The sequence below is a fragment of the Corvus moneduloides genome, chromosome 3 (genome assembly GCF_009650955.1).
Source record: "Corvus moneduloides isolate bCorMon1 chromosome 3, bCorMon1.pri, whole genome shotgun sequence".
Taxonomy (NCBI): domain Eukaryota; kingdom Metazoa; phylum Chordata; class Aves; order Passeriformes; family Corvidae; genus Corvus; species Corvus moneduloides.
Window position 1 is genome coordinate 102,523,270 of NC_045478.1, and position 142,019 is coordinate 102,665,288.

At 43.2% G+C, this 142,019-nt stretch overlaps 4 protein-coding genes and 2 long non-coding RNA genes across 13 annotated transcripts; 5 read left to right on the forward strand and 1 right to left on the reverse strand.

Annotated features, from left to right (window-relative positions):
• Window positions 1-6,897: 6,897 nt before the first annotated feature.
• LOC116441305 lies at window positions 6,898-15,723 on the reverse strand. Its single transcript, XR_004239007.1, has 2 exons — window positions 15,576-15,723; window positions 6,898-7,223 (listed from the first exon to the last, which is right to left on the reverse strand). It is a non-coding gene; the product is annotated as an uncharacterized LOC116441305 (long non-coding RNA).
• MARK1 (microtubule affinity regulating kinase 1) lies at window positions 14,730-72,094 on the forward strand. Of its 7 annotated transcripts, none has more exons than XM_032103042.1 (18): window positions 14,730-15,069; window positions 37,399-37,602; window positions 38,200-38,253; window positions 44,406-44,454; window positions 45,569-45,634; window positions 46,587-46,657; window positions 47,653-47,709; window positions 51,519-51,755; window positions 51,844-51,963; window positions 56,032-56,131; window positions 56,736-56,848; window positions 58,063-58,216; window positions 59,321-59,514; window positions 61,663-61,763; window positions 63,908-64,066; window positions 64,857-65,111; window positions 67,876-67,920; window positions 70,003-72,094. In XM_032103042.1, exons 1-18 carry the CDS (start codon window positions 15,019-15,021, stop codon window positions 70,355-70,357), a joined length of 2,385 nt encoding a protein of 794 aa, XP_031958933.1. In that variant the 5' UTR covers window positions 14,730-15,018; the 3' UTR covers window positions 70,358-72,094. The 7 variants fall into 7 exon arrangements, with proteins under 7 accessions (XP_031958933.1, XP_031958935.1, XP_031958931.1 ...); XM_032103044.1 differs by having other exon boundaries at window positions 64,860-65,111; XM_032103040.1 differs by lacking the exon at window positions 14,730-15,069 and adding an exon at window positions 28,485-28,583.
• Window positions 72,095-75,379: 3,285 nt separating this feature from the next.
• Window positions 75,380-79,616, forward strand: C3H1orf115 (chromosome 3 C1orf115 homolog). Its single transcript, XM_032103048.1, has 2 exons — window positions 75,380-75,766; window positions 78,080-79,616. The coding sequence occupies exons 1-2, from the start codon at window positions 75,479-75,481 to the stop codon at window positions 78,197-78,199; spliced, it is 408 nt and encodes a 135-aa protein (XP_031958939.1). The 5' UTR covers window positions 75,380-75,478; the 3' UTR covers window positions 78,200-79,616.
• Window positions 79,617-89,203: 9,587 nt separating this feature from the next.
• On the forward strand, window positions 89,204-98,738 carry LOC116441308 (mitochondrial amidoxime reducing component 2-like). Its single transcript, XM_032103049.1, is given in 9 exon segments — window positions 89,204-89,383; window positions 89,385-89,444; window positions 89,446-89,465; window positions 89,636-89,809; window positions 92,836-92,998; window positions 94,422-94,562; window positions 95,234-95,295; window positions 95,384-95,455; window positions 95,978-98,738. Coding segments are annotated over 9 exon segments (987 nt in total). The 5' UTR covers window positions 89,204-89,218; the 3' UTR covers window positions 96,108-98,738.
• Window positions 98,739-102,918: 4,180 nt separating this feature from the next.
• LOC116441309 lies at window positions 102,919-127,094 on the forward strand. The gene is made up of 2 exons (XR_004239009.1): window positions 102,919-103,915; window positions 104,620-127,094. It is a non-coding gene; the product is annotated as an uncharacterized LOC116441309 (long non-coding RNA).
• A 7,337-nt stretch (window positions 127,095-134,431) lies between these two features.
• HLX (H2.0 like homeobox) lies at window positions 134,432-138,648 on the forward strand. 2 transcript variants are annotated; one of them, XM_032103051.1, is made up of 4 exons: window positions 134,444-135,529; window positions 136,104-136,283; window positions 136,759-136,943; window positions 137,772-138,648. In XM_032103051.1, exons 1-4 carry the CDS (start codon window positions 134,956-134,958, stop codon window positions 138,114-138,116), a joined length of 1,284 nt encoding a protein of 427 aa, XP_031958942.1. In that variant the 5' UTR covers window positions 134,444-134,955; the 3' UTR covers window positions 138,117-138,648. The 2 variants fall into 2 exon arrangements, with proteins under 2 accessions (XP_031958943.1, XP_031958942.1); XM_032103052.1 differs by lacking the exon at window positions 136,104-136,283 and having other exon boundaries at window positions 134,432-135,529.
• Window positions 138,649-142,019: the final 3,371 nt, after the last annotated feature.

Genomic DNA, 142,019 nt, shown 5'->3' on the forward strand with positions numbered 1-142,019 from the left:
CTGCACTGAGCAGTGGTGGCAGACAAATGTTCTGCTGAAGTACTCACTCAGTTTCCTCATAATCAATGCTTGAGAAGAAGCAGGGATGTTGATTTCCAAGCCCCCTTTACTTTATGGTGGCCATCCCAAGGTGTACTGCCAGAGAAACCACCAGGTGCAGAACAAAGGGGCACAGCATCACTGCAGGGCTGTCTTCCCAAAATCCCACACCATCCTGTCAAAAAAGGTCATAGCTACATCAACACAGTGGTCAACAAGGAGGGTACTACAAACCAGCGTGGCTTGGTGTACTTAAACGTCACAAAATTTAACCATGTTTTGGCAAACAAAGTAACAAAACACAGTATCTGTGTGTGAACTCGCAGCTGCCACAGAAAATAATACAATGTTAGTTCTGCAGACGGGATCTCTCTGCCTTATGTACTTCCAGAGGGAACTATAAGCCAGCCCAGCAGCACTCCTGCAAACCATCCTCCCATTAGAAAGAACAGTGGGAATGCATGGGCAACATACATTAGAACACAGCCCATGGAAATGGCTCAGGAGCCTTTTGGCTGAAGTCCAGCCTCGAGTCAGCTGAGCATCTGCGGGAATGCTGGGCTCCTCACTGCAGGCATTGTCTTTGGGCTGACAGCAGCACAGCTGTGACAAAGCACACTGAGGGAGCCTTGGCAGAACTCTCCACTCAGAGCAAAATATTGGTGTAACATACTATGCTTGGAGTAACTGTAGCAGCTATCATTAAAACCCTATAAATGTGATGATATTCTCCCAGTGCCTGAGGCTCACAGAGCCATCAGTTTATCAGGTATGAATGCAAGAGACTGGATCACACTCCAGAAGTTTTTCATGTTTTCCCAGTATAGGCTGCCTTAAAAAAAAAAAAAAAAAGAGAGAAATTGAAAAGGAATTTCCTGAATAAAGGCAAAAAATTCATACCATATATGGCTGGGAATATTTGAGGAAGATGTGCTGATTATAAAAAAAAAAAAAAGAATATTATAGCTAAACAGAGGATTATTACCAATTTGTTCTGACAAACACTTGTGGCACATCTTGTCTGATGGTGTCCAGTACTTCCCAAGCACTAAAAAGAACTGATGTAGAGACAATTAAAATAAATGCAATCTGTTTTGTGACCCCATTGGGAACTGGAATTTAAGTGCCAGAATGCTATCAGCATTTTACGCTTATGCACTTCCTAGGGGTCTTCCTGTCTCTTAGATTTGAAGATCACACCCCTTGGATAGATCACAGGACTCCAGAAAGGCAGGCAGGGAAACATTTATAAATATGTAGTGAGGGAAATGGATAGATCCAGTAGACTAAAAGCATGACGAGCACACGCATGAATAAATATGATAAAATTACTGTATGGTCAGAATCAGAGTTGTTGTGGGGTGGTTTTTTGTAGTTGACCTCTAAATTACAAGGGGTGACATTCTTGCCCCACTGAAACCAGTGGGATTTGTGCCATTGACTTCAAGACAGCTAGGATTTTACCCCATGTAATGAGCTATGAAACCAAGCCAAAAGAATCCCAAGTGTTCCTTGAACTCTGATGAACTGGAAATCCAGTTTCAAACTGCAGAGCCCATGTTCAGCTCTGTATGTAACAGATGCAAAGCAGAGGCTGTCATCTTCAGAAATACATCTGCAGGGGAGCTAGTCCCACAGACAATTTCGTGAAAAAAGAAAACTAAACCCCCAAAAAATCTGTTTTTCATGTTGGTCTAGCTACTGCAGCTGTGTTCCAGTCAGTATGCCTCGCCAGTTCCCTCTAGTCCAGGATTTTCCCCCCTTTCTCTTGAAGGAAAGCATTTGAAGCATGAAAAGCTATGGGTAAAATTTTGCCTGTAATGTCCCAAACGAAACAGGTGGATTATAACTAAGGAAATGGAAAATATTATTTATGACTCTATTTAGAAGATAACCAGGTTCATTATCATTTTATGGCATATGGTAGTTATTTATGGCATATGGGAATTCCCCATAGAAAATTTTCCCATATCCACACCCCCACTCAACAGAAGAAAGATTCCTCTGTTGGTGATTCTGTAACACAGAAGAACTTGGGGTTTAAAGATCACATTTACAATATGCCATGTGTGGCTTTATCTGCCAAGGTAGTAGCTCATTGTACATGAAGAAAGGGCTGCATTGCCTCATTGGCAGTATACAATAAATTATTGACAGAAAGAAAATGTGGCCAGTAGCTGCAAATTCCTTTCTTGAGGGAATCTGGAAGGGCCTTAGTTTCTGGAGGCAAATCCCCAAGTGCAACAGTTAATAGGCTGTTTTCACTGTCCTTTCCCTGTTCCATCATTAATGTGTCCTCTCATGGCCGCATCCGTTGGATATTGATCTCGGTGGACTTCGAACTCAAAGAGCTGAGAGTGGCAAAATGACACTGGGAAAGGAGAAAAACATGCTGCAATCAGAAACCAATATCAGATTTGGGGGGCTTGCCTTGCTCTGCTTCCTTCCCCTGCCTCTTGTACAGGGGAGTTTTTACATCTCCCCTGAGCAGACATTAGCAGCATGGAGAGTATCTGCCTCAGAGTATCTGACATGTGGAAAAATAAGCCAGAGCTGGCCCTGAGGGTGGTTGAGGTAATGTGAGGTGGCTGCCCACTGCAGAGACTTTTCCATCTTTCTAAGTGACGAACTGCAGAACTGACAGCATAAGGAACAATCTGAAAGCTGGGATGCATCCTGGATGCATTCCTGACTGAGAATGTTGAGAAATGCAGGCAGCCAGGGAGGAGGACTTGCAGAAGGCTCCTCGCCTGGTTTGCTGACTGAAGTTAGGAAACCTTGCTATAGTCAGGCCTCAACAGCAACATCCTGAAAATATTGAACAATAACATGTTTCCATTACATTCACAATATATTCTAAACCAGCTATCCACACACTGTTGGCCATCAGGAGCATGAGATTATCGATATCCTTTCCCACATGGACAAGCACAGAGACAGCAACTTTCACCTAAATGCCAGTCCTGGAGGTTTTTAGCAGCTGCATGTTTCTGTTTAGCCTTTCTCTGTTTTTTATTAAAATCACAGTGGTAAAAGAGCTCAGTGAAATTTTTACTGTATTATACAGCTTGACAAAGTATTTTGCAAGCAGGAAAATACAAGTGAGATTCTAATGGAAGTACAAAGCTGTATCCTGGATACAGTATGGTCCATTTACCTGTATCAAGGAGAAATGCCACACTGCAATGTGAGTGTGTGTTACCACGAGATAACACATGCCTTCTGGGAATTAGGAAACACTTTGCCTTGCTTGAGCCTTCAGCAGAACAACAGGAATTATCTCATGGTAATAAGTAACCCAAAATGTCTAATTCTTGCAAGAAAATGGCAAGGAGAAAACAAACAATTACTTCATTGTTATGAAAGAACCTGTTTCTTCCCACTGACAAAAAAATTAGTGATCGAAGATGCCTTGGGAATCTATCTGAACTATCTATTTGCCTCTACCGAGTAAATCTATGGGTCTGCAGTTTATTATGCATACAGGTATAAACATATGTAAGGACAGATACCATTTTCAGATGTGCACAGACATTGGAAAAAAACCTTCATGCCTACACTTAACAAATTATGGACATATATTTAACTTTATGGCTGTTTAACATGATGGTACTCTTTAATTGGAGTTTGGAATTGCTTTGATAATGTGGCACTATTACACCTTTTTAAATGCTCTAGATGCAAACGCTGCAGGATGAAAATGGAGCTTTTAATACAAGGATTTATGTACAGATTCATAAGTCAGTTTTAGAAACATCTAACTATATTTAATTTTGAAAATAATTAAATATGCTTATTTAAAAGTATTATTTTTATGGCAATTAGTTTTTAATAGACTTTTAGAAAGAATCAGCTTTGATCCAGAGAAGAATACCTTTTGTCCTCAAAATTTATTGTTTTATAGGTATTGAAGATTCTTCTGATTAGAGCTAACTGCAGGATTATGACACATTATAAAGCACTTCCCTGCATACTTAACTTTTGAGATTACTGCAGACTTACATGCCTGAAATCTGCCACAGACAGGCAGGCACATGGCTGTCTCATTATTTTCATCATCTCTGGGCAAAATTCTACCACTCTTTGCCTTGGGTTCTTTAGGAATTTGCCAGAAGCCAAAAAAAAAGAAGAAAAAAACCAAAAAGAAGAAATGAGAAAAGTAAGGGAGGATGTTAATATTTGACTTTAGGATCAGAAGGGGTTTATGTTAATTATTGATATGTCTCCTTTAATGTATATGACATGTCCCTTGAGACTGATGAGATAGCTACAGAATATTAACGACCTTTCCCTAGACGAACGTTAAGCAAAATATTAACAACAAAAATTGCATTCCTTCAGCCTTATTATTGGGAAGAGATCAAAGAACAAATTTGTAGCTCCATAAACATGGGCCTCGAGACACATTCTTCATACCAAGGTGAGGGAGTCAGCCCCATTCGTTCATTTGTAGAATCTACTCTTCAGTGCTCATTATTATTTGATACATGACCAACACCAACATATTGCAGCCAATGGCTCATTCATGAACTATGCATTAGGACAACTGCATAGACCAGCTGCCTAAAGCTTGGCCTGATTTGCTAGATGGCACCGTTTCTGACCCCTGTCTGTGCAGCTCTAAAACCCATAGGAAGATTTCAGCATGGTTAATTCATACAGTTTATGAACTAGGTGAACACTTGCACAAATATTTGCAAAACTTTCCTGCCACCTAGGTATGCTTGCGAGGGAAATTCTGTTGATCAACATTGTCAGAGAAAGCAAAGCTGCATTTTTATTGAATTCAGAAGACCTAAAAATATGAGAAAAAGGAGAGAAGCATGGATTAACTTGTAAAAAATATGGTCCCACATAAAGAAATTAACCAGGGTAACATACTGCATGTGAGATTAATTTTGGTCTCCCCTACTATAGACTTTCTGGATGGACTAATTTATTCTTTCCATGCATCTGTTCCTATTAGTATGAAGGACATAAGATTCCCCAAGAATCCCAAGATAGATGGGTAAAAGTGAGTTTCGTAGTTGCACTGAGCAAGTCTGAAGGGAGGAAAACTTGTAAGATCCATGAAATACAGATGGGGATAGGAAGAGTAAGAGTTTACTTTCTTCCTTCTCCCAAAAGCAACAGCTCTCTCCTTTCTTCTGAGAAACAGCAGTCCCAACCTTCTCTCGTCAGTGTCACAGGCTCATTGGAATAGAGGGAAAGAAGACTGAGATAGTGTCACGGTCATGCTGCAGGGAAACCAAGAGCAAGGGTGAAGAGACGGATGGGATGGGATGGGATGGGATGGGATGGGATGGGATGGGATGGGATGGGATGAGATAGGGAAGGCTTGGAGAGCTACTGCTAGGTAGTGGTGTCAGCAGCTGTGCCATCAGAAGGTAGGGATCGGGTACTCAGGCTAGGGCAATCCATGGCTGTGCCATCCCTGGAAGCCTGCCACCCTCCCAGGGATGCCAGCTGCTGAGGGCCCGCTCCAAGGCTTCTCAATTGCATGGGATGTGAGGACTGTAACAAGAAAGATGCTCAGGTGCCATGGTAAAACAAGTTTTATAAGTAACAGAGATAGAAATACCATAGAATCACAGAATGGTTTGGATTGGAAGGGACCTTAAAGATTGTCTTGTTCCAACTCCACTACCATGGGCAGGGGCATCTTCCATTAGACCAGGTTGCTCAGAGCCCCATCAAACCTCACCTTGCCAGTGCCCCATGACCCTCACAGTCAAGAATTTCTTCCCAATATCTCATCTAAACCTACCCTCTCTCAGTTTGAAGCCATTCCCCCTTGTCCTACCACTACACATCCTTGTAAAAAGTCCCTCTCCACCTTTCTTGCAGGCCCCCCCTAGGTAATGGAAGGTGCTCTAAGGTATCCTCAGAGCCATCTCCAGGCTGAACAGCCCCAATTCCCAGCCTGTATTTCTGTTTTGCCAAGGAATGCCCATTTTCATTGGCACTGGTTTAGATTTATATTAAAGGGACCAATCAGTACACTTCTGTAGCCATTCATTAGTGGTTTTCCTGTTGCTGTCACAATAAATTACTCTACAGCGAGTGTGTGATTGTTAAATATCAGTTAATTTTGTTGGATCATCTTCCCTAAACTGAACAATATTTTATTGGCTTTGCCCCTTGGTATTCCATTCTCACCCTGCTATTTACTATGCTCATTTATTTCTTAATTTGAATTTTAGTCTGCTCTGCCATTTGTCCTCCACATCTCAGCATGCTACGTACTGGTAATAATAATAACCAAGATCCATATTCTGAGCTTGTTAGCAGAAGAATAAATTCACAGCTTCTGTGTAGGCTTCACCAGAGGTCTAGAGAGCTTACAAGCACCATGATCTTGACATTGAAATTGCATATATATGCATTGCTTTTGGTGCAGATCATGTTGTAACATCAAGGCTTTTGTTTGTTTGAAGCCTTAAATTCACTAACCTTGTGATTTCTCTCAGAGTACTAAAACAAATGAGTCTTACAAAGAATAAGTAGCACTTGTAATTAGTAACACAATTACAACGAGAGCGGAATCTATCACCATGCACTATTTTGATATAATTACTAAGCATTAACATTTGCTTTGGCCCACAAGATGAGTCACTGTCTGCATTAATGATGACGGGGACCAGATTGTCTGCTGGTATACACTGGGTTAGCCCCAGCAGGGTCACCAGAGAGGAGCTGTCTTACAGCCCCAGGGATTATGGCCCTGGCAGCTCCACCATGAGCCTCACTAGAAGTCAGATCCAGTCTCTAGTGCATTTTCTCTAGGAGGTAAATAAAAAGAATAACTAACTAGGAATGAAAATGAGGGAAAGAAAAAATACTCGCACAAATGTGTGGTTCCCTTTCAGTGATTCAAGTTTACTGTATGTGCTACATCAAAACAAATCTTGGCAATTACATTTTTCTTGGGGGAAGGGAGGTGGTTTTTTTTTCTGAACTCCTACACCCTGGTTAAAAGCTTAAAGCAGGGTGAGTTGTGCAAGGCTATGTTGAGACTGATTAGACAGGAAAGCGCGCTGTGACACTCCCATCCGTGTGAAAGAAGAACGAACCAGCTCCTGAAGTCCGTCCTTGCCGGAGCTTGATCTTCCTCCCACTTGTTCATGTCAGCAGTCCTTATGCAGGAGCAGGAGATGCATCCAGTTCTTACTCAGCAACAACTGCTATGGAAATCAGAGGGAAAGGTGTGGGCTCAGCTGTTTTTTATCCATCAGGATCTGAAGTACTGTGAGTTCTTTTCTAGTAAAAGCTTAATAAAAACTGACCAAAAGGCCTTAAGATCTGTTTCAGTGGATTTTCTATATACTTATTCAGGGGAAATAATGGAAATACAGGACAGTGTCAAGAGTAAGGCTTGAGACACAAATCTAACCTGAAGAATTAATATATATATTTAGTTTTGGAATGGAAATAAACTTTGTTGTTGTCAAAGATGGACTTGCAAGCAATACTGGAAAGTGTTCTGGTACCCCAGTGAGATTTTCTGTCCTATATTTCATTTCAAACACATCAGACCTGTGTAAAAAATGAAATTATTCTCTTAAGCAAACCATTAGCTTACTTAATTTATTCTCAGATATTTTACTTACCTTTTTGATACTCCTAAATGATGCTGGACTTTACAGTGTTTCAGCTAAATGTCCTTAATTCATTTTACATCCCTATCAACAGCACTGTGGAGCTGAGCTATGAATATCCCAGAATAAAGTCTGGCATTTTCTTCCATCCCTGTAAGCACTGGCACCATCACAGAGCATTTTCACTAACTTTAAACTAAGCTGATGAGTTACAGACGGGAACAACTTTTCCCATAGCAGCAGAGGGCCAGATAGGAATGACTGGCCACGGTTAACCCCTGACAGATTTGAACAGTGACCTACATATCAGAAGCAGCACAGCACCTAACAACATGAAATAGAAACAAAATCCATAACCTTTATTAAATATAGTGTTGTATTTCATCCCACTGCAGAGACGTCATTAACATGCTGTGGGCAAAGATGAAAATAGCACGCCTGATATTATGCATTTATATAATGCATAATAATGCTAAGCAGACATACAGCACTGCTCATTCTCAAAACACTTACAATCATTTAAACCTCAATAAAACTGTGAGGTAGAGCAGTGTGCTGCTTCTTTTTACTTTTTTAATCGTTATTTTTCCCCTAAAACTTATTGAGTAAGTGCATCACATCAAGGAACAATAGATCTATGGCCAAATTCTGATCAAATTACTTTGATGAAACTACTAATTATCTTTGAAGCCAATGGAAAACTTCCAGCAATATGACCAAAATCAGAGTCTGGATCCTATTCGTACATGCCATAAAACTGAATTGTTATTGGATGGCTTGGTACATCTAAAAATAACCCCTTTGGTTTATTTTTATCTCCTTCTGGAAATCAGGTTGACATTGTTTCTTATTTCTCTGGCTAACTTAAAAAGTAGGATCTGACAACGTGCTTATTTTCTTGCTTGCTGTATTCTCCTATTGGTTTCCAGGCACCCTCCTTTCCCAGCTGGGAAAGCAAGATGATGTGGTTTTGCAAGGGGATGGTACTGGTGGCAGACTAAGGCCCTGTACAGTTATCCCATCTCAGGAGTGGCCAGGTAATTCAGAGTAAGGTTCCCTTCCCTCTACCTGCACCTGACTTTGAGGTGTTGGTTTTGTGCAGACATTTAGTCAATTCAAAGTGAACCCTGCTGCCCATCATTCTCATCTGGTTGTTTTACACCCTCTTGGAATCTTTAAAGGAGACTTCTAGAATCCGTCCTCGTTTAAAACCACGGCTGAAGCTATTGCAGTCAAGGTTACTGCCAGCTCTAGCTCAGCAGCTGTTACAGGAGGTCCAGATGGCCTTCCTTTGCTCCTGATAACCTCTGAGAAGGTGGGATGGATTTCAGCTTAGTCTTCAGTCCACTATAAGACATGGTCAGGATGACTCATGGCAGTCAGTGGCTGTTGGCCATTTTGTTCCACATGGAAATTCTGGGAAGGATAAAATTTACTTTCTCTTGTGGAAGTAATGAATTCATTTGAACAGACCATTGTGGTTGAACTGCTAAAAAGTTCAGGAACGCCTGTGTCAGTTCTTTCCTTCCAACATTTTATTCTATCCTGTCATTTTGTCAATTAAGGCTATTCTGCCAGTTAAGTGCAGTCAGCAGAAAACAAAACAAGGCAACTGCTTTTTTGGGGGGGTTGGAGGACGGGCTAGGGGAAAGATGGGAAAAGAAGTATCACACAATCCAATCCAAGTCATTTTAAGCCTCTAAAGTGGTAGAGTGACTCAATGAGAAATGAAACCTAGTACACTCAACAAAGTACTCTAACCAAATAAGCTATTACAAAAAGCAGTCCTAAGTAAGTAAAAAAATACTCACACACAGAGATATACACACACATGCTTAAATGCTGCAGTCAGGAGTTTAGCTCAAATTTTTCTTTCCTTGGTCACCTTAAAATGGGCGGAGGAAAGTGTTCAAATTGATCCCACGCTCCCTGAAGATTACATAGGGCCTTTGCCACAGTTAGAGACCTTCCTGTTACAGAATCATTTATTGGATCAACTCATAACAAAACCTGCAATTGCTCCTGGATCAAAAGCCGTTTTTCCTTGGATCAGAATATGCAATACTGCCACAGGATAGCTCTGCACCTTTCTGCATCAAGGAGTTCTTGTTGCGCTACTGTAGAATAAATCTTTGGAAAAAATTAGATCCTGCCAGGGATAGCAGCTCCATTTAGCACAGAGTTTCTGTTTCCACAGAAACCACACCACTGAAGTCTGCAGAGGGCAGATGTGAAGTGACAACATCTGTGACCACTTAGGTTAATTGCCTTTCCCAACTCTTCCCCCACTTTTGGTCTCTGGTGGCCCTCTGAAGATCAATGGCACATCACCAAGCATCTTGTTGCAGGCTTTCTGCCAACCTGCCCCATCTCCTGGGGTTATCTAAAGCTGGTTTTAGAACTGTATCCAGAGGGTCCCCAAGGACTATTTCTAGCGAGTCTGCTGTCTCCTTTGTCCCTGGCTTCCTCTCTGCTCCTGGACAGACCATTTATTCCCTCTGCTCCTCAGATCTACAGCTTAGCAACAGCTTGGGAAGCTTCCCAGCTCAAATGCAGAGGTGCATAATGTTTTATGTGATAGCTCAGATACAACTATGATAGGAACCATGAAGTACCTGATTTAAATAGTTATTTTACTCTTTAACATGCTTTCATAACAAATAAATATTTTCAGATAAAAGGAATACCAAGACATTGCATATTCATTACAGATACTTCCAACATACTACGCTGTTTTCATTATTACTCTCTGATAGTCTTTTCTAAAAATGTTAATGTTTCCCAAAAAATGAATAGCAAAAAAGATATTGTCAGTGCTGATGCATGAAAATGATTCAAGCCTTATCTCCTCTGCCAAGATACTAATCTCAACTCAAGCTACAAAAAAAAAAAAAAGAGGAAAGAAAGAAAATGAAACTTTTTTTAAAAAGTAAGTTTGAAACTACTATTGAAAGCCACAACAGTCAAAAAATGCTGCAGCAAAAGAAAACAAGGGGTGAAATTCACAGAGCTGCCATTGCCCCAGGTTTCATTGTGGTTCTACCTCAGTGCTACAGTGGCTTGTAGTTTCCTTTTTGAAACTCTTCAGATGTGGGAAGAGGTTGGCTGTGTGGCTGAAGAGACCGGGGGCATCAAAAGAAAGATGAGATATCAAAGCTGAAGGAAACAGTCAAAACTAGCTATTTTTAGCAATGATTATTAAGAGCCAGTGCAGAGATCTTTAACATAGTGGGACCAGTTTACAAGACCCTTCTGTTTTTTTAAGCCATCAGACTCATGACCAGGGACAGAACAACTGCCCTTACAAGCTTCTTCAGACCACTGGCAACCCACATGTCTAAGAGATAATTCTCTCTCCTCTGGAGGAGATTTTCTGATACCATTTTAGAGGCCTTGGATAATATGTGCATACAAGAAAGTTCTGCAACTATAAAGTTGTACTGTGATTTTATTATCCTTCTACCAGATGTCCAAGCTAATCAGTGACAAATGCTGCTTTTATTTACTGTTCTCATATGAAGTTCTTACATGGATATTCTTAGGACAGTTCTTCATAATGGCATTGAAACAATAAAAATCCTCAGTTACCCAGAAAAAGTGAAGACACACACTTAACTTCTAAATTTCAGTACAACTGATCTTGAGACAAATTCTGGCCTGTTAAATGTATTTAAACATTTCAGGGAGGTTTTTTGCATATACATGATAAGAGTATCCACAAAGGGTATGGCTTGCTATTAAAAAAAAGTTCATTTGTTTGCAGGTTTAAAGTATTAGGGCAAATTACAAGTTATTTAACTTTCCACTAAGACTGTACTTCTTAATGATTCTTACAAGCAAAATCAGAATCTTGATTGTAACTAATAATATATTTACAAAGTCTACATATATTCAGAGTACATGCAATTTTTTCCAGTGTCCCTCATGAAAGCAAACAATCTATGGAGCCCTGTACCTGTAGTTTGTAATGACCTCAGGACTTCATAATGCTATTGCAGCCTTATTGCATGCAGCTGGAGGTATTTTACTCTTTCATATTTGCCAGGTCTTTCATTTAGTTTTCCATGCTACAGTAGATGTCCTGGTGTAATGAAAGGCAATAAAGAGCATGATTTTCCTCTGTTTTATACACATCTCAGTGGTCACCTGTTCCCGTGTTATTTCTGAACCTCTCACCCTTTGGCTGTTGAGAATTGAATTTGAAAATTGTGGGAAAAGGTTTCATTCAAGTCAGTGTCTGAAATCACTACTACAGTAGTGGATGGGATTTGGGTCCTGTAAAGGGGGTGGAATATCCACGTTTTCAGTGCCAAAGTTCAAGCCATTCACTAAATATACCACATGAGGGACAACTCATGCTGGGCACCAAGCAGGACTTAATGCCGCTTGAAGCAGCAATAACTTTCTGCATATTTTAGTTGCAGGTCTCAGACAGTTTGAAGCATTCTCCTTCCAGACCATTTTTGTGCTCAGACCACTGCCTATCTCCTGCTTTATCTCTCTGGAGAGTGACCGAGTTAAGACAGGACCATCTCTGTGGTCACCTTCTCTGCCATGCAGCTCTTCAGTCATTGTCCCCACATCTTCCCCCTGGGGGAAACATGAAGCCTGTAGTAACAACACAACAAAATTAAACAGAGCTATTAAATGAATGACTGACCTTATTAACATGAAAGAAGATGATAACAGTAACAATCATGGACAAAACAACTGCACAGCAGATCTTCAGATAACAAGAATTATTACATTATTACACTTTTAATTTCTGATGAACCAACATCTTCCTACGAAATACTGAACAAAGCTTATTCAAATTGTAAGGCAGGAAGTCTCTCTAAGCTTTGCCTTAGTTGATGGTGCCATTAGCACATTTAGAAGACATTGGAGCTTACACTTATTTCTTCTCTGACTACAGGCGCATACCCAAATCCTTACCAGGGTGGGTTTGCAACAGTGGGAGTTTTGACCAACTAAGGATTGCAGAGTTAGGCCCCACACAGAGCCCTAGACAGTCTTGTTCTTTCTTGGGATAAAAGTGAGTGCATTTTGATGAGCTAAGCAACTAAACTGGGTTAATATCCAGTTTGTCAACAAACTTGTTTCAGCATGCCAGCTAGACCATGGCTGCTTACCTCGAGTAAACCCAGTCTTGCATTATTTTGTTCCCAGTAAAATGAAGGACCCTAAAATTTCCCTTGCAGTCAGTAGTTCCAGCTATGTGAGGAGAGAGCTAGGAATTCAGAGACCCTCGCCAGGATTTGGGAGGCTTTGGTCTGATGATGAGCTGGGAACCTCTATCATTTCCAGACTGACAAATCATGCATGCTCAGAGCAACAGGATGCTGAATGTGCAAACAGCGAGTCCAGTTACACTGCTCCTACAACATGGGGATGTTCTCTGCCTGTGCCTGCATCAGCTGTTTTCCCAAATATGTGGAAAACTCCACTGTGTGCCGACCGGTGCTGAGGAGCTGGGGGTACCTCTTGAATGACACGAGAATTAATACAGCCAGAGTTAAACATACACTACTAGCGTGTTCACCTATACATACAGATGCATTTATACATGCTATCTATAAGTAATGTATAACAGTCAGTGCTCTTTCATGAGCACATAAGGGCTTCCTGAACTCATGAAGTGCCTTCCAAAGTGTTTTCCTAAGGAAGGCCTTTCAGAACAAGGATTGTGTTTACAGAATTTGTGAAGATGTTTACAGTCTCAGCTACACAAATCTGTCAAAATGCTGCAATGGAAATTCAGACCCACTGTTTTGCTTCTGGTGCAGGGGAAGTTGGGGGAGGGTTTGCATTTTTTGCCGATTATTTTTCAGAATTTGGTGAAGGGTTTGGTTGGTTGTATAGCAAAAGCTGCTGTTGTGTAAACACTAGTAACTTCTCAAAGACAAAAATGCGTGTATGGTTCTAATTTTAAGCACATGAGGTCACTGGTTAAGTGTTCAAGGACTGTGAGCTGGTTGGACGTGAGTGGAGAGATGGGCTGCACAGTCTTGTTGATCCCATTTCAGCTTCAGTTGGGTAAAGGAGGCTAGGAGGCTGGCTGAGGTGCACAAATAAATGGTTTGATTTACGCAGACGCTCTGATGCTGACACAGGGTTTTACAAACCTCCGGAGAGTCCATGAATTGCAGACTTGAAGCTGTGCAAGAGGCAGGCAGGGCTGCCCCACTGCCCTTCCTCAGGCTCCTGGTAACCAGAGACAACCAGAGCCACGGAGGGACAGCTCTGGCAACCCACTAGCCAACATCAGCAGCCCCAGCACCCCATGGGCTCTGTCCCACAGCCCACACGCAGGGGGTTTCGGGCTCCCCAGGCAAGGACTCGCCGAGCCCCGCTGGCTTTCTCCGAGGCCTCTCCATCCTGCCAGGCGCAGGGATACGCCCGGTCCCCCGGCGGGCCCTGACCCCGGGGCACTGAGACACGCCCTCCCCTCAGCGAAGCATCGCACCTGTCTCACAGAACCACAGGCTATCCCGAGCTGGAAGGGACCCGCAAGGACCATCGAGTCCCAACTCCTGGCTCTGCACAGGACACCCCAAGGATCACACCATGTGCCTGAGAGCGTTGTCCAATGCTTCTTGAACTCTGTCAGGGTGTCTGGTGCTGTGACCACTTCCCTGGGGAGCCCGTTCCAGTGCCCAGCCACCCTCTGGGTGATGAACCGTTTCCTGATATCCAACCTAAACCTCCCCTGACTGAGCTCCAGGCCATTCTCTCGGGCCCTGTCACTGGTCACCACAGAGAAGAGATCAGTCCTGCCTCTTGTTGACTATGAGGTCCCACTCCATCTACGGGCCCAGGGCACCCTCCCGCCCGGCCCTCACCCAGGCTGGGCGCGTGACGGAGCCGGAGCTGGAGCCGGAGCTGGCGCAGGAGCCGCAGCCACAGCGGCGCTGGCGCCACAGCAGCGCCCGCCCGCGTTTACCGCGCCCGCCCGCACCGCCCGGCGCTTCCTGCGGCGGGGCCGGCGGGGAGGGGGCGGGCAGGGGGAGGAGGCGGAGGAGGAGGAGGAGGAGGGGAGAGGCGGGGAGGGGAGCAAGGCGGAGTTGGTGCCGCCGCCGGATGCTGCGAGGAGGAGCCGCGGCCCCCCTGCGCTGCCGGTCGCTCACCTGAGCGGGCAGGAGGGCGGGGGAGGAGGAGGAGCCGGCGGCCGAGCTGCGCGGAGCCTGGCGGCGGCGAGGCGGGCGGAGGGGCAGCCAGGCGGTCGGGCGAGGCGATGGCGCCGGGCGCGTAGCGGGCAGGAGGCCCCGCGTCCCGCCGTGTGCGCCCGGCTGCCGGCGGGGGCGGCCGGCGGGCTCCGCTGAGGCCTAGGAGCGGTCTCTCCCCTCGGAGCGCCGGGCGCGGCGCTGCCGCGGCCCGCACGATGTCCACCCGCACGCCGCTGCCCACCGTCAACGAGCGGGACACGGAGAACGTGAGTGCCGCGCCGGGACCCCCCTCTCTCCCTGCCTCCTTCCGTCTCTCCCCGGTAGCCGGCGGCGGCCCAGCCCGCCGTGCCGCCCAGGCCGAGTGCCCCAGGGGCGGGCGGGCCGCGGCCGTGCCGAGCGGCGGGCCGGCACCGCCGCCTGCCCGCGCCCCAGGCTCCTCCATGCGGCGCTGCCGGGGCGGGTCCGGCCCGCCGCGCTCCACGTCGCCCCAGCCCGCCCGCGGCCCCGGGCCTCCCGCCGGGAGCCCTCCCGCAGCCCCTTCCAGCGCTCTTGGGCCGGGCCGGGCCGGGCTGGGCTGCCCTTATATGTCCTCGGCTGTCGGCGCGCACGGGCTGCCGGCTGCGGGCCCCCGCCGGCTAGAGGCCTGTAGCCCCTGCGGGCGGCAGCCGGCCTGCCCCGCCTTAGGGCGGCCCCCGCACTCGGCACCTCCGCGCCTGCCTTGGGATATCCACTTGTGGGCTGTCTAACCGCCTGGCACTTGGCCTTGTCTCACCTTTTGAGGTTCAGCGGTACTCGCTCTTTGTTTGGTTTGCACCTCCAAGACGGTCCCTGGTGTTGTTGTATTCCTTCCTCTGCTTTGTTTTGTGTTGCCTCTGAGAGAGGCTGTGGTCGTGTCCTTGGTTCTTCCCGAGTTCATTCTATCTTCCTTTGTGCTCTGTTTAAATATCTTTGCGGTCTCCTCTGCTCCGCCCAGACTCGATGGAGTGGGAGTACGGTGGTGTTCTCTGCTGTGGTGGTCTTCCATAGAAAAGAGCTAGTCTTGGCTATGATGGACGATGTACCTGAGGAATGCTAGACCATGTCTGATCCTGTCCATCAGTGGTGATTATTTACATAGGTGGTAGTGTGGGAGGTGTGAAATTTTCCTCTTGGGAGAGGGGACCAGTGTTAAAAGCAGTATGTTTGCAATGTGTATCCTTAGTTGCCTTTGGGAAGGTGGCAGAAGGAGGGGAAAAAGCAGTCGTAGGAAATGTAACACATGCAATCATGCCCACCTTCTATTTGTGTGGAAAGTGATTGGTAAGTAATGAAGGAAGATGGCCTAGTGGGCTGAAATGGTTGAAGAAGATTCTTGTTTGTGTTGCATCAATCTGTTCTATAGAGGTTCTGGCTCTGGTCCTGGTAGCAGGAGCTCCTAAGGTTTGTTACTGTACCAGCCCAAGCAGTAGTGCCTTTCTGAATGATGTGAAAGGAAAAGTGACTGTAAGAAGATGATTTGGAAGACAAAGGTAACAGAGGTAATATAGCTAGAGAAGTGAAACCCTAGCGTGGTGAATTATTATAATGAGCTTTTAGTGTCAGTCACTCAGTGGAACTGACACAGCAATATCAGACTTATTCTTAGTTAAAGCAAATAGATGCGTTTGGTCTGTCCTTACTCTTCATGGACTGATGAGTTCTGTGTTACTGTAAGAATGAGCAAGTCCTTGGGATGAAAATTTCGATTTAATTAAATGGTAAACTCCAGGTTTGTGTGATACATGTTACTCATGATTCTCTATTTCAAGTGTATATAGGAATGTAGATGAGAGATAGATGACAAGAAAGGATAAGAAATTTTTATGTATATATCTGGTAATACAGTCCATAGGACTTGCAAAATTTACACAAGGCAAATGGAAATACTTTAGACTATCTTCATCTTTTATGGAATGAAAACTTCTAAGTGTTGGCAGTTAATTTAAAAATTATTATGCTACTTGTGAGTACTCACTTTTGACACCTAAGGAGTAGTAAGTGTTATTATTTTGTTATTGTAATTTCAGGAAGTGCTTTGGGTATCTGAAACACCCAGATTTGTACAGGGTATCAGAATACTCAAAATTGCACATTTGCTTCCGAAAACCGTGGTGCAGGTCTGCAACCTTATACTAATGAATGTAATCCTCCAACCAGATAAGTACCAAAGATCTGTGCAGTTGTAAGTTCCCAGATCTGCACAGAGTTACTCTGGTGCTGTCATTAGTGTGACGTCTGCAGGGTTTTGGAGCAGAGACCTCGAGCTCTGCCTGTTGGGCAGCCTCAGGAAGTTGTGCTTGCTACCCATGGTGTCCCTTATGTAAGACGTTTGGCTAAAGAGGCAAATGTAGGATGGAGGAGGAGTAGGTGGTCCATTGCTGACTTCCTGATCAGCAGCATTCCTTGTTTCAAAATGGATTCTGTGAGGGTGAGGTGAGACTCTTAAATTACTTTTAATGTGCTTCCTTCTGCTAATAAACACTAATGGACTGGGGGACTGTTTATGCTGGTGGCTTGTGATGTACAAAGTCGAGCTAGTAAGCTGTGAGTAACTGAGGTGGTGAGAAGTTGCAACTAAAGGGAGAAGTAATTGGAAAGAGTGAGGAATTAAGGAGCAGTGTTTTGGCCTGGTAAAAAAGTCTATCTTTGTAGTGTATATTTCCAGTTCTCCAGTATGTATATTAGCAAAGCTCTCGTCAGCAGCTAATGGTGATCTTCAGGAGAGGCTCTTTTCTTCTGTCTGGTGCGCGTGGCCATCTCGCAGTGTTGCTCCATTGTGTGACTCCCAAGGGACAGACTGGAGCTCTGTATCCCAGAGAGAGCTGATTGATGCTTCTGAGTACAGACCCACGTACGCCTCCAGCTGTGCTCTGCACATGGGGTGAGGTTGTTGCATGAAATCATGGGGAGCTACCCTGCCACCACCACCCCATGTCTCTTGGCAGCTGCTTTCAGTACTTTAAAATAGAAAATAAATAAAATTTAATGTGTGCTTTTCTCAGTGAGTGTGCAAGCATGCGTGTTACCATTTGAAAAAAAAATTCCAATACTTGGCTATAGCACCTATCATAAGAATATACATTCCTTGAGGAATTACAGGAGTTCCTGGTGGGATGGGTGAAAAACTTGCTTGTTTCCATAACTCCTAGTGCCTTTTGTCCCACAGTGCCCTTTGAAAATATTCTAGAAGGCATAAGATCAGGCAGCATAATACTTTTATCAAGTCTTACCAGAAAGCTGGAGTGAAAAGTACAGGAACCAGCAGCAAGGGACAGACAACAGGTGGAGGGAGCCAGGGGCTGTGAAGCATCAGTGTGTGTGTAACTGATAGGTCTGCCCTGTGGAGCTTCACACCCTTTTTCTTTTCTTTGACTTTTTGCTATTCCTGACATCTCCCAGTGCTATGTTTAACTTCCCTAGCATATGTCCATAAATACTTTTCACTGGAAATGTTATTTCTCTTTCATGAAAGCTGTGTTTAACGAAGCAAAGTAGATTATGATTATCAAACACTTATTCTTACTAAGAGTTCTTTGGGAATCTTGGGGAAGTTAATGGGTGGAGGCAGTACTGTGTTTTCATGTGTATTACTGGATTTATTTTCTCAAGTGAGGGGTAGGAGTAGTATTCAAAATAATAATTTCCCCGTGTCTTGATTTTGTACATGTAACTATTTACAGCCTCCTCTTGATATGTTTTACGTAGGCTGTGACAGGTAGTGTGTCACTGCATTCAAACAATTGCACTTGGGGTTAGTTTGGGTGAATTGTGTTTCTCATCTCTGCTGTTGCTGGAAGAAGAGGAGGATAGGATTCAAAAGCTTTTAGCTAGAGTATCTCTTCTGTTTTCATTGAGCTGGTATAATTGAGGAAAGAGGGGCTTTTATGTTTTTCCCTTCATAATATGTTGCCTTGTATTGTGTCATTAAACTGGGGAATGGTTTTCCTGAATTAAGGCAAAAGAGATGAACTACATAGGTAGAGGAGCTCTGTGTAAGAAAAGACTCAGAGATTCGACAGTTGGCTCTATACTACTTGCTGTATCATATTTCTAGTAAAGTTAATAAGAGTTTTAAATTTTAAATCTGTAGTTTGTTTTTTCTGATATAAGGACCTCTAAGTCTGGCAGAAGAATACATGGTTTTTTTCCTCTATAGCAAGTGTAATTTAATCTTTTAAGTTATTATTATTATCTGTGAAAGTATTGCTGTTTATTTGTGCTGTGGTGTCTAGCTAAGTTTTAAGGTATTATTTTGTTTTGTACTTTTCAAATACCTCAAAGTTATTTAATTCTGCTGGAGTGATCTGGCATGTTTACAGTGGGAGAAGGAACAAACAAGGCAGGAGTGCTGGATGATAACTCTGGCCAGAGTCGAGGAGGAATGTGGGAATTGTGGTTTGTCTTACCTAGCCAGTGCTGTACAAGAATGATTGAGATATCATGGCAGGGGAGGTTTTAAGAAGGATAAACCAATGACCTATGATCATGTGATTTGCTTCATTATCATACAAATAATTATAACTTTGACACATGCACGCCCGTTTGTGGGTTAGCTGTGGGAAAGTGACATCTTGGATGCCAGCTCAAGTGGGTGTGGTTAACGATGCCTTTCTGACAGGGGAGCCTACAGGACAGATACATTTTAAAGAGATAAAAAATTGAACAGGGCAAAAGATAAGAGGATAGAATGAAGTGGTCAAGTTGGGATGATAATGATTATACCATGTATAATTTTTTCTGATTTTTTTTTCCTTCTGGATTTGCTTTTGCACAATAAGAACACATGGTTTTGATTTGGACAAAGGGGGCGTGGGAGAAAGTATCTGACAAGAATTCTTTCCTTCAGTGCCTTAAGCAGAAGAATGGCCTAATTTCCAAGCCTTATGGGTTCAAGAGTACAGCTGTATCTTTCTTATCCACAGGAGAAGGACTTGAGCAAAGTGAAGAATGCCTATGTTTTTTCTTGCAAGATTATTTTCCTTGATCATAAATACACTGTTAGGTTGTGTGTTTGTTTGAACAGTAAGAAGAGGGTATATTCTCCTAATCTTATTTTGAAGATTTGTGTTTCCTTGGTGCAGACTTGTTGTTTTACTTCACATCTGGAGCAGGCTCCTGTGTTGTGGGGGGAAAACACACGCTTAGCAAGAACATTATGCATGGGGAGAGCAAGGTTCATTTTGAAGTTAACCTTCTGTGTGGATCAGACAGTCATGGGACAGGTGATGCACATATTCAGTTTCATTTTCTTTATGTAAAGAGGAATATTTTGGTACAAAGCATTGAAAATGTAGCTTCATGGTTCAGTGTTCTTTCTAGGCATCACGAATGAGTATACAGTGTTAAAGTTCAGAAAGAGTTAATGCTGTTTGCTTGTAGTACTTGTTTCATACTCCAAGGGGTTTTGAGGTTCATAGGTAAACATAAAGTTGGATTGTTTGTGGTTGATGTTCTGAAAACTGTACTTACATGGTCAGTGGACTTAAACACTGAACTAGAACAAGGAGAATATGTTCTAGGGAAACTTACCAGTGTGGTCTTTACTATTGTATGTTTCTGGTCCTGTGGACTTACTGTTTATATTAGTTGAGATTTTAAACATTTTTTAACTCTGCACTTAAAATGTTTCAATCATCAGTAAAGGCATTTTTTTCCCCCATGACACCTGATTACATTTGCAAACAAATGTCTCTATCATAAATATGTTAAGTTTTTACTATCACAATTGCTGTTGCTTAGCAGAGGAATCTCCTGCCAGCTTCTATTTGATATCAATAGTTTAAACACAGGAAAAATAGTAATTTAATTTTTAAGTGTAGATAGTGTGACTTCTGTAAAATCATGTTCTCAGTCAGTAATTTGTAGTTGTATTCATGGAATTTTTTTTCTTGTTCTCAGAATTTAGATAGACCTCACCTTAATGTCTTACTGATGCTTTAGAGAACTTTTAAACAGTGTTCCAGTAAAGCAGATTCATTGAGAAACTATCATGCAAGAAGGAGACGATTTTACAATTAATGTGGAGCTAAAAAACTATAGTGCAGCTACAGCCCTAAGACAGGTTTCTTACAGATTGGCCTACTCACAACTTGAGAGTTCGAGCAAACTTTTCATATGTTGCAGTATCAGAGAGAAAAGCATTTTATCACTTCTCTTTAGATCTTATCTTTTAGTAACTTCAGCCTGTCCTTTATTTTAAAATACATGTTTACAGTCTGTGCTGCCCTCCAGGTTAACCATACTACTTGTAAGCTGCTGCAGACAGTGACAAGTTTCAAATTTAGCTTATTTATGTTGTGGTCATGACACCATCTATTTTTTTTTTTGTTGTTGGAAACACAATGCTTGCTTTTTGTGGTTGGATTTGTTGGTGTGTTTTTAAAATTTTTCTGGAATTTCAGAATAGCCAAAAATTTTTTTTTAGGATTTCACAATTTTTTTCTGGGTCTTGATTCTTGAATGTTTGCTCTGCTCTAGGCAGTGGCAAATTAAGAAGAAATATTTTCCACAGTTGACTGTTTGTGAAAACAGCCATGCAAATGGGAAAGTTTCATTGAAACATTCACATTGTTCAGTTTAATGAATATAATGCAACTCAATCTGAGTTTTAATAAGAAGCTCTTTCTCCACATCAACTACCAAGCCTGTTTAATTGTTAGCATTTCTCTATTTCTTTCACATTGTCAATTAGCTTTTCTTTGGTGTGTTCTCTGCGCTCAGTGCTAAACTGAGCTTTAAATTGGGCCAGTTGTATTTCACATAAGAATGAATCATCTTTGTTTTTCTGTGAATAACTTAGTAAAATAGCAAAATCAAAGGCTTGTTGAGATCTCAAGGTCAGTTTGAGACTTCATAGCTGTATGTGATGATTCAGCTTAGATTGTTTTGGGTAGCATCCTAGTGAATCTAAGGTTAAAAGTTCCAAGATGATAAGATGGCCCTTGTTTTTAAATACATTTCCCTGTGACTGTTTCAACTTTTATTTCCTAGGTAGTGACCAAACATGCTGTAGCTATTGTGGGAAAATAGTTGAAGGCAAGAGCATTTGAAGGGACTCTCTGTGCTTGTCATGATCCTGATTTTTTTTGACCCGAGATGGCAATTGGAAAAAAAAAGTTTGGTGGTGGGGTTTTTTTGATTGGTTAGTTGGGGGGTTTTGTTTTCTCGTTTTTTTAATATAAGCATTTTTTTTCAGAGATTTTTTTGTATGCTTTCAAAGAAAACAGCAACTTCTGCTGAGAGGCATATGTTCAGCTGTAGTAAGGTGCTTGCACAGTTAAATTCAGCTGGGCTACAATTAACCTTAAAAGCAATGAACCAAACATGCTGATGGAACACTGCCACAGCTTAGTGTCTAATGATTGATCAATAGCTGTATTTATGTGAAACCCAAAAGCACAGGTTTATTTGGCACCTCTGTAGAGTGAAAGATCATTATGCTATTCTAAAATTCTCCATCTTATCAGGACAGCTGATGAACAGTCACTTCACATTTCTTAAATCCTTGTGGAAAGCAGTTTCTCTTGCTGGATTGAATGTGTATGTGAATTTTCAAGCTCTCTTGTTCTGCTGTTTGTTGTATATGGTTTCAGGAAAAAGTAATTTTCCTTTTTTTTATCTTGCTGTTCCTGTACTTGTGGGACACCTTAGGTGTAGGCTGTGAGAGTGGTCTGCAGTCCACTTGTTTGGTTAGCATGAATGTGCCTTAAATTAAGATGACTTTTAGAGAGAATTCTTCATGGCTGTTCAAGATTTAAGTGCTCAGTACCAGTGACTTCTGTCCCTTTGTGTGCAAACTATTTCAAGTTAGGAATGTTTTATTCAAGTGAGTGATTGTTACAGAAACCTAAAATCAAAATACAGTAACACAATGTATATTGAAAAAAAGGGTTCTTTTTCTTCACACTTGGCTTCTTCAAAAGCCTGACAGTATCTCAGAAAGAGGACTCTTGGTTACAGTAAACTATAGCCAGAGTAATTGTTTATATTTCCAAAATGTATACCCCATCTAAAAGAGCACTGAATGCCCACACACTGATACGTGTATTCACAGCCATAATGGTTTCTGAGGTAAGGGTTGTTACACGTAATGGAGTTTTGCTGAGGTTGGAATGAATCACATTTGACTTCAGACCAGCCTCTGCATTGTTCAGTGTGACCCTACTGATGTGCTGGCAGTAAGCAGAATAATAATCCTGGTTTTTGTTTAAACACCTGTAGAATTCACAAAAGTAGCAGAATGTTAATCAAAGCAGAGGATGATGCCCAAACTTAACATATATTTAAACTGATTGAACATAAGGAATTTTGTCCAGCTGTGTTGCAGAACTGTATTTTAAACATATGCAGTTGTGATACGTTGAATAATAAGATAGAACTTTACTTCACCTCTGATGAAAGCACTTGTGTAGTACATTGATGTTCATGTAGCTGAACATACAGAGTTACTGGATAGCCCATGGCAGTCTTTTGCAAGAGCAGATAATGATAATATTACTGGTGACAAAGTCTAATTGCTTCTGTATTATAAAGTAAACTAGTACATGATAACTTTTAAAATCTCAAGCAGAATTAGGCAAGGTTGTTAGAGTGAAGTGGTATCTTTCATTAGACAGATGTGGTTGGAGAAAATAGATGAGATTTGGATAGATTAGGCTCTAGCAGGGCTTGCTGGAAAGGTTCTTGCCTAAGGTGAGACTTGTGGTAAAACCTGTAGTGCCTCTGCTGTGCTTCTGTAGGAGGGCCCACACCTTACTCATGGTGCAGTAAAACACGTGCCTTCTTTTAGGAGGATGCTCAGCCTTAGTCACTGGAGTAGAGTACTATTTTAAGCTCTCCTGGAAGGTTTCCTCCTGGATTCCTCCTTTCCCCACTGTTGGTTCTCATCTTTGTCATCTTAACCCAATACTCAGGAAGAAAGTAATCGAAAAATAAAGAAAAAAAAATCTTTTACTTGTCTCCAAGCAGCCCCTTTTTTTTTCAGAGAGGAAAAGGCCATTTATTTGTAATCATAAAGTTGTCACATAGATAACTTCCCTTACTTAGTCCCTCAAATATTTGACCAATTTAATTTTAAACCTGGTGCTAGTCTAGAACCTGCCATCACATCAGCTTTATCCTTGCACATCCAGTATCTATCTTTCTGAGATTCCTTCCGATTGACTCTGTTGAATAATTTGCTGTCTGTTAAACCCCTGCAATTTGCTATAATCTCACAATCTGGCTCCTCCTGCTCCCCTTGTTTTCTCCCCCATTTTGCTTACTAACGTGCTTTTGTGCTGGAGCTTGGCATACTCATTGCCAGCTTCCTTATGCTTCTCACTCTTTCTGGGACCTTTTCCAGTTTTGCTCATTTAATGACATAAGCAAATCCAATACAAAGCTTTATAAAAGCCATGTAGTTGTAGCTCCTGTTTACCCTTCAAGTAATACCCTTCTGTATGAATCCTGAGGAGCATTTTAATGTGGGAACAATCTGAATTTTAAAGCTAAAGGGAGTGAAGAAATTCTTTGCTGTGGGTGGGCTGGGAAGACCTGTTTCTGTGTTGGGGGCTCTTTCAAATATTATCAAAAAGGATTGTTACAACTTGAAATACTCATCAGTTAGACCATGTTTTCCTCATTCTACCTTTCCTTCCCTCCACCCTGGTAAAGTTACTGTGCATTCTTCTCTCAGATAACAGCAGAGAGTAACCAAAGCTTCATAGTGATTACTTAGAAAGGACATACAATTTTATCATGTTCTCTTAGAGATTTTCTCCATATGCTCAGATACGTGAGGAATTTAATGGGTGAGAGTTGCAGAGTTGGAGAAGGGGAGTGTAGGGTGTACTGCAGGCTGTGTAGCAGCAGTGTAAATTACTTGTGCTTAAACAGTAAATATCTGACATTCCTTTTGAGAGTGCATGCTTGGCTTCAGTCATATGTAAGTATCTTTCTACTTCTTAGATGTTTGTCTTAACTTCAAATAAGTAGAGACATAGCTGAGAAATTCGGAGAATCTAATGTGTTAAGAGGAGTCTTGTTTTTTGCCATGGAAATTACCTTAGTCGGTGAAATGCTACATTGAGCTCTTACAGAGGGTATGGTTGTTTTCCACAAATGGATTACATGTGTAATGTATTTACTCATATCTCGTTCCAGATAACATTATTGATTCAAGGTAATATAATTCTTTAAACCATTTGGGGTTTTATTTAGTAATTTTTTTTTCCCATCAGTAATCTGATTTTCTTCCTCCTGCCATTATAGTAAGAACAGTCTACTGGTGGTTAAAAAAAGAATAAACCAAAGAATACGTCTTTACTTGTTGGAGGACTAAAATAGTATTTTTTCCTTAAGATCAGACTCCCAAAGGATTGGCAGTTTTAATCATTCAATACAGTGAAATGGGTACAGAAAATATTAATAATACTGTCCTGAGTAGTTTTTAGCAGGCACACCTATGTATAATAGCTTTTAAAATTTGTTTTTCTTAATTTGATATTAACTGAAGAAGACTGACTGGTTTTTAGACTTCTTTCTTCCAGTGGTAGACATAACATGCACGTGAACAAAGACAATTTATGAAAGCCCTTCACAATGTAACTCTTGCTCCATCTACTGCATAGTCCAGAGAAATCTTATCCTCAAACCTGGTATGAGCAATGAGGGTCGAGCTAATACAGATGCTGGAATTAGTCAGGGAAGACATAATTATTATCAGAGAATGTATGCCTCCTGCAGTGCTTGTAGTCAGGCTAAGGGAAATCTAATCCCACAGCCTGTGCAAAGTAGACTGATAAAATTGCATTTAAAGGTCCTTTTTAAGAAAGCTATGCTTGCTTAACCAGTGATTGCAGAAGTACAGCACTCATATAAAAGTCAGTGTTTCCTAAATACTACAAGATAACATATTATTACTGCTGCTGCTGCTGTTATTATTAGTTTTCTGTGTGACCTTTTGTAAAACTTTGTATTTTGGTATTGTGTACAAGCTTTTTCACCATTACTCATTAAATTAATCTCCTAGTGGTGTGTAGTATTACATTTCAATAGAATTATTTTCAAAGTGAGAGATACCAAGCCTTCTGGAGTGGTGTAGAAGAGACAAAGTGGACTTCTCTATCCATCTGTTTTCGTTACCTTCACATAATAATCACTAACCTGAAGAAGCTGAATTAAATACAGCACTTGAGTATTAGATTGGAGTTATGATCAAGTGAAGTATTAATGGTGTGCCAGCCATTTTCCTAATATTGTCTTGATTTAATTGAAGATTAAACTCAATGAATGACAGACAGAGGAAAAGAAAGCAGACTTGGGGGACTGTCAAGTTTATTGCCTGTAGAACAGTTATATATTCGAGTTAAGTGTACCTCCAGATGGATTCCTACCCTTTCTCCAAAACTATGCTTGATTTCAGGTCAGCTGCTGGATCACAGGAAGGCAGTAGAAAATGAATAGATTCCTTAACTGTTTGGTGAAAAGAGAGAAATACTTAATGCAATAGTTGTCATCCCCAGAGGTTGGAAGCGTTCTAGTTAGTTTGGTAAATTAAGGAAAAAAATAGAATTCCCAGCAAGCCTGTGATAATTCAGGGATTGCAATGCTGCATAAAGGGATATGTGATCATGTCTTCTGCCATGCTGTGGCTTTCCTCATCTTTTAAGAGGCAAGGAGCATATTAGGACTGTGGGTGGATAAAGGACCCTTGGCACACGGATGGTGGAAGAGAGAACAAAGCATTGCTGGCAGCTCATCCTAAGACTTGGAATAATTCAGTTGTGTCCATTTGAAATCTGCTTAGCGATGACTTTCCTTTAAGGTTTTGGGGAAAAAACCCCAGTTTCCAGTAGGGAGGTTGGTAATCCCTGTCACCTGTGACATTGCCCTCAGGTTCCCATGACTTCCTCTGCTTTTATGACTTTTCTTTCCTTGAGACTGAATCAAATTAATTCCTGTTTTAATATGAGACAACATATCATTTGGTAAGGCGCTTCAGTTGGGGATTTCTAGGCATGCTGCCCTAGTATTATTCAAACTGTTTGATGTCCAGCTCAGGACAGAATTGAGAGTTGCCCCTGCTAATGGTGGGCTGGAGGCTGCTGTTGCTGCTGCTGATTATTTGATGTATCTCACTATCTAGATAAAGAAGTTTGAAATGCCCAGTTTTTACAGCCTGCCGGCTGGGCTGCTGTGTAAAGCCTGTAGATGAGGATCTGGGATTCCTCACCAACAGATTGTTAAGGATTCTAGAAAAGGTCATACATCTTTTTTCTTACTGTTGGATTTGCTTCTTATTTTAATGACTATTCATTTTGAATACATACTAGATTTGTTCAAACCTCTAATCACAGATTATTTGGCTTGTCTTATTAAGATTTACCTGTATATATGTGTACGTTATTTCTTCCGCATTTTCCTAATTTGTTATTTTAATGGTCTGGGTAAATGCGTTATCTGCTGGTTTTAATTTTTTCTTTGCATCCTGTGATTTTTTTTCTTTCACTTCCTTAGCCGGATTATGTTTGTGGACTACTGAATTTGTTTTGTTTGTTCTTGTTCTTGGTTTTTACATCTCAGTTACACTCGTGTGATTTCTGTCCATGGTTTGAATTCAGCACATCAACATATATCTGCTGTATATGTGTGGTTGTCAGTATTCATTGTCTACTGTATCACTGTATCTTCCAGTTTAAAACAGCTAAAGAAATGTATTCTTTTTTCTAGCTATTTTACATACTTTGCAAAGTCTTTGAGGAATATTGCTGCTGTTTGCTTTTTTCCTTTTATCAAGTTAGCTTCCTAGTTGCATGTATTTCTGGAGTGCTGCATTACAGTAGTTTGTGATCATGAATAATTGAAGCCCAAAGGTTAAAACAGGGTGGTTGCACGAGTTTAGGAACAAGGGGCTCTGTGGATATTGTAGTCTGAGCTCTGTGAAAAACACACTCTTTGATCATAAGATAGGAGCTGGTCCAAGGGCCAGACGCTGTTTGGACAGCTTGAAGTTAAGCATAAATCTGTGCAAGGCTGGGAATATATTTGCTAAGTTGAAATGTGGTATAGCATTATCCAGATAAAGGTAAATAATTACTACAGCTCAAGTGAGGACGTTTTATTTGATCTGTTAATTAACACTTACATGAAAAACAAGATAGAGAGCACTCAGCAGAAGAGTTTCTTCATTTCGCCGTTTGATTTGTTTGAGTTCACTATGTCCCAACCAGTTGACTTGGATACATTGTCATAATCTTGCTCTGTGTGTAAAACGTAGTTGGCCTCCTGAAAGCATAAACTAAGTTTAGTGGTGTCCTTATGACTTTGCAGCTCCCACCATCAGGTCATGCTCTGCTAGCCTGTTCTCAGGGGACAGAACTCTTGTAACTGAATGCTGCTTGAGTGCAGGCTTGTTGGTAGAAATGTCTTATGCCAGCTATGGTGCTTCCTCCTCTTAGGAAGGTGTTCTGGTTTTCCTGTGCGAAAATGTTACTCCTCAAAGTCCACCTTACGCTTGTAAATGAACCTTATGCTTTTGAAAAAAAAAGTATGTCTGCAGAATGCTGGGTCTGATGAGATTCTGGCTTAAATATGAAAACCACATGTCCTTGACAGGTGAGGTCCAGTAGGCCCTCTGCACTTCAGATTTCTGAGGCAAGACTTGTTACCGACACCAGAAGTCCTTGGCTGCAGAGCGATGGACCAGTGCATATTACCAAGCCTTGAAGATGGAGAAACTAAACTATGCTCTACTGCAGGAGGCCATGAAAGTGCTCTTCAGGTCAGGAAGGATTCCCTGCCCCTCACTTGAAGGCTCTGTGGAAGGGCTTGAGATAGGCCTTGTTAATCTGCTGTAAATCCATGCTTTTTATTCCCTTTTCTGGTTAGGCAACAAGTTAATTTTGAAAACTACTTCTCGTTACATTTATTTTGTATGTACTGTATTGTATGAAGGGAATTGTTAAGATGAGTCTCCATACTCTTTAGATTAGACTTCCCATATCCCTAAAAAGAGCATGTCAAGAGAATATTGCAAAATCATGCTGAACATTGGGTAACGGCATTTGAAACAGAGCTTGATGTGATCCTCAGACATTGCAGAGTCCTGCATTGTCCAAGACAGTTTCTTTTCTAGGACATTTGTGCATCAATTAGTATGTACTTCTATCAGGTTGGATATTTTAATTGGTCATCTCATCACTTTTTAGAAGCTATCTTTACTTCGGAAAGTTAATAAGACCTTGTGGTAAAATAGTCTTCAAAAGGAGATGGTGATCTGTCTTGGCGAATTCATCATTGGATCCACTGGAGGAATCCAGTAATGGGGATATAAAGACTTTAGAAATACTGTCCAGCTCACTAGAGGAGGAACTTAACTTTCTCTTTTGTGTAGCAAAGTGTTAGGGGTGCTCTGCCCCATGCATGTCATCCCTAAAGGGGAGCTTGTGAAGATCACATTGTGGGCTCTTCTGAGGGTGAACAATGCAAGCAAGCTATTTACTTGTTTGTGGGATTGTTTTTGTTGGTTTGGGGCTTTTTGTGTTTCAGAGGATTTTTGTTGTTGTGTTGGTTTTGGTTCTTTTCTGAGCCCTACTGTGTTTTTACCTTGTTGTGGAATAGGAATAAGTATCTCCTAGCTAAAGTTTCACTAGTGGTGTCAATTTGCCTTTGGATTATCAAGAAAAGTAGTGTGATCATTTTTCTTTTCCATGTTGTTCCTGTCCTGATAGCACAGTTCCACAAGAGTTTAACATAGAGCTGATGTGATCCGTCTTCCCAGTGCTGGGTGTTGTCCTTGTGCCTGCTTTGCTGCTAGGAAGCTGTCTGGGGTTGCCTGTGCTCTGGGAGCTGGAGGTGACCCTGGCCAACAGAGTTGCCAGGGTTTGTCTGGCTTGGCTGCCTGTGCTGTCTGTCTGTCCTGCTGCCCCAGCAGTAGTGGGGTTGTAGGTGTGTGTGGGCATGTGAGCAGTGTTGGATCAGCTTCAGTGGCCACCATGCCAAATGGAGACTCATCCAGAGTTGTTTCAGGTATGCAGTGGATAAAGAAAAAATGCCCATTTCATAAACTTTGAGAGGAAGAATGAGTTGAGATTCAGAGCCTGGTCCCAATTAGCTGCTGTATCCTTTCCTTCTGTAGGAAAACCTCAGCTGGTGCAACAGAGTGGTTGTTTGATCCTGAGTGTCAGACATGCTTTGCACTCTAATCTGGTCACTCTTTTGTGAGCAAACCTTGCTTCCTGCTGCTGTATTCCTCATCTGGAGGCAAGCCTCAGGTTTCAGGATTGCAGTCTCTAGGCTGTAGAAACAGCTCTTTCCCCTCAGTTTTGAAGTTTGATGTTAAAGCATTTTCTACTTCTTGAGCCCTGCAAATGCTTGAGAAGCTCCATGTGCTTGACATGGTCCTGAACTGTAAGTTGTTTCATGTCTTCCCTCTTCTGCCTTTCATCAGGCCGATTGAAAAATGACCTGGCTGCATCATTTATAAGTGCAATAAAAACACCAGCCAGTTTCCTTCGCCAGAAGTTTCGCTTTCTGGGTGTGTTCCTGTTCTTGTTTGGTTGGTTCAATTAACAACCAACATTTGCATTTAATTTTCTTTTTGTTTCACAGAGGATTTTTGAGCAAACTGTGGGTGCTGTGGCATTCAGAATCAGTAGTGCCCTGTAGCTGCCTGTGCCTCCAAGTGCTGGCAGGATGTACTGGGGGAGATGGGAATACTCATGGGGAGCTCTGTGCTGGCAGGTTTGAAGATCTCCTGAAATAAGTCAAAAAAGACTGGCAAGGTTAAACTGTTCACCTCCTGAAGAAAGAGCAGTGGCTGGCAAGAAATGTTGAAAGAACTCTATCTGTGAAGGACTGTGTTTAAATGTGTCCAGGATGCTGTAAGAATAGTCTTGCTCCTTCCTTCCCCCTCCCATAAGTGCTTTTCTTCAAAAAAAATTTGTGTTTCGTGTGTGAGGGACATTTGACATTTTATTTTGACAAGATAGGAAATGTTTTACTCCTTTGCTTGATAGGGCTGATGGTAGTTTCTAGTACTGTACCCAATGACAAAAATGAGTAAACAAGAGGATTTTAGGAAAAACTTTCCTTTTTTTCTCCCTCCTGCTGGTTCCACCTGTGGTTTACTGCAGCAGCTTTTAGCTGGCTTGTCTCAGTTTTCATGGGGCTACAGGGAGGGTTCAGAGTTGTCCTAGCAATTAATGGAGATGATATGGGTTGGCTGTCCTGAATTAGCCCTGGAAAATCTTGTTTGTGTGTTTGGGATGAGTCAGGAAGGAAAGTGCCAGGTTGAAATAACTGTGCCAATTCTGAGTGAAATGGAACAAAGGCAGGAAGGTCCTGTTCTGCTGCACCTGCACGCCTGGCCAGACTGAGGGCTTCAGGCCCAGGGAGAGGAGGAAATGTGTTAGCTGAGTTCAGGTTACAAGACCTGGTTTCATGCTATGGAGGTATTTGTTTTTCTGAAATGCTTTGGCTGTCATCTTGGGGGTGGACCAGCACATTTTTAAGGTTGTTTTTTTTTTATCCATCAAATAAAACAGATCTGTAATTCCACATGATAATGAACTCCACCCTTCCATATGACATTACTGCATTGTTTAAAAAAAAAAAAAAGGGAATGAGCATATTATATCATGCACAGGATTAATGCAGGGTGCTGTAACCATATGAAAATTAGAAGCATTCTAAAGATCCTTGTGTATGAACTTCTGAAACTCTTATTAGCTGTGTCTGGTTCTGCACTGGTAGATCATGGGATGTTTTCTTTCCTAGATTGCTTCAAGTATGGAGCTGTAAACATTGCATCTTGTGTAGCTTGAGATGAGAAAAACAATTCTGTCTCAAAGTTGGCAGACATTTCTGTATGTCTCACATAGATCCGCATATGTTGAGCACTTAAAAGGCAAACAAACAACAAAAACCCAAACAAACCACGCCCACCAAAATTTCCATGGGGCTTAGATCCCCTAGTAATGAGCACAGGATAAGATTTACTCAGTGCTCAGCATAAGTTTACCTATCACCTGTGTTTATGTCTGCTTTTGGAGCACTATTTGTCTATTGGCATTGGGGGATGGTATTTCACGTTGCAGTAGAAATGTTTTACTATCAGCATTGAAGTTCTCTTTTTGAAATACAGAATATTACAACTGGGAAGAAAAGGGAAGAGATGCAAAAATAAAATGAGGAAGTTATTTTGTTTAGTATCTTTCTTGGTGCTGTGTAGTTCGGAGTTTTTTATGAAGTTTTTTATAAAATGCTTTTCAGAGTTGCAATGTCAGTTAATGAAATGTTTGTGTATGCTTGACTCAGGCCAGCTTTATTCAAATCATTGTATCTTATAGCTGATAGATTCAAGCTATTCTAAAAGATCATGTCTGGCATTTCTACAAATTATGTAAGTGATCTAAAGAGAAGGATGTATATGCATGTGTTTGATTGTTTTCTTCATGCACTTTTGGAAAGCATTCATGAGCGGGCACAGGACATGGGTACATTCTAAATTTTGTCACAGTTTTGATTCTCTTCTGTGTCTGCCATGCACTGATCTTGGCATCTGATTTCAAAACTGTATCTACTTCTTTCCTCACTCTGTCATTGTGGTTTTGGTTTTTCTGAGTGTAGTCCTGCATGTTATCCTCTCTTTCAGTGGGGAAGGTTGGTTGATTTGCGCTTTGGTGGTTTTTTTTAATAGCAAAATTTCTGTCATGCGTTTCCAGTCTAGTGTGCATTTAATTGCTGTTAAGAAATCATGAAAAAAATCACGTGTACATACATTCAGCCTTTTAAATTGCCCCTTCCAAAGCACTTCTTCACATGTCTGAGAGATATGTAAAATTAGGTAGTGCTCTGTTAATGTTTTGATTTAGACCAGAGGTGATTTAGTAATTGTACTATGATGTGATAGATATGTATGGCAAGAGTAAGCTGTGGTTTTGTGCAGGTGTGAGGCTTACCTGGTAGAGGAGGGAATCCCCTTCTTCTGCCCCTAACTGGGGGATCAGGTACTATAATCCTGTGCAGGTGCACTATGCATCATACCTGTACCACCTGGATGCTCTTGACAAGTGATGCAGAACAAGCTCATCTGAACATCTCTGATGGTTTCTACATTGAAGTTTACCAAGAGCTTTCAAAAAATTGGACTCTTTGCTTTAGTTTGATTGCTACTTCAGCAAAAGTCTTGCTTGAGGTGGCTTGCTAGAAGCTCCTAGGTCCTAAAGGAATAGTTGCAGACAGCAAATTGACAGCAGCTGGACATGCAGGACAGTATTTCACATCTCTGTCCCCTTCCTTTCCGGGCATTATATTTTAAGAAACATCTAATGTTATGTGTTTATTTCTAGAGATTTTATTTTGTACTGGCATAAACTGAGTATATTGGGAGTCATATTTATGGTATACTAGTAAAGTACTGTTTCCCACTACATTATGCATATATTAAGAGCAGAGCTGTTGCAGATCAGAACTATTTAGGAGACTGTCTTCTCAACCCTTCGGAATCCCTCTGTATGGGCTAGCTGTTTTGAAAAATATTTGCATATTTGCAAAATATGACAGCTGTTACAAATGCTCATGTGTGTGGCACATGCTTGGAAACGGTAGGAGTTACGAATATAAAAATTGGCTGCAAGATACTTACATCCAGGGCAGGATATAAAATACTGAGAGAGAAAAGTGTGATGATTTGCCTTTTCTGCAGACTTTGCTTCCATGGGCTGACCCTACCAAGGAATTTGCCTTGTAATAAATCAAGATGGGGAAAATTCAGGACTAAGAGGTTTGTTTAATCAGGTGAGGTGTGTTTGTAGGCAGATTGATGTGTGGAAATTACCCTCTCACTATGAAGGGCTGTAGAGACCTTCAGTGTTGTTTGGTAGAGAAGGGTTGTGTGGAGTGGTGACTGAAATGGTTTGGGGGAATTTTTAGGACTATGCTGTAGCAGCAGTTAATATAGGTGATGTTGTAAGTTTAATTACAGTGTATAATCCCTGAGAATACTACTCCAGTGACTAGTAAGTGGCTTAAGAATGCTGAATATGTAAAGCAGTGAAACCCACACGTTGTACCTACTTGGTGGGGTTAGTTCTTGTGCACTTTCTTAAAGATGATGTGTCTGGCCATCGGGTCATCTTGCTTTGGCAAAGTTACCTTGGGTAAACAAAGAAAATGATAGCTTTGAGAAGCAATGGGTCAGGTTAACTCTCTTGTGGTCTTACTGCCCTTGGCTTTCTGTAACAACGCTGGGGGAAAGTGTCAGACACAGACCTAGTAGGGAACAATAAGTGTTAATCGAGCTCTCTTCTGTTGCAATTTAAAACTGAATGCTAGAAATACTTCTTTGAGATTTCTGAGAAGGTGGTGGATTTTGTTTTGCATGAGTTATTTTCTTATTTTAAAATACTTGACTAGTGTGCAAAATACCTAAATGCTCTAATAAACTTTTCAGCTCTAAACTTCTGTTACTGCTGCACCTTGTTTTTGTTTAAAATTGCATTTTATTTTAAGAAACATCTAATTTTGTTTATTTCCAGATACTTTATTTTACACTGGCAAAACTGAATTTACTGAGTCTTGTTTATGATGTACTAGTAAGGTAGTGTTTCTTACTACATTTTATTTAAATATATATAAAGATATAGTGTCAGGATATCTAGTGAAATAACAGAATCTCTAATTAAAATCCTGTGTGGGAAATGCAGCTTGTTAGCTGGAATTGTTTTTAGATGACAATGAACTTCAAGGAGACTGTTGGTTTTTACAGCCCCCTTGTTCCCAGTGCCCTGAAAAATTTCTCAGAATTTAGAGATTGTTCTACTGAAATGCATTTTAAATAGCCACATAGTAGCTGATGCATAATGAATGAAGGTATTGTAATAGACCAGAAGAATCTGAAAATTATGTAGCCTGGCCTTCTAGACAGTGTGGATGTTGCATACTTCTGTGAAATTCAGCTTTAGTTTTGTTTGGAAATAATCTCTGAGATACTGTTATTTAACCTTGATTTTAATTTTTTTTTCAACTTCTTAATATTTTCTTTCAATTTCATTGAATGTTGATTTCTGAAAGTTGATAAGTTTCTACTTTTAATTCCTCTTTACTTTCCAACAATAGCAAGTTTATGTGCCGAAAAGAGCCCTATTGCAAGAATGATTTGAATTTCATTCAGTGCTGTTCAAATTCAGAAGTTGTATGTATTTATTTGTGTGGCTCACAAACTAGGAAATTTGACCTGCTTTATGCATGATTTCTGTCATCCTTGGGCATAGCTGGAGAGAATCGTTGGTTGACTGAAGATAATCTGTTTGAGAAGGAATAATTAGGAGCCATCCAGAGTGGCTTAGATTTTCTGTCACAAAAAGACCAAAATCCAGAATCATCATGACCATGAACCTTGTTACTTTTTTATTCCTCTTCAGGTTTGGTACTGTCATTTTGATGAAAAAATGTTTTCCCTGTTAAGTCTGCATTAAAATGATCTGTCTTGTGAAGGCATCTTACTTTTTGCCCATGGCATTGGTTAAGTCTATCTAACTGTTTATCTAAGAGATCCCTTCAGGTGACTGCTGGGAGTAGGCTAATCCTGTGAAACATATGAAATTGGCAATTGATGTTAGGATTGCTAATGCTTCTGGTAGGCAGTGTATTTTCCTGTAGTGAAGATCGAATTCAGTGAGTAAAGAGGCTCAAAGACGCTTAAAACTTGTTTGTATGGCACAATGCTGTAGGCCTGGATGAGGTTCTAGGTACAGCTGAAACATTCTTTGTTAGCACCATACAGATACTGATTTTGCAGGGTGTTTTTTTTAGGGGAGGCTTTTCTTTGGGCTGTGGTTTATCACATGCGGGACTAGTGTCCAGTGCTGAATTCCTTCAAAGCTTTTTTGCCTGGAGCTGTCTTTCTGATCTTCTCTTTCAAAGTCCACAGAAAATATTTTAATGATGTGCTTCTAAAGAATAAATATTATTACTAGTATGTTATTTCACAGCTGAATAAGTTTTCTGATATACAGAATCTAAACATGCTTGGCTTGCTTGGTTCTCCAGTAATTTGGAAAACAGTTTAGCAGTGGGAGTACAGTAGTATTTTGCAGAAGGATTCATGCAATGAAAAGACAAACAAAATTATATTTAGGGCTGTTCTCTTGGCCATAGTAAATAATTAATAGTGCTGGAGGTGATGTAAGCAGGGTTGTGCTACATTTGGGAAGAACATTCTGGATGAGGTATACTCCTTGTTTTTTCCGGTTGTGTTGCAGCTGTTTGCTACTTTTCCCAATTCCGCTACTGCCACCACTTATGTCCTGAAATAATCTTCCCTGGTTCAGTGGGACTGTCTGTAAGCCTGAGTGTTTATAGGAGGGGATTGACTTCAGTCTCTAACAAATGCACACTGAAACTGAAGTTACTGCTTTCAGTTCTGGGTTGTGCACAGCCCAGCGTTAGGTTGGGTATTGGAAGAAGCAGTAAAAGTCCAGCTACCCTCAGACTCTGCTCTCAGCTTAAGGTCAAGGATCTAGAAACAGGCTGTTTAGTGCTCTCTACAAAGATATCCACTCTCTAATTGAGGCAATCAGTAATGGGGAAATACTCAGGTGTCTGTTGGTGCTTTATGCTTAGCTGGGAGTAAGCATGCCTTTCTGCTACAAAATCTAAAAACTGCTCTGGGAAGACACTCTTTCTACTTCCAGTATTTGCCAGCCTTCAAAATCTGTAACTTAAAAGATGAGAAGCTAAATTTTACCTGTTAAACATTTGTACCCATCTGCCCCTCTTAGAAAGTATTTGAAATACTGAAACACTTAACACTCCTTTGACATTTTTCATTACTTTGGTTTCTCCTTGGAACAATTCCAAGCCCCATCTGTAACTTGCCCCTTATATACTTGGAAGTTAGAGTACAGAAGCACTGCAGATTTCAGTGACTAACATTTAATGTGGGATGATGTGTTGGCATGCATTAAAAATAACTTCCTTTTAGTTCTTCAGACTTTTGAGATTTAAAATATTTTATGCGATCTCATGGAGTTTTAAAGAATAGTTATTTTTAAATAAAGGCGTAGATTGTTTGCTACTTGAATAAGAACTTAAAAAAGATGCAAACGTGTTTGGGGAGCAAAGCTTACTTGAAAAAAAATGTTGGTAATGTCATTTGACTTAAGAAAGTTAAGAAAAAAATAGAGTGAAACCTTGTTTCCAAATATGCCAAGGTACAAGTATGTTTTGTACGGCGTGTTTTTAAAAGACTAACTTTGATTATGGTCAGACAAATATATCTGCAACATAGTGCTATACTTTGTGGCTTGGCAAGTTTAAAAAAGTCTGTAATGGTTTGTAGATTACTGCCTAGGTGTCTAGTTTTGCTTTTGGAGCTAGTAAAATCTTTCTATAGACTCTTTTTCATGACACATGTATCGAACTCTGCCCAAAGGCAGCATTTTCTCCTTAGGTTGCCATCCAGAGTTACCAGTGATATTGTAAAAGTTAAATAAATGACTCTCCTTTACATCTTTTTATGCTTGTAGTCTATTCTGTTGCAATTGTCTAAAATCCAAGTAGCTAAATTCCCAACTATTTCATCTGCCTTGCAGCACACCTCTGTGGATGGATACACTGAACCACACATCCAGCCTATCAAGTCAAGTAGCAGACAAAACATCCCCCGATGTAGGAACTCCATCACATCTACAAATGAAGAGCATCCTCACATTGGAAATTATCGTTTACTGAAAACAATAGGAAAAGGAAATTTTGCCAAAGTGAAACTGGCAAGGCATGTGCTTACTGGAAGAGAGGTAAGCCTTGGAAAAAAACAAAAAGGCTGACAGTCTGGTTTATGTTCTCTTTGGCTATCTTTATAATAAGTATTTCTTCTAGAGGCTGTTTCAGGATATAGAAGAAGTTACCTGACATGCCTGAGTTTCCATCTAACCACCCACCCACCCCCTTTTTAAAATGTAGCTTCTTGGTGAAAGGGTCAAAATGTTTGTTGCGCATCAAAGGGTATTTTGGGGCTGGAAAGGCATCTGTTCATCCCCAAGCATTTCTAAAACTGAAGAGAAACGTATTGATCGATTTCATTGATATTGGTGATCTATTAATAGATAAATCTTGTGTTTGGAGGGCCTGGACAAGATAACAGTGGACAAGATAACAATGTTCAGTCCAAACACAGACATAAGTTTATAACTGATTCCTTGGTGGCAAAGTTCCAAGCTCCTGCTGGTAAATCCTAATAGGTTAGAGAATTTTGCTTGATGAAATGTATAGAAGTAGACACACATGCGTGTTTGAGAGGTGCATCTATGCTCTTGCTCACAGAGGTGCAATATATTTTTGTTCAAACCTTCTTCTGAGTTTAGTAATTCATAGTTGTTTGTTTTTTTCCCAAGGTTGCTGTGAAAATAATAGATAAAACCCAGCTAAATCCTACTAGTCTGCAAAAGGTAAGAATAGACCATAACATCTGGAATTCTGTAAACAGTTGAACTGTGATCCTTTACTTGACAAAAATACTTGATCCCCTTATCTTGCTAAACAACATTTTTGTGTGTGACCTTGGGAGAGTGTGGTCTCCCTGCTATAATGTGCACATCCGTGTGTCTGAGGGCAGTGACTCCATGTGGTTCCTATCTGAGCACAGCTGTTTTGCTCTTTCTTCCTCTTCTAGCTTTTCTCTTTGTCAACAGTAAATTTATTTCCAATTAGGTGCACAAACAATTTGTCTACATGCTAAACCAAGATGTAGTGCTGTAAAGGATGGTATTTTTCTTGGATTTTTTCTTTAATGTAGTAATTGGTTTTTTGTGGACTTAGAGTACCAACTCTTATTGCTTTAATGGGTTTTTCTACATTTGTCTTTATACTCTTTCAACTTTTAAAGATATTTGCTGAACTCAAGGGACCTGTGGCAATTACTTTTTGTGCATAGAATTGACAAAATGAGTGAATATAATCAGAACAGCCTTGTTTATGCCTGTAGATAGAAATTCAGCAGTCCTTCATAATGATTGTGATAAGTGTTTTATCAAAACCCTGGGGATTTTTGTTCGGTTTGGATTTTTACTATTTAACTCTGCGTATGTTTTGTTGTGGCTGAAACACAGAAATGTTGTACTGTCCTACTGAAGGACACCCATTATAAAAATTTGGGGTTTTTTTTGTTTAGAAGTACTGGACTGCTGCTGTCTGTAGCTGTAGAAATGAGTGAAAGAGGCCAGGGCTTATTGCTGTTCTTTTATCTCTGGCTGCTGTTACATTCATTTTATTGTGTCACTTTGGTTATGGGGAGTTATAAACAGCTTTGCTTTAATTTCTTTTTCCTTTTATTTCTTTTATACTTTGATTTATTTGCTTTAATGTCTCCTTTGTAGTACTTGTAAGTGTGGGTTCTTCTGGGTTTTTAATCTAACCTGCTGTGCAGTCCATGCAGAAGCTTTGCTGTTAAATCCTATATCCTATATTAAGCAAATCTCTTTGCTAATATTTGAGCTAGAAGGCAGCGTGTGACAGAGCATATTGTGGAAATCCTGTGCTGCTCACGTAGCTTATTTTCCACCTAGCTTGGTGTTGACACTTGAAGAGCTGGGTGAGTTTGTCTCATTGTTGAGCAATGAGAAGCTAAAGTATGTTTCTGGAAAACTAAGAAAAACTCAGTTTTAGGACAATAGTTTTAATGTTAAGTTGTATTTCATACAAAAATACTTGATAATAATTCAATAAACCATTCCAAGTATAAATAAGACTTTCATAGCATACAAATGATGTTGTCACACTGCACAAATAGTACATAAATTACTCATGCAGTAGGTCTTTGCTGTTATTATTTGTTTTTTTGAGTGGGAAGCTGGCAACAAGAGAAACAGTATTAGGTACTGTTAGAAGCAGCTGATAGTAGAACTAAGGATAGATGTTTAAATTTAGTAATTTAACCACTGAATTTAGGAATTTAATTCTTCAGTAACTTCTAAATATATTTATTCCATGCATCTTCTGCTCACACTGAAAAATGGGGTAATTTGTTGGTATGATATTTTCGTTTGTAAAATATTGATTATGATTTTCAGAAAAAATAATCTTTGTTTTGAAGCTTTATATTTCTTCAGCTGTGACTGAGTGAATGAATATTGATTGCCTGAAAGCTCTTAAGTAGACTTTAACACAATTTTTGCACAGTCACTGAAGCAACTGTAAAGACAAAGCAAATAAGGGTGAGAGGGTCGTTCATTAGCATACTTAAGATAATTTCTGTTAGTATTTTAATGGGTCATTTGTGAATTGTAAGTAAAATAATAAAAATTCTTGTTCTGTTCTATGAAATCAGTCACCCTTTTTTTCTTTCTGCACTGAGCTATTACATTGTGTTTTTGATTCTTCATGTACTGTTTAGTATCACTGCAACATGAAGCTTTATAACTTTGTCATCAGGCTTACACTGTACAAAGGGCTGTTCAGTAGTTGGATTTCTTTCCTTGAGAGAGAGGCAGTGTTGGGAATGGGAAGCAGTGATAGTAGTATTGTGTTAATAGGAATGGGCACTTATCTAATGAAGGTTTATAGAGGAAGTGGAGTATGTTACTGGCACAAAAATACCGCTCCTGAGTGTGAACCCATCTAAATTCTCATGGTTAAGAGGATGGTCTCTAGAACTTCAAAGCTGATAAATTGTATGCACTTCAGCAAAACTTTTAGACCTTCAATCACTACTGATTATTATTAATCAAACAAGACAAATTTCTTATCTTGGGCATGGGGTCATTGACAAAACCATCCCCTTTCCATTCACCACAGTTTGAAGGATACCAAGTGCAAGTTGGTTTTGCTACAGTACTTGCTACTGACCTAATTAAGTGAAATGAGTCATCATAGCTTCGCATGCACCATTCTGTTTTGTAAACAGAAATATTTAAGCGCATACTTCGCTTGCTGGAAGTGTTATACAAGCTGGGTCTGTAGTTAGTCATGGGTATAAAAGCTCTTAGCTGCTCACCAGTGGTTTTCATGCCTTGTAGTATGGATAGGGTACTTCAGACAGTTACTTTAGCTTGTGTCATGGGCTAACATTTGATTGCTTAAGTAAGTTGACCTTGTGAATTTTTAACTTTGCTTTCTTGTCCATGCAATGTGATAATCTTAACTTACGTTATATTTCTCACTCTAGGACCTCTGCTTCTTTAAACAGAAAACCAATGTTGAATTAAGGGTCCTGCCTTTTTATTTTGTTTTCAGTTTGTTCAGTGTGTGGTTACCACTGTACTCAGTGAGCATCTGTTTAGAACAGAGCTGGCTTTATTGTTGACTTGCTGTCTTGATAGTAACACACGGTACTGACTTAGCTTTTTCCACTGTTGCTATTGTAGTTTGTTCCCAAGTGTAAGTATTTGGGTTTTGTCATAACACAGATTTATATCAAAATAGCTGGTCTACTTTTTGCATATCTGCTACATTGAAAGTTTTGCCTTGTACTGGCTTCACCAGGGATGTTTCTGAAATAGCATTCTCTTGCTCTTCTGCGAACTGCTGGTGGAGCAGAAGGCGCTGTTTTTTTCATTAATAGGTTTAATTAGGAAATGGTGTTTCAGATATGCCCCTTTTAGGTGTCAGCAAGGTTTTTATTTTTCAAACATACTTGGAGCCTCTAACTTAAGTTCCTTCTGTTAAGAAAAGCAGAACAGAAGTAAAGTAGTAGTAGAAGATTTGGAACAATTTCAGTATGTTACCTATTGAAAGCTGTGCTTCTTTTGCCCCATCCCTTCTCAGTAACAACTTAGAAAGTAGAACAGCTTTCAAGCACATTTTTAAAAGCAAGACAAAGCCTTGGTTAACTGAAGATTTTCAGTTTGATTTTAGTAACTTAAAATAGTAAATCTCAAACATAGGTATCAATCTGACAGCAAGTATAAATGTTGTTAATGGTGTGGCAGATCCTTGCTTTCTGCAGTTTGTGCCTTGAAAAATTAAGCTGGAAACACAGGAAACAATTTTTCAAGTCTTGTCACTTTTTCCTAACTACAAATTTGAGGAGCTGAGTGTGGTGCTGGTTGTCCCTTTCTATAAGCGAAGCACCTTTCCAACAAGGAGATGCTTGTTCAAGAGCTTTTTTTGAATGGCAGCACTTTTCAAGAATCAAGGGTGGTCCTATAAATATGTGGTGGGGTGAGGAGAGAAAAGTCAGGGAGCACTTACACCTTCTGAGAGAGCAGGACGGTGCTGCTCAGGAAAATACAGGTGTGTCTGAATTCTGAAAATGCTGTTTTTTGTCAGTAAAATAGATCATAATCCTGCAGCAGGTTGCCTTGTCCTCAGAGAAGAACGAATACCACTGTTCTCTCCAGATTTTTATAAATTTACCAAACTTGGCTATGTAGGGAATAACTGTGGTCTTCTTGCTTAAATACCTCTATATGCAAAGGAAGAGATGTATCCTGGGTGTTATTGAGGGGTGTGGTGGGTATTGTTACAAGGTGTTTATATTTGTAAATACATGGTTATTTGCATTGCAAGTGTTAATGACCAGCATGCTTCTGCATGGGGAAAGCATGGTGGGGGAGGTTTATCTCAAAGTAGTGCTTCATGGAATGCAGAGTTGCAATGTAAATAATGTCCTTGAATACTGTTAATGCTTTTATCCAGAAATACTTGGGGAACAAAATTTTATGTCACTGTAAAATCAATTTGAATCTTAAACCGATTAGTAAACTTCTAAGTCTTGTGAAAATATTGAATAGAAAAATTCACACCTTGGGGCTTTTTTTTTTCAATTCCTGTGTGCTTTACCTTAAATATAAAATTGTGAGGGTTGAAATTATTCTCTATAGAAGTCATATTTTAATCCTTCTTATGAAGGTATGTGTTTATTGCTGTACCTCTTGTACCAGCATTAATAGCGTTAAGTTACAAAATATCTTTCCAATCTTTTGGGAGGAACTGATTTTCCACATACCTGCTTAGACACTCTTCTGATGCTGTGCCATATATTGGATTAGATTTGTTAGCTTCTGATTATTTTATATTGATTTAGCTGAGAAATCTATTCTTGTGCAACAAATTCAAATACTTAGAAAAGCAACAAATTCTCAAAGAATCTCCTGCTGTGATGTTTTTCCTTAGCAATGACTGATTTTATGAGGAAAAGATATTTGCTGAAGTTAATTCTGGTGCATAATGTTACATAGCCTTGTTTTGTGTTTTAGACATAAGCAAACTGCATCTGTTCATATTTGCTCAGAGAAATGCTTCTGTAGTCTTTGCTTCCTTCTGAAATTGTTTTAATGATGATTGTAAGGCAAGGGCATAGTAACTAGCTTGAAATGCTTAATGCAAGTATAGAACTGTAATATTATTACTTGAGCTGTAGTAATGTACTTTATCAAAAGCTGAGTTTCAGTAAGATGTTTCTCTGTAGTCTTAACTCGTAGAATTTTAGAAACAGCGTAAAATATGTGCTAAAGTGCTACTCTTTGAGGAGCTGTTTGGTCTCTGGCTTGCATCACTGTACCCTTTTGCAAGGGTTGCATCTGATCAAATGGGACTAATTTTGAAAATGGAGGGTGAGATGTCTCTGAGGCATCAGACAAACAAAACAACAACACACATAATGTGTTGAGCCCAGTTTCTCTCTAAGGAGTACTGTAGTGCTAAGATGTTTCCAAAATATCTAAGCATTACATTGAAGAGTGAGCATTTCTTCATTTATTTTCATATCCTCCATTAGCCCAATAAGGGACCAAAGAGTATGCAGCTCAGTAAATAGGGGCTATGCTCTTCACTTAAACAGTGAAAGCCCATCAGTATTGTCAGCCTCAAGTACACAGCACCAAACTACATAGTCATTTTTGATTTCTTTCATTTGCCTTCTTTCCTTTGAGCGCTTAGGTTAGTCTTGATTACCTCTAATTAATAAAGGCATGCATGGTAGAAATTTAAGAGCAATAACCTCTTGTTTGTTTAAAAAAAAGAAAAAAAAATCTGTCAGAAGTATGTATAGTTAGGGTTTTACGTTTGTCCAGTTGTTTATAATTATGTGATTCAGAGGGGGCATCACTGCTGCTTGTGGCCCAGTGTAAAATTTGGTAGTTGTAGGAATAGCAAACTTGCCTGCTTCACCTCTGTGGAGCAGCAGGACTTGGAGGATGTCAGAATTCCTGGTATCTGATTCCATTTGAACATCTGTGTGTGACTTTTCCCTAGTGCTGCACCTTGTACTTGCACCTGCAGTTTTGATGTGTTTGGGGTAGTTGGCTGAGCTTGCCAGTCACCAAAGAAATTAGAAGAGAGTGAAAATTTGTGTGAATGATCTGTGGGGTTTGGTCAATGTGAGACTCCAGAAAGGGCTGTGCAACTTAGTGTGTTTGTTTGCATAAAGCTTAGTAATTAGTCTGGTTTTGGTATGTAGTTATTTGTAGTGATTATAATTATTTAATGCATAAGATGTAGATTGTTTTCTGGAGTTCACTGCACTATATTTATTTATATTTTATGCTAATTCTACTTTCTGTGGCCTTTTCTGTTTTCTTTTTGACATTTAAATTTGGATATATCTTGTGTAGTTTTTCCCTAATAAACACATTCTAAGGAAATTGTCCTGCTTCCTTGACAGTTGTTTCGAGAAGTACGAATAATGAAGATACTGAATCATCCCAATATTGGTAGGAGCCCTGCATTTCTGCTGACTTTTTTTCTGTTATACTGTTTACATTTTACTCTATTTGTCTGTATTTGAATGTACTGTTATTAAACTTCTTTCGGAGATAATAGGACAGTAAGCATCCAGTAAATGCTTCATTGTCTCACCTCCTTTATTGACTCTGTTTGCACCAAGGATTTTGCTTAGAGGAGGTAAACTGCTCAGTCCAGGAAAGCCTTACAAAGAGTAGGAGATGTGACCTCTCTGGTCTATAAAGTACCCCAACTCCCCTCTTCTACTGAAATTATTCTTGAGACCCAAAAGCATGAGTTTTTTAGGTGAGAGTACCAAAACTCCATTAGTTCAGTCTAGGAAAGACTCCTGCTGACTGATATTTCCAGAAAATTAGAATTACCAAGTATGTAATTTTCCCTTTCTGCTTTAGTTCTTTCACCTACCCCACAGCTTCAGGGCCCTACTTTGTGATGACAATTCTTCTGGCTGAGGAGGGCTGGACAGTCTTGTTCCAGAGACAGTTAATGGTCCTGAATCGGCCAGAGGGCTTGTTGCATACAAGGTATGGATGAGGTGTACAAGTTATTACATGCTAGGCACTCCCTTCTCATCCCTTAAATTGTTTGCTGCTTTTTCAGCATTCATAGCTTCTGCTGTTTTTTGTTTTCATGGGGGTGGTGGTGGGGGTGTGTTTGTTTTAAATGAGTGGTTATATTGCAATCTGAGGAAAGTCAGACCTAACATTTCTGGTATCCACTTGGTTTTTAGTTGGTCAGAATCTCAGATTTCTGACTGTGAGCAGTTTACTAGCAAAACAGGGGAGGTTTGTATGATCTTAAAGAAGTCTGCGTCAAATTAAACACTAATTTCAGCATGAACTTGTTTGTACAGTGTGCATAAACGTCTGAGAAAATTGTGAATTAATATGCTTTATTATCAACTGTGATTTAGAAATTAATTTTGGTCTTTTTTCCCCTCAAAAGAATGCTAACCTAAAGGTCTCTGTATGATCTAGTGTTATCACTGGCCGTAAATTATACTCATTCCATGAGTATAATTGTTTGTTTGTGCTGTGCTTTTACTCCTGGCTGCAATCTCTCTCTCATTCATTTTTCTTGCAGTAAAATTATTTGAAGTTATTGAGACTGAAAAGACGTTGTATTTGGTAATGGAATATGCCAGTGGGGGTAAGTGGATTCTGAAATGCGTGTTAAGGATAAACTGAAATGCTAGTGACATGCCTAGAAACGCTTTAAGGATTTAATGGGTTATTGCAATATGGCCTTCAGAGCAGTCCCAGCAGACCTCCCAGGGCAGGATTTCTTGATTCTGTTAAGTAACCTCTTAGGTTTGTGCTGAAGGGTAGTTCCCATTCTGAGGTTCCTGCTGCAGTATCAGGAGATAATCTGGCACTGATTCTGGCAAAAACTCTCAACTCGGTATTTATCCGCTATATCTAGGCGAGCACTGGTGCCTCATTTTATCTTGCAAATGTGTGCCAAAGCACTTGGAGAGGCAGATCCGGGGATGGGAATAAGTAACACAGGAAGGGGAACCAGCAGGCTCATAGTGAGAGGGATAGTGAGTGCCTGCTTGAGAAACTGCTTAGCATCTGAATGGGAAAGGTTTGAATGTGGGAAGAGAATCCAGCACAGCGCCAGTGACCAGCTAGGAAAGGCTGCTGACAGACAGTGCAAAGATGAGGATCTGAAAGGCATTTGAGCAGCTTTATCAGAAAGAGAACAAGAAGGAATAAACAGAAATAATATAAATAATGTTAAGTGAAGCCACTAGAGACGCGCAAAACAAATCTAGTGCATAAGTTGCCTGATTCCTAGTGTGTCTTACACACAATATCAATATTTTTCATGATGGATTTTGTGTGTTTCACAGTGGTTGTCAATTTATTTTAAAAATTGAAGAAGCCTTAGTATGAAGGGTTCCATTTTTACTTCTTTGTTATTATTTGTCTGAATGAAATCCAATGCAAAAAGTCAAAAGGAATTTTTCTTGGCTGCTTGTATTTCCTTTCTCTTCAAGAAGGGGGGAGCATGGGGTGTGTGTTGCTCTCAAGCATGTTTTGATTGTGTGTGATAGTCAAAAAAATTAATACTAATGTTTTGTCCTTGTCGTGATCAGGAGAAGTGTTTGACTACCTAGTTGCACATGGAAGAATGAAAGAGAAAGAGGCTCGTTCAAAATTCAGGCAGGTATGGAATTAGTATATTCATTCTTTTATTTCTGTTTATGTTGTTTTCAGATAGACATGAGTGTGAGCAAACTTCTTTTACTTAAAAAAAGAAAAAATTGTTTTGATAGTGTTTATTGAAGCCACAGTGGAAAAAAAATCCCAGAAGATAAGTGTCTGCTTCCTATATACTGTCTAAAAATAGTAAGATTGTTTTACATTTACTTTTAGTCAATGTTTCTAAGAGTCACTTTTTTTATTGTGACTCACTTCAGGTTTAAATCCTTTTCTGCATATATTAGAATTTTACAGCTGTTCTATCTAGAGCTGTTGATATGATGACAGGTACTGCTGTGTTCATGTCACACTGTTTTGTAGGAAGGCTATTCTGTAATAGGCTTTTCTATTCTTTTTACAGAATTTTTCACCTTAATCCTTTTCTTACCCTGGTATTAGTGATTGTTTTGGAAAAGCTTTGATCAGATACATATATCAAGTTTGGTGTTTCTCAGAATTAAGTTATATAATTAACATTTAAAGAAACTGCTCTTAACTTGATGTTTCAGACTTGTTTTTTGATGTATATGTGAAAGACATGAAAATGTTGAATGAATTTTTCTGCTAGGGATGAACTGCAAAGATATGCAGTTGATATTGTAGAAGATAAAATCTGAGACGATGTGTCTGGCTACTGGGTTGAAGGGTGGATTGATTTCCTTTCAGTAATTATTGCGATTCGGTGATTGTCGTTTAAAAAAATGTTTCTCCAATTACCTCGAGGGGTATGTATTAAACTTCTTTTTAGTAGGAAAATGAGCTGCTTATAGGGACTTTCCAGTTTTAGTATTTAAGCTTTAATGAAAGAAACTTAGATGAATATTTTTTAAGATAAACGCTTTATTTATTAATTTCTTATGTTTTAGTGAATCATATCAGGAAAGAAAATTATTAAATTATATGCAAAAACTCATACTGAAGTTGAAATTAAATATTTCACTGATCATCTTGGTGTTTCAGATTGTATCTGCTGTACAGTACTGTCATCAAAAATGCATAGTTCATCGTGATCTTAAGGTAGGTTATTACTTATTTTACTTTTTGCTCCCTATCATACAGACTTAATTTCATTCTGTATATTAGTCCTTTCCACTGCCTGTGTCTGCCTCAAACATGTGAACGAGGGAACTATCACTTGTATTTTATTCTCAATTTCCTGAAGCACAAAAATAATGTAGCTTGCCTCTTGGAACAGGGGAGAGACAAGAATAGAACATGTGTTACTTTGATTCCAATTTTGGCTTTAAGAAAAAGACATGCTCTCCAAAGAGTTATACCTGCTGTCGTGCTAGTATCTAGCACAGTGAAACTGCAGAAGATCAATTTATACCAGTCAGTACTACTTAATTAAAATATTTTCAGTTAAAGTATATTGCAGGGATATTAAAAAAATAGTCTTTCCTTAGTGATCTATTAGAAATATGTTAAGTTTTTAATCTGTTTGAGTTTCTGGTTTAGTGTTTAATTTGGGCAGGAAAAAGAAATTAAGGGTAAACAGAAGTTAGTTGAATTTCTTTTTTTTTTTTTTTTTTTTTTTTTTTTTTTTTTTTTTTATCCTTTTTAGTAATCTATCTGTGTAAACAACCAGACCATATTAAGAGTTCAGCAAATGCAGGTACAGCCTAGGACTTCAGCCTGAAGTTGTCTTCATGCCAGGTTTAGGTATCATGGGACTTGGACAAGATCTTCACCTGCTTGAAAGCTGTCTTGTGCTGTTGCTTTGATGTCTCTGTACATTTACAAAGAAAACACTGTTGTAGGTTCTTTCTTACTAATATATCTAAATACTTGTGAAAAGCTGAGGTTAAATAATTCCTAAGGCTTTTTTTTTCACCAGTATCTTCTGTCTTATCTGACAATGCACTGCAGCATTCTCTCAACCTCATTCTTACAAATCTATTCCCTGCTTCCTGTCAATCTGCCAGCTCCTGCGTGTGTACATGAGGATGGATAATAAATACATCCTTTTCTGCTGAGTCGTCCCTGCCCCGGGACTGTTGTCATCTGGTGGTGGAGGTGCCTGCCCAGCACTCTGAAGTCAGAATGCAAGGAAGGAAAGGGTTAGATCTCACTGAATTCTTGATTAAATAAAACTCCTCCATATCTTGCCTGATGGTTTGGAGCCTGTGAATGTTTTGTCAAGCTCCCTGGAGCTTACTGCAGCCACTGCTGTTCAGCTTTGCAGAAGGCTGCACCCAGTGACCTCTTGGCCAGCCAGGACAAGCCTCTTTCACTGGTTCTCTCAGTCCCACACTTGGCTGGGAGTAGGGAGCCAGCCACCTCCTCCTGCTTATCTAGCTCTGGCTCCTTCAGCCCAGCTGTGTGACTGAATCTTGCTGCATTAACCCCTGCAGTTACTCAGCATCCTGCATCTTCCTCTTTCTCCCAGAGCTCCTTAGAGCCTCCACCTCTCCTCCATTTCTTAGTTCCGTAGCGCACGCAGAGCTCACAGGCCATGCTCCCAAGCCTGTGCAAAACAACTTTGCATCATTCACACAGGAACTACCTGCCACGAGGAGTCTGCTGCTGATCTCCTTCCTATTTGCAAGACAGGCAGGCAGGCTCCGAAATAACTTTTATTTGATTTTTTCTGTCTTCTCTTGGCTGGAGTTATACTAGACTCATTTGAAAAGTTCAGAGCAAGGTGTGATTGAGAGCCAGTCAGCCTAGCCAATGAAAAATACATTTTCCAAAGGAAAAAAGGCTATATGTGTGGCTTTGAGGAGGCGTTCTTTCTTCATCTCTTCTTTCCAAGTGATGTGACATCTCTGTCTCCTTTAAAACTCTTCTCATGGAGCTGCAGATAAGGAAAAAGCAACTTTAAAGTGGTGTCTGCATTCTCATCTGCTTCTGTTGACTCTCCATGGTATCAGCACATTGAGCAATTGATATTGCAGCACAACAAGGCAGAGATTTAGCACATTTTGGATATTTTTGATAAGACTTTTTGGCTTTAATAACAGGGTAAACTCTATCATTTACAAGTTATTTCAGACTAAACTGGGGAGATGTGTAAGAAAATATGCAGGTTTGTCCAGGCTATTCTGGTAGAAGAGGAGGGAGCACAAAGCCCATGGGTACTTAAACTATCTCCTTTTAATTTTGTGATTATAAACAGCTTGTGCAGAAGGGGCTATAACCAATTCCAACTTTGCTTATCCTGTGATGCACAGAACTTATCTTTTCAGTTCATACTTTTTGCTCTGAACGTGTAATCAACAAGAGCATAGTCTTTCTATTTGGCATGTTAAAAAGGTCTTCTGGTGTTTTTGTTTGAAGTAAGGAACCTAAAAGCATGGGGTACTTGGGTTGCAGAGTACTGTTGAACTAGGAGGGCTATTGTAATCATAGACCAGCTGCACTGACAGTACTGTTTTCACCACAAGGAAAATGAAGTCTTTGTGCAGTAGTGTAGAAGGCTGTCAGATCTGGAAAACAGCTCTGTGAGTCTGTCTGCAGGCACATCAGCTGGAACCAGCTGGGATTACAGGTCATGAATTGGAAGAATAAAATATTTTCCAGGATAGAGTTTGTAAAAATGGTCTGTATTTAACTCCTGATAAAGACTAAATTCTGTTGTGCAGCTATTGGGTTGATATACTGGTAGTTCGTTGTCTCCTGTTCTGTTCACTGAGTGTAAGTGAAATTATTAAAAATAAACCCAAACAAACCCAGATAAAATTGTGTTTACCCTTTAAATCAAATCAGCTGACAATTAGATTGCTGCTTCTCTGATTGTGAGCTAAGACATTTTTATATATTCTGGGCTCAATTCTGAGCACAGCATGTGATGAGAGATGTCTGTTTGCTATAAAATTGCTTGGCTATAAGGTGAACCCTCTACTCTGGTTAATATCTGTCCTCCTGTTGAAAAAGTAGGATTCCTGCACTGCTTGGTGCTATTCTGTGTTGCTAATGTTCAGATCAGGAGCTGAGACCCAGTTAGATAAATAAACATTGCCCAGTTCTGCTGCACTCCTTGCAGAGTATCCTTGCATTTTGAGAAATCACTTTATTCCCCCAATAATTTATTAGTATTTCTGTAACTTCACCGTTTTAATCTTCTTTCCTACCTGTGGTACTAAATATAAGGTACTGTTCACTGACTGTCCAGGTACCTGTACACTTGCATCTCTGTATGTGTGATGGATTGCATTCACATGATTGATACACAGGCATTAATCGTAGATGTATAGAAGACATTGTGTGTGAAAAGAATTAAATACTTAAGTGTTAACACCGTGGTGTTGCTGTTGCTGAAGCAAACACTAATAATAAAAGGGACAGGATTTTTTGGTACAGAACGCTAAGATACAGCATGTACCTTGAAGTATTTAATCTTAAAAGCAGAAGGTATCTTATTCTAAAGTCTTAAATTCCTGCTAACATTTACTCCACCAAAATGATAGATGATGTCTAGGATTAGATTTACTCTCCTTGGCATGAGAAATTGGCATGAACCTGTCACAAGCTGAAACTGCTGTCTGAGATGTCTAGCTACTTCATTCTAAAGCTGAAGGAAGTTATTTCTTCCAGAAAAGAAAATGTTCATAGTTGATTCACTAGCTGACTTCTAAGTTTGTTTAGCTGCATTTAACAGTTTCATTTTCTTGAGTAAACACTGCTGATTTTCAGTACTTGTAATGTACTAGGGGGGATTAGGTTCTTTTATTTTGCAAGAAAGAGGCAGAATGAACCATTCTAGAAAAAAATGAACCATTTTAGAAAAAAATACTTGTATTCATTGATGAATGATACATTGTACTATTTTTGTATTTATACTTGGATACAAAAATTGTCCTCTTCCTCTTTCATTTTCCTCTTAGGCAGAAAACCTTCTACTTGATTCAGATATGAACATTAAAATCGCCGACTTTGGGTTTAGTAACGAATTCACGGTTGGTAATAAACTGGACACGTTTTGTGGCAGCCCACCTTACGCGGCTCCTGAACTTTTCCAAGGGAAGAAATATGATGGCCCTGAAGTGGATGTGTGGAGCCTTGGGGTGATTTTGTACACACTAGTGAGCGGATCACTGCCATTTGATGGGCAGAATCTAAAGGTACAGTTACAGTATGAAAGCTTGGCTTTTGCTGGGTTTCAATCTTCTGTGTCATCAGGAGCTCACCTTTAAAACTCTTATTTTACAGGAACTGAGGGAGCGAGTACTGAGGGGGAAGTACCGCATTCCATTCTACATGTCCACAGACTGTGAAAATCTACTGAAGAAGCTACTAGTACTGAATCCAATCAAACGAGGCAGCTTGGAAGTAAGTCATTTTGGTTTTGAAACAAGGGGGTTCAGATTAAGAAAGAATAAAATACAAGAGTTGCTTGAGAATTCTAAATTTTTCAGGATGGATACTTTCTTCCTGTTTTAAGGGCCCAAAAGTCTTGTTAAAAAAAAAAAGGAGGAAATGCCCCAGAAACAGTGCAGCTTGAAAATAAAGTGTTAATCAATGAAAATCTAACCTTAATTGCAGCTGACTAACAACTAAATTAAGAGCATTTCAAAGTGCAAACTGTTCCCACTTGTTTCAGTCAGATAATGGAGCTAGTTCAAAACCTGTGGAAAGCAGGACAAGATTGTAAATATCTTCCTGGAGGTTTTTTTTGGAGAAACAAGACCAGCAGCAGGCAGTACCATAAGCTTTTTTGACTTACCGTTTTCATGACTTCTTAAAAATGATCACTGCAAGAAGAGTAACTGATGGAAAACTGTGGAGTTTTTTGTTTGTCTTATTAGTGCCATAAAACATGTAAACACTAAGAACTCTGTGAATGATATGATAATAATGGCTAGTTATTTCTCTTCAATCGTTTCTTCTCCCTCTTCTGGTAGTTTTGTTTCTGAGTAGCTGGAAAGTTTTTATATATAAAAAAAAAAATTCCTGATGTGTTCCTCAGGTGAAATCTGTTTTGAGGATTTCTAATGAGTTCTGATTGTTGTTGTTGTTAGTAAATTAGGTTTTATTTTCATGGGATGGAGAGAATATCTGTGCATAACTTGTAAGGTGTTTAAAAGGTTCAGTGTTTTTAAAGGGGCTGTTTTGTTTGAGATTGATGGATTGAATTGTATTTGCTGCATAGCTGATATTTAACAAATAATTGGTGTAGAGTTCACTCCAAAAGCTGCTTGGTTCTCTTTTGTGAATTCTTTAACAGGGAGGGATTTTTTAAAATAACATCTACTTACCAAAGAGATGAAAGTAGAGCAGAAGACAAATAGAATACTTCTAAAATAGTATTTGCATGAATTAATCACTAGTGACTTTTGTTTCATCTTTCTACACATACTTGTGCAGCAGTGGATGGTGTTCCAGAGAATAAATCCCATTTAAGCAGCTTTTTATTTGTAGTGGCATGACTTATGCTTCCTGGCATGGATGGTACCTGTGCAAAGAAGCATGCACTTGCTGAGCTCTGTCTGCATGCAGCTCATTCCAAGCTGATGCTGGTTTATGACTTTTTATAAATAGTTTTAAGTTGAATAAAGTCTGTGCTGATGAGAATGGTGAATGATGGCTTCTCCTTTACTGATATGTGCTCATTATGCTCTGTGATTACTGTCTAAAGGACATAACGGTAAGAGCGTAGTCACTTCACAGAATACTGTTTACCTGTGTCATGTTTTGGTTTTAGGGAAATAGTTTTTTCTTTTATTGAATTTTCCTCTGGGTTTTCAGCAGTTTCTCTTCCAATCTAATTTCACTTTCATTCTAGACATTGTAGTGTTGTCCAGGTCTCTCCTTCCTGTCCCTGGAGAGAGGTATTGGATAGCAGCCTCACTGAAAGGACAAGGTTGTCAGATTGTGTGGAAGAGAGCAAGTAAATGTTGTGATCGAGGGTCTTGAGCCAGTTCCAAAATACTGGTAACAGACATTTTTCAGTATGCTAACCTGAGGGGGAGAGAAATAGACATCACAATATCTTTTTAAAAAGGAGTATTCCTGAAATCACATTTGTTGAAAGTGTGGTATGTGATTTGGAAAGAAATTTGTCTGAACATTTCTAAAAATACATGTTTAGAATGAAAGTATAAATTTATTGGAAGCTTCTAAAACTGGGAGGACGATGTCATTTTACATGGGGAGGATTTTTTTTGTGCTTTGCCTTCTGATTATTTGCTCAGTTCCAACCATACATCATCTCAGTTCCCATGAATGTTTTTGGCAGACCATCCAAAAGGATGTTTGTCAGGGACATCAGCATCAAAGCTGAGATCCACACAAGATCAGCACCATATGGGTTAGGCTTAGCACTTGTCCTGTGGTAAGGAACCAGGCAAATCTTTATTAAAATGGTTCTTCTAGACTTTTTCATTGTTGCAGCTGAGAAGAAACGTTCTGGAAACAAGAGAATGTTGTTATAAACCAGTAAATATTCCCAGGAAGAGATGGGAAAAATGTACTGTCAGAAAATACGTGGATCTCTTAACTGTCAGGATTTCAACTAATTCCTCTTTCCCTCTCTCCCGGTCTTTAATTCTTTTGCACAGTGTTGCTCTGAAGTTCCTCCAGAGCAGATTTAGGCTTACAGAATGTAATAAAATAATTTTGACACAGACAGGACTTGAGCCAGACCAGATTTTTATTAGATAGCTTTCCTAAAAACTGAGGGAAAACTCATCAATAATGTCTAGTTGGTTGAAATTTAGTTTGGGTTGATGTTTAAGAAGTACAGTTTGGGTCAGATTTCTAAATATTCTGACCAAGGCTGCTGCTCTTTAATCAGCTGACTGAAAGCCCAGCAGAACTTAAACAAATGTAGTATTGATCCTGGAATTGGATTGTTTGTGTTGCTTCAAAATGCTTGATTGTAAGAGCCTGTTTAAGAGTTGTACAATAACTCAGTGTGCTTCTGAGATCATGTATTTAAAAGACAGAAGCTAGCAAAAATGTAGATATTTAACAGCTTGAAACAGAGTGGATTACACTGAACTCTAGATCTACCTACTGAAGAGACGTGAAAAACTAGGTGGGGATTTTCAGGTTTGCCTGTTAATTCAAGAAGGATCAAGAAAAGGAGGTAGAATTTGACTAGTGATTTCTGGCATCCACTTCATTGTGCTTAAACTTCTGATTTATTTAGCAGTATCTTTAAAAAATTGTGATTGCAGAGACTGCATAGTACTCTTTGGGGAGTCTCTTGTGTTCCTGCAAGGCTACAAATATGTAACCCAAGTCTGTTGTCAAGTAGACTCATGCTCTGTGTGTCAGAAATGCAGTATAGCATGTGTTCACAATCCCTCCCTCTTTATCCCACTCAAAAGCCAAAATATCAATCCCATCATAGATCAAATCCTTAAGTGTTATTGTCAGCAAAATGTTAATTAGCACAAAGTTCTCTATTGTTCTCATGGGGTACAGCTATTGGGGTCTGTAATTTGGCAGCAGCACTACATACAAAGAATTTGGTTATATCAGTGGAAAATTGAGTCTTTGGCTCTTTGTGAGAAGTAACTTAATTTGGTGATTGCAAGGCATATTTGGAAGCTGTGGGAAATTTGATTTGCTGGCACTTGTTTCATTCTTGTGTCCATGTAGTGAGCAGTATTAGCATCTGTCCCTGAAGAGACATGTGTGCCTGTTGCTGTAGGAGAGAAAATTATTTTAGCTGTTTAATATGCCCTTAAGGAGAAACTGTAATGGTTAGGGATTCCAGACAATCAATCTTGAAGGCCTATAAAAAGATCCAGGCCACAAGAGAAGGAAATTTTCCAAAGAAGGCAGGAGAAATTTTTGAAGTAAATAACTGCATGGCATAGAGAGAGTTTAGAGGCATTTCTCCCTCCAGCCAAACTGTGAACATATTTAGGTCAAGTGCAGTGAGAAGATCCATAGGAAAAAGTGACCAGTTGGCATCATGATCTTCAAACTAATGACTTTAGGAAGCATCAGCACATTGCTGAAATATTCCTTCGTTTCTAACACGTCCTTTGCTATTATTTGAAGGAGCTCTTTATTGTGATAGAGTTGGTATTGCAGTACCATCTTAGGATGTTAACTAAGAGTAGGGCTTGAGTGTTGGTCATTGGGCAAAATGAGATAAGGAGACAGTGGAAGTGAAGGGTACAAAATGAAAGACTTCCAGTAGTTTTGCTGGTATTTTGGGACACGGGGATTGTGTTGGGAAGGGTAAATAGGAGGCATGAACTTATGGAAACAAAAGGATGTGAAAGATAAAAGAAGAGTAAGATGTGAGGAGGAAAGGTATGAGGGAAAGAGCAGCATTCAGATTATTATGAACTTCAAATTGTTTTTCAGTAGACAAGCTAACACAAATGTAAAGGGGTGTGGTAAATGGCATGTTGTCCTAAAGCTCTTTTCTTTCCTTAGCAAATCATGAAGGATCGGTGGATGAATGTTGGCCACGAAGAAGAAGAACTAAAGCCATATACTGAGCCTGAACCAGATTTCAATGACGCCAAAAGAATAGGTAAGACCTTCAGAAGGATGTTGCATCTGATGGACACAGGCAATTTTATCTTGTAAGCCAAACTAAACTCGTATTGAATTTGACCTACAATCTTATCATACAAGTAAAATACATTCTTTTTATTTAAATGAGAAATTCCATTACAATGGCCTCCTTATAACTACTTTTGTGACTTCACTGAGCTGACATCAATCTACAAGCACAGCAGAAGACAAATAAAACTACAGAATTTAACAGACTGAAGGAGACAGATTTTGTTATGAGGGCAACACTTCTTGCCTGCTGTGGTTAGTGGCAGTTACTGTTTTGGCCCAGTAGCTATTCATAGTTTCTATTTGCCAGTGATTTATTTGTTTGACATTGAACATTGTATAAGTTAGTTAAGAATTGTATAATGTAGTTGGCAGTTTTTATGATGAAAATAACAATGAAAGAGAGGAGTTTGTAGCATTTTCTATTTTGCACAGGAAAGAAACCTCAATGGCTTGAGCTGAATCTTAGTTACTTTAAATTATAAAGCTGTTTTTCTGTTTTCACTGTTCTTAAGTTGTCAGTAAACCCAAACACTTATTCTGCTGATGTATCTGGCTCTTTTTACTTTTAGACATTATGGTCACAATGGGCTTTTCAAGAGAAGAAATCCATGAATCTTTAGTAAACCAAAAGTATGATGAAGTCATGGCTACTTACCTGCTTCTAGGTAGAAAACCACCTGAAGTAAGTGCTGCTTACATTTCCTGTTTTGGCCTTTATATGTTGCTGAGTTTAATGATGTTTTTGTTAATTATTTTGTAACTTTTTTTTTAATGTGCTTGATAACTTATTAATGTGTTTCCCTTTTCATATCTTCTTGGATATCTTGTTAGTTCCCATATGAAGAAATAAATCTTAAGTATGTTCGTGTTTGCTTGTAAATATGTTGAATTGCTTTTTTAAAAAGCTGGCTGTTAATCTGAAGTGCCATGACTACTTCTTGTCATGTATTTTCAGTTAAAATCTGAAATAGTTAGTAGCAGTTATTTTTCTGGCTACTCAGATGTGACATCCTTTATTTCTCAGAAATGTGTTTATCCTTTCTCACTTATATACTGTTTTATAGTGTATTTAATTATTTAATAAGTTACTGCATTGCAGTCATTAATAAATTCGTGGCAGAAAGTCTTGTGATTGTTTTGGAACTTAGAAGGATCTGTACATCTTTCAGGACCACATGGATTTTTCAAAAAATCAGAGACCAAGGCTTTCTTTTTGAAATTATTTTTTCCTGCTGCTTTGTTGGCGTTCCTTCAATTCCAAGAAAGTGTAGATCTGATATGTGCATCCTTGAGTGAATTTTCTCACATCTCTGAGCCAGAATTCCCTTGTGATGGTAGAGCATGGAGGGAATCTGTCTAAAATCATTTTGGCTCAAATTGCTTGGAAGAGGATCTTTGTCTTTTCCTCTGCTCTTACATAGAACTTAAGCTTCTTAGATATGAACAAATCAGTGCCTGAGTTGCAGACCTTATAAAGATGTTTTGAAAGCCATAAAGAATCCTTTAGTCAGTACTTGCTTTTTTAGTCCTTCTGACTCAGTCCAATGCATTTTAAAATTGTGCTGGAGCTATGAATGCTCCTGGGCTTTAAAATAAAAAAGGCAGGGAAAGCCATTCTGTGGCTTAGGTTTTAAAATAGCACAGTTTTTGTTTCTGTCAAGATTCTTCTAATTTTGTTTTGAGCATTCATTAACTACTTAGCTTTAGCTATGTGTTTTTAAAGCACATTAAACACAGATAAAGCGATAAAATTAATCTTGAAGAATATTCAACTCTGGATGCAATTTTAAATTTTAAAAAAAAAGCCTTTGATTGGAACTTTTTGCTTTGTAATGCCATGAAAGTACCAGTAGTGTTGAATTTCATTTATGATTTGAAAACCTGTTTTTCTTGTAGTTTGAAGCCGGTGATTCCTTGTCCAGCAGCAACTTGGGTCAAAGGTCTCGTCCCAGCAGTGACCTCAACAACAGCTCAGTGCAGTCCCCCGCTCACCTGAAGGTCCAGCGGAGCATCTCCACCAACCAGAAGCAGCGGCGGTTCAGTGATCATGGTGGGATAACGTTCCAACAAGGAAACTTAGACACAGCTTAGTGGGAATGGGCAGTGTTTTGTGAAGCTGGCAGGGCCCCCACTCCGTGCATTTGCTGTGTGTGATGTGTCCTGCTGTCTGTGATGTGTCTCTGTATGAATGCTTCCGTGGTAAATCTGGATCCATGCACCTCACCAGTTTAATTCTTTGGATTTGTTACTTGGTTTATCTTCTAAATGAGAACAGTGAGGGTGTTTGCTGGTTAGGAACTAATGTCAGCTGTTGGTCTGGATAACCTCAAGGGCAGCAAACCAATTGTTTTGTCATTACATTTGGTTGTGGGGCCAAATTGTTTGTTTCCAAAAGACAACAATTTTACCAAGTATCCAGGAAACATTTTCAGGTGAAAATGCTTCTATCAAAAAGGAGTACATATTTAAAACATTAAATGAAAGATGATTCTTTTTTCCTCAGCTGTCAAATTGCTATAAATATTTCTAAAATGTTTCGCCCTTTTCTCTGCCTCATTTACATTATAGTTTTCTGCATTTTTTTCCCAAAAATAGTAACCAATGTGAAAATTGTTAGCTGATGTGATTTTATTTGAGAGGAATGTAAAAGTCTACTGACGGAGGAGTTTTTCCAAAACACTTTAAAGAATGGTGAAAGGAAAAGAATTGTGATATTTTCCAAGTATAAACATGCTTGTAAACAAAGTAGTCCTAGGGTTTTCAGGGGAAAACAGGTTTTCATAGTATTTAGAGGAAAAGGTATCCAGTAAAAAGTACTAAAAAAAATTTGGAAAATGTCATTTAATTCCTTTTTTCATAATATGGTGCAAATTGCATGGATTTAAAATGAGAATTAAAATGCTCTTCTAGGTTTTACATATTGATGTGAAATGGGAAATAATTCTGAACTGCAAATTGGTAGTGGAGAGAGAGTGGGTAGAAAGAACACAGGCTGTCACAGCTCGATTTAGTAGGTTGGTCTGTGTGCTGAGTTTGCCGTCAGAGTTGTTCAAATGCTTTTTTTGGACTCGGGGAATTATATTTAGACTACTTTGGCCAAGAAAAATGCAGTGATTATTTTTAGATATTTATTAATTCTATTTTTATTTGGCAGTTGGCCCCTCGATTCCTCCTGCTGTGTCATACACAAAAAGGTCTCAGGCAAATAGTGTGGAAAGTGAACAGAAAGAAGACTGGGACAAGGATGTCTCACGCAAACTTGGCAGCACTACAGTGGGATCCAAAGGAGAGATGGCTGCAAGTCCACTTGTGGGTCCAGAAAGAAAGAAGTCAAGTGCAGTTACCAGTGTGAGTTGGGTGTGCTTCTGGCTTGTTATATTTACTTTTCCCTTTTTAAACAAAACGTGCAGCACAGGGTTACTATAGACATAATGGGTATGGAATAAGCCACTAAGTCTATTTCTGGTAACTTTTACTGGCAGACAGAAATAGGCTACAGTAGATGCCTTTTAAAATAAACCTTGCCCTTCCCCCCACAACTTTACTTTTTCTAACACTAACATAACAATAAGCATGAGAATGTCTGCACTTGGGCAAACTTCAGTTTCTGTCAAGAAAAATACTGGATATTTAAGGAAAGAACATAAGAATGGAGCCAATATGGAGTGCTCTTTTTCTGGTTTCTAATGCTTGTCTATCTACAAAGAAGTCAAGGGGCTTCTAAATCAGAGATTTCATCTGATTAATCCTATATAATATCTCTGATGAACTTTCTCTGTAAATTTGGTTGCTTGGTTTTCTGAAACCATGTCATTTTGGACTTCAGAAATGGGGTGAGATGAGGGGGAACAACCCACTTGTTCCCTGGTGCATGTGCCTGCTGATGATACGATTTACAGCCTGGCTGTTGCATTAAGAAACTGAACTAGCAAATGAATAATTTCTTAATGCTTCTGTTGTGATACTTACAGTTCTGTAAACTGCTATCATATTACTGCCTCAAACACCTTTGTTCCAAATAAGAGTCTGTCTCTTCTAATGTGAAAGCATCTACTTTGCCTTGTGGTAATTCCTGTGCAGTTGTATTGGTGTTCAGGATTCACAGTGAAAAAGTACTGCATGGTGTTTAAACAGCTACTTAGGAGCAAGAGTTCATGTGGGGAGAAAAAAATCGGCATGAATCATGATTTAAGATTCAAGTATATTTTGTGCTGTTTAGGAGACATGGTCTATTAAATACAAAAATTCTTGCCATCTTTTAGTACAGTAGACTGGCAACAGGAGTTCTCATTGTCCTTTGGGATTCTGTGTGCTCCCATCTTGGATATTCTGGAAAGATGATGTACATTTCTACTAGAATTTTCTGAAAGTAAAGTAAATGCTGAAGTTCATTTAACCCCTAATGTTCTGTAGGCTGTGTCTGCAATACATCTGCATATGCTTTAAATATTTTTTTTTTAATTTTAAATGGAGTTGTTGTCTCTCCACCCCCCCCCCCCCCCCCCCCAAGAGTCTTTGAAATTATGGCTTTGTGGATTGCATGCAGGAACTCTGAGTCTCCTAAGATGAGATTTCATATCTGAGCTCTTCCAAAACTACGCTGCCCCAAAGCTGATTAGAGTAATGTGTGGTACAAGCTGATATGTCACAAGCATTTCTCTGCTTTGTGAGAACTAATTAAATGGAGTATCTTTGCTATGAAGAATGAGAAATTGATTTACTTGCTAATGGCAGCTTCAATATTCATGCATTTTTAGCTCTGTTACTATTTTGGGGACTTTGAAAGGCTTTGTGATGGGCATGATTAGGGAATATTGGTGTCTGATATTACAATAGTAATTCAAGGTTGAGCAGCTTACACAGCTACTGAATATTTTTGTTTGAAACTCAAACATTTAAAATTAAAAAGGCTAATTTAATGTGGATAATTTAAAAATATTTTTGTGTATCTTTTGGGGTAATGTATTTGTAGCTACAAGACGTATTTGCCATGTTATCTGCATCATAATTTCTGGGTTGACTGGCACACAGTGATAGTATTTCCATTTTCCTCTTGAAAGCTCTTTTGACAGGGGCAACAAACTGGAGCCCTTATTGGAAAATCATGCTGTGCAGGAAAGCCTTTCAGCCAGCCACAGGTGTGTTCTCTGGGATCCTGGTTTGTTTGATCCCAGGGACGAATAATACAGGAATACAGTATGTGGGAATTGCATAATAACACTTTCTGAAGCATGTGTCAGCAAAATTAAACTTCCTTGTGTCCTCTCAGTGTATACTCAATAGTGCAGTAATGAGATGGTGAATGAGCTATTGGAAAAAACAGCTGATGATATAAAGGATTTATGTTGACAGATTGACTTAGTACATTTGAAAGCATTAACAATACACGTAAGTGGCTGAAATGCTAAGTATTCTTCCAATGCTTAAATTTTTGTACAACATGATATACAGTAGAAGAAAGTATTTAATTTAACTTTAGTCTTAATTTCCTTCTAGAATAACGTATTTTCTGGTAGTGGAATGACAAGGAGGAACACTTACGTTTGTGAACGTTCTTCAGATCGCTATTCTGCAATACAGAATGGGAAGGACAACAGGTATTGTTCAACTTTCCTTGTTTATTGGTTTGAGTACAAGAACTGAGGCACAGAAGACACAGGTTATGCAATTAATCCATACCATTATGAATCACAGTGTGAAATACATGAAGTCCAAGTGTATGTTTTCATCTTCCACTGCTGCTGCTTTGTGGCGACTTTTTAAGCTATGTGTCAGGCAGCCTTTGCTTCTTTTTATGGCATTACATTGATTACTGAGGGTTGTCTTCCGACACAGGATGGAGTAACTGTGCTAATAACTAATTGCTAAGTGGGCAGTTATGCTGTGAAGAGCTTGAGATGGATTACTCTGACAGTGTAGCCTGATCCTTTTTCATTTCCCCCAATCACTCAAAAAGCTGAAATGGTTAAAATTTGTCAATTGTTTTCAATATAAGTTTTTGGCCTAAATAATATTTTCATAGTGATGGTAACCCATTTGTGTCTTTTGTGGGATGACAAGCTCAGTTTAGTATGTTTTGTTAAGTAGTATTGTGTTTAACACTGCCAATTAGTCTTTAAAAATCTTTTGTTCATCCCTGGTGTTACTTAACTCCTGTACTTGACTGAAAAATAAAATACTGACTTTACTGGAGAATAATAAAAATACAATTTTGTTTTTAGATTCAAAGAACAGGTCTTACTCTGGTGCTTTTGAAGTTATTCAAATACAACAGTTACTGTAAAATGAACAAAAAAATTCATAGCACGAAATAGCATAATCTAGTAAACTAGTTTTCTTTTGTTTTCTGTCATAGTGTTTAATTTTTTAATGATGCATACAATTTTGGAAATAAGAGAACTATAGGGTTGTTCAGCTACAACAAAATGATGAGCTGTGGAACACAAAATACAACTATTTAATTAAACACTTAGAATTAGTTTTGTGCTTTTTAATGTACTTCCTTAAATCACTTTAATTTCAAATTATTGGATGGGTGCTTTCAAAAGTGTCTTCCAGTAGTTTTGTGTATAGTTTCAAATATTTGAACAAGGGTAGTAATCCATTTTTGAAAAGAAAGAAGTTAATGTAGTTTTTAGATAGAGGGTTAAAATATATATTACAATATTTTTTCTGATCTCACAAAGATACTTTTCTTTCAAGAGGTTTAATGCATGAAACACTATAAAGAGGAGGGATTTTTTTCAAAGTTTTTCATTTTACAGTTCAATTTTTCTAGTGTTGAAAGATTCTTAATCCCTGTTCCTTTCATGAGTACAATGAAAATTGTGCCCAGTTCTTAAAGCATATTCTGAAAAATGAGGAAGAATTTTCTTTTGAGTTGTATTATTTGCCTTTCCTACAAGATGTGTGTTGCAAATGAATTTGGATTGGGTGTAGCTGAATGTCTTGTGTCATTGAATTGTTCATCTGAAATCGTTACCTCTTTGCTACAGATATTATTTGGCTGTGGGACTCCAGTTGCTAATACATTATTAATGCAATTTCACTTACGCTTGTAAAGGCAAAGCTGTATTTTGCCTTAATTCGTTTGACTTTTGTTTTAAAAATTAATGGCACAATAGTTTTGCCACTACTTCCATCTTTCTTGCCACTTAAGGAAGGAGAAATAAAAGTACTGGTAGAAGGAACTGTACTTTGAAAGGGTTGACTCAGCCCAGCAGTGTCTGGGATAGTCCAGAGGAGAAGGACAAATTGGTCCTTTAAAAACCAGTCACTTCTAAGTGATAATGTGACAGCAGTTCCAAATGTTTCAAGTTTTAGATGTTTGTTTTAACTGTAAATAAGGGTATTCACAAAAGGAGTCTATTTAATCAATCTGTTTAAGTCTTTGTGAATTTCTTTTTCAGTATTTTTTATTATGTCCTTGTATTCTTTGTAGTCTTTCTTCATTACTTTGAATAATGTGTGTGTAAGCTTTAAACTTGGGAGGAATGAAAAGGCCTAATTTAGCATATATGGAGAATTCATTTATGGATGAACATAATTCTCTCAGAATTCTGTATTCTTTACCTTAACTGATTAAGGCAGCCTGGTCACTCGGTCTTCTGTTTAATTAAACAGCACTGCTGAGTTCTAAAAGAAGAAATGAGTTGTTTTCTCTTTTTTAAGGGGTTTTACACTAACCTTTCTTTTCCCTTGTCATTTGTCCATCCCTGCTGCCTTGCTGCCATGGCAAAAGCCTGACAGAAATGTCTGCAAGCAGCACATCCTCCGCAGGCTCTGCAGTGGCCTCTGTCTCCACGCGCCCTCGGCATCAAAAGTCTATGTCTGCCTCTGGTCACCCTATCAAAGTCACACTGCCAACCATCAAAGATGGTACTGAAGCTTACCGACCAAGGTAACAGATTGATGGGCGTTTCTTCATTGCTGTGCACTTCAGAAATGCTGTTGTTCAGTTCATAATAGACCTCAAAGTGTTTGTAATCCAGTCAAAACTGCCACGTTGTGTACTGGTTTTAAACTTGCTCAAGTATTGTGGGTATTACAGATGATTTAAGCCTGGTTTTGTTCATGGCACACGTTTGCATACAGTTAAAAAAGTTCCTTGACTGCCTCCCTCTGGAAACTTCTGGAAAACTTAAGTAGTTAAAAATCTGACTACTTAAGATGGGACCATGCAATGCAGGCCACCATAAATTGAAATTAAATACTGGAATGTTAACCTCTCTGATTTATAGGTTGCTAAGCTCATTGGTGTCTAAAAGCACTGCAGTATAGTTGTTCTTACTATTAACTGCCTGAATAGCTTTATACACTTATTTCTGTCGGGTTATGACTGAAGAAATACCCATTAAGTTTTTTGGGAGTTATTGTGTTAAGGGTGTTAATGAGCATGTTTTTCCAGAAGAGAGCTGGGAACATTTCAGCTCCCACCACACTTTCCTACCTTTTTCCTTTGTCCTATAATCTGTGTATACTTTACCAGCTCTAATACTTGAGATAGAAATAATCAAGAGATATTCATTGTAAAATCAAACTGAGTATGAATCATAAAAGCTAATCAGTAGCACATTCAGTTTTTAAAAAGAATCAAGAGCGGGGTTTCTTTCCTGTCTTTGAGAAACAGTTGTCATGTAGGAGGGCTTTTAGCCTAGTCTTTCTCGTTATTTATGCTTCTGTTTTCCCAGCAGTGCAACTCAAAGAGTGCCTGCTGCCTCCCCATCTGCTCATAGCATTAGCACTACCACTCCAGACCGGACCCGCTTTCCCCGGGGCAGCTCCAGCCGCAGCACTTTCCACGGGGAGCAGCTGCGGGAGCGGCGCAACGCCACCTACAACGGCCCGCCCGCCTCGCCGTCCCACGAGACCGGCGCGTTCGCACACGCCAGGAGGGGCACGTCCACTGGCATCATCAGCAAGATCACCTCCAAGTTTGTCCGCAGGTTGGTACCTCACGTTTTAAGAGAAAACAAAATTAGAGAAGCCCAGCCTGTAACCAGGGCTTTAGCTGTGAAGTCTTTGACAGTTTCCAGTGTAACTCTGAAGTGAATATAAATTTAGTTAGAGTGCTGCTTGGTTGGTGTGTTCCTTCCTGCATCTGCCTTGTTTCACTTCTCTGTACGTATTGTAACCATTGTTTGAGCAGCTATTCTGCTTCTTTATCTTACAGGATCAAGAGAACGCTGCTCAAAAGGGGCTTTTGCTCTTGTTTCACAGCTATGATACAATTAAATTAAAATCAAATTAGTTTGAATACTGGAAACAGTGACTTCAAAATGAGTCATTATTTAGTGTTAACAATATCTTACTTTTTTAATTGGATGCAGTTTGTTGCAAGGGCTATATTTACAATCATTTTATTGCTGTCCTTAAAAGGAATAGGTATTCACAAGTTATTTCAGGTAATTCTTAAATCTGTGAATAAATGAGAAGTTAGAAGCAGGCAGAAGTCTGGAAGTGTGGAAATAATAGTATTTCAGTATCATACAGCCTGTTGTTCTATGTCACCAACTTCTTCAAATGTAAGTTCAGGTTTCTGAAAGAAGTAAACCCACACATCCTGGATCTTCATTCATTCCTTTGATGATGCTAACAGCAATAAAACTGTGAGGAGAGGTGCTGAGAAAGATTTTCAAATACTGTGTTTAATATCAGGTGACTGTTGACTTAGAAGTCACAAGAGCCTTCCCAAAAGGGGACTTAATTTTTCAGTTTGCCTCTTCCTACCAGTGATTTATCTATTAATTTTCAATCCTGTTTATGGATGTGTCCATAGTGCATTATTCTCAGCTTTACAACACAATTATATACTGGAAATTTCTCCTTCTCTTGCAGAGAATGCAAGAGGAGGGCTGTTATGCCCTGAATCCTATCACTTGTGTGTAGGGGGAAAAAAAAGATCAATTCAAAGTTAGGTTAAGCTAGTAGTTGCAAATTTATAGGTAAAATATCATGAATTGTACAAGGCAAGAGGAGAGAGAAAGCTGGAAATGGAGTGATGTTCCTCACAAAATTGATTTCACCTGGCGAGCTGATAGTGCATCAGTGTGTGCCTAAATAATACTTCCTATGAAGACCTAAAAAGAAAAGTATATGAATTATTTTCTTTTTCCAGAAACCTGAACATACAGGACTATGATCATCTGTTATTGGTATCTCCAGCACTTACATAGTAGCAAGGAGAGAATTGTTCTCTGATTTTAAAGAGGAAAAAAAATATTACGGAAAAGTTAGTCAACTGTTGTCAGTGTAGATTTCTAAATGAGAAGAAAGGTATTTTCTGTTGAGTAACTAATCAACCTCAAGAGCACAGGCTGCTTTTTTGTGTAACAGCTCCTTGTTATTTGCAAGGAATGGTATATTGAATTTTTTTAAGAGTTAGATCAAAGAAATAATATCTTCACTATCTTAAACTACAATATTAAAATAACATTTTGGACTATATGTTTAGAATTAAGATATCTTAAATTGCTGTATTGTAAATTTATCTTTATTATAGAAGGTTTTATACAATTTCCTAGTATGTTTTGTACTGTTAAAAGTATATTTTGTCATGGCCCTATAGGGTGTGTGTTTGTTTTGTTTCTGGTGATGGTGGGGTGTTTTGATGTGTTCTTATTCTTTTTAATTTGGGTTGTTTGAGACTTAATGACTGGGATTATGTGGGTGGAGGTCCAGGGGGTTATTTTTTTGCTGTTCTTTGAGTTGGATCACATAACTTTTAACTTCTATACTGTTCAGGAAATAATGGTTTAAAGCATACTTTGACTAGAAGGTGTCATGAAAGACTTTTTTTACTAACTTTTGACAAGGGTAAATGCCTTTTCTGGTAAGTATATAAAATAAATACATAATGAGAATGCTTAGTGAATAGGGTATTGAAGTATTTTGAATCAATGGTTTATGTCAAATGATACTTCCCTGGTGTTAGTTACTAAAGTATTTGTGTTTTGAAGGTATTACATTAATCAGCTAATTGCAATTAGGTGCCAAAATGTTGGTACAGCAGCACTAGGAACATACCTAGGTGGCTTACACAGTCTGGGGATATGTTTCAAGTTGCTTCATACTAAAAAGACATAATATAAAACAGTTCCTTGCAAAGCACAGCTCTAATGCAACAAGTTAAAGATATATTTAATCTTGAGCTCTGTGGTAATATCACTGGAGTCAGTGTAACAGCTGATTTGCTTAAAGTGAAGCCGATGTTGAAGTAACCTTCATGAACTGGGCTTCAAGCATTTGGTCTCACAAACCCTTAGGCACATCTTATTGTTAATTGCTTGAGTGTGCTTAAGCATGGGCTTGTCTCAAAGTGCTTTCAGGACTGACATATAAAGGCCTGACCCACAGGGGTGCAGAGTGGAGCCCCCCGGACCACCTTGACGAACTGCTCCTCTGTGCTTGCTGGAATTACATGTGGCCATTGCTCTGTCTGCAGTAGGTTCAGAACAACATGTTAATTTTGCCATCAGTTGGGGAAAAAGTAAAACAATTACATGTCAGAGCTGAAGAAAGCGAAGGTGTCATAAAGGGAAACTAAAATTACAGCTGTGAAAAAATACTTTAAACAGTATTAGGCTTGACATTATTATACTGATTTTTTTTTTTTTGTCAGTAGCTATTTAACATTGTTCTAGGTGTAGGTTTTCTTAACTTTTATTTTTCACCTTTATCATTGAATCTCAACCTTAACTTTGTTTTGAGGGATCCAAGTGAAGGCGAAGCCAGTGGCAGAACTGACACCTCAAGGTGAGGAGTCACTATTAATACTTCGCTCCTAGGTCTTTCGAATCAAGTGATTTCTTAAAGCCTTTTAATCAGGATGTAAAAGAGAATAGTGCTTAAGTATTCTGTATTTCAAAAATGTTTTCTATCTGGGGGGAGGGGGTCTTGGTGAGGTCCTTTATATCCCTCATTTCTGCTTTCTTGCGAAGTATTTAATATAAACCTTTATGTGTGTTCCTTTGAATAATAAAGCCCCCTGTAGGAGTTAACCAATCCTTCAGGCACTTAAAATCATGTTTTGACTTACAAATATTTAATGGTGTTTACTTTTGGTTTCAGTGGACAGTGTAAATACTTCGTGTGTCTGTGTGTATATATGTACCTATTAAATTTTTACTATAGTTACATACTGTGCTCATTACTAAAGCTGCTACTTGCCATAAGTAAACACCTTATAGTCCCTGAGAAATGAATGTCACTTGCTCTGAGAAATAAAGCAAGTGACATTCAGACAAAAGGGGTGGTGACCGCTAAATATTGAATTTCTGTGGCAGCCACTGTACACAAATCTACAGATGCTTTGTTAGCAATAAAACATTCCTTCATATGCTCATTTTCCAGTATATCTGCTCTTTTGCCATGTTTCAGCATTTGGCTCTGCATTTTTGGTGTGCTTAAGCACAGTGCATACCTCCTTATTTTTCTGCTCTCTAATGAACAGGCATTGTAGTTTGCATTCATTCTAAACTGGTCACTTACAGAAGGTATTGATTTAGTTTTCAAAACAGAAAGCCTCTATTAAAAAAAAAAATAAACAGCACATTCTTACCAGGATACACTGTATATAACACACAATGCATTTATCTAAGTTAGCCCTTTTCAATTCAGAGTCTATTAGCTGTCAAACTCTTGGATGTGGAAAGGGAAAAGAGACTGAGTGTTCAAGTGAAGTGTAAAGTTGCTTTCAGCTCTTGCTTTCATTCTCTAGCTTTCTCTGCTTTTTGTCATCCTACAGTGTCTGTTTTGGGCTAAAAAAGTCATTTGAGATCTTATCCCTGCTTTATCCTTTGATATCAGTGTGGTTCTCTGGGGGTCACACAAAGTCAAATTAAAAGTGCTTGTTTTGACTCCTCTCTGCATAATGACTGTTTATACACTCAAAATGAGTGCAGCACCTTTCCCCAGTGATGGCTGGGTAGGCATCAGCATCAGGAGTACCTGTGGCACAAACAGATACAGCTGACCGTGGAATTACTTTAAAATAATTAGTGCTGGTTCTCAAAATGTTTTCTGTAATGGAACACGTAATCTGTTTGATAAGGAAGCATCAGACTAAGAGCATTAATTGGAATTGCTCGCTTGCTGTTTTGTCCTTTATCAAATAAAATACTTTGTGTCTGTATTTGTAAAATACACGTCGCTGTTTCTTATGCGTAAAAGCTGGTGGCTGTGTACTCAAGTGGTGACTAACAGGCTGTTTACAACCAAATTACAGTCCAAAATTCTGCCTCATCAGTTAAAATAAAACATGTTATTATAAGGTCTTTTGACACAGAGAGAGGTCAAAAATCTAAGCAAGTACAAAACGGGGGGAAGGCAGAAAAGAGGGGAGGGAATTAACTAAAGACTTGTGAATTGCAGGGTGGGATTTCTTCCTCTGCTGCTTTTACAGTATGATTTCTGCTTCAGGATTGTGTCCCTCAACTTCAGTTTTGTTGGTGTATGGCATGCTCCAGATCATGAAATCAGCAGAACTTCAGTCATGCTTTTACATAGATTCCACTCTCTTTGGAGCAGTATGGAGTAACGTGTGTCTGCTGCAGTTACCATTGTACATGTTGTCATCAGAACATTGTAGAGCAGGGGTTTCCAAACTTGCTTTGCTGTGTGCCACTACTGTGGCACGGTGCTGTGCTGAGCACATGCGTGCAGCATGTGGGGCAGGACTGTTCCAGCAGTGTCCATCCAAATCCCTGAATTGGCTCGCCCATGACTCATGGCATCTCAATGGCAGTTTAGAAACCCCTGTTCAAGAACTGTATTTCTCTTCATCTCTCTCGACTACGCTGCTTTGGTTTTGACTTGGCTGTATGTCACTTGTTCCAGGAGTGTTTCTGGGGAGCCTAAAGACAGAGAGAAGGAGGATAGCAAAGATTCAAAGCCACGCTCCTTGCGGTTCACGTGGAGTATGAAGACCACAAGTTCTATGGACCCGAATGATATGATGAGAGAGATTCGGAAAGTGTTAGATGCTAATAACTGTGATTACGAACAAAAAGAGAGGTTTTTGCTCTTCTGTGTCCACGGTGATGCACGACAAGACAGCCTTGTTCAGTGGGAGATGGAAGTCTGCAAACTGCCACGATTGTCGCTCAATGGAGTTCGCTTCAAGAGAATATCTGGGACTTCTATTGCATTTAAGAACATTGCATCCAAGATAGCAAATGAGCTTAAGCTGTAAAGAGAACCTAAATTCTTTGGGATCAGGGAAGATTCATACATGATCTACACTTTGAATGTACTGGTTTTGCCTAATGTGATTGGCCTGTGAAACTTCCCATGTAGAAATTGCCCTTATTGCAATAAGGTTATACATAGTTATTCAGAATTGTAAAGTTAAATCCAGTATGACCTATATTAAATAACTGTAGCTAAAGAAGTTATGTTCACATGTACAGGTAAGTATATAGAGCATTCTGTTCATTTTATGTTCATAGAGTTGTATAATAAAAAGATGACTGCTTAAATTCAGATCTTGTATAGTTGTCTAGATTTCTGCACAGAAATGTATGTTTGATGCTTTGAGTTGGAAAAGTTCTTCCCTATCATTTACATTTTTGGTGGGTTTTATAAGTCTTACCTCTACCATGCGTTTTTTAAAAAACTTGTGTCCTGAGTCAAATGCACAAAACTAGTTTTCACAACTGTAGCATGACCATTTTTAATTATTTAAAAATTGTTCATGAGTTGAACCAAAAGTCAATGAATAATTGGCTTTTGTTCTACATGAGACTGTTCCTGCTTATCTTTGGCTCTTTTCCTTGTTATTGGACAGTGTTTAGTTAAAAAAAAGAGACAAACATGTTTACAGTGTTGGCACTTACAGTTTAGAAACTTTGTTCTGCCTTTGGCCAGCTCTGAGCTGTGGGGGAACAGAAACCGGGCATAAGTGATTTCTGTCTGCAAATTCCAATTCTTATTCCCATGGCCCATTAATAAATGTAGCACCAAAATGGAGAACCGGAATTATTTTAATATCTTGGTGTAAAATATCACTTATTTGCTGCCTTCAGAATACTACAAATTCCATTTTATGGAAATATATTAACATTGGGACTGTTTAATAGCACAAGATAATCTGAAGTGTTGACCAATTGTGTAAGTTAATAATACCACCTCAGGAATTAGCTTGGCTTTTGGAACATGTGCCCCAAAGAGTACATGCAATTCCACATAATATTTTACAGCTAAACATACATTGTTTATAATGATAAATTGTTGATTTATGCTTTTGTGGTTGTACAGTTTGTTCCCATGTAACTTGTTTGTGTTTAATATTTTACCAGATTTCTTGTATTTATTCCACATCATTATGCCTGTAATGTGCAGCTTTGTAATTAGGCACTTGCCTACAGAAAAGAAAAAAAAAAAAACAGCCCCACTTTTTTTTTCTTTAATAATTAATGATTATAAACTATGTAAAACCACTAGTACTGGTACATTTTAATACTTGTTCTTTTGTACTGAATTAACCATAGAGGTTGGTTGTGCAATGTTATTTAATGTCGTAATTACTGTAATATCAACATATGGGCCCCATCTGCACACTCTTGTGAAGAATAGAAAGTTCATTAAGAAATTGTCACTTTAAAAAATAAAAACTAAAAAAAAAGCTGTGGTAAACTCTGTAACCCTAAGTTAGAAAGCTGTAAGTGTAGTAAATGTGCCATTCTCTAATGGCTTCTTGACCGAGATGGACTTTACATACTGTACTGTGATGTAGCTTTCCTATGTAACAGTTATGTTCGGAAATGGGCGTGTATTGTTGCCTTAGAAAAAGGGTGGTGTTTGGAAAGAAAGAACTGTAGCCCCTTTTCTTTTTTTTATCTGATGTTCATTGAAACAAAATCTGATGCAAGTCATCTTGATTCACTGGTGCACTCTATTAAAACTTACTTGAACAGTTCTCATACTAAAATACTTGTTGTTTGCCCTTTATAAAATCATTACTGCAGGTAGCAAAACAGTTTAAAGGTGCATAAGCTCCATCTTCAGCACAGTGTGAATGCAGGATTAGGATTGCATGGGTTCAAGTGGTCCTGCACTGTTCAGAAACTGTCAGTGGTTTAGCATTAATGGATATCCAGGAGCTTTTACAGGAGTTCACCAAAAATCAGCCTGGGGAGGAGAGGGGTGTGTGTCTGCCCAATTTACCCATAAATGTCTATAAATGCTCGATTTTTCTTTAAAATACACAACTAAAATGTAACCATGATGCTAATCTAAGATAATGTATGAACTTGGTCATGAAACAAAACCTTTTGCCTTTTCAGAAGGTTCAGTGGAAAAAAAATATAGGTCATGCTGTGAGACAGTAGATTAAGTACTTAGGAAAGCTTCCTGCTTTACAGGCGCTGTTTTTCCATGGCTAACTTTGCCCTAGATTGTCGCTGGTTTTCACCACTCCATAGAAGCAGAGATGCAGCAAAGTTCCATAAAACACAGGTAGCTTTTCCAGAGGACAGAGCTGATAGATTTTAGTTCAACTCTCCCATGAAATGTGGCGCTGCCAGTTTAATGTTTATATATCAGTGTAGATTGCAAATGGTGTTCTGTCCAGTGACTGCCAGTAGTGTGAAACCTCCCTGATTCCTAAACCCTGCTGCCCTCCTTCTTTTACCTTGCTGGAGGATGAGCTGTGACCCACCTAAGGCTCTCCATAGCAAATACCCCAGGAGCTTCCTAAAGGCCACAGTCTGAGTGCGAAAGGTGTAGGTGCACATAAGTGCAGCATTTGGCTTTCCAAATCTGCTGCTGCCCCAGGAGGAATAAGATGGATAGATGAGAGAAAGCAGTTCTGAAAAAAGTCTCTGGTTTTATTGGCAAGCAGAGTCGTCTTAGTCTGGTATCAGGGAGATGGTGCCTACCCAACCTCAGCGCCTGGTTCTGGGAGTCCTCAACAGCTGCCTTATGCTGGACCTGTTCATATGTAAGTTACTCCTTAGGCAACAGTGGGATAAGCTGCATTTCAGATCCAAACGTTCCCAACTTCCATGTGGGAGGGGACTGGTGTGGCATTTTACCAGCACAGCTTTCACTTTAGAAATATGAAAGTTTTAAATGCCACTTCGTGTTTCCCAGCTCCAGGCAGGGATAGGGATGCCTCGAATCTTGAGAGGCCTCACGAATTCAATTGTAATTTGTTGGCAGTGTCTGTGGGGGGTGTTTTGGATGGGTGGAGGGTGAGCAGTGGGGTTACTGCATGGTTCTGCTGGTCTGGGTTGGGGTTTTTTTGGGTATTATTTTTTTTGAGGTATACAGGTGTTTCCAAACTCGGTGCATCCCTTTTCACACAGTCCAATTTAAAAACATTAAAACGTATTTAAATCAGTAAAAATACAATAAAGAGTCGTTCCTGGTCCACTGAATGAATGACACTGCTGGAGAACCAAGTGAGATCATTATGCCGTATGGTAATGCATGATGCTGAAATTCCATGAGCTGTTTAGACAAAGGTTTTGGTATCTGGTGTCATACACCTAAGGGTACCTTGGACCTATGCATCTCAGAATATGTGATTCCTTGGCCACCATACAAATGGAGACACTAAATCTCAGCAGAGAGTTGTATTCTGAAAAAGGAAGCAAACTCGTGAGGTACGAACCCAGTCTCTGGGGAAAGGCCTGCCCCTCTTGAGAAGATAGTGAAAAATTATCTACCTCAGAGCTTCTCCTTTAGGGACAAGTATACATCCCCTATTGGCTCTATATAGAAAACTTGAACATACACACTTCTCAAAGCCCCTGAAAAATACTTAATGCATTTATTTAAGATTTTTCAAGATAGCTTCAGGTTAACAAGAAAAAAGTTTCCAATTTAAAAGCTGCTGAACAGATTATTGGTATTTTATTTCTTGATGCTGCTGCTTAATCAGCATCAAACAATTACCTCAAACTTTATAAGAAAGTAGCTCATGAAAAGCTACAGCAGTGCAAAATTTACCTCCTGTCCCCCTGCCCCCTCCCCCGTGCAATCGTTGTGGAGCTATGGTGCTACTCCGTTTCAGTGTGCAGTGTTCAGGAACGACCTGCACCTTTGGAATGCAGGCAAGCTCAACATCTGGCCCCAGGAGGTGGGGGAAGAACTGGGTGGCTCAGAAATGGGCCCTGCAGACGCTGCCGAAGCCAGAGCCCAGAGGAAGGAGGAGCTCCCAGGGCCACACATGGTCTGTGGTAGGTGACCCTTCGGGACTGGTATTCAGTGAACAAAAATCTTGTCCTGGTTTAGGTTACTGCCTCAAGCTTTTGGAGACTTAAAAACTCGACAATGGCAACAGGAGTGGTGACGCCTTCAATATGAAATCGAGGAAGGGACAGAGCACTTCTGTAGTGACAGTCCTGAGACTTGGCTCACACCTCCCACCCTGCAGAGACGCGGCCCCGCTCTTCTTTACGCAGCTTTCCGGAGCTGTGAAGGTGGTGAATCATTGTCCTTGGGGCAGATAACAGCGTTGAGTGCAGGATTTACTTCCCGAATGTTATGCATACATATTGGGGAGGCACAGGTTGAAGGCTTTATTCCCCGGTAAGAAAAGTTCAAGGTAAAGGATTAGTCTGTGCCTGTGTTGCATCTGCTTGTCCAAAGTGTTCATATGCGTATCAAATGTTGATAAATACACCAACTGGTTTAATAAGTTGTATCTATCCTCCCTATACGATTTTGTAGTTCTTGATGTACCCAGGTGAGGAACGCCGCTTAGAAAAGGCAGCTGTTACACTGCAGCACCCCAGCCGCAGAGGTGGGGCTATCTCGGCCTCCCCAGCACCTGGGCAAAAGCCACTGAGAAATTTCTTCGGCGCTTTCCCCTTGGCCAGGGGTAGCCGAACGCAGCCCAGGATGCAGAAGAGGCTGTTTACCCCTGCCTTTAGTAGGAGCGCCTGTAACTGAGGGGTGTCCAGGGAGCTTGGCCTTTTTCTCTGACGGGGAAAGAACGGGACCTCCTGGCGCTGCCGCGGGCCGGGTCAGTGCGTGCGGTGCCACGGAAGGAGCTTCCAAGGGTCTCGCCGGCCCTGGCGGCGCCGAGGCCGAAGGAGCCCGGGGGTGGTGCGGGGCTGTGCCGCCCCCTCAGCGCTCACCTGTCCCCGCTGAGCCGACGGGCTCGAATCCCGGGCTTCCCGCACCAGAACAGCGGCGGGGCCGGGGGCACCGCCAGCCCTCGCCCGCCTGTCCCGGGCCGGGGCGCCTCTTCCCGCAGCCGTCCCGCCCCGGGAAGGGGGCAGCGGCCGCCTCAGGCCACACCTGTGGCGCAGCGGCGGAGGAAGCGCCCGAGGTCGGCGCGGACGGGTCGGCGCCCGGCGGCACCATGACGGTGGGTGCGCGCCTGGGCGCCAAGGTGAGGGGCAGGTTCTCCCGCCGCGGGCCCGGTGACGACCAGGTCTCCATCCTGCCCGGCGAGGAGGAGGAGGCGGCGGCGGGGGCCGGGGGCAGCGCGGGGGCCCCGCGGGCGGCGGCGCTGCAGGAGGAGGAGGAGGAGGGCGTCGGGTGCAGGAAGGTGCACTTCGCCGTGCTGCCCGGCTCCTACGAGCCGCTGCGCCCGCCGCGGGCCCCCGGCAAGCGGCCCTACGGGAAGCGCCTGAAGAAGTACGGAAAGGTGAGGGCACAGCGCGCCCGGGGCGGCCGGAGCGGGGACCCCCGGCACGGGGACCCCCGGCACGGGGACCCTCGGCACGGGGACCCTCGGCACGGGGGCTGCGGTGCCGGGAGGGCAGCGGGGCCTCGGCTCCGACAGTTCTGAGGGGCTCTGGGAATGCCCATTATTCCGCAGGCACTTCAGAACCAGCGCCCGGCTCCGAGGTGGGGGTCAGGGCTTGCTCTGGACCTGCCCGGGAAGGAGCTGGTGCTGGTGGGAAGGGCCGAACACCGACCCTCGCCTGGATCAAAGAGCACAAAATCTGTCTCTTCGGAGTGAAAATGACACTAAGCTAATCCATGTGACGGGTGCTTTGCCTTGCTTAGTTCTGCGTTTCCCTCGGCGTCATTGTTTTAAAACTATTCCTTAAAACTTCCAGTTAATTGGCCTGCATTTTTTTCCCTTCCACTGAAGTACCCGAAAGAAACGGTAAACAGCCCCGAAGGACATTCCTTGGCTAAGGTGACCCTTAGAAATCACTGCTGTGGGTTACCAGAAAAAAATGCAGCTTGTTCTTCGTCTGTAACAACTATTTTGGATCAAAATTGTTCTTTTGCTTTCCTGTGTGGGAAGTCACAAGTCCTGCAGTCTGGTGGTTTGGTTTTCTTCCCACCGGAAGACGGATCCCTTTGGTTACAAAACTGCTATGTGGAACAATTCTATTGTTTTTCTCTTGTTCATGTCACTTAAGTATGTCTCAGGTATGTTTTGGATATTTGTAGCAAAAAATAGTTTCTGTGTTAGCAGGAGAAACCTGTCTGTTGTCAGGAATCCTCTCCTGCTGCTGAGATTACAGATGTTAGCATGAGACATGACTTTCTACTGCATCCTATTAAAACCCCATGATTTTGGTAAAGATATGCTTGCTATGTCTGACATGCAGAAAATGCCATTAGCTTGGCAAAGTTACTTTTGAAATTGAGTTTACAGATGTCAGCATAGTCAGGAGCCGCCTCTCAAATCCTACTGTTTCACAAAGAAATGAACAGAATATTTCATTCTTTCATGATGGAGTTGATACTTTGAGTTTCCAGCCCTGTGTTTTCCAGGTCCCATGCTGTAGGAAGCTGTCTTGAGCTGTAGGCCTGATCTGTACGTTTTGTGAGCATGGTTATGTTGCAGAAGGTCATCATTTTGCTGGTGGTGTAAGGGTGCTTTTAATGGTGTTTAAAGCATAGGTCAGTTCTTGGGCACTGTGTATTCCCTTTTGTGTTGGTCAGATGACATTCCCATGGGGAAGGGTTGCCAGTTTGGCTCTGGCATAAAGAACAACTCAGAGAAGCACAGGTGAGGCCTGGGTAGGTAGGTTAAGGGCAGGAAGGGGGAAAGAAGACTCCAGTGTGACATAAAGAGGCAGGAGCAGATGTGGGAAGGAAGACCCTCCTCCAGCCTCAGGATCTGCCCCCAGGCTCAAGCTGCCTTTTTATTTTGGCATCTTTACTCCCTTCAAGTAAGTTTGCATAGGAGCAAAACCAGCAAAGTTCAACTGCGTAGTAGCATCATGGTAGATGAAGGTTTTTATGTGCCAGCACCTCTGTAATGCAGCTTTAAGAAATCATAGGAATATAATAGATATTGACTGGATTTCATCAATTTAGAAATATTTACTCAGATTCAGTGTTTTCCATGTCACAAGAGTCTCACACAACCATAAAGAGCTACTAAAAACTAATTCTGATATTCCTCCAGATCTGACCACATTGTATTAATCCCCCAGTTGTGAGCAGCCACATGAGCAAAAGCTATCAGAAGTGATATTAAAATTAGATTAAGGTTTTCAGTTAAATAATCCATGGCAAGTTTATCTCTAGTGCAGTATATAGATGGGTTCCTAAATGTGTACAGATATGGATCAAAACTTTCTTATTTTGACAAAAAGCCATGAAATTTCCATAAAAGTATTCTCAGTGAATATTGCCTTCATGTTCAGCACCAGTTTGAACACCTTATGACATAGTTAGAACATGTAATGTGGCAATTATGTACTTCTCCAAAGTAGGGTGATTTTAAACTAATTTTATTCTTGAATAGAATCACATGTAAAAGCCTGGCTTCCTGTGGAGGCTGCATCCGTTCAGTTTAACTGTACCCTGTGGGTGTGTATGCCTATATAAAAATAGATGGTAAAACGTTTTTCCACTCTCCAGCCCTCGTTAGCGGTGGGAGAATTTCATTTTCTGGGGCCGTGACATTGGCTGTCAAAATGATTTTGTGTGAAGGTATTTTCTATCACCTTGCCTTTTTTTCATCCCTTTTTCCCACCTCTCTCCCCAGAACGTCGGGAAGGTTCTGCAGAAGGGTTGTCACTACTTGGTGGTCGGCCTGCAAGGATTAGCAGCAGCCTATTCTGCTCCCTTTGGAGTGTCAGCACATGTGGCATCCTTCGTCCGCTAGCGCAGCTCCGTGTGCCCCATGGGAGAGGACACGAGGCCATTGCTGCTTTTTTAGGATTAAATTTGAGACGTGGATCTGAAAAACCTCTTGGACCAACAGCCCCGAGCCCCTGCGCCAGGCCCTTTCCAAGACTGAGCGCTCATCTCTGAAAAAAATTCCAGCACTTTGTAAAATCCAATTGGGTCAAAGAAGTGTAAGGATGAGAAAATAATCTTTGATTCATTGATCCGAAGTTTGTTTTCAGGCATGAGTTGGTTTTCCAGAGCTTTGTGCTCCGTGTGGAAGGGAGCCAAGGATGGATAGCAAAGTAAGTAGATGAGGGAGAGAGAAATGAAGGAAAACAGAGGATGGGAGAGCAGCTGGGGAGGTGGAGATGAGTTTGGGTAGTGAGAGGAATTGTCAATGCAGTGGAGGAAACATAACAAGGGATTAGGAAAAGATAGTCTTTGGTTTTCTGAGATTCCAAGTTTGCTGGGGTTTTTTACCTGAGAGGGTTAAGATGATGAGTGTGCTTAAAAAATATACTTGGACATAAATGGACTGTGGCCTGAGACATGGAGAGCTCTGCTGCATCATGGTTGTTTGTTTCAAACACTGGGCATAGTAAGTCTTTAAATAATCTTAAGAACGATGTAAAAATCCAGAAAGAAAATGAGGTGTGTATTTGTGATTTTGTGGCATTAAAGGTTGACTGTGATTAACATTTTAAACTTTTCCTCTGCTACTATGAAATCTGCATGTATTTTTTTACTGAGAATGGAGTTTAAATGTGATATACCTGCATCTGGAAGCTGGGGCATTTTACACCTAATTCTGTGGTGTTCACCAGGGGAAAAATAAATTGATTACCAGCTGCATCTGAGAAAAAAACCATACATACAGCATTTGGTATAAGAATGTACAAGTGTGACGTATGAGAAGAGGGCCAAATAACCTCCCAGCTCCATCTTCATTTCTGCACTTGGAAGCTGTAAGCAGAGGATGTCAGTATCAGATGGCTCAGCTCCGTGGTGTGCATGGAGCAACTTCCCTGTCACACCTCCAGGGATATAAATCTTGTATTGATGACACGGGAACAAGGTGGTTTATGGGCCTTAAAAATTCTGTGGGGTTTGTTTGTCTGTTAGTTTGTTTGTCTCAGTCTTTTGTGGTAGTTGTAAATGACTTCCCTGCTAGCACTTTCTCTGTATTAAATATCTTTCTAGTTTTGATGTTGTTTTTGTAATCAAGGAGTTGACTTAACTGGAAAAAAATGCTGTTCACTTGCTTTCTTCGTCTTTTCTGAACAAAGGAGTTTGTATGTCTTGGCAAACCACACCATATTTCTTTTAAATGTAGCAAATGAATCAGATGGGGGGGTGGGGTGGGCTGTTATGCTCTTTTCTAACTGGACTGTAAATAAAAGCCACGAGAGCCATGTCTGTTTTTACTTACACACGTAAGTAAGTGCACAAAGGAGGAGTTTCTCAACAGTAGCCCAGCCAGTGAGGGGAAGCTGCAGTGTAAACTTCCCCACGTTGTTTTGCCTGTGGCCTCAGTGCCCTTGTAGGACATGATTGTAGCCCAGAGTGCATGGAAATGCTCAGGAATGGCAAGGTGTGGAGATGAGGCTGCAGAGTGATGCCTTGAGAGGCTACCTAAACATAGAGACTAGACAAGAATAAGGGAGTAAAGGTAGGTATTTATTTGAAAGGCCTTCAAAGGTACACCCTGGGGAGCCAGAGGCTACTCTCAAAATGGACCCAAGATGGACGATAGGTCACGAGTTCTTCACACTTTTATAAGTTTGGTTCATTTGCATATCAGGGTTAATTCTCCAATTAAAGCTTCAGTTAATGATGTCATTTCCCCAAGCTTGCCCCCACTTTAGAGGCTTTTGGTTTATACTTTTGGGCCTAGGACGGTCTGAGTGTCCCTGGAGAGCAGGCCTGGAGAGGCTTTGTTATGTCTACCTAGCACGAGAGAGCAGAAGTTAACAGGCTACAGGAAACAGAGTTACAGTACGGGATTTTAAAAATATGAAAGTTAAAACCTAAGACTTCTAAGATTGCAAAAACTGGGGTATGAATACCCACAAAGGGATTTTGTTCACTGATTTCATGCCTTCAGTTGTTTCTCTTGAGCCTTTTTGTGGGGACAGACCTGTCCCCCTGATCCCATCCCAGCAGCATGCCAGAGGGTTGTTGATAATGCAGTAAGAACAGGGCTGTCCCTACCACCCACATGCCACACCAGCCTACGGAGTTTGGGATTAACTTCAGATTTTGTTACACCACTCCGTGTTTTACAGTGCTTTTACAGCATAAATCATTAGAACTTTTTAAAAATAACTAAAACCATGTAGGGAGAGATTTGTGTCTCCATTTTTCTGTGTGGAGTGAGTGTCCCATCTATTTGTCCATGTGTCCCCTGACTAGTAAGGCTTCTCCCTCATTGCAACACACAGGGTCCAGCCCATTCAGACCTTCCACAAAGGTAAACATGAACCTTAGCTCTTGAACTGCTCAGCACAGTGGACTTTTGCCTGCTGACACATGGGCTCTTGCTCACCTGGTGCAACTTTGAGGGAGTAACTTGGTTGCTATCCATACAGAACCTGAATGACATGTACTTGGTGCTTCTGTGTGAGCCTGAGAAAAGCCTCAGGCATATTGGCAAGTCAGCTTTGGCTGGCCAATGTTTCTAAAATAGACCAAAAACAAAGCAAGAGGAGAGAGAAAGAAAAAGTAAGCGAGTAACGAGTGCTGTTGCAATAAACCAGCTAATGATTCATTTTTCTCCCTCAAAATGAACTGGTGATTCTCACTGAGACTACCAATTAGTGCTGCTTATCAGTTCTTGAGCAGTGATTCACTCCTCAGCTCCTGAAGGGAATTTGTGAGGCTAAGCCTTGTCCTGAGGGTTTGCTACTCTCTTCATTAGCCCAGTGTCCAGAAAATCTGAATGCAGAGGGTGAGGTTCATTTTTCAGCTGGGTGGATGGCAGAGGGCTGTACTTCCTGTCAGTCATGGCAGCATCCCTGTTGGGCCAGGTCTGGCTTAGCTACAATGCAAGCAGGTGGAACAGGGCAGGTCCTGCAGCTCTGTTGCTAAATGTTGTCTTGAGGATCTAAGAGATGAGGAAATACTCCCTGACCACCTCAGCATCGGCTGGCAGGTCATCTGCTCAGCCAACAAAATGGCCAGCCTCCATCTGGAGCAGAGCTGCCGTGCTGGAAGTCTGCATGTGAGTTGAGGGAGAGCAAGACATTGGTGATGGGGAAGAGGCTGGGATTGACGAGGAGCCTGGGTTGCCAGCCCTGGCAGGTGCCAAGCCAGAAGGGCAGTCCAGGACTGATTCTTGGCTTTCTGCACAGGTGTTAGAAGCACCCTTGGCAAGGTTGGCCTCGGAGGAGCCACCCGAGCAGGGACAGCTTTCAACCCACAGGTGCACACTGGCTCTTTTATTAAAATAGGCTTCTCTGCAGCTGAACTGCTGGTGCCTTTGAGGACCAAAACAGACATTCGACTCGCTCATAAACAATACGGGATGTGGCGGATACCATGGTGGGTACATGGGGAAGATTTGATTTGACATTTGAGCTGGATGAAATACATTCCTCCTTTCAAGCACTTGTGTGGCCTCTCTACCCATTGCTTCACTTGCCAGGTGTTTGTCTTCAGTGGTGTGCTACGGCGCTGTCTGGTTTCCTTCAGACTTCCAAGCACCTTTCACTGTGCTTTAAAACAAATGGCAGGATAAATAGGTTCAGGAAGCTGAATCCAGGCAAGAGTGGCAAGAAGTAGGTAGTCAACTTGTCCATGCTTCTCTTGGGAATGAACTCCACTAACCTGACGTGCCTCCTGGCACGTCACTTTTACTTTAAATTGCTGGCTATTCCTAGTGACTGCTCAATGACTCACAGAGCAGAATAAAGCATATTTCTGCTGGTTTTGCCAGAGTATTTAATTACTCCTCTGGCTTACCATAGGCTCTGAGGAAATGGCAGAGGACTCACAGCTATTGTCCTTTGTCCTGCAACATTAGCAGCAAGGAAGCACTCTTGCACAGCTTGCTTTGGAAGTGCAGTGACTGAGGAGAGCTGTACCACGCCACAGCACTTTGGCACTTCCAGATCTTTGCCACTCCCAGGCCACGGATCACTTCAGGGATGAATGCTCTTTCTGACCTCTGCCTGTCTGTAAGACTGGGAAAGGGGCAGGCTTTGTGTTGGGGTGCAGTAAAACCAGTTGTCTCTTCTTCTATATCCTGAGTCCCTTGTTAGCTGAGCACTGGCCTCTTCTGAGACAAAGCTGATCCTAAAACATGCACAGAGTTGCTGCAGTTACCTGCAGAGTGTGTGCTTTGGAAATCCTTTTTCCTTCAAGGGAGAGTAGAGAGCCTGAAGAACTTGTAGATTAATGGAGATAATTAAATTAAGAGAAAGTAAAGGAATAAAATCCTTGCCATCCTTTTCCCTGTAGGAAGTAGTATTAGGCTGCCAGGTCTGTTTTGGGGTGAGGTCTAGACCGGGCTTCAGAGTGGGTGGTGCACTTTCCTGAATCCTGCATCATGTATGAGGAGAGATGCAGGACTCTGGACTTGTCCAGCTGGAGGAGGGAAGACCTAGGAGAAACTTGACAACAGCTTTTCAATACATAAGAAGGGGTTTCCAAGAAGATGAAGCCAGGCTCTTTACTGAAGTCTGCAGCCAGACAGCAAGAGCTCATGGTCATAAATCCAAACTGAGGGGTTTCCAGCCAGAAACAAGTCAGGGAAAGCGGTAATATGATCGTTAAGCATGATGAGGTTACTTCAGGAGGCTGAAGTCTGTCTGTGGAGTGTCTCAAGGCATGACTGTACAAAGTGGAAAGCAAGCCAGTGCGAATGCAGCATTTACCCTGCTGTGAGCAGGAGGCTGGAGGAGAGACCTCCTGGGCTTCTTCCAGTCTGGATGAGGCTGTGAGTGGGATCCTGCCATGGTAGGCAGAAAGCTTATAATTTACCTACTGTATGGGAAGGTAAAAGACTGAGCTCCTCACCCTTGCTAGAAGCACTGACGCTAGGAATAAAGCTTTGCTGCTGGTAACAAGGAGCGACTGGCGAGGGTGGCAGCGCTGCCTGAGGAGCAGCTCGGCTCCCACCACTGCTTTCACTTCCCCGCGCTCCTTTGGCTGAAAGGGGATTGTCCTTTACTGCCATCTCCTGGGAAAAAAAACCCACAAATTTCCAGCCTCGTCAGCCTGCCCCGTTGTTCTGCCTCATCTCCTGCAGGGATTTCCTGCCTTTCCCTAGGCTGCCCTCCCGGTTTGTCCAGATCCATCCTCAGGATGTGGGGTCTCAGCAGTGTAATGTGCATCTCCGTATACCAGTGTTTCCTACCCAGTGGAATCCTGAGCTTCGTCTGTCCAAGTGTTTCAAATGTAAAGCCATGGGAACATTGTTCTTGTGTTGAGTTTTTTTCCTCTAACACCTCAAAACGCATTACACTTTGCCCTGGAGTTCTTGTTGTGCCTCAAAAACATTCCTTAAGGAAGATTCACTGGAGGTGAGGGGATGAGCCACTGCCACTTCTTGTTTCAAAATCTCGTTTTTGCTGGAGAGATGACAGCTGCCTATGTGTAATTCCAAAGTGGAGGTTGGCAGACTGGAATGACACCCCCCCAGGAGTGCCTTGGACCCCAGCGCCAGCAAACCACACGTACTTGCCTCCTCATGCTTTCTGAATTCCCCTGTTTTTGCTGCCCATAAATGAATCATTGCTCCTTCCTTTCCTGGGACACTGAACTAGTATCAGATTGTTTTTTCAGCTGTGCCTGAATTAGGGTGGGGACTTTCCTGTCCTTGGTGAATCCCATCCTGCCCCGTGATGGCCGATAAACCAGAGCTGCAGCAGTGTTAGTCCTTGTGCTGCACAACAAATGCCCTACTCCCCTGCAAAGCCTCTCCTTTGGTCCTTACCTGCTCTCCCAGGTGACACCCTGACTCTTCAGACTCCTAAAGCTGCTGATGGACATTATATTCATATGGAGAACTGCATTTACAGAACATCAGGAGAACTCGTAATGTCAACAGCCTGTGTTAGTTAATACTGGGCCAAGCATTTGCCTGGAACAACCATTTCTGTATTGTCCTGGTGCATTTAGAGAGCTCTTGACCAGAAGAAAATGATAATTTTCAATTCATTTTCCGATATGTCTGGAATGACAGCTGATAGGTACCAAAGTAGCCTATCAACCCACCTGGGTTTTGGGTATAAATAATTCTCTGCATAGGAAAAACCTCATCACAAAAAGAGAGATCTTTTTATTTCTTTGCTCTGGCTCCATTAAAAGGCATCTATCATTAATGACTCTATTTATAACTCTATCATCACCAATTACTCGCCTGAGATTTTTCCATACATGAATTTCACTAAGCTCATTTCTAGTGCATGACTCACTGAGCTCTGATTTCCTTCAAGATTTTAAGAGGAAAGAGCAATGCTTTTATCCTCCCCTCCTCTCTGTGAAGGAATTTTTTAAATTTATTGTGTTGCAACTTTGAAAAATGGATATAATTTGCAGGTGTGTGTGAGTATAATATGATTTTTACCATATCTGGTTGAAATTAGCGTGCTTGGCCATGTTATCCCCCATCCCTGCCTTTTGTTGAATTATCAGAGAGTCACTGAAAAAATAATTGCCATATCCCTGGTGTGTGCATTTAATTCCTCCCCTGAGACAAGCCCAGGCTACAATTAGCTCCATCCTAACACACTGCCACCTAATTGAGGCAAAGACAGCATTTTGCTGTCTTTGTCCCTGTTTTTTTTTTTCATAATGTCCATTCAAATGTCTTCCCTCAGTGTGGTAATTTATGCCTTTCCAAAGTACAGCACTATGTACATATTGAAGATCTAGAAGATCCCCAGCTGCTTGTCTCTTTTTTAGTAGAAACAAGTAAAATTCTTCAACTCTTTCCTTGTCATTCATCTTAGATCTCTGATTGAGCTGCTGCTACGAGAGAGTCTAGGTTTGCCTCTAGAATGATCTCAAATTGCCCACTGCATCTGAAGGCAAATATGCCTTTTAGTTTCTCCATAAAATTTGTTCCAGCTGAAGATTTGTCCTGTGCTACTGAGTTAACACCATGCTTTTTAAAGATATGTCAGCATCATCCACTTTCATGACTGAGGGAGCCTGGCCCCAGTTTGCTGCAACATTGACACTGTGAATTCTTCATGTGACCACGTTTTAAGGAAGCCTGAAACAAGAGCCTGGTGCAGAGACTTTCAGCACAGCTGTCCTGAACTTTGATGGAGTTATAAGCAATTGAAAACATGGTCATTTTCTTTTAAGTGCAGGAATACTGTGCCTGCTCTGGCTATGACAAACACAGTTCTGTCACACATGAGGCTGTGTTTGGTTGTAACAAAACCAGTACTTACATTTTGTCTGAGTGGCTCTATTCACATTGCTTAACAGCAGAAGGAGCTGGTGGCTCCTAGCTAAGAACCACTGTGCCTGGGATGGAGGATTAAACAAACCTACTGGTCAAGCTGTTTACTGGAGGCTGTTTGGGAGGTACCTGGCGCATGGGTGACGAGGGCTTTCCTCAAACCCTGCAGACTTAGACCTGAAACATTTAACCACAACTGTGCTCTCTGCAGCTATTTCTGATTTTATGTTCCTTGTTTCACAGCAGAAAAGGAGAGATTATGCAGATGCTGCTGCCTTCTGTTATTTCTTTAAGCTCCTTCTCACCATACTCCCCAAGAAGAGTCAGGGCTGAATGTAACAGAAGGGCTAGTCTGAGCAAAATCTCCTTAGGCTCCTTAGGTCAGTAGATCTAGGGAATGAAAGTTTAAGGTCCTTCTTGGATTTAGAAATATTTTTTTTTCTCTAAATTAATACCCAATTGTTAGCAAAGGTGAGTTATTTCTGAATTCAGTTAACAAATCCTTTGAACTAAAAGAATCTGGTTTTCTACATCACTGTGCTGCCCATAATGTGTAGCTAGGAAGGAGCTGTAGCTTCTCACAACTATATAGGTCTCTACTTCTCCAAATTCTCATGCTGGTGAAGTATACATGTACTCCAGATCTAATTTCTCTGGCACCCAGAAGAAGCAAGAAAGCAGTAAATCACCCAGGTTTTTTTGGTCTTATCTCAAATTCTTTTATTTTGATGCCTCAAACACAGAAGATCAGAGAGCAAAATCTTTCTGCATTTTGCAGTTTGGACAGCGCAGAATACTGCCACTGCTCAAGAAACCACAGGGGTTAGCAGCTTATTTTTGCCCTAGGGTTGAGAAAATAATCATTAATGTTTGTCAGGAGTGGCCAGTATCAATAGTAATTTATTGGGTTTTTTTAATTTATTTCATTTGATGTATCACTTTTTTTTTTTTGTTAGATTCTAAAACCAGTTTGTGTTTTTGTTTTTGCCTCTTTAATACTTATGTTAATATGTTTTGATTCCTGCTTGCAAGCACTGCTTATCAGACACTAGACAATTGCTGCAGTTTTGTTGAACATTTTCTTATGTATTGTTGCTAATACATAAGATGCCTGATTCCCCTTAAAGCATTTTCTGCTTCTGTGGGTGCAGGTGCAGATTAAAGACCTCTGTGTGAATTGAATCAAATTCAATAAAATATAGACTCCATGTTAAAGATTAAAGACTCCATGAGAAGATTAATGGTTGCCAAAGAGTGTGCAAGGGCTCTCAGTCTGCTCAGCAGGGCTGGCTCCCCTGTCACATCTGTGGTGGAGTCATAAAAGTAATCACAAGTAATTATTTTTTACTCAGTGGGTCAATGACTTGAAGGTGGTGGGGCAGGTCTGGTCAAACCAGACCAAGCAGTTTAGCACCTATGATTTACCTGGAGCCATGTGTGGATCCCAGGGGTATGGAGGACAGGGTGTCTCACCATGGTGAGTAGTCACAGGATTCAGGCTTGCTGATGGGCACTGCCACGGCTGCCAGGATCAATGGAGCAAGGAAAGCCCACGAGAGAGGAGATCAGCCCTGCTGGAGATGGCCCTCGAGTGTTCCCTGCATCAGTCCCATCTCAAATGCACCAGTTCTGCCTCATTTCACACTGTCCATTGAGGGATACAAGTGGGAGCAGGAGGGAGGGCTGCGAATGGAGGAGGAATTCTGCAGTGTTTGACAGAACTCCACATCCTCCTGGGGAGCTTACAGGAACCTGTGATTCTGAGGCCACACAGTGTGACTGAGCAGGAGGGAAAGGAACTAACCTTCAGAAACACCCCATGCCACAGACACAAAAGGCAACTTATTTAATGAAAAAAACAATCCTCTCGGTAAAGTAGCATAAGAAGGGGTTTCAAGTGATGTGGAAGGTGAGCAGGCAGCAGGCTGTCTCTGCACACATCCCCCATGCAATCCAACAGCAGCACAAGGCTCTGCTGATCAATAGTTAATCTCCAGAACTGTTCTGGGCTTGTTCAGGGGGCAAATTCAAAATAAACACAAGTTCTGTTTATCTTTCATGTTGTGGTGTACTTGTAGAAGGAGGAAGGTCTCAAAACCCATGACTGGAATCAGGGCATGGTTTAAACAGCAAAGTGGAGAACAAGAGGGCAAAGGTATTGCCCTCCCTCTTGCCTTTTCCCAAAGATAATGCTCCCAGAGACCTTTATCCCAATGTCAACCAGTAAAATGTGACAAACAAGGAGCAGCTACCCAAAATGGCTGGGACACCACAAAAGTAATACTAAGCATCCTGATGAGGAATGTACACATTACTCCCTTGTGTACCACACACTGTTGGTGTCCCAGCACTGCTGCCTGCCCAGCACCCCTCATCTGAAAGAAGCAGGCAAAGACATCTGCAACAAAACCATGTTTAATCCCTCTCTCTGTGCTCAGGCAGATGTCTGTCTCTTTGGCACTATTTGTGCCATGCTTTCATGATCACATCATATTCCGATCCTTTTAATTGAGGACTCCTATGTGGACTCCCTTCTTGCCTATGAGGAAGATCAGGGTTTTGGGGCTCATGCCAAGCGGGATGGATCTGCTGTCACTGCCTTTGCTTCTGACATCCATCACATTGTCTTCATCCACCAGCAGGTTGTCAAAAATCCCACCACACTTTTTACAATCTATAGTGATTCCCACTAACAGGAACATTTTCTGATCTGGCCTGTGATCAAGTGATTCTTGAAGTGAATGTGAGGAACTCTCCTGGCTTGATTCCCCACACGTACCCATTGTCAAAGAGGCCCACAGTAGCCTCATCTTCAATGTCCCTGTCCACCAGAACGCTGCTAAAGGAGTACTTCCAGTAATCCATTGTGGCTGGGCTGTCTGAATCTCCCAAAAATGCCCAACACTGAGCTTCCCCATCTTGCACGTTCTAGGACTTTGGTCTCAGCACACTGATCCTAAAAATTTCCATTTGTGAGTTTGGCCATCAGATCCCAAAGCTCTTGCTTTGCTGTGAGGAGAGACCAGTGGCGACAGCGGCATTTGCCACTCCAGCCTGTATTTGATGTCACATTTGCCTTGCAGCTGCGTATGCCACTAAGCGACTTCCCTGCGACCCTGCCAACAAACAGGAGCCTCTCGGAAGGGGTCTCAAGTGTTTGACACCAGGCAGCTGGGGTGTGCAGATGTCCCAAGGCGGCCGGACAGCACTGGACACCCCATTTGCTGCCCTCCACGCCGCCATCCACCTGTTCCCCTCTCCTCTGAGCCAAACCAAACCCATGGATTTGACGCACTCGCGTATTCCCACACAGCCCACACTTTTCCTGTAGCGCTGTTTTCACTAAAAGCCCGGATATCAGAAAGAACACATCCTCCGCCGGCGCTTTGCCAAGCCGGACGCTCAGCCGCCTATCTTCCCCGCTGCTCAGCCCCCTTTCTCGCACCGAAGGCCGCGGCTGCGCGCTGCGCCCGCCTCGGCGCGGCCCCGGGGCAGGTGGCGGGCCCGGAGCGCCGGGCGGGGCCGGGGGCGGTGTGAGGGGCGGTGGCCGGGCCGCCTCCGCCCACAGCCGCTCCGGGTGCGCGGCGCGGCCCAGTCGCCATGAGCGGCCTGCGGGGCGCGGCGGGGCCGGCGCGGCAGGCATGGCTGTGGGGAGCTGCGGCGCTGCTGGTGCGGGCGCCCCTGCTCGGCACCTGGCGCTGGGCCGGCCGCCGCCGCCGCCGCCTGCAGCGGGTCGGGACGGTGCTCAGGCTCTTCGTGTACCCTGGTGAAGTCGTGCCGGGGGGTGTCGGTGCGGCGGGCGCAGGTGACGCCGATGGGGCTGCGCTGCGGGGAAGCTGCGGGACAGGTAGGCGGCCCGGGCGGGGGGCGCGGAGCTCCGGCCGGGCCCTGGGGCCCCCGCGTGGCTCCGCGGTTTTCAGGTGTTTCCTGAGGGCTGGGAAGGAGCACCTGCCGTGCGGGTGCTGCCGAGCCCAGCGTTAACGCTGTTGGGCACCTTTGTACCCCGTCCCGCCGCAGGTTCTGGCTCGTGATCAGGGAGGACGGGCACATGGTGACAGCTCGCCAGGAGCCGCGGCTCGTCCTTATTTCTGTCAGCTGTGAAGACGGGCACTTGACCTTGGAGGCCGCGGACATGGAGAAGATGTGCGTGCCTGTAAAGCTCCCCGAGAAAAACCCCGTCCGCAACTGCAGGTACTGAAGAAGGCTTTTTCTTTCCCCTCTTCCTTCTCTCTCAGAACTGTCTTTCTCATGTGCTTTGCTTTCCAAGATTGTGTGAGGCTTTGCATTTTCTTATGAAGAAATTGGAGTGTAGAAGTTCAGTACTGGTATGTCTTTTCTGTGTGGGTATTTCTCACCATCTGCTTAATGGAGATAGGCTTCAAACCAGAGCCTGTACTGACAAGACAAGAAGTGGTGTTAGTAGGTTTAGATTAGCTATTAGGAAGAAATTCATCACTATGTGGGTGGTGAGGCACTGGCACAGGTTGCACACAGGAGATGTGGATGCCCCATCCCTAGAAGTGTTCAAAGTCAGGTTGGATGGGGCTCTGAACACCATGGTCTAGTGGAAGGTGCCCCAGCCTATGTTAGGGGAGTTGTCCTAGGTGGTCTTTAAGGTTGCTTCTATTCCAGACTGTTTTGTAATTCTGTGAAATCCTCTGCCATGTGTTACACAGGAGGCCAGGAATAGCTGTCATAACAAAAGCTCTGCTTTTAAGCTGCTCAGCAGTGGTGAAAACAAATCTCAGTAAAGGATGACACAGTATCAAAGACCATGTGTTACACACCTGCCAAATGAACTGTGATCTTCTGTCTTCACAGAATGTCGTGTTTGCTTATTTGTTTTTACTTCTAGTGTTTTCACTTTTGCTTGCGTTAGCAGTCACATCTCAGAACCTCAGTCATGTGCTTTGGGGTGTCTTGGTCACAACTACTATGTGCATCAGCATTTTTGGATGCACACTGGCCATTCAGAGCTGGTGAGATGTTGGAGTTTAGATTCCCTGACCTCTGTCTTTAGGCATTTAACTGAGGTGCCTCAGTTAAAAGCTTGGTTGCCCAAGGCTCACCCTGTGGTCACAGGGGAAAGATGGGCATCCCAGGGAGTTAGGGCATTCCCTGTAGGTGCTACCCCAAAGAAGTTTCAGGTGGATGGGTTGCAAACAGTGATTTAGCTGTGTGCTTAGAGTTTTGGTGTATGAGTGCAGGCCTAGTTAGTTTACCCAGGTATTGAATCATGCTGAAAACTGCCAGCAGGAAGTGGAAAACCTTTTTCTCTGCTAAAATGTCAGTTAATATGTAAGTTTCTAAAAGTGTTTGGAAACTGTAAGTGGTGTAATGCCCTGCAAAGATACTGTAAGTGTTTGTTCTTTGGATAGCAGAGATGGTTAATGCACCAGCTGCTGTAATTGTAACTAAAACAGTGCTGGCAAGGAACTGAATTTGCTTGCTTTTAGCATGAATCTGTTGCTATGGAAACCCTTGATCAGCATAGCTCAGTATCTCTGTTTATACAGGGCAGGTACAAGTTCCAAATGGTAGCATTTCTCATGGAGAAATGGAACAGAATGCATAATGCCTATATGTTAGCCAATGACATGCACTGCAAAGCCATGCAGTTTGCAAGATGTCATTTTTCTAAAATTTGCTGTGCCATTAGAAAAATGTTTAAATAGCCTAATACATTTCAGTAATGAAAAGTTGGTTTGGATTTCTCGTATTTTCCAGTTTTAGATCTCAGTGATTTGTTCTTCTGGTCTGTCTTTTTTTTTCTTTCTTGCCTTCCTTCGGGTGGGTGCTCATGGGAGCTCTTGCCCCATAGGTTGGAGCTAAAGCAGTGCCGTAGTGCCTCTGGCTGCACATGGCTGTGCATGTGCTGATCTTGAAAACTGCAAATTTTATGTGGATATTCAAAAATCCTGTGCTTGGGAGACTCAAATATAGGACCAAAGCCATTGTATAGGTACATTTTCTTATTGTGAAAATGCTAGAGGGTTTCTAGAGCCCCCTGGCTAAGAAACCTCGTGCTCTTCTTTTGTGCCCTTTGTCATTGTATGTTCTAACACTTAAATTGTGTGATCCATTCCCAGCGATCCCTGTACCACTGAGTGCTTAGGATAGATCTGCTTCCTGAGTGGAAAGCAGTAGTGTTGGAAGCTGTAAGAGCCTTGCCTCTGTTGTCCTGCCAGTCAGAAGGCATGCAGGAACTGTGGGATGGAGGGAGGAAAAAGGCAATTGAACGCTGTCTGAGGCAGTGGCATTTGATCCCAGTCTGTGTCACAGGGTAGACAGGAATGCCAGCAGATGGAGCCGGGATATTGATGCCAGCACCCTAATGATCACTGCCCCAGATGAGTAAAGAAAGGCTCCTAGGAGCTGGGCTCACTCTAGATGAACTGCATGGGCATCCCTATGCTTTAAGCTGCCCAGGATTTGATTGCAGATAGGAAACTGCAGTGCATTTGGGTCAAATGGCGAACTTTGAAGAGTGTAACAAAACTACTCCTGATTGCTGTTAAAGTTTATTGAAGGTTGAGTCAAGGCTTAGCTTTTCTTGCCAGGAAAGTGTTTCTTGCGTAACATTGTTTCTATCCTACTGGCGGTGCTTTTTGTGGCCCATGGACTTTATTTCCATTACAATCTTTAACCTCTCTTAAGATACTGAGCTATTCTGTATGTGAAATCTGAGCTGAAGAGTCTCACTCATCTCTGGATAAATTTTTATAGCACTAAAATCTGAAGGAAAGTTTCCTTAACAGTTAGGGACACTTTTAATTAATAGCATTTGTATGTATCAGTTGTGGTAACTAATCACATTGTTTCAAACTATCATTAATTATCTGACATTAGTTACCTTTCAGTTAATTTCTCTGTAGAATTTTTTTGGTATAGCAGTCACATGCAAATGCAAGAGCAGACCCTTTTTTTCCTCAAAGTAGGACGAACAGGTAGGTTTGTTACTGTCACTGATGTGACAGTTCACTCTGGGCACATTAACACTGGTTCAGAGCTCATTCTTTCACCAGCTGGTATTGTCTGGTCGTGTCCATGTTCCTTAGCTTTCAAAACACAGTGGCCATGAGGAGATTGCCCACTGGAAATGTTTTGTTTTCTGTATATTGCTACCACTGTTAAAACATGTTCTTTACCTTCGAATAAGAAGCTTCCTTGAACCTTCATGTTTCCAGCTAACTTGCTGTTGTGTTGTAACTCTCCAGGGTGTTTGGACAGGATATCCAAGGCAGGGACTGTGGTGATGAAGTGGCTCAGTGGATCACCACCTTCCTGAACTCAGAGCCCTGTCGACTGGTGCACTTCGAGCCCTCCATGGTGCCAAGAAAGTCAAAGGACACTATAGCCCTTTTCCGAAACACAGATGAGGTAAATGAATGCTCTTTTTCTCAGAAGTGTGTCCTTTTAACCATTTCTGCCCACCCACCAGAACCTGCCCCTTCCATCATTGATGATTGAGCCCAGTTTAGCAAGGTGTGTAGCTGTGTACTAAAACCATGTGAGTATTCTTTTCTGTGATGAGGTGACTTGCTTAAGTTTTACTTTAAATCTGTTTTTAAGCTATTGACCATTCACAGCTAAAGAGTCTGAAACTGATACTTGAAGAGGAGTTATTACATTGCAGAATACAATAGCCTTTTGTGTCTCAGTGGATAGAAAAAAGTTACATCTTTAAAGATGTTTTGATGGTGTAATCTGTGTTGCATAGAAAGACTCCGCTCCCTAACTCTTGTTAGGTCTGGGAGTGTACTGATACAAGTTGTTACTTCGTATTTTGTTTAAAGGAATGATGCTCAACCCAGCCTTATAGTTGTAGGCCTAGGAATAACAGAGAAGGTTACAGAGGTTTTATCTCTCTCCTTTCTGTGGGAAGAGGCTTGAAGGTATGATTTTAGAGAAATTTAATGCAGGTATGGAAATGAGATGCTGTGCTGTGACATACTTGTGTCAGTTGAGCAACTGCTGCCCTTCTTTTTTCCTGAACAGCTCTCTCAGGTGAAGATGGTTTGAATTGTATCAGATGTAAGGTTTTTAAACAGCTCAAAATTGTGAGTACCTTGCCATAGTGATGTTATTTTCTATAGGGCATCAGTGTCTTGCTTGTTATTGTACAATATTGTATTACTATTCAATTATAGACTTTTATAGATACGCATTTGTTATGTAAGGGCACTGAGACCAATACAAACACAATGTTTTGGCAAAAGGGACATCAGATTGGGGGGGGGGGGGGTGATGTTCAGAAATTGTAGCAAGAAAAGAGGCAGAATTTTTTGGATCATTATTTCAATACTCATCATCTTGTGGTTGGAAGGCATGAACAAGAATGGAGTAAGAATAATATAAGAGAAAGGCAGGAGGGTTATACACTAAATTTCTTACCAAAATGTCTCTCTTTTTTGTTTTCTCCCCGCACCTCTGTGGAGCTCCACTTCTCGGAGGTTTAGAGGTTTTTGAATACTGTTCATTGGCCTTGTTTGCTAATATGGCCCTCCCACTGCACAGGCATCCCAGACTGATGAGTGGAAAATTGTAATTGAATACTGCTGTTCTGGGTGTGGAACTCCCTCTGGTGTTGTGATAATGCAATTTGAGCACACAAAAATTGCCATGGTTACTGTAATAGGATAAAGCATGTTGTTTTCCTTGTTAACATATTTTCAGGAAAAGCAAAACCTGAATGGAGCAGCCTAAAAGGCTGCTGTTTCCAACACCTGTCTTTTGCCATGCAGTAACTTTTCTCCCTTGCTCTTTCAGCAACCTTACGATTTGTTGGTGTTTGTTTCTATAGGTTGCCTATCCTGACTGCAGCCCAATCTTGATCATCTCTGAAGCTTCAATGGATGATTTAAATACCAGGCTGGAAAAGAAAGCTAAGATACAGAACTTCAGGCCAAATATTTTTGTGACAGATTGCAGTGCTTTTGAGGAGGTAAAATGACTGTCTGAAATGTCTTTTTGAAGGCTTGGTTGTGTTTCTTTGTAACTTAGTTTCCTTATGTGATGGTGCCTACAAGGCCGAGGAAAGCTGCTAGTCTGTGATTTTTACAACTCAATTCCAGAGGGAGATAAAGCTTCAGCTCACATCAGTGCACATGAAACATTGATGGAGGACACAGGTCTGTGAGTGATTATTTCTCAAATTGAAGAAGTTTCTAAAGCAGGAATAGATTTTTTATCTCCCAAGAGGCTTTGCAATAGAAAGCTTGTGTAAATGAGAAGCAAAACCTTACTTCCACCAAAAATATCCTTTCTGCAAAACTGTTGATTTACCAGAGGTCACAGATCTAATTATCACCTATACAGTAAGAATAAATTGTTTTAGGTTCAGTGCTTCAGACAAGTGCATGTTGCAGAACAGGATTGATTACTTGTGTGTCTCTCTTTTCAGATGTAATTATTAGTGTGTCCTGAACTGGATAAATGCAGTGGCAGTAGGGTTTTCATTAAAACAGTGCTGTAGTGTAACTGTGCATATTTTGAAGGTGCAAGTAAAGGTGTTCATCTGGAATGGTGCAGCTATTTATGAATGATGGTGCCACTCCTGGAAAAGTGATTGCATGTAGGTGTGTCTAATCTGTGCCTAATGTTTACTTCCCTCAGGACACCTGGGAGGATATTCTTATTGGTGATGTGGAGATGAAAGGGACCGTGTGTTGTGGCAGGTAAACATTTGGGACCTTTATTTTACGTAGGAACAAAGAGGTTTATGATAAGAAGCCCTGACTGATTTGGCACTGTCTGTCATTGCAGGTGTATTTTAACCACTGTTAATCCAGACACTGGGGTCATCGACAGGAAGGAGCCCTTGGAAACATTGAAAAGGTTATAAAAATACCACTGTTTGTTAGACTGTGGGAGAGGATTTAGGCTAGACCCCAGCAGATGTTAGACTAGTGTTTTAAAAGTGGTTTGGAGTGTGTGTGGGACATAATAATGCAGTGTAAAGGTCTGTGTATATTGGCTTCCAATCTACTTGAAATTCTGTATGGTAAGAAAATTCAGGAAGTTCTCTTCCTTCTTGCAAATTTCACGTTCCCTGTCTCTTTCATGCCTGCTATGATGAAAGCTTGGGGTAACAGGTATTTAAGGCATCTAAAGGTCTAACTTTGACTTTTCTTTTTATGAAGATTTTTGTGTATATATTAGACATGAATATGTGAATACATTCAGGCTTTTTTTTCTCTATTTGAGCTGCTTGGTTCTCTTAATTACAACATTTATTTAACTTTTAGCCTAGTATGATGACCAAGACATCATTATTTGCATGTCCTCTCTTTCATCACTGATATTTTAATGTTTAGATTTTGCTACCACTGATTCTAAAGAAAGGCTTTCTCTCTGCAGTTACCGCTTATGTGACCCCTCTGAGAAACACATCTACAAAACCAGCCCTCTCTTTGGGAAATACTTTGCTGTTAACAAAACCGGAACAATTCAAGTTGGAGACCCTGTGTACAAGATGGTCTGGGAGTGAAAGAGATTTTGATCAGAAGATGCTTTTTCACTTTGATATGCAAATTGTTTTTCCATGTACACAGTCACCAACATAACTTTTTCTTCTTCCTTGCAATATTTTTTGTACTTTTTTAAGGTGCAGGAGGTTCTTTGGGGCTGTGAAGTGCCAGTCTTTTCAGATCACGTAATCTACTGGCATACCTGTAGTAACCACATCTTCAGTTTTTCTGGAGGCTGTGGTAGAAGAAACTGGTCCAAGACAGACTTCACAGCACTACTGTGAGCATCACACCTCCTAAAATTTCACATCAACTGCAGTATTGGAATCCAAAATCACGCACAGCGGTTTGCATCGTATGTTAGATGCATTTAGTGCCTATAAAGAACCACAAAAACAGTCATGCTAAGCACAAAGTATGTTTGTCACAGAGCTGCCTTTACGAATGGTCATGGAGTGCAGATGGCAGGGCTCTGCCACTCTCCTTTGGTCCTAATCCTCCTTGGATCCACTCTCCTTTGATCCTAATCAACTTGCCCTGTCTGTGTTCAGAGGTAGTTTTCAGAAGTGTTTCTTTCCTTGCAGTTGTGTCCTGAAGATTGCTACTGTCTCTTGAGATTGGAGCAGTATTAGAAGGAGGATTGTGAGCTGACAAAATGATACTCTAGTCTGGAGGTGGGGATGCCAGGTGTGTAAGGCTGTGGGTTTGTTTAGTTTGTGACCTCTGCTTGACAGTTTGAGCAGTCAGTTTTTTCTCCTGTGAAGAGTACTGTAACACTGAGGCTGTAGAGTAGTGACGCATTTGCTGACGTAGCAGTAGAATTTCCACTTTGACTAAAGGAACTGGATGTTCACTGTGTCAGAGACTTTGTGCACATTGGAGGGGAAGAAAAGCTGTAGGGAGTGATCTGATGTTGAGCCTGCCCTGTTCAAGCTGCTGTCCAGGCCAATGTTGTAGGGCTCATGCACAGCTCCTCTGTGGCTCAGTGAATCCCTTTGTGTAGAAAGTTAGGCTGCTAAGCAGATGTTTGGGAAGCTGCAGTTTGAGCATGTAAGCATCCTTACTGGTTCTATATTTACGTCTCTGGTTACCCCCTGTCCTGCTCCAATCTAACCAAAATGTCAGCCGTTTGTAGGAAGCTGATAATTATATTTCCTACTGCATAAAACAAATAAGGGAGAAAACTAGTTGAATTATGGCAGTGTTATCTTTTCTTTAAATGTTATATGATTATACTTTTTTAAAAAGTGGCCTCCAGGACACAAGCCAGCCATCTTTCGAGTGCTTGTCTGCTTGTTTGTTTTTTATGGATTAATAGATTTGGAAAAAGAGTATTGCCCTAGCCTAAAAGAGGAATCTAATTAAATATGAAGAAGGACAAATATGATCCAATCTGATGTTTAGGTTCTTCATTTTCTGTTTTAAGTAGGAAGGTGGAATTTTGATGCATGCTCACAACTCAGACCTGTAAAACAAAGAGCCATTGAGCTTTGAAAAGGTGCAGGTGAGTGTATGTGGCAAGCCTGAAGCAGTCAATGTAGGGGAGTTAGTTTTCTATTATTTGTGAACTCAGAGTTGCTCTGAATGCCATTTTGTCAGCAGGGCGCTCTGTAAGATTAAGTTTTCCTGGGATGACAAGTGCCCAGTTTGAAGTGCATGTTGCTTATTTGTGTATTGTTATGCCTGATGCAGCAACTAGTGGGAAGAAGTGAGAGAAAAAGCATCTTTGGAAAAGAAAAAGAATTTTGAGGTTCACTCTTAAAAAGCACATGTTGAAGGTTCTTCGTATTAGAAGCTGAAAGCTTGTGGGATTCCTAATGGTATTATTAAGCACAGGGAGCCTGTTGGCCTGCCAAAGCAATTAGTTAAGTGTGTGTCTCTTCATTAAGTTAAAGAAGTGGAAGGAAAAAGAGCTGATTTTTTTGCTTCTGGCCAAACACATTTTTTCCACTACTGTTTCAGCAGCACATCAGCATTTACATAACACGAATAGTGTGGTATAGATCCTGTTGCCTCTCATTAGGCAGCTGTTGATTGGGCTAATTTGGAAATGGGGCTGTCTTTGCAATGAGAAACTGCCATCTGCATTCCTGTTAGGGAGAGGCCGTAGATCAAAACCCCTGATTTACTCCTGTAAAGCCTCTTAGAAGAATACGGCTGGAATCCTAAAACAGGTGTGCATCTGAGTACAACATGGTTCACAGATGACACTTAAATCAATTATGTGATCAAAGAGGGCCATTTTGTGAAGTTGAGAGCATGAGTTAGAACATTGAACTATCAATATCTTCATATGACTGTTGAATTGCTGTAATTGTAGGAATTGCGTTTGATTTTGTTAAAGCCATTTAGAAAATTGACTGAAAACATGTCAGTCATGAACCACTGTTTTTTAAATTGTGTACTTAAAAATGTTAATTGTTTTTTAACTCTAGAGGAAGAAAATGAAAGTATAAACTTCTATGAATCAAACTTTCTTAAGGTGTAATATTTATTTGTGAATTTTTTTTTTTTTGTTTTCTGTTTCAGCATTTAATTTTGACTACTGTTCCCAGGATCTCATATCTAGTTAATACTGATGATTGTCTTCTTTAATCCTACCTCTGAGTTCAGGAATATATGTAGCTAACCAGAGGATATTTGTAAGAGAGCAGAACCATCAGATGTAAGTGGTCATCAGACTCAGTTTTGCTACCCTTATGATTAGATGAAAAAGATGTTTACAGACTACCTTTTTTTTCCAGACGTGTATGAAAATAGGGAAAAATGGGTTTAAAAATATGAATGTTTACTCAAGTCTGTGCAAGGTCATGTCTGAGAGTATAATACCAAAACTTTTTTTTACAGCATTTATTGTACCAATAGTTCTTGCAGAAGACTATGTATGAGAATAGCAGTTGTTAAAAGCATAAATTTCTGGGTTCCTTAAGATTTGTGGTGGGTACATTTTCCTCCAAGTCTGCTCTCCCTTCAAAAAACCCAAGAAAGATTCTGCTTCTGCATCCTAAGGAGAAAAACAGCCTTCCAAAGGCATCACTCTGCTGCTCAATAAGAAGACAAGAGATTCCTGGATCTTGCCTCTGAAAATGGCAAATGTTTCAAAAAGGGCTTCCACAGGGTGTTCATTTCTGGTCTATCCCTAGCCCCTTAAATTGCCTTTTTCTCATTCAAGATCCATGAGAAATTCCCTGTGCTGGGTAGCTGCAGGGCTGAGGGCTACACATGCAAATCTTTCTTTTGGACAAAAGATTCTAAAAAGTGATGCAGGCATAAAGCCTACATGTGTATCAGTCTTCAGCTGGAAGAGAGGCAGTATTCATACCTCACAAATGTTTATATTTTTACATCATCTACATTGTGTTAACAATCTCAGCTTAGAATGTCACTGTTACTAGTAATTATCTTTGCATTTTACCTGAAGAAATTGGTAAACTCAGTAAGGGTTTCACACACTGGGCCTTTTCTGTAACAAATATGCTTACTCATCATGACAATAGTTGGATTCTGGAGCCAGAATCTTCACTTGTATTTGCTTTCCTGGTGTGGGACGAGGATATTAACCTACAGATGCAAGCCTGCCAGAGTTCAGGAAGTGTTTGGACAATGCTCTCAGGCACATGGTGTGATTCTTGGGGCTGCCCTTGGCAGGGCCAGGAGCTGGACTTTGGTAATCCTTGAAGGCCCTTTCCAACTACAGATTTTAATTTTCTTCACTTTTCTTTATTGTTGTTCGTTTTCAAGTATCCTCAATTCATGGGTTGCCTGTGTGCTGTCAGAGCCACTTCTGGGATAGTGCATGGAGAAGGTGCCCCCAGCGGAGAAAGGAGCTGGATACTGCAGTGTGACTGCACCATGTATGGGAGCACACAGCACTGCTCAGTGTAGGTGAAGCAGGGGTTAGTGCCTCTTGGCTCCCCAGCTGCTAAATACCTGTTTGGGATTGTTAGAACCAGGATGTGAGCAGTCAAGCCTAGCAATGAAGTTTGGATTCAACTTGTGGCACAGGTGTGTGTCATTTGCCACAGCAGACTGGCATGAAGCCACGAAGCAAAAAGAGCTGAGGACGTGCCAGCTACAGTGAAGGGAAAGATGGTGTCAGCATGGCAAGTGACAGTGTTCTTGATCAGGCAGACCAGGGAACAGGAATGGTTGGAAGGGGAAAGGAGATGAGCAAGGCTTAGGTGTGTAGAGGGTGTGTGTTAAGGCTGGAGCTGCACGAGATGGGACTGTGAATGAAGGCAAGGTACTTGGTGGTTGCGTGTTCTCCAGGTGTTTCTGTGCAGATGGACTGCGAATGAGCCCTGGTTGTGGAGTACAATCAAGTCCCAGTATTCAACAATAACCTGGCCTGAGGAATGCCACTCTCCCGTGGGCCACAGCTCATCACATTGACTTCAGAAAATCACAGAATGGGTCAGGCCGCAAGGGACCGCACTGGGACGTCTGGTCCAACCTCCCTGCTCAAGCAGGGTCATCCCAGAGCACAGGGCACAGGACTGGGTCCAGGTGGTTCTTGAATATCCCCAGTGAGGGACACTCCACAGCCTCTCTGGTGAACCTGTTCCAGTGCACAGTCACCTGCACAGTAAAGAAGAAGTTCTTCATATTTAGGTGGAACTTCTGTGCATCAGTTTCTGCCCGTTGCCTCTTGTCCTATTGCCTATTGCTTGGCACCACTGAGAAGAGCCTGGATCCTTCCTTTTGATACTGACTTTTGGATACTTATGGACACTGATAAAATCAAACCACAGGAAATTGTAGCCTGAGCTAAACATCAGGTGGAGACTATCTTCCACCTTTGTTTGTGCAAAACAAAGACATGGAGCAGCCTGTGGTACATCACACTGAAGAGTTTGGGTGGGAACCTCTCATTTTTCTGACACTCTGTAAAGCTGAAGCACCTCCCCTTTGCCCTTGGACTGTTATGCATGAGACACCAAGGCTGGCTGAAATTCCCCTTTCCTCCAGGAGCAGTATTGTAGAGAATTGTATCTTCTCTAGTACACAGAATTGCTCTGGCAGCTTATCACTGCTTGTTTAACAGGTGACTGTTCTCACTTTCCTTAGGCACTAGATAATAAGCACAGTGAAATAATTATTGTGCTTCACTGACGTGCTAACCCTCATAGCCTCTTTACTGTTGAGTTCCAAAAACCAGCTTCGTTCACTGCTAATTGAGGTTTGTCTTCAAGAGATTATGTAGGATGACAATTCCTCAATCATAGCAGCCACAATTACTTTTACTGGGTCATGGACAGTTATTTTCAGCAGACCTACCTACATCGCTTTGGCATAAGTTAAAAGTGGCAACTGAATCTCTTCATTTTTTCAAGATTTTGCACATAGACATGTAGGACTAAAAAAAACCAAAACAGATGGGTAAGAGTGCAGTGTCCTCTGGCTGCACGAAACAAAGCAATAGACATTAAGTTCAGACTTGGAAAATACCTTCTCCATTTCTTCACATACCATGGGCTACAGGGCCAGCTTCCTGCGTGCTTTGAAAGCTTTAGTTTAGATCAAAAGCCACTGTGATAGTTGGACTGCAAGAAAATCGTGGGAGACATCAAGAGTACCAACAATGTCCTAGATCCTTTCAAACATAAAGACTTCACTCACTGAAAAATTATGTTCCACTGTGTTTACAGTGGTGCAGTTTGGTGGTCCATATTAACTCCATTCCTTGGGTTTATTTAAGGTAAAGCAGAATATCATCCTTGCAGTTACCTCAAGGAAAGGTAACATGAAGTCTAATTTCCTCAGTTGTCCTTTATTTCTGTTTAATAGACCTCAAGCTGTCCAATGATGGTTTGCCATAGCCTAGGCTGCGTGTTAGCAGAACTAAATCTCTTCCAGTTCATGTTCATGTGCTCAGAAATGTGAGTCACAAACATCCTGATTAGGGGGGCAGGTTACTGTGTAATTAATCCTTGAAGGGAACCAGCAAGACAAATAGATCCATCACTCTAAACTTAGTTGTAAAAAGTCTGGAAAAATACCTCATGGTTTTTGTGGAATTCTCAAAGTATCTGCTCAGCTCTGGAAGTGGTTTTAAGAAAAGGCTGAGTTTACTTGACATGCAAAGGCACACACTGAAGTCCTTCAAAAGCCAATTCAAATAGGAGCAGCTCTTGGGCACTAGGTCTGATGGAGCAGAAGGTCTGTGCTGAACCTTGCTTGCAGACAACCTGTGTGTTACTGCTCTCTAGCTGGAGAAACTGTACTGAGCTGTGCAACCTAAACACCTGTCCAAGTGCTCAGCTGGGATCTCCATCAGAGCAAGACTCTTGTTTTTTAAGCAGAGGGGCAGTGTTGGCTGTGCGCTCTCAGAGGACCCATTCTGGGAGCGACTGTGCTCAAAGAAGCTGCCGGGCCTTATCAGCCCCTGGGAGGATACTGAAAGCAGATAAAATTTAAACAGCTTGCTGAGAGTTCTGTGGCACTGCTGATAACCTGGCTCAGTTTATCACCTGGGCTCAGGTTTGCCTTGTGGAATCTATCTGGGAAAGCAGTGGCAGCAGTGCTGGAGTCAGTGGTGTGCAGCCATGAAGGGGTAAGTGACATACATACTTATTTTAAGATTGCCAAGAGCAAAATCCATCTGATTTCTTTACTTTGAACATGCAGCTGGAGCTGGGGGAAGTCAGACAGTGCAGCAGACAATGGAAAGCTGCTAAAAAAAAAAAATATTAGTGTGCTTTTCCCCTTTTTTATTCTGTATGGAACACAGAATGATTTGGGTTTGGAAGGGACTTTAAGATGATCTAGTTCCAACCCCCTGCCATGGACAGGAACAAGTTCCACTAGACCAGAGCTGCATCCAACCTGGCCTTCAACATTTCCAGGGGTGGGACATCCACAGCTTCTCTGGGCATCCTGTGCCGGTGCCTCACCACCTTCACTGTAAGTATTGCACTTACCAGCTGTAGAGAAGCTGGAGTGGTGGGTGGTGTGGCCAGATAGTCTCCTCGCATGGAGAGCAGAAGAGATTACCTCCAGCACTTAGGGAATTTAGAGTGTGTCTGAAGCCTTAGTTACTTTGCTTGACTATGAAATTCACTGCATTTAAAGCTTTTTTTTTGATCTGCTTCTCAAAAGAAAATTATCACCTTATCTGCAGAGGTGTGTTAAAATATGATTTCATTTAATTTAAACAAACCCAAAAATACTCCCCCACACACAAAAAGAACCTCCAAACCCTGAAGCTAAAAACCCCTGTCTTTCTTCTGTCGCATGTTATGAAAAAGATTCCTGATAGCACAGCTCCAAGCAGTAGAAAAGTTACACTGCTGATCAAAAAGTGAGTCCTTTACTTAATGCATTTAATCATTATGAAGTCCTCTGCCAGCATCTCTTTAGTAAAAATGCATTTTCCTAAAAAGCCCTGTCAAGATTAGCATCCTTACAAGAGCCTTGGAACACCAGTGCTTGTCTTGTGTTCTGCTGACCTTCCTTCAACCCAAAAATAGCTGTTCCTACCCCACTGAACTTTCTATGTACAGAAAGACATTTGATGCCAACTACATTTGAAGAAAATAAACTATATTTAAAGCTATTAGTCAGTATCACAGATAGTTCCTGCCTTTCCCCATCCCTCTGGGATTGTTTGCTCTTTTTAAATGGAGTGGGTTTGGATAGAGTATGTGTCTCTTGCATGCCTGTTCTGAAGGGGTCTCCCACAGATGCTATTTAACATATCCTCTGTTAATTAAAGGAGAGGTCAGTTTATTCTATCTGTTCATCTAGGAGTTGTCAAAGTGGATTTGGAGCTGGATTGGAAGACCATTTTAAATTCATACATTTAAAAGTGGGGGAAGCATGCCTGCAGGTGAGTCTGAAAGCCACCACATTTATACCAACCTCATTTATCCTTTTTTAAAAAAAATATTTGATTGTGCATTATTTATTACAGACTTGATGTAATGCTTTTGGTTTTGTTTAGGGTTTTTTTTGCAGAGAGGCATTGTTTAGTTTGCATGTTCTAAAAATTGCAAAATCTTGAAATTCACCACAAAAAATTCATACAACACAAACGTGGTTTCGAAAAGCAATTCAATTCCCTCTGCCCTCTGTCACTTTATTTTATTGGATAATGCAATATGGATGTTTTTCCTTCAATTTTAAACCCTTAAGGCAGTCAGTTGTTTGTAGTGTATGTGTGTGTGTATATATGCATGCTTACATATTTATTGTTGAACTTCTAAGAAATCAACCTTGGTTTCAAAATGGTGTGCTTTGCTTTTATACTCAAATACTTTGTTTTGTCAGGTTCCCAAAGTTACCCCAAACAAATGTCTGAAGGCATCTCAGAGTTAGCAAGATAATCAGCTCTGACCTGTTTGTTTCCATTCCTGATTGCTTACTTTTTCCCATGAGAAAATCCTTTTGGGATAGGATGTTTTACTTGTGGAAGGGAATGGAAGCTCGATTCCTGCAAAATGTGAAGGTTTCCTGACTTGCTATTCTTGTTTCATGCTCACCACAACCTATTATAGACGCATGCATGGATTTTTCTGTTTTCTTTCCTGGCAGGTTTCCACTAAAAAAAAATGGAGGGATTGCTTTTGGTACATCCTCTGGACTAAAATTCTCCTGGCATCAGTGAAATAAAGCAGGAAGGTACACGGTGTCCCAGCCCTAGATGAAGTTGTGATAATTAGCTTTTGAAGCTTTAAAAGTTGATTGATTTGTTGTTGAGGTTTTTTTTTTTCCATCTTTTTTCTTTCCATTATTTTTCTTGGCTTTCTCCTTTCCTTGTCCGTCTTTAGTGACTGGAAAATGACCTGGTGTAAGGCACCTTAAAGGAAGTTTTTTCTAAATGTCTGGCCCCAGTGCGTCCTGCTGCACTTTAAGTCCCTCTCTATCATACAGATGGTGGATCCCTTAGTGTATTTGAGTGCTCAGTCTCCTTTTCTGCAGGTTGAACATCTTTCCTAGGCCTACAGTGGCTCTTAGTCCATTTGCTCATGTAGCCATTCAGGGTGTACTGCAGCTGGATGGGAAGTGGGTGTTGGGGCGGCATCTGCTTACCTTAACGTGTGGTGAGGTCAGGGAAAGGAAAGGGAAAAGGACAACTATCATAATTCATTTAAATGGTAAATAGTTTGCCTTTTTTGTTTGCCAAAGTCCAGTGAAAGAAGTGTTTCTGCTGGATAAGGGCAAGTTCTGTTTGGAGCATAAAAGCCTCGCTGCTCCTCCTGGGGTTCTGTTTTACCCCCCCATGTCAGGCAGGTTTCTGGAGAGCATGTAGTCGTAAACACAGTCCCCTCTTGAAAATGCCAACCCCTCGTGCCTAGTGGGGTGCACCTGTGTCACAGGGATGTGCACCTTTGAGGTGTCCTGGTGGCATTTGTGGGCATACTGTGCACAGAGGTGAGGAGCTGACCCAGCAGCCTCCCCTGCTCCAGCATGTGCACATCTCTACAGCCTGGTAAAAGCCTCCTCATGCTGGATGGTGTCAGGTGGCATCCCCAGAGGTACCCAGTGGAACTGGAGAGCAGCCTTGTGTGGCCACCTGCAGCCTGCTTTAGCTTTTGCTGTGACCCTTCTGCTGAGGGCTGGCTGCTGGCCTTCTCTGGAAAGTAATGTTACTTATTTTGGTTTTGAAACTCCAGTAAATCTTTTGCTGTCTTTTGTGCAGTGCTGGGACATGTGGGGTTTTCCAGTGTGAAAGGCTTTCCTACATGTTGGCTGTACCTGTACTGTCACAGAAGCTTTTGATTAATGTATCACCTGCTTGCCAAATATATACCTCTTGAAGATGAAATACTGAGAAAGAAAGAAAGATGCAAAATCAGTTTGGGATATAGGATGTCCCAAGTTGATTTGGTTAGAGTGAATTTATTTATGTCTAATCCCATGGTGTCAGAAGTTCTGCTTTCAATCTTCACCTCATAAGGAAATTAAAAGTCTTGGCACTCATCAGTGCCAAGAAATAAATAACTGACCAAGATTCTCTCTTCAAACCTGTCCCAAGTGAAGTTTTGTGCAGAATGTTTTTTTGTTTGTTTCATTTGCATATGTGACTGGAACCAGGCCCTGCCAGTGGCATGGCTGAATAGCAGGGAGCCTGCCATAAATTGCATGGAACAAGCTCAAGCCAGGCAGGGACACAAGTGTGACATGAAGGTTTGACATAGATCAACTACTTGAAAGTGCTATGTATGCTATCAGTTTCTTAGAAGGAATAACTATGCTAAGCAAAATCTTTCAAGCTGCTCTTTTCTGCTTTAAGGTGCTCTGGCAAATTCTGCAACAGGATCTAAACAAGTGGGAAAATGATCACCTGGAAAGGTGATCTGGGAAGCGCTTTTGAGGCAGTGTTGTGATTGTATGGTACTCATAACGTGTCACAGGAATGTGAATGGTACTCATCAGTTCAGTGCCCTCACCCTCAAACCACACACTGCTCTCTTTCACTCCCCCATTTTCCCCTTCATTTTGGCCAAAATTGGGTATTTTGAACAGCATTCTTTTAATGTCCTTTTGTTGGATAAGAACAAATGGAAGAAAACACTCTTCATATATTACAAAAAAAACAGGTGCATTTCCACTACATTTTGGAAGAGCACTAGGGAGATCCCTCCTCTGAGCTCTGGGATGCTATGGTTCAGCCCCAGGCACCAGCATGCTTCACACTGCTGCTCAACGGTGCTGCACCAGCTCTGTGCAAAGGAGGTGGCACCCATGGGTGGTGGAGGGCACCAAGAATCTCTAGACTCTCTTTCACAAGCTTGTGAAAACATAATTGAATGTTGCTCCTGCAGCCAACAGGAGGAGCAGGAACCCACTTCTGAATTAGAGCCAGGAGTCACTTGTAAAATACTCCTTTGGCCACCTCGTGAAGGGCTTGCAGCACCTCGGGTTAATTCAGCACCTGGTTCCTTACAAACCCCAAGGGGAATGGATAATCATCCTCTCTTTCTCGGAGAAGAGCAGAGTGAAACACAAGAGGTAAAATGCTTTGATAATGACAGTCAGCCCCTGCCAGCATTTTGCAGTCAGAAAGGCCTCCTGGAGCGCTGTCAGGCATTTCTCAGAGACAGGCAGGAGCCTGTATGTGCTGTGCAGGGCATGTGCAGTGAGCTGGCAGCATCCAGGAGCCTTTGGCATGCCAGCAGGCAGATTGCACGTTAGCTGGGTCTGGAAGCCCATGGTGGTGCAGGCCAAGGAACTTCGAGACAGCCAGCCAGGGCTTTGCCAGGTTGAATCCAGAATGGAGGTAACACATGAATTCTGCTTGAGGACTATCTCAGCTTGGTGCTCCACTGTGCTCTGAGGAGCTTGGATTGGTGGTTACAGGGGGTATTTGTCTTGAATACACATAGCCTTAATTGCTGGCCTTTTTTTACTTACCTCCTTTAAGTAAGTCCTGTGAAAGTTAAGGGTTTGTAAGCCCTAAAAAGCCATATATCCAGCATCTTCAAGACTGAGAGCTGAAAAATCATTTCACCTGAGTAAGGTGAGTAGGATTTGACTTGAGATCTTGGTGTGCTACAGATGATCTTTATCTTTCCTTTTATTCAAGATGTTTTTGTGGAACTGCAGGCATTTGTCCTGCATCAGTCAGAGCTCTGCTTTTTTTCTTTTTTTTTTTTTTGTCTGAGCTGATGAGCTTGATAAACTCTCCACACAGGAGCATCCCTGTTGGTGTTACCATGTTATTTATATATGAAAACTTAGCACAGCAGCACTTCTGCTGTGAGACCTGTTCCAGCTGAAGGCTACATCCAAGAAGTCCTGATGTGGTCTGTGTACCTGCTCACTAGGATGTCTGTAAAGCTAAATGAGAGCTCTGTCTATAATAGACTTCAATGCAAAGAAACAGAACTCTCTATTTTTGATCATCTTACAAAACTCATAAACTTCTTCCAGATAAAAGAATTCAGCATGACCTCTCTAGCCTGTCTTGGGACTGTACATGAACTTTAGGCTCCCATAATTACAACAAAGTATATGTTTCCAGGAAAGGCAATCATTAATTTCAGGGAAAGATGTCTTTTGCATCCCGAAGGACAGATCCAGCTGAGGATCCTTCACTCATGCCTGAAGGAGCTTTGCATTTGGCAACACGGTGTGCTAAAGCTGTGCTAGCTCTACAGTTCCCAGCAAACTGTTCTCCTACTCCTATCCTTTTCCAGATGTTCAAGAAGTAAAGCTGTATTTTACTCTTACTGTCAGCTCTTTGACAGTGCTGCTGCTTTTTAAATAAATACAAAAGTTGGGATCTTAAATCATAGATAAAGTATAAATGCACTTTAAACCCACATTTGAATAGCGTTGCTGTTGTTCACCTGTCAGGGCTCTGTTGCTATTACTGGAGCTCAGCTCACCCCTGGCTGAATGTTTCAGGGAACTTTGCTCCCCTTGCTGTTTAGGTGGTTTGGTAATACTGGAAAATGCAACTCTTTTGGATGCGATATCTCTCTCTCTCGTATCCCTTCTGAGTTGTGTTTCGCATCATATTGACCTCTGGAAAAATATTAGTCATACCCAGGTCCTGTGACTGGCCGAACTTTATTTATTCTTTTCTCTCATGCCACCAAGTGATATACTGATGTTTGATCTTCAGGTTTTCTTTACAACATATGCTTACTCCTTCTAATTGAACAACAGTCCTGAAATTAATATGAATTATATCTTAGACCATATGTTTTATCTGGTTGGCAGAGTAATGAAACAGAAGGAATACGACAGGGAAGGCAGTTCTTGTTTACTGTACTTTTTCTAGCAGACCAGTGTAATTAAAAAGCGCTTAGGTTAGATGAGGGAGATGTGAGGTTTTGCTTTCATCTCTGTGCAATTATAGCTTGGACAATGACCTGAACATTTTTTCTCAAGCAGAAGGAATGCTGGTAAAACAGCTGTTGCAAGTCACTTAGTCATGAGCATCCTTATTTGTATTGTGATAGTCTTTATTAGTTTGCTTTCCTCATCTGTCTGCTCTCCCTTTGCTAATCTGTCCTTGTGAGTTTACTTTGTCTTTACTCTGTGGTGTTCATGAGGTGGTTCCTTGCCCTGGCTCTCTTTCCTAATAATACTCATTATTTGCTTTCATTAACCTATTAGAATTGTATAGAAATAATATTGTCCTGTCATTATTACCATTGAAAATTAATTAATATATGGGATCAGTTTTCCAACTAACTTCATAAAATGGTATACTATTTGAAAATAGGAATGTAACTCAGATATTCAAATTCTCATTTTTCACATTTCTCACTTTTTACACTTTTTAACAACAGCTTTGTTCTTTACCTGAATGAGCAACTCAGACCTTGAGCAAATGAACAGTGTTTCCACTAAGTGTGTATATTTTCAATGTATTTCATGTATAAGAGCTCCAACCAACTGAAATGCTAAGAAGTTTGTTTAAATCAGATTTCTTTTTTTTTTTAAATGCTGCCTAGATATACATGACTTAAGGTTATGGGCTTTCGTTGTGATCAGCTTCTGGTCTTTGTGTTGTATGTGTTCTGTAGAACTCCATCTCTCAATTCATGTGTGCAGGCACAAAAAAAAACCCAAACAAAGCAAACCACAGTTCTGAGGCAACAGTAACATGCTTGAAAGAAAAGATGATTACAAGTATTTCTATCAAAACCAACAATTACTAGATTCCTTCTATGCAGGCTTTTGTATTAAATGGTTAAGTACCTTGAGAAGAAGCCCATGATAATAGAGATAATTGTATTGGAAGGGTGGTGGTGCATGTTTTATCCATCTATTTTCTTGCTCTAGCTACATGATAGGAATTAGGATTTCCCTGTTCTCCTGAGTTTCCTCTTTGCAGTGTCTAATGCAGAAAAGCCAATTCTCTCATTGTTTTGGTAATGGTTATCTCTTCATTTATCTGTTAGTGAAAGTAGACAGGGAGTATTTTATGCACAGACACCCATAGCTCACAGGACTGGCATAATCGTTTAGAGGAGAGTGGTGGAGTGAAATGGATGAGACTTTTGTTTAGACAGGAATTCTGTTCCTAGCTCTGCTTAACGTGACCCTGCACAGCCTTTCGGAGCCTCCTGTATTTTATCTCTGACATGGGTGGACTGATACTTGCTTTCCTCATAAAGCAGGAAGATGGAACTGTGCTTAGTCATTATCTATCTGAAGTGTCAGCATCATTAGGCATGATCAGGGGAAGAAGTAAAAGCAGCACTCCTGAGTCTCCTCCAAGCTTTCCCTGGCTGGCGAGAGCTCCAGCAATCCCAGCTGTTCTTCCCGTAAGTGCTCGGGTTTGCCAGTTTTACTCAGTTGTTTTTATAAATGATGGAGGAGGGACAGTGGATTCAAGAAAAATGCATAGGATGGGTAGGTAAAGTCTCTAGAAATGCTAAAAAAAATATGAAAAGTGAGACCCTTCTTTCTTCAGCAAGTGGATCTCACAGCAGTGTCACACCATCCCTTAAATCCTGATGGACTCTCTTGCCAAAATCTGAATTATTTCTACAAACCCCAGAAATATTACAGGCTTTTAAAAGAATAATAGTATCATTTAAGTTGGAAAAGGTCTTTAAGATCACCAAGTCCAGTCATAAGTTATGCTCTTAAAACAGTGTGGTTTTTACAGCCCTTATTTCTAGAAGTAGATGCAAGCCAATGTAAAGGGTAATATGTCTCCTAAAATATGCACACATTTTTTGCTTTTAATCTGAAAAATAACACAGAATTAAACTGAGGCTGATTGATCAGGGTAAATACCAAAAGGTCAAGGTGTAAGCATTTCGATTTGCTAGCAGTTTTGAAAAAAACAGCATCTCCAACTCCATAATCACTTCTCTTTGGTATCACAGATAGTATCTTGAGAATTCAGCCTGAACACAATGGGAATGTCAGCATGAAAGATTTTACTATTTCCAGTTTTTATCCATTTGGTTTAATCTAAAATATTTGTGGAGTTCAAATGTAATTTGATGGAGTCCCATGTATAAACATTTTTATGCTGTCTGCATTTATCCTAAGCTTTTGTGTTCCTCAGCAGCTTTAGTGTATAGAGGAAACTTAAAAAAAAAAACCAACCAACAAACCCAAACAACTTTTTAGTTCCATTCAGATTAGCTTTTATGAGCTTGCTTTGCATTTCAATGCACTGTGTTGATGTCCAAATTTTCTCAGTTCCTTTTGTATGGCAGTTTTTCCTGGTTTGAATGGGTCTCTCGTACCAAAAAAGGCAAAAACAACATAGATAAAAGAGAGTTGAAGGTGTGATATTTAAACCTCTTTAAGTCATACTCGTTTTTTGTTGAAAATTTTTCAGTCTAACAGCTTTGTTAGGGTCTAGGGTAAACAATCACTAAGAAATGAGAAAAATGTAGTTCAATCAGAGCAGATTAATTGCATGTATTATTACCACAAAGATGTGTATATGTATCCTCAGTATGCCATGCACAGGAAAGCTTACTTGGGATTTCATGTACTGCATTTGGAGCAAGAGCTCAATTTTGGCAGCTAGAAGGTCCTCTTCCCTGCCCTGGTCTTCCATCTTATTATCAGCCCAACCCTGGGTCTCTGATATTTTGACACCTGCTGGGTCTCAGGTTGAACCTAGTTAATTAACCCGTATGTTGTTGTTTATTTCAATAAAAATACCAGATTACTTACAAAGAAATTAAGCAATCTTTTCAACCTCTGAGCACAGCCTCGTGGGACAGCCAAGGACAGCTGTAAAGTTCTTCTTTTTAAGAAGTTCTGGTTAATGTCAGCTGAGAAAGCTCTCAGTAAACAAATGAATAATTGATTGCTCAGCTTTCACATAGCTACTGCCTTTCTGGGCTCACATGACTCATTTGAGAACCATTCCTGTCGTCCTAATGCCATAACATTGGAGAAATGATGATTGTTTCTTGGAGGATTCTTCTGTGGACGTAGTTGCCAAGACCAAAGCTGTAATGGTTTGTTATTATGACCTCTGTTATTCCATTAGGCTCAATAGCTTTAAAAAAAATGATGTGTGCATACTTTAGGAAAGTTTTTACCCTTTACATTGACCTGACAGCATAGTTTATGCTACAAAATGTATTAATGACAAAGTAGTGTTTTCATGTCAGGAGGACAAATTTTAACAACTATAATCTGCCCTTAGTCATCATAAATACAAATGTATTGGTAAAACAGACCTTGTTAATGCAGCCAAGACAAATGCTGGGCCATATTTCAAATGAATTTGAAGCACTAGTCTATACACTCCACGATTTTTTTTGTGTGGCTTCAAATACATTATTGTCAAAGCACTGTTAACATGGTTTTCCAGTGGGTATTGTAGAGCAGTAATGGCCCATCACATGCAAACAATCTAGGCCATTTTTTCTTGATTACTTGAAGATGTGTAAATGTCTTTGAGGCTATGGTAGGGCATAGGGAGCATTCAATTAATACTGTTTTGATATTTTTTCAATACTTGAAAAATCAGCTGAAAAAGAAACCTTGTGAGCCTGACAGTACTTGCAAATTGCCTTGTACAGTAAAGGGTTTAATTTGTAATAAATTCTGTACACTATAGTGAAGTATACCCTATCCACTATCCTCTGCTCACTGCAGTGATGATATGAAGTAGGTTTGCTGTTTTCAATTGCTCTAGAACTTCGAGGCCAATACACTGACCACAAGTGCTCTCTTCTGGTTTTGCTTCCATAAATTAATAAACTGTATACAAAAAGGTTGGCTTTGCTCCTTGGCTTACACCCTTTCTTGGACACACGGGTCTTAGAAGAAGCTGTGAAGCAGAGAGGCTGCCTGCTTTCTTCCAGCTCCCTTTCATATTTTCTAGCTGGTGCATGCAGCGCTCTTACATGCATAGACCTGCCCTGAAAGGGCCCAAGGAAATGTGTAAGAAACTCTTGGCCTTTGTTTTTCCAATGCCTTTCTGGAGGAGAGCTGCCTGTTACTGTACTCTGACACCAGCATGCTACCAACATCATGGAATATTCCCTCATGGAGACTTTGCTGTAAGGCTTTCGTGCAGAGAAAGGAAATAGTGAACTTTCAAAACTTTCACAGATTTGCAAGGAATCAGAATTGAGTCAAATTTGGTTATTTGTGTGTGGGTTCAGGCAAAGGGAAGTTTCTCCACACTTGTGTTTACAGCAGAAATGCACCAGAAGGTCTCCCTCGTTGTTAAATCCTGTTAACAGTGGAACTGGAGAAATGTATCTTTCCCTCAAAATAGCACCACTCAGGCAAGTTTGCAAATATTTTTCCTATCCACATTGTAAGCTGAGGAACAGGTATTTACTGCTGCAAAAAGCGATGAAGAATTCTTGATGTCAGGGAGCAAGAAGAGACAGCACAGCATCTCTCTGCAAGAATCCATTGCAGATTATCCCATGCATGTGGATAAGTACATATTTAAAGATTCATCTTTCTGGTTTTAGACCTAAATCCTTATGGAAAACTGTGTGTCTTAGGAATCCTGGATGCAAAATTATCATGCTTCTGCTCAGTGCTGTTTAACTGCTGAATTAATCAAGTACAATTGCTTAAGGCCCTGGAGGGAAGGATGTAATAAATCTTGGGAGTATTTGTTCTGGTTTATGGCGGGGAGAAACTGCGTAACATTAAATCAGATGTTATAAACATTTGCAATGGCACATTTTCCTTACTCGGGGCATTGTGGCATGAGTCTTGAGAAACTAAAGAGGGTATGTTCTGTGGACTCGATGCATTTATTCTAGTTTTTTATAGCTGACAGCATTGCTTTGTGCGGGGTGGGAAGGGGCCGGCTGCCGAGGAGCTGCACGCTGTGCATCCCACGCTTTCGGGTAGAGGGCAGTCGGGTACCGCACACGGGGCTGGGAGCCCAGCTCCGGGCTGAGCCTGCTGCCCCAGCCTGGGGATGGAGAGCATCCCCCATCCCCAGAAAAACTTCCCTGAAGTGGAGAAAAGAGAGGTGGATTCATTGTACCCGGACTCTGATACTTCTCTGGAGTAGGACAATTTGCTGGCAGTACAGGGAGCTTCTCTGCACTGGGAGCAGGAGCTGCAGAGACATGCAGCAAACAGTTGAAAAAACTATCCTGCCTGAAATAAGAATCTTCCTGAGTTTAAAATGGAGCTGTCTTGAACTGTTGTCCTCCCTGCAGTGGGGGACAGTCCCAGCGCGCTGCGCCGAGCAGAGTGTGCTGTTCTCATGCACAGCATGTCCTGCCCCTGGGACATCAATCACTGGAAGGAAAGCAAGGAGGCAGAGCCTCTTTCCCCAGAAAAGACACGTGCCTGCCATTCCAGCAAAGGGAGCTTTGTCTCACTTTAGGGGATAGTGTTCTGAGGCACTTGTGGAGTCTTTTCCTTCTAATTTACAAGTACCTGAACAGGCTGGTTGCACCATGCTTGTTCACTGCATGCTTTGCTCTGAACCCTTCAGAGCTGCTTAGAACCTTTGGAAGGTCTAAATGATTTCAGTCTAAATGATTTCAGATAAGGAGCCAAAGCTGGACTCCTCTTGTTCCAGGGAGGGAAGGGTGAGCTGAAGTTTCTGGGTTGAGCCCTGAAGAAGAGCACTGCTCCTTGTTCTAGCCAGGGATGGGTGAGAAGCTGCTGCTTCTGCCCCTGGTGCCCTAGCCTTCCTCTGCAGGAGCTGCTTAGCGATTTGCTGGTGAAGCAGTCGGAGGGGCTGTGATAATTGTGTTGTCCCAGTAGTCTGTGGCCCTAGACTGGGGACAAGAGCTGGGCTGTTCCACAGGGAATAATAAGCCCCTGTGGTACCAGGTCTTCTTCTTGCTCCGGTATTTGAGAGCCTCTGGATGATGAGAGGATGCAGCTGCTTGAGTTGCTGGAAAGGGTCTCTTGGGAAACGACTCTAGAAGCTGCATGGCAGAATTGGAGCTTTTGTTGTTCAACTGGTTTAAAGGAAGGTGGAAGACAAAAGGCAATCCAGGGGCAAATGTGTGCTGCCAAGGCTGAGCACGTAGTGTTCACTCATCCCCTTGGACTGTAAAAGCCCAGCAGGGCACCGGTGGGACCACTTCGCTTGCACCAGTATTAAATCTGGTCCCAGTGCCCCTGCATGTTCTGGCCCATGTCACTCAGCTTCTGTGGGCTTCTCAGACCTTCCCAGTGGAACCTGCACAGTCACTGGACAGTGCATCAGCAGACAAACCAGCCCTGCTTTAAGAATGCAGCTGAAAGCATAAACGATGAACTGTATCTGTGGAGGGGGCTTAGGGTCTTCTGCTTCACATCTTGCAGTGGCTGCAGTGTAAAGCACGTCTCCAGAACAGGAGCCACCTGCCACAGCAGCCTTTCAGACACCCTGACCAGCTAGCTGCTTGCCAGCTGGTGTTGGAAGTCTCATTAGGAAAGTGCTCCCTGATGAGGGGCTTTACCTATCCGAGGGTTATTTTTGTCATTTCCCATTGTGTTGATGAAAGCACATCAGAAGTTGTGAGCATCAGAACATGGTTGGGCAGTGAGGGACCTTCCCTCTCTGGGAACAGCGGCTGGACAGGAGCTGCAATGGTGAAATGCCTCAGAGTATGCCTATCACTGCCTCAAATCCAAGCAAATTCCCGGCTGTGATGCTGCTGGTCCTTAGGATGCTGCTGGTGCTGGTGCCCATGAGCAAAGCCTCAGTCAGTGCCTCCATTTCTCTGCTCCCTGGCTCCTGCCCTTCCCGTGCCAGTGCACCACACCTGTGCCTCTGTCCTGACAGCCCAACGTCACACTGGCTTTGTTTGCAACAGCTGTAGAGAGCAGCAAGGCCACACCATAAAATATGACCAATTTTTATCAGAAGAATTTCCTGGGAAGTCTTTTTCTTCTTTTCTTTTGTTTTTGTTTTTCTCCTTCCGTAACGTAACTTTAGGTTTTAAGAGGGGAAGGAAAACAGTAAATAGTCTAGAGAAAATAGATTGGTGGGACCATGTCTTGGGACACTGGAACAAAGGGGCATTCAATGAAATTAGAAGGTGGTAAATGCAGATCAGAGGAAGTATTTTTATATGAGGTAGTTCCAGGCTGAGGAGCTCATTGCCTCAGGAGATAGCAAAGGCCAGCAATGTGGTGGGTGTTGAAAGGGCTGAAATTTGGATGGGCAACAGGAATGCTGAGAATTACCAAAGTCAAGGGAGGATGCATGGTATTAATTGGGTAGAAATACTAAGCTTTCAGGCAAAAGATGCCCTCTTTTTATCACAAGCTGGGATCTGAGGTGGGACAGGTTATTTCAGTACTTGGTGAGACTCCAGAAGCAGACCTGGACATCCCCACAAAATAGTGATGCAGAGAAGCTCATTCAGGGAGCCTGAAGCAGCACCAGAATATGAGCACAGGTCCCAGAAGTGCCACAGGGCCACACTTCCTCTTGGAGCGAGGTTCAGGCTTTCAGAGCTTCTCCTCATGTGAGCAGGTCTTGGACACAGACTCTCTGGACTTGCCTCTAGTGAGAAATTGTGAGTGTCGAGAAACTTGGGTGTTATTCCTCTGCTTCAATGCTGTTGTAAAAATAAATCTCTTTAGAGATATTCATAAAAGTTAATGGAAGTCTTGAATAGAGCTTTTTTTCTCCCTCCTACCAACCTAATAAAATGTATTGCTTTTTCTCCCAAGTATTTTTATATTAGCAGCCAGTGGCTGCTGCTGGAGGAGAGCTGTTCTAGTGCTATAAAATTACTCCAGATGGAGACCCTCTTGCTGTTCACTGACTTCAGGCTCAAGCAAAGCTGAAACGTAATGCTTGTCCTGATGGTCACCATCCTCAGCCAGGAAACATGGGAATGTGTTTGGCTCAGGGAACAGCAGTGATCTCCCCTTACAATGCCTGATTTATTGGATGTCTGTTAAAACAATAGTTTTGGAATAATTTTTAGATTTTCTTTAAGAAAAGGAAGAAAATGAAGATGAATGAAATGGGACTGGTGCTCTGGGCTTGACAGGCATAGCACAGAAATCAGTCCCCACAGATTTGGCGTTAACAGTCCTACTGAATGTCTGGATCCAGTGCTCGTGCCAGATCATTTTTGCATCTGCCTGGGAAAGTCACGGCCGCTATCTCCCAACAGCTGACATGGAGATGCAGCCAAAGCTCCTTCCTGGCAGGCTGAGCCAGCAAGGGGTGTGGGTGCCCACCACCATCAGGACCAAATGATATCAAAAAAATTAAAAATAGAGAACTCGTGTGGTGCTCACTCTGCAGGGAAGGGAAAAAAACCCTTTTTCCACTGTGCAGAGGTACATCACTGCTGTGGTGGCAGTGAGGCAAGGGGCTGAGCAAATCCAGGGTGAGCTCAGTCCTGCTCAGGACATCTCTGCAGAGCACTTGGTATCCAGACATGCTGCTGGATTATACCACTGCTAGAATACGCAGCAGCAGTAGTGGAATAAGGATTTTCTGTGCCTTAGTGCTGAAATGCTTCAGGATTTACCTATCAAGCTCTCAAATCCAAGCAAAAAAAATCCTGGCTCTGGTGAAGCACTGAACAGATGCTCCCTCTTGTTCCTTCTGGTTTGGAAGAGGAAAAGGAAGTTATCTCTTAGCTTACCTAAGCTAAGGTGTATAGTACAAAGGGTCTTTGCATCATCCCCCCATTTTGCTGTTGCAGAGAACCCACCCTTTCTCACCTAAGACACCATTTGTGCACATTTCATGGTTTTTTGGAAATGGCTTGCACTAAGCTAAAGTTTTATTCCCTTTCTCTGTACTCTGCCAGGTTTTCTGCTCTTTTCTAAGTGACCCACACTCTAACAGCTTGTCCTGGCTGCTGTGCTATTGTTCTGCACACATATGCTATCACCTCTATTGCTGCCGGACTGTTTGTCTTTTGATTGCATGTGCCTTGAAGATTAAGCCTCAATGAGTCCTGTAAGTTTCTCATGGGTTTTCCTCTCCTCCAGCATCTCAGCCTGGCAGGTGACTTTGCCATTGTTGTGCTGTCTGGGGCTACGTACGCACGTAGGAAGTTCACAGGGGAGATTTTCTACGTTTTCCTTTCCTGCCAAGGGATCTGTAAACACTCTGTCAAAGCCAAGCATTTGACTTTTCTGTTGTCCTCACAGCAGCATGCTGAGGGTCAGCTGTGCACCATGGTTTTCCCCAAGAAAACTTGGAGATTTCAAGGAGGGGAGTTGTAATCCATTGTTGGGTACCAGTTCAGTCGGGTTTCCTTCTCCACCGAAAACAGCCGACAGGAAAGCAATTACAGGAGCAGATGTGACTTGTGACGTAAATGTTACTTCTGGCCTTTTTCTGCCTTTTTTTTGGTAACTAATCCAATAGGGTGATTCCAAAGCAAAAGTCAATGGGTACTTGAGACATATGGGCCTATGGTGGACATTTTAAGCTTTTCCTTGGTTCAGTCGAGCTCAGTCCAGGGGCAATTTGCAATACCTTGCCAGCCGTTTTTTCAAATAAAATTAGCAGGTAAGAGGAATTTTTGGAGCAACTTCAATATGTGCATCCTGTGAAACTGTCTGCATGAATCCCAGTGCTCTGTCCAGTGTTGCTGATGTCTCTGTTGTGAGCAAGGTATTGAAGTGTTGCTTGTAATCCCTTTGTAGTAACAAATCAGTAAGTGTTTTCCAGCTCATGTTTCTTTTCAAGACAGGTTAAATCCATAGCCTGAAGTTGGGAAGTAAAGCTGGTTTTAACTATTTAGATCTTTTAAATTGCCTCATTTTTAAGGACATAATGTAATTTCTGTTGTATCAAATGGAACTGTTACAGAGTGTTTGTAACCTTTCTAGATGCTCACTTGTCTGGGTGTTTCATGAGGATAAGTCCAGTGGGCCATCAGGTTTGATCTCCCTCTGTGTCCATGTTGAGGCCAGCAGTCTGGCCAACCACTGGTCCCTTGGCACAGCCCCTTCCCTGAGCAGTCTGCTGTCCAAGTCATCCTAGGGCTGTGAGTTGTCTCCCCAGACAGCTGCAGCCCAAGAGCTTGTGTCTTCCTGCACCAAAAACTGAATATGTCCCTGAGCTTCCTTGATGCCAGCACAGCAGTGTCTTGGTGCTGTCCTCAGGCTACATGCCAGCCATGGAGTCTCAAAGAGAGTAATAACGACTAGAATCTGGGAGTCAGACCCTGAGGTTGCTCATCTCTTTATGCACAGGACCTTAATTCTTCCCAAACTCGCCTGGCACTGTCTGCCCAAAGCTCACGTGTCAGCTGGAAACTGGTGGCAGAGCCAGGCACATTTCTGGTACACATCTGGTTCAGGGGGTACACATCTGGGGGCAGAGGGCATGCCTGCTTGCTCGCCTTGCTGCTGCCCAGCACTGCAGGGCCCCCTCTCCCTGCCCAGAGCCCCGAGCGCTGCAGCACAAGTAGTGGTGAACATTATGCCTGCTCATGAGGTAGGGCACTGTAAAGCTTAATTTATTCCATACACTTCACTGGCAAAGGTTTTGCTTTCATGCTCCGGAGGGGTGGCTGAGGAAGGGAAGTTGGCAGCCACAGCTAGCAGGAGTGGCCACCAGCAGGCTGCAACTCCGAGTGGCACCTGTTAATGTGAGGGCTCACTCTGTCTCACTTTAAGTTATTCATATGCTCATATTTCTGGCCACAGAAAACTTTCTTCCAAAATGTGCCCTGCCTCATTAGCAGTCCCCACCCAGGGACCTCCTTTCAGCTTCTCCAAGCTTCCCAGCACCTCGCCACAGGGACCAGTCAGGGACACAATAGCTCCAGCCTGTTTATTTCATTTCACTTTTCCTCTCCTCTTGGCCGGCAGCCAGCAGAGATGTTCTTTGCAAAGATAATAGTTTCAACTTAATCATTCACCTCTTATGTGTCTAAAAGGAGTTAAGGAGACTGGAACTTTCCAAGAAAAATAAATGAACAGAACTCTCTCGAGGGGGCCTCTTTAAGGCTGTTTTATTGATTTAAAAAAAAAAAGCAAAGCAGCAAGCTGTTCCCGCACATCACCCCTGCCCTATTTATTTTTTAAATGCATGTTTAAATTTGGAGGGACAGTCATGAATAGAAGGATTATGAAGTGTTTCTCTTTGTGAAGGGATTTGTGTTTAGAGAGATGCTTCCAGCATGATATTCTAACTGTGTTCATTCTGGGAGTTGTAAAGATGGATCTGGATCTCAGGGGACTCCTTCCTCAGCCTGCATGTGGATGACAGGCAAAAACTCACCCATTTATTTGGTTTTGGTTGGTTGTTTTTTTTAAGGGGATTGTGATTCTGTCTGGTTCATTTTGGGGTTGTTGATTTTGTCGTGCCCTGAAGGTCTGATGTTTCAGAAAGTTGGAGGACCCAGTCCCTTGATGATGGATCCCTTTGGGTTGCCTCTAGCTAATCAGCCACTATCACCAGCTCCTTTTGGAAATAAGACCTTTGTTTAAGCACAGAAAAAAACATCTTCCTTCCACCTGGCCTGGCTGAGGGACAGTTATTAAACCCCATATCTTTCCCACTGGCATATCCTGTCCGTGGAGCTGTTGAGAAAATGCATGTCCTTGGGAACTGTTGATAAAAAAGAAAAGGTTTTTATTTTGACAACATTTAACAGAGGCTTTTTTTTTTTTTACTGAAAACCTGAAAAATTGGATGGTTTTGGTAAAGAAGCTCACTTGTAGCTGGGGGTGGGTTAAGACACCAGCAGTAAGCCTGAACCTGAGGAATGAGCTCCTAAAACATGCAACTTCAGGGCAGTCCGTATTTTCATGTAACCATCAAACCAAAAGCTACACTGTGGTGGACCCTAAACCATAGGAAGAACCAAAGGCCATCTGGAAAGGCTGGGAGGACCAGCAGGCTGCACTGGGCTCAGGCTGCTTTCCCTTGGCTCTCTGGAACGGGGCTGTGGGTTGTGATTCTGTCTCTCTGTGGTTTTCCTACCTTCAAAGAAGCCTCTTTCCAGAAAAGAGTGAAATACCTGAATTCATTTCTCCTCTCCCATGGTTCTGGCTCCATCCTCTGAACAAAGTGTGTGGTACTCTGAGCACTCTGTTGTGGTGCTGCTCTTTGCTCATGCTTGAGTATGTGGATGTATACGTACTTAGCACCCTCTCCCTGCAGCTATGGAGGGTCTCTGCCTGATCCCACCTTTGGAAAGCAGGTTTCCTTGTGGGTACAGATTGTAGGACTCGTGTAAATGTCCATAAAAGAGTAGGAAAGGGAATAAAGTTTTAACTATTGTTCACTATTCATAAAAATTCCTGCAGGGCAGGCACCCGTTTTCCAGACTTCGATGACTAGGGGAAAGATTGTCCTGCCAGGTGGAGTGGGATTTCTAGTTCTTCTTTTCAGCAAATGAGGGGCTGAATTTAGCCACCTTGGAGTGGGATGGAAGCGAAACATCCGTTGTTCTCCTCCTCCCCCTCTTTTTCCCCTTTCCCCTGGGCACGAAGCACCCTCCTCCTTAGAGAACACAGACGTGTTAACTTTCATGAGGCTGTGATGAGGCTCTGGGCTGGGCGTGTGTTTCCCTTCCCCCACTCTGAGCACTCCAGTAACCACACATTACCCAAGCCCAGTGCTTTCTGCATGACTCAGATTTTTTTTTTAAGAACTAGAATCCAATGGACATTTTCTTCACTGATACCGCTGGGACTAGAGGTCTTTTTTTTCCCACCAACCTTAAAAACATGCTGATATGCTGCAAATTTTTTTTCCTTTCTAATATTTTGTTGTTATTAAAACAGCACCAAGTCCCACAGCCCCAAAGGATGGGATCTCTCTTGCTCTTTTCTCCCTTCCTCAACAGCTAATAAAAAAAATTAAAAAGGGTAATTAGCCGTAAAAGAAAACACTGAAGGACACTTGGGCCATCCTTGATGGCTGGGCTGAGCTGGGCGCACTGACAGTGCAGGATGGAGACGTGGCACAGGTTGCAGCACCCTGGGGTGCAAATGAGAGAAGGGGAAACAGCTGCCTGGAAAAACCCTGCACTTTTCTTAAACCTGAGGCATCCAGCTGAGGCTGAGCACGCATCAACCAATGCCAGGTGGAGAGCAGCAAATGCCTTTGTGAAGGCAAAGGTAGTGACCTGCAGTCCCTCTGTCATCCAGGGCCTTGGTCCCAAGTTCAAACAAAAGTGCTGTGGGCATGATTAGGTTGAACAATAAGGCAGTGAGCTCCCACTCAAAGCTGTCTAAAGTCAAGGAAAGGGGTTTTGGAAGGGCTGGCACCAGCTTTGGTTGCAACATAACGTGGCACATACAATCTGCATGATGACCCATGCTGAAATTGTGGTGAGTGTTCAGGTGGATCCACGCTCCTTCTGGCTTGGCACAGGGAAGGCCCAGCACTGAGCTTCCCTGGGAAGCACCAGCAACTTGGAGCCAATGTGTGTTTCCTCATGTGAATTCCGAGGAGTTCAAATGGACAGGTTTGGGGCCACGGTTCCCATCTGACATTGCCTGCCTGATGTGATTATTCAAGCCTGAATTCCTTCAATTGACAGCCATGCTATTTCCAGTCTCTTAGTCAGCATATACCACTCTGCTTCCCAGTCTGATGAGACCTGGATTTTCCCACACTCCTCCTTAAATGGAAACACATTGTTCATCTTCATTTTATTTATTTATTTGGTACAAAAAAACAAGATACTGCTATAACTTTGAAGTGCTGGCTTCTACAATGGTTGGTTCCTTTTTGGAGCAATGGGTTTTCCTAAAAGCCACTCTCAGCAAGATCCATATCAAACTTTCCTTAGCGGGAGACAATGAACATTTCACAGCATGAAGAGAAAAAAAATAAAAAGGTTGGTGAGAAGACAAATCCTCTAAGTGAAGAGATAGAGTGAAGATGAGATCCCCCAGCCTTGTAAACACAGATTATTTTCTGCCTAACCTACAGTTTCTGGACATTTTGTTCATTTAGTCAGTTACAGAGTTAATTGAGGGGTGAAAATGGGGACCTGGGCAATGTCTGGACACTTCCATTTGGGACCCATAACCTTCACACTCATGTGCCCAGGTACCAAGAACCTCACTGCCAGTAGTTGCTAGGGGTGGCAATTACAATGGGATCTGGGGGGGGGGACAGGTGCCTCTGCAAGCTGCCAGGGGTGGCTTTCCACAACAGGTTGCACTGGGACCAGTTTGTTCCCTACTGGGCTGCAAAACTGGTGGCTGACCTGTGTGGTGGCACTTGGAGCTGCAGGGAGACAAACCTCCTGCAGGAGCCCAGCTGCCAAGCCCTGTGGTGAAGGGGCAACATCTCCTCCCACAGCCTTCCCAAAACCTGTCCCATGTCAGGTTGATGCCAAGGGATGCTCTGTGCAGGGACACGTTGGGGTCAGCTTCAGACCTCTCCTAGAAATGCCAGTGCCACTGGACAGCTGGTGTGGGTGAGGAGCAAGCACAGAAATGGATCATCCTAGCCCAGCATCTGCCAAATCTGAACTGCACCTGCCAGCTCAGCTCCATGAGAGCCTCGATGGGGGCAGACCCTGGGGGTGGCCAATGCCCCGGGTCGAGGTGGGGGCTCAGGAGTTGGTTCTGCTGGGGACAATCACTGCTGTGCTCTGGCTGAGTCCGAGCAGCTCCGTGCAGGCGGGTGGCAGCTTTGTGTGGAGGAAATGTGTCAGCTGGCGTCTGCTGTGGGTTGTTTTTTTTTCTTTTAGCCTAATTGTATTTTTAATTATTTTTCAGATGGTTTCGAGCCAAGACTATGCAATCAGTCAATGTTTGTTGGTTAAAATAGAAGTAAACACTACGTTATATAAACAAAGGAGTGCTCTGGTTTATTGCCCAGGGATAACACCGGCATTGTTGCGTGGATCCTCATCTGAAGGCTTTGAAGATTGCTTGCTCTATTTATTTTTCTAAAGATGGATAACTTTGTTCTATTTGCTCAGCTTCTTAAGGGCTTGAATAGACAAGGGGTAAAGTGCGGCAAAGGTGGGTCTGGCTCTGAAGGGGCCCGGCAGGAAAATGTGTTTTTGGATTCTGATCTCATCCCAAAAATGTCTTGCATTTCAATAGCTTTAGATAGATTACACATTGGAAATGCCAAGGAACTGGAAACTTTCACTCCAAAGTCAACTCTGCTTTCATTAATAATTATTTTAAGACAGCACTGAGAGAACAAAACAGTACTATGTGGAGCAGAAAGAAGCCTATGAGGAAGCTGGGGCTGAGCAAGAGTTCAGCCCCCCATCCCCACTCTCACTCTGGATGTCAAGGATCAGCATCCTGAGATGCAGGGGAGGTGTTCATGTGAGGTGATGGTGAGGGGTGTGACACAGGGGAGAAAAAAGAGCCGCCCTCCAAGCAATAGCAGCAACAGCAGAGCCCGGCCACTGCCAGGGATAGGCAGGCATTGGGATGGGCAGAGCTGTGCCCCTGGGGCTGGGAAGGGGCTGAGCCTGGCTCAGATAACCTCCAGCACCCACAAAGGCAACATTCAGGGAGCACATAACCCCCTAATTTCTTCATGTGGGAGAGATTTTGACCCCATTTTACAGATGGGAAAACGGAGCAGCAGAACATGAGGACGCACATTTTCTTGCCAAACCTGGGACCTCACTTCTTCCTTTGGGCCTGACCTGGTATCATCCCTCGCCTTGTTTTCTTGTCATAAAGTTGCCGCCTGTGCCTGTGATCTGCTTCTACAAGTCCTGGAGATCATTACAAATAATATTAGATTTATCACTTCTCTGTGTAATGTGCCAATCCTGGCAGCACCTTTTGAAAACACAACAGCAACAAGAAGCATATGTTCTGCAAGTTGAGTTAGTGGGATTTTTTTTCACTGCCAAGGACAATAATTTTTTTCCTCTTTTTTTTTTTTTTTTTCAAAATAAACATCATGCTGGAATGTGCTGCAGCAAATGGCTTGGGCTCTATTATATTTCATGCAGCTTTCTAAACAATTTTCAACCCTGCTGGCCCAGTGTCAAACAGAAGGCAACCAACAATAGCAAAATCCCATTAAAGCTGAGAAGGTTCCTTCCTGAGGTGAACATGGCCAGAAATAGTAATCTTGGCTCTCTTTTCAATTTGGCATTGGGGACTAATAATGCCTGTTCTCCTAATGGAAATTATCTAATTTCATCCAAGTGCAGCTCCAGAGAGAGCTGGGCTGACGCACAAACAGTCAATATAACAACATTCTTCTTGAAGAGCTGAACAATGGGGCTTTGGTGGGACCGTGATTAACAACGTCAAACTAAGAACAAACAGAAGGTGTAAAAATAGGCATCTGAGGAGTTGACACAACGGACTATTTTTCATCTGTAAGGCCAGAGGAGAATAGCTTGTTAAATTGTATGCTTGGAGCACTTCATCAGATGTTGTGTGGAATGATGAAAAAAAAATCCATTTCCCATCTGGGTCTGAATGTACTAAGGAACTGCACATGCTTTATTAATATAAATCATGCTAGGAGTATAATTCCCATTAGCATTAAAGAACCATTTTTCAATGAAATACTCTTGCAGCAGGAACACCTAATGGGAAATAATGATGTTTGCTTCATTTGAGGAGAATAGTAAAATACAGTGTGGAGACGGAGAAGGTAGAGAAGCGTTTCTTCCCTCCAGCCCGACGGGTTTTTGTGTCTGCTGTAAGCCATCCCCTTCCCAGCCTAGCAGAGCTGTATCCAGCTGCTGTGCAGAAGCCCCCCGAGGTGGTAGGGAATGGTGATGAGGGGAAGAGCTGCTCCAGGAAACCGGAGCAGTGCTATGGCCCAGGGTCACAGTGCTGCTGTCCTGTTTCCCACAGGCCCCCACCCAGGCTGGGTGAGAGAAGGGGTCCAGCCTCCCTCCCTCCACCCCTGCTTCCCTCCCTCCCTCCACCTCTGCTTCCTCCCCAGGGCAGTCTCACATTTGGAGAGCACTGAGATGGCTTCAGGCCACCTCCACCCCCTTACCCACATGGCTCAACCTCACCCTGTGGAACTCCTTGTTGTCAGCCTAAAAATAGCACTCCCCAAAAACAAATCGCCACTTCGGACATTATTTCTCATGTCTTGAGAAAAAGCATCAGTTCCTACATTTCTCTTTAACCCTGAAGCCACAGCTGGTCTCACAGTGTGCCTGGTACATTAAAAAGCAGAAGCACTGGAAGTGGGTGAAACCACCGCACAAGTCATTAGCTCTGGTGCCTCACCTGCTTTCCCCGGGGCTCTGGCTTCGGTATGTGCTCTGTAGGGAGCTGCATGTACCAAGGGAAAATGCCAACCCCTGTGTTTGTGTGGACATGCAGTGGCTCCCAAACCTCAGCATCACCTTGGTTTGACACAGAGGGATTTACGCTCCTTCCCTACCTTAAGCACTGTAGCTTCCTTCTTGCTCCTAATTAAAAGGAAGGTGTAGCCTTGAAATGTTGGACATAATTCCCACCTCTGGTTAAGCAGGTATGGTTTCTTTTAATTTTTACAAAATCTCAAGTAGCCATTTACTCAGTGTTATTTTTAGAGTGTGAGAGGGGAGGTCTGTGTTTTCATAAAGCCCCCAGATGTGCGCTGGGGCAGTGGGATTTTGTGCGGGACACGACATGGTTAACTTGGCTCCGTGTCGTGGCCGATGGCATCCAGGAATGACCCTGCTCCCCCTCGCTCACCCCACAGGTCACCCGCTGCTCAGGGTCTGCCAAATTTGTGTCATTTTCTTGTTCTCCTTCCTCCTAACAACAGTAAAACTGATGAAACGTATGGAAATTGCTAGTAATGAAAGCAAAGTGCACCAGAAGTAATACAACACCATGTTGCCCTCAGTCTCAGCTTTCACACCCAGTTAGGCCCCAGCGCTTCCAGAAACCAGTGCCTTTCTCCATGTGAAAGTCCCAGTCCCCCCTCCAAACCCAGCCCTGCTTCCTGCAGCCCAGCCCTCAGCTAAGCCCCCTCCCTTCACATCCGACCCCTTTTAACCTTCCCCTTGGTCTCTGATCCTTTCAAACCAGGTAGGATACCTCTCACGTCTCAAAACATCCAAGATGGGAGGCAGACTTCTTACAAGGAATATTTCTCTACTTCCAGACTTTGGCGAGTAGCAGCATCCCACAGAAATGAAAGCAGCATGGCACAATAGCCATCCCTGCCTCCTGCCTGCAGGCAACGCTGCCGTCTGGGTCTGCCAGAGCCCTGGGGAACGTTCAGCATCCAACGGGTGCCCAAAGCATCCATGGGGGTCCTAGGGAGGAAATCTGAGAAAGTTTCAGAGAGAAGAGTAAAGCCTTGCGGCTGAGCTCACTCACAGCAGTTCCAGTGGCAATGCACCCGGATCAAATGTGACCCAGGAGATTGTTGTGATTAGGGATTTTATTGTCAGCTTGCACTAGAGGGTGCTGCTTCGTTAGGGTTTGGGAAAGAGCACAGTAATGGGACCGTCTCCAATGTCTTTATTCCTTACAAAATTAGGCTGACACCTGAAACGTGTTTAGATTCATATTACCATTCAGTGTGGCCTCGAAATGGATTGGTTAGCTGGGAAAATGAGAATGTCTTGGCTTGGGAATGAATTTATACATGTGGGGGGCAAGGGTAAGCATTTGGGTTAGATGCTGTGACAAATGAAAGGAAAGACTGGTCAGCCTTGCCCTTTTTCTCTCCATTTCACAATTCTGAGATGAATGGATGCCTCAAGGAGCTGAGAAATCAGGGAAAAAAACTAAGGACAGGACAGTGAAGGCAGACATGGGAGATAATGAGACTTTGGAATTTACTGCTACAGGACAGATAATCAAAATCTCATGATAAAATTTTCTAGAAGAAATAAGAGCTAAATACCTTTTATGACCGCTGCAGTCTTTTGGCTAAGATAAAGGTAACCAGATCCCAGGCACTGAGATATAAAATGATGTGTTAGAGGTATCAGTAGGAAATTACTTCCCCTGTGTGCTGCATTGCTGTGTTGACTGCGCCTCCTCTGTTTTTGTTTCCATTTGCCGAAGGCGTGGAGGAACGGCTGTTGCTGTAGGCAGCATCCCAGACCCGCAGCTGGGAAGGGGATACCTTACACCACCCTGCTTGGCTCCCAGAGCATCTGCCCACCCTCCTGGGTGTCTCACAGGGAGGTGACCTGCGTCTTCCAAGACCTGGTGGAGCCTGGCACAGGGAATCTGTGAGCTGTCCAAGCAATGGCTGGACTTCATTCAGGGCAGATTTGGTTCCAGTGAGGGAAGCAGCTCTGGAGGGTGCTATGTACGTGCTGTATAGTCTGGCACGTTTGTTTATGGCCCCATAAAACTCCTCTGGTTGGCACTCCTATTTGGCATCCACCAGGAAGCACCTCCCTTGGGCAAAAAAAGGTTAAAATGGGACTTTTTGTAAGGGCCTTGATGACATTATTTTCCTGGTGTTTTATATATGCTAATAGCAATAAAAGAGCTGGTTTTAAAGTTGGGCTGATACATACCTATTGCATTTAAATCCACTTTGAACATGAAAGGAGGGGTAGAAGAAAAACAATAACTCTTCTCAAATCCAGATGAGTTTTACAGAGTAATTTTCTTCTAGAAACTTGACTTCCTTATGGGGTTGATTTTGCCTTTTATGCGTCTGCATTCTGATATCTTTATTTCCAGCTTCCCCACATTTTTGACCGTTGTTGGCAAGAAGGAGGAAACTGTTTCTTACTAAAACTTTTATTAGGCAGTTATTAGTATTTCCTTCTTTAATATTGAACGGCTTTTCTGTGCAGTAAATTTAATGTTCTGCTGCTGGAGAAGCAAAGGGACTAAGGCATCAGACAGGTTTTGTGGAAATAGATGGAGATTTTTCTAGCAAAATCATAGAGATTATGATCCACTCTGGGAATAAAATTTTTAAAAAATTCAGTTTTCATCTGTACTTGCATCTAAACATGCAACTTGAACTGAGGTACCCTGAGCCTGTCCTCAACAGCAGCAGTTTGCCTCATTTAAGGTGCTGCCCATTTGGGTCTCAGCTGAAAACAGGTGTAGTTATACTCTCCTGTTAAATTTAAGAAATACCTGTGGATGGTCTTTTCTCACTGAGAGTCAAATCACCTTCATTTTACGCAGTAGTGCTTGTTGTCAGTCGCTGTGCACTGTGCCAACCCAATCCAGCGTGTGCAAGCAAATGCTTCCCTGATCTGCGGTTGCACTTGAGAGCAGGGGGTCAGCACTTCTGCACATCTTGTCACCTTTGATCAGCCACCAGAGGGTTAATTGCACACCAGCTCTCTGCAGACCTCTCTGTTGGTGAGGCCTGGAAAATCGCAACTAGCCCATGATAAATGCCCCTGCAAGCAGATTAAGGTGTGACTGCAGCAGGAAGGTGGAGTAAGCTATGAAATCAGGATGATTGGATGGTGTATATGATATGATGCTGATGGAAAGGAAAACAAACTCAGGGGCTCTCCATGGGAGAAGGATCCATTTTATATCGCAGAAAGCATTTACAAGAAGCAGCACTTAAATGAATGGGTGACCTGATGAGAGATTAGAGCAGACTAGAAGAGGGTCGCAGCAGTTCTGCCAGCCTGTCCCCCAAGTGTGTGTTTCCCCCAGCACCCTCAACCTGCCTGGCCACGTGATAAAGAAGCTAGTTTGGGGTACTGTGGCACTATAAAACTTTTCTTACTGGCAGAGTTAATTTGACATCCCCAGGGATAGGAACAGGCAGGCTGGGATGCAGCAAGAATGGGAGACTGGCACTGATAACTTCAAGCAGCTTAAACCATCACGGCATTGCAGGCTCACAGTGCCCACCTCCCGGCACAGTATCAGGTGTGTAAAAATGGGATTCACAAAAGCCAGCACACTGGGCAGAACCTGCCTGCTCTAACCCATAGGAAACCCCAGGGAAGGGACATTCTGATCCTGCTACTCCTCAGAGTGCAGCCTCCTTTCCTGGTGACTGTGAAGAGGCACTTACCTACAGCTCACATTTCTTACCCTGGCCCTTCTGTAAGAGTTATGAATCTGCAGCTTTTCACACACGCAAAAAATAAAAGGGATGGGGGAGCGTGGAAGAAATAGGAAGAAAAGATCATTCCTTTCTTTTGCATGCTTAATGGCAAGATGCAGTGCCCTCCCACATCCCAGATCTCTGAGCCAGGCACTCAAGAGCAGAGGTAAATCAGTGTTTTCAGGTCCCCTCTCTGTCTGAAGGGACTTGAGGTACTACACAGCATTTGGGGGACTACGAAAAGTATCTCCCCGTGAAGCCCCTCAGCTTCCCATGCTCTAATGTGTTTCCTCAGAAAACAGCAGTTTCAGCGGTTGCAAGAAAGCCACAGCATGCAAACGTGCAAGTGTGAGAACAAGTCTCCAGCTCAGTGGCTGGTGTGCTGTCCCTGGAGCTGGGAGCTTCAGGCTTTGATCTGCTCTCATATATGGACCCATTTGATGGAACCTATTCTGCTGGAACATATGGACAACTCTCAGGACTGCTCACATACAGAAAATCCCACAGAGTTTTCAGACAACTGTAATATAGACGTTTCAGGGGAATTTTGCTTCAGAGCAATTTTAGCATGCCCTGTGGACTCAACTCCCATCTAGGATTCCTGTGTGTCCCCAACACCTCTCCTTGTTGCAAAGCTGCAGGTGAGGAGGATCAGGCGCTTCCCTCCAAAAGCACACTGTGACCCAAATTCAAACAGCAGTGAAAATACATCCGCAGGCGGCTTGAAACCCTGCCCTACCGCATGGAAACCCAGATCCCGCCTGCTTTGCGACGCCTTCCACGGCTGCTCAGCAGATGACATAACATTAGTCGTGACTTACTGACACAGGTATTCAACTAAATAACGCGTGAAACAATGGAGAGGAAACGTCAAGGGGTTGGCCAGCTCAGTCACTGGGTTCGCTTGCGGTTCTGGGCAGTTCCTGCCTGCGCTGCTGTTGAGCCTCTCAGATAACGAGCTGTGCTGAGCTGGGGGAAGCCCGTCCAGCCCCGCGGCGGCGGCTGCGGCCGCTTCCAGCGGCGGATCCCGGTCGGGGGTCTCGGCCGGGGTCGGGGGGGCGGTCCCGCTGCAGCGTTCCCCGCATCCCGCGGCGGCGCGGGAGAAGAAGCGGCGGCGGCCGCCGGGAACCCCCTGGCTCCTGCCTTGCGCCCCTGCCCGCCCTGCAGCCCCAGCCCGGGGCGGCTGCGGCGGGAGGGGCTCCCCAAACGTGCTCGCCCGCTGCTCGCGCGGACCCCGGAGTGGGTTTTTGGGCAGTGGGAGGTTTTGGGAGGGTGGAGAAGCCCCGTTCCGGGGACTCGGCAGGTGGCGACAGAGCACGGGCTTTGGGGGGTGCCCGGCGCTGCTCAGGGCGGGAGGGGCGGGGGGCTCCTCTGCGGGACCCCCGGGGCAAGGGTGCAGAGGCCCCACTAACGCCACCCGAGCAAACCTTCTTCCTGGAAGGCGTCTCATGAGGATTAATACTTACTTTTACTAGTACTCTTACAGAGAGATATAATAGGATTTTAACTTTAAAAAAAATTTTGTATATCTCGCACATATACGTTTCTAGATACAAATATAGGAATAACCAGAGCACATACAGAAGCCTAAAATCCAACAGGCAAGGCGCAGGCCGCGGGTGGAGGAGAAGGAGGGTTGGAGGCCGCTCCGGCAGCATCCTGGGCCGGCTCGGAGGGGCAAACCCGGCTCCCCATCCCCCGCGGCTGGGTCGCCGAGCGCTGCCTACACTGACGGGGACCCCCGAGCCCCCAGTGGGGTGAACAGGCTGCGTCGGGCTCAGGCACCGTTCGGGGCTCGGGAGGGGCGGCCGGGGGCTCCGGCTGCCAGCATCCCGGCGGGATCCGTGGGATCGACCTGCCCGCAGCTCGCCGGGGAGCGGGATGGAGCAGGCATTTGGCGAAAGGGCTGTCCGTCCTTCCCCGTGGGGCGCTGGCAGGCAGCGCCCGGCCCTTTCCGGGATGCTCCCCGTCCCGTGCCCTCGAGTAGGGACGAGGGAGCTGCAAAGCCTCGGACTTAGTCCTTCTATTTTCCCCTCGTGAGAACTCGAATAATTTTTTTCCATCTCCTTTGTCGGCCTCGGGGAAGAAGAAAAAAAAAATCCTTCGAGACTCCCTTCCTAAAAAAAAAAAAAAAAAAAAAAAGCAGCAGCATCGCTTCTGCCACACAGTTCATTCGGCTCCTTCTCGAGTCCCTCGGAAAGCAAGATTAAAGGGGAAAGTCGCAGCTGTATATTTATGTTTTCATTGCTAGAAGGGAATTGATTTCCTTGCATTTATTTTTGTAGTTGCAATACACAAGGGCGGATTTGCGTCACCAAAGCAACTTGCTGGTTGAGATAAAGTTGCACAAATATTGAAAAGGGAAGTGCTCGCGCTCATTATGAAGTTTTTCTCCGGAAGAAATAAGGATTTCTGCTGTATCCTAAAATACTAAAGCCGCTTCTATTTTGGGACAAATCTCGCAGGCACATCCGCTCATTTAGTCCGAGTTGGAACCTCTCAAAAAACAGGAGATGACCTGGACTGCAGCGAGCCCCGGGTTTCCTGCAGCCTTCTCCCTCCTTGCGCGGGAAGGAGGGGCCGCCGCCTCCCCCGGCAGCGCGGCCGCGCAGCCCTGAACGTCCCCGGGCAGGCAGGGAGGCCTGCGGAGGCCTTTGGGGAGAAAGGACACCCTTGTCCCCGGGAAGAGGGAGAGGCCGGGGGGTGAGGCAGGTGCTCCTGGTTTCGGCCGCGGAGGATGCGCGCGGGCGCAGCGCGGCCGAGCCCCGGGAAAGCACCTGCCCCCGCGGCCCGGAGTCCCCAGTTCCCTCGCCCTCCCGAGGCCCAGCCCGGGGGTGAAGGGCTTTAGTGCGAGGCGTTTGGCGTTTCCTTTCGGGTTATTTTAGTGTCCGCGGGATGACAGCGCTTCCCCGCGCTCGGGCCCGGGGTCCCGGCCACCGGCGGCACCGAGGCACCGGCGGCACCGAGGCACCGGCGGCACCGAGGCAGCGGAGCCGCGGCCGTGCCCGGATCGGGTCTGCCCGGCGTGTCCGCAAACGGGCCTTTCCCTCCGGTGCTGCTTATCCACGGGCCCTGCACGGCAGCGAGGCGAGATGAGTTTTGAAATCAGCTCCTAAAAAAGAAAAAAAGAAAAAAGAAAGAAAGAAAGAAAGAAAGAAAGAAAGAAAGAAAGAAAGAAAAACAAACACCACGTTTGGTTTTGCTTGGGTTTTTTTCCCCTTGACTGCCTGGTGAGCAGCCCCGGGCTGGTCCGACGCTCCGGGGTAGCAGTGGTAATTGCAGCAATAATTTAACGAGGCGGTTTGCGGCCGGGATGCAGAGCCCAGGGCACGCTTCGTTGTCCGTCCCTCGGGCGGGTTGGCGGGATGGCTCTGCCCGGCGGTGGGAACGCGAGTGGAACCGGAGTCGTTCGATCCGGTTTGAGATCAAGAAGATGGCTCTGGGGTCAGCTGGCGTGGGGGAGAACGGGGGAGAGATGCAAGGAAAAGGGGCTTTCCGCTGTCGAAGCCGGAAAAGTTCAGACATAATCGACCTTTTCTTTCACCGGCTTCGGTTTCGGACACATCTTGGCAAGCCAGCCCATCTTCATTTTTCGGTTTTGCCTCGTTAATAAGAATCAAACCAAAGCAAAGAGGTGCCTGCCTTTTCCCGGGGAACCAGCCTCACCTTTACCCGTTATAGCATACGGTTATGGCTGAGGAACGCGTTCTCTCTCGCTCACAGGTGGTTTCAATATTCACACAGAAGCTACATCTTCATACCTGGCGAAACAAAAATAGTTTGCCTTACTGGCGGTTCCCCGAAAACCGTCAGAATTTGGGAAACGCTTTGGAAGAAATAATATGACGTTTTTGAAACAAAATCAAAGCAAACTTGCAATCGTCCGACCCGGCAGGCTGCTTTAAACGGCAGCGACTGCTTCACTTGTACGAAAACTAAAAATAAAGAAATAGTTGATTTTCAGAGTCAGGTCAGGACAAATGTGATGTTAGAGTGGAGGGGGAAAAAAGCGCCAAAGACGTTTTGATAAGTTTGTCCCTAAATCATTGCAGTGAATATAGCATAATGATTCTGGTGTACTGGAAAAAGTGGGGATAGTTTTGTAGTCAAAGATTTGAGAAATTATAAAGTAGTTTTTAAGGTGTAATTAGTGTGCAAGCAGATGCAGCCACCGGGATGGAGAACCTGACAAAAATCTATTGTAAAATTACCATGTCGTGAAAATAATATTAGGTAATTAGTCGCTGCTAATGCAAGATCCAACGTGTCCTGGGCCCAGAATATCTGGGGGCTCTCATAAATACATATGTTGCGTGCATCAGCATGGACTCCTTCTCTTCCAGACTGTCCCAAGCCCATTTATCCAGGAAGGAAACACATTTCCTTGAGAATCGTTTCCAAGAGGACAGACCCGCTTCCAATAGCCAAGAATTTCCCTGCGCTTTTCTTTCAAACGTTTGGAAATCGCGGCGGCAGCAAGCGCGGAGACCTTGCGCTGGTTGTTTTTTTTTTTTTTTTTTTTGGGAGGGGGGAAGGGTTTGTTCAAAGTCGAGGGCGCAATTTAAGGGGGGGATAGGTGTGTGTTGGGCTGTACTTTGTGGGGCAAACCGCTCCAAATCGCGGGTCCGCCACGCAGTTGGCGCTGTGGGCGCGGTGGCCGTACCCGGGACCCGGCCCTGCGTGGGCGTGTCGGCGGGCGGTGCTGCCCAGCCCCGCGGATCGCGGATTGGGCGTGGGGAGGGAGCGAGGGCTGCTCGCTGCCAGAGAAAGTTTTGGGGAGGGGTGGATATTTTTTTCTTCCCCCAGTGCGAGGAAAGGGGGTTTGGTTTGGGTTTGTTTTGTTTGCGCCTCTCCGCTCCTCGCCCGCTCGCTTTCTTCGTCTGGCCGTGGGTTCTGGGGACTTTTTAATTTTCGGGGTTATTTTTTTTCTTTTTTTTTTCTTCATTTTTTTGGTGGTTGGCTCTCCCTCCTCGCCCCTCCGGGAAGTGCTCCACCAGCAGCCTCTCGCCCAGCCATCCCTCCCCATGCGCCCGGGGCTGCGGGCAGCTCCGCGGCGCGCACCCGGGAGCTGAGCTGCGGAGCGGCGCGTCCCCTCCTCGGGCAGGATGTACACGGCCGGGCTGGCTCCTTTCTACGCCTCCAACTTCAGCTTGTGGTCAGCGGCGTATTGCTCTGCATCGGGGCCGGCGGCCGGCGGCTGCTTCCCGCTGGACGCCGCGGCGGCGAAGAAGCCGTCCTTCTGCATCGCCGACATCCTCCACGCCGGCAGCGAGGCGGCGGGAGGAGCTGCCGACAGCCTGCCCGGAGGACCCGGCACCGGGATGCCGGCCGCGCTGGGAGCCGTGCACCACGGCGGTCCCTTCCACGCCACGGCCTCGCCTCTCCGGCCCACGCCCGTCGTGGCCCCCGACGCCCCCGCCGCCGCCTTCCCGCCGCGCCTCTCGCCGCTCTCCGCCGCCTACCACTCCCACCACCACCGCCCCCCGCAGCACCGGTCCCCCGCGGCGGCGGCGGCGGCGGCTGCGGGCGGCGGAGGCGCCCCGGCCCCCGCCCGGCTGCCCGGCGGCCACACGCACGGCTCGGCGCCGGCGCCCGCCAGCAAGGACCTGAAATTCGGCATCGACCGCATTTTATCGGCGGAGTTTGACCCCAAAGTCAAGGAAGGCAACACGCTGAGAGGTAGAGAAATTGGCTTGTCCGCTTTCCCTGCTTACTCTCTCGGTGCTCTGTTACTTGTACTGTGATTAGCGCCTACACCCGCGATTTGAAAACTTTTCTATCTAGCCGAGAAAAGAATTACTAAAAAAAAAAAAGAAGTTATAAATCGGAGTCTCTAATAGGCTCACTAAGCCAGCCCCCCCTGCCCCCGCCCTGGCCTCCGCACGGCAGAGCCGGGGCGCAGGGCTTGCGCCCCTGGGAAAATAGCGATAGCGGGAAAATAGCGAGCGGAGCACTCCGCACTTCCCGGAGCGCCCAGTGATTTCTGCCTCCCGGGGCACAGCCCGTCTAAAGGCTTTCGCTGCAATCCATCTCCCCTCGCGGCCTGTAAACATCCTGACCAAGGGAGTAAATATGTCGGAGGATGTCTGACTGCCGGGGCACGGCCGCCTCTCCCGAGGAGAGCCCCTGGGGGCGGGAGACGGCTGCATGGTGGCCCCCCGAGCCCCTCCGGCCTGGGACCCGCTCCGGATCATGCCGGTTTGTCGGTCTCGACCGCGGTATAACAGAGCTCTCCTTGTTCCTGTGCTCGCAGATCTGACCTCCTTATTAACTACGAGCCGCCAAACTGGGGTTCATCTCCCCAACTTGCAGCCTTCCGCCGGCCAGTTCTTCGCGTCTCTAGACCCCATTAACGAGGCCTCTGCTATCCTGGGTCCCTTAAACACAAACCCAAGGAGCTCAGTGCAGCACCAATTTCAAGACACTTTTCCAGGTACATCTCGTCCCTCCTCGACCCTCCCGTGGCGCAGTGCCCTTCGTCCTGGAGCAGCCCCCTTCCTCCCGGAGGGACTCGCCAGGCACTTTTGAAAGGCCAGGGTGTGTGTTTTGTAGCGAGGTTCAGATTTTGGGCGAAAGCCGGGCTGCGTGGGGGGGAGGAAGAGTCGGCTAGGGCCTGACCTAGAGGACCATCCCATCGAGTACAGGAGTAATAACCTGGGCAGAGAGAGAAGGAGCGGGGAGGGGGGAGAGGAAGAAATTCGGGTTCCAGGCAGCTCCACCCGCGCCCGAGGCAGCACAAGCTGACAGGACACGTACCCATCGGGCAGGCAGGGCCACGCTGGCCCGGGCCCTCCCTGCACACCGCAGTCCAACTCTTATTCTGATCGATTGAATGCTCCCTTTCAGGCTGCAATATTAATAACGCCGTCTCCCCCTCTCTTCCCCCGCTTTTCTCTTCCCCTCCCCAGGTCCGTACGCAGTTCTAACCAAGGACACTCTGCCCCAGACATACAAGAGGAAACGCTCCTGGTCCAGGGCTGTTTTTTCCAACCTGCAGAGGAAAGGTTTAGAAAAACGGTTCGAAATCCAGAAGTATGTCACCAAACCGGACAGGAAGCAACTGGCGGCGATGCTGGGGCTGACAGATGCTCAAGTAAGAATGGCTTCGGTTTTGTTTCAAACCTTACTTCCAGTTTAGATGGATAGCAGAGGGCAGTAAGGTTTCGACGTGTTTTCCCTTCCTTTATTATAAGTGGGGCTGTCTGAGGGGCTGCACCTCGCCCCGAGCATCTCTTGCGCCCAGTTTCCGCGGCGTACCGCGGCCCGTCACGGAGTTTTTGCCTTTGTTTTGTCCACCAAGGAGCAGGCCGGGCAGAGAGACGATCGGGGCCAGGGCAGACCATCAGTGTGTGCTTTACTGGAGTGCAATTTGCTGTAGGAGGCAGTTTAGGTCAAAGGAAGTAGATGTGAACACACTATTCTTAATGTCCCCTTTTTTTTTTCCTTTTTGTTTTAATTTTTTTTTTGTTCTAAATCTTTCCTCGCGTTGTGAAATCCCTCGTTCTGAGGAAGTGAAAACACTTCTTCAAACGGAATCATTAAACGCCACTCTGTAATGATTCCACTATTGAGGGCCCGCAGCGCACAGAATTGTTTAACGCTGTGGTTTCTTGAGCAAGATTTGGTTTCCTGGAAGAAGAAGCAGAAGGAGAGAGGAAAAACCCCATCCAAACAAACAAACAAACAAGCACATACGGGGTGGGGTGTGTGAAGTATTTAAATACACAAACTAGGAGGAGGAAAAAACAAAGAAAAGCCATTTAGTCTCGTAAGGATCTGGGCAGCGGGAGGGGAGGACGGCTCCTCCTTCTCTCCCCGCTTTGCCGGTGCCGGTGGAAGGGGTCGGAGCCGGGCGCGGTGCGGGGCGCGGTGCGGGGCGCGGTGGGGCCGTGCTGCCCGTCTAAGGGCGGTGCGGCCGCAGGTGAAGGTGTGGTTCCAGAACCGGCGGATGAAGTGGCGGCACTCCAAGGAAGCTCAGGCCCAGAAGGACAAGGAGCCGCCGCCGGAGCCGGAGCCGGCAGCCCAGCGAGCCGGCGCACCGCTCGCCGCCCCCGGGGAGCCCGAGCGCAGCCCCAGCCGCTCCGACGGCGACAGCGACAGCAGCGACGCCGAGTCCCTCGACATGGCCCCCAGCGACACGGAACGGACTGAGGGCGCCGAGCGGAGCCTGCCCGCCGCCGGGCTGGGCAAGTCCTGCGACAGCGCCGGCCTCCCCTCCCCGCCGCCGCCCGCCGCCGCCAGCCCCGAGCCGCGGAGCGGCCTATAGTCGGGGCGGCCCGGGACCTGTGCGCTAATTTATCTCCCTTCCCCGTCCCGGGAGCGCGGCAAGGCCGGCCCAGCACCGGCCCTGGCTCCGGCCCGCTCCCGCCTGTGGCCAGCGCCCGGTCTGGCCAGGGAGAGGGGCCGAGGACTCGGGCGGAGAGGGGAGCCCCGGTCCTGGGGCGGCGGAGCGCGAGGCGGCCGCCTTTCCCTCAGAGCTGCTCGCAGGAGACCGGGCGTTCGCTCTTTTGTTTGTTTGGTTTGTTTTTTTAAATTTTATTTTGATTCTCCGTTTCCTGCCCCTCGTTCTCTCCAAGGAAAATCTGAGCGAGGGACTGCGAGAACGCTCTCCGAAATCCCCACCTTTCCCCGCCCCCCCCCCACCCAATTTACAATGTGAAGTATTTTGCCAACGTCCTCATTGGTTGCAACGTGTTGCTTCGAATAATCCGGCCAAGAAATACTGCACTGACAAAATATATAAATATAAATATATATATATATAACTTCTGTAAATAAAATGTTTGCTATGGTTTGTAGCCACGTCAGTCTGTTGACCAGGGGCGAGGGCTGGCGTGGCTGCCCCAGCTTCCTTCACCCCTCTCGAAGGCAGCAGCTGCCTCTCCTCGCCTCGGAGCCTCCCCAGGCAGCCTTCTCCTTCTACTTACATTTATTTTTGTTTTCTTTTCTTTTCTAATGAAGGCAGTGACAAGGACTGGATTTGATGACGCAGAGTTGTGCACCCGATGAGAAGGTTACCAATGTCATTCGTAATCCCGCGTGTGCCTGCACATGTGTCTGTGCCACTGATCACGGGTGACCGGCAGGGTTGGGCCGTCTGACCGCCCTCGACTCCCGGGGCCGCTGCCGAGAGCCGGCGGGGCAGTTTTGGGGCGCGGGGGGGACACGGCGCCTTTGGTTTGTTTAGTTTTGCTTCGCTTCGCTTCGCTGTCGCTCCGGTTCGCCGCGCGCCTCCCCGCAAGCCCCCGTGACGTCACAGCGCGGCGGTGCGGCTCCGGGGTGCGCTGTGACGTCATCCAGGCGCTGTGCGCGGCGAGGAGGCCGATGGCGGGGTGGGGGTAGGGTGAGCTCCGGGGGGGACACACGGCGGATGCTCCCCCTACCCCGGTGAGCGCGGCCGGGCGGCTCCACCGGAGCTCCCCGGGGGTCCAGGCCGGGATCCGACGGCTCCGCTCGGGTTCATAGCTGGCTTCGCCCTCGGAAGAATATAAAGCGCTGCGCTGCTCCGTGCTCCGCTCCTCTCGGGCCACGAGGGAGAACGGGGGCCGCTTCTGAGCCAGCCTGCTTCCCCCTCCTCCCTTGCCAAGCAGCAGAGATTAGAGCGAATGCCGCGGCGGTGAGCAGCCCCCGTCCTTCCCTCTGGGAAGAGAGGTTTTTGCCTCGGCACAGGAATACGCGGGGGCCGGGATCCTGCTCACGGAGGCAGGGCAGGACAGGAGAAGCTGGGCCACCTTCCCTCTGCCCCCAGGCTCGGCCGATGGGCACTGAGCCTGTGGCATCGCTAGAAAGAAAGGGGAGACGGAGGAATAAAGAGAAAGGCTGGACAAATCCCGGTGCCCTCCAGCGATACGGAGGCGGGCGCACCTCTGGCCTTCGTCTGCTGCTTCTCTGAAAGCTCAGGCGAGAAATCCTTCAGGACGGGGGGGTTTTCCGGGAAGGACACCCTTGCTAGGGGGAGCAAAGCCTCGAGGAAAGGGAAGGAAAGGCCGACAGAGTTCCCCTGCCAGAAGCCCGGGGAAGAAGGAGCTGGGGCATACGGCAGGCCACGAGACGTCTTGCCTGATGAAGAAGGGACGGATGAATTGGCAAAAAACGTGTAACCGAGAGGGCAGAGGCTCCGTCAGAGCCACGACAGGCAGGGTGATCTCCAAGAGGGGCGCCCACAAAGTTCTGACGCGTTCCTGGATGCCCGCAGCGCCCGCGCAGGGCAGCGCTCCTCAGGCGCTGTCCCTGACCGACCCCTCTTGGGACAGAGAAATGGGACGGGGGAAAAAATTATCTGTAGGGGGCTTATAAATTAATGTTCTGCCTTTAAAACCTTGCCAGGGAGGAAACGAGGGGGTGTCACATCTTATCGGGGCACGGCGGGGGCCCCGCAGTTCGCTTTCAGCCCCAGAAAGCGGCTGCGCCCATCGGCGCGGGATTTGCCGTGATGTTGGAACTCCCCTAAACGCAAGGGAAGCCGCGGGACAGATGCCCAGCGAAACACGATTGTTTCTCCTCCGGTAAACCACCGTGGTGCGGCTCACGGAACCGCAGGAATTTGTTTGCCTTTTGAGTTTGCTTCCTGAAGACTAGCCCATGCAGGAGAGAGGGTTTTGGAGTGGCTCTTGTCAGATGAGAAAGGAAAAGCGCACCGGGAAAGAGTTTCTCTTCCCTCGGGTTAAAGGAATCTGCGTCTCCTCCGAGCACAGGGCTGGCTGCGCGGGGCCAGGCTCTCTCCACCTCGGCCTCCCCAAATAACAGGAGCAATGCCCGCCTGGACTCGGGGTCGGGGAGAGAGCGGGGCAATGCCTTTATGGCATCACTTTAAGATAACGCGACAAAAGAGGAAATAATGCTGTTGGGACTCGAGCTTTGGAGAAAGATGCTCAGATCGGAATGGAAGAGATGGGATAAAATTCCTTCGTCCTCCTCCCGCTTTTTGTGCGTCGTGCACCTCGGGTGCTGTTCGGGCCAAGGGGCCAAGTGGCGGAGCCGGGAGGTGGGTTTCTTCCTCTCCCCCGGCTACAGGGAAAATGAATCATATCTCTCACCAGTGTGCTCCCGCTGTGCACGTGCAGGTAGAGCAAAGCCACGAAAACGAGTCTGGGGAAAGATGCGTCCATGGAGGGATTTGTTCCAGTCTCTCCAGGGAAGGGAGTTTTCCCCGTCCCGCGAGGCTGTAGTTACTGCTCGATTTCTGCGGGAAAAGGTCGGGACAATGTCGTGGCCGCAGGCAGCTCCAACGCCGTTCGCTGGTGAAGGAGACGTGTCCGTAGTGCAATGCAACCTCCCCCCCCCCTCCCCCCGCGCCCAGAACAGGCCAAAGAAAGCTTGGGGGTGCCTCTATTTTGTTTGCTTGTTAGGGCCTGGTAACACGAAAGGCTTTTGATGCTGGTTGTCTCTGAAGGCGAGACGCCCGAGCCCACTGTTTTACTACCGACCCGAAACCCCTCGACGGTGTTTCAGTCGGGGGCAGGAGCTTTCCAGGCGGTCTCTTCACCTCTCCTAAATCGGCTGTGACTCCTTCCAGATCTGTGCCGGGCACCGCCACCCCCTCGGGCTGCCCCCGCCCGCGCAGCGCGGCTGGGTGACAGCGGGGTGTCGCGGCGGGGCCGGGGTCCCCGCGGAGGGGCCGGCAGGAGCTTCCCCGGCACTGCCCCGGTCTCCGCGGTCCCGGCCAGGGCGGACTCTCCGCACACACTCGCTTCGTTGCCCCGCTTCCCCACCCGGACGGCCGGCAGAGATTTTTCGCGCTGATTTCGGACGAAAAGTTGTACGTGAGACCAAGAAGCTGGAGCGATACGCGCTGCAGCACGGAGAACAGAGGTTTTCCTGCCTCCTCCTGCGTGGCATGTATGGGAAATCGGGTTAATACTGAAGCGGGAGGCCTGGCCGTGCCGCTCCGATACCCCAGCCCTGTCTGGGGGCGTCCACGCTCGCAGAGATGCCCAGCCGGGCTGATCAGAGCCAGGTTCGGCCGGCCTTCTTCCCGGGGAGCAGCTTACCAATAACCCCACCTTTCCCGGGCGCTGTGTTAGGAAGTCCAACGTGACAGTTTTCCTTTCGCCCGATTTCTTACCAGAGACCTCGATCTCCGGAGACCCGACTCAACCTCAGAAATAACAGCCACATTAGAAGAAAAAAACCCCAAAACAATAATACAACAAAACAGAAGCAATATTTT

What these genes read in the sequence shown, in the direction of transcription:
- MARK1 (XM_032103040.1), top strand. Translation starts at nt 28,500, where the DNA reads ATGGACCAGTGCATATTACCAAGCCTTGAAGATGGAGAAACTAAACTA. An exon ending in AGTCAAGTGCAGTTACCAGT is followed by an intron (nt 59,515 to 61,662) that starts GTGAGTTGGGTG and finishes ATTTCCTTCTAG; the next exon opens with AATAACGTATTTTCTGGTAG. An exon ending in ACTGAAGCTTACCGACCAAG is followed by an intron (nt 64,067 to 64,856) that starts GTAACAGATTGA and finishes CTGTTTTCCCAG; the next exon opens with CAGTGCAACTCAAAGAGTGC.
- C3H1orf115 (XM_032103048.1), top strand. Translation starts at nt 75,479, where the DNA reads ATGACGGTGGGTGCGCGCCTGGGCGCCAAGGTGAGGGGCAGGTTCTCC. An exon ending in GCCTGAAGAAGTACGGAAAG is followed by an intron (nt 75,767 to 78,079) that starts GTGAGGGCACAG and finishes CTCTCTCCCCAG; the next exon opens with AACGTCGGGAAGGTTCTGCA.
- HLX (XM_032103051.1), top strand. Translation starts at nt 134,956, where the DNA reads ATGTACACGGCCGGGCTGGCTCCTTTCTACGCCTCCAACTTCAGCTTG. An exon ending in ATTTCAAGACACTTTTCCAG is followed by an intron (nt 136,284 to 136,758) that starts GTACATCTCGTC and finishes TCCCCTCCCCAG; the next exon opens with GTCCGTACGCAGTTCTAACC. An exon ending in TGGGGCTGACAGATGCTCAA is followed by an intron (nt 136,944 to 137,771) that starts GTAAGAATGGCT and finishes GTGCGGCCGCAG; the next exon opens with GTGAAGGTGTGGTTCCAGAA.